At 46.1% G+C, this 126851-nt stretch overlaps 3 protein-coding genes and 1 pseudogene across 7 annotated transcripts; 1 reads left to right on the top strand and 3 right to left on the bottom strand.

Moving 5' to 3' along the window:
- Positions 1 to 7395: 7395 nt before the first annotated feature.
- On the bottom strand, positions 7396 to 31475 carry LOC142561537 (uncharacterized). The gene is made up of 5 exons (XM_075673454.1): positions 31305 to 31475; positions 29034 to 29094; positions 18508 to 18884; positions 15509 to 15667; positions 7396 to 7544 (listed from the first exon to the last, which is right to left on the bottom strand). Exons 1-5 carry the CDS (start codon positions 31305 to 31307, stop codon positions 7458 to 7460), a joined length of 687 nt encoding a protein of 228 aa, XP_075529569.1. The 5' UTR covers positions 31308 to 31475; the 3' UTR covers positions 7396 to 7457.
- A 3501-nt stretch (positions 31476 to 34976) lies between these two features.
- Positions 34977 to 35934, bottom strand: LOC142564536 (uncharacterized; annotated as a pseudogene).
- A 2738-nt stretch (positions 35935 to 38672) lies between these two features.
- LOC142573304 (uncharacterized) lies at positions 38673 to 42420 on the bottom strand. 2 transcript variants are annotated; one of them, XM_075682982.1, is made up of 4 exons: positions 42326 to 42420; positions 41089 to 41504; positions 40930 to 41010; positions 38673 to 39066 (listed from the first exon to the last, which is right to left on the bottom strand). In XM_075682982.1, exons 1-4 carry the CDS (start codon positions 42330 to 42332, stop codon positions 38812 to 38814), a joined length of 759 nt encoding a protein of 252 aa, XP_075539097.1. In that variant the 5' UTR covers positions 42333 to 42420; the 3' UTR covers positions 38673 to 38811. The 2 variants fall into 2 exon arrangements, with proteins under 2 accessions (XP_075539097.1, XP_075539088.1); XM_075682973.1 differs by having other exon boundaries at positions 40930 to 41504.
- Positions 42421 to 45700: 3280 nt separating this feature from the next.
- Adck5 (aarF domain containing kinase 5) lies at positions 45701 to 66410 on the top strand. 4 transcript variants are annotated; one of them, XM_075673451.1, is made up of 13 exons: positions 45701 to 45837; positions 46397 to 46623; positions 46739 to 46802; positions 47862 to 48062; positions 49776 to 49916; positions 53612 to 53725; positions 57888 to 58019; positions 60208 to 60291; positions 62402 to 62483; positions 62576 to 62746; positions 63804 to 63981; positions 65237 to 65407; positions 66159 to 66410. In XM_075673451.1, the coding sequence occupies exons 1-13, from the start codon at positions 45817 to 45819 to the stop codon at positions 66280 to 66282; spliced, it is 1710 nt and encodes a 569-aa protein (XP_075529566.1). In that variant the 5' UTR covers positions 45701 to 45816; the 3' UTR covers positions 66283 to 66410. The 4 variants fall into 4 exon arrangements, 3 of the variants coding, with proteins under 3 accessions (XP_075529566.1, XP_075529568.1, XP_075529567.1); XR_012823806.1 differs by lacking the exon at positions 66159 to 66410 and having other exon boundaries at positions 63779 to 63981; positions 65237 to 65372; XM_075673452.1 differs by lacking the exon at positions 46397 to 46623 and having other exon boundaries at positions 45728 to 45837.
- Positions 66411 to 126851: the final 60441 nt, after the last annotated feature.

Here is a 126851-nt window from a genome sequence, read left to right as displayed (position 1 = left end):
AACAAAGCCACTCAAGAACTCACAAAATTCATAAATGACAACTGGGGGGAGGAGACCGTACCAGCAGAATGGAATCACGCGGAAGTAATACTCATTCCCAAACCAGGCAAGAATGTTCAGGTTGACAATCTCAGATCGATACCGCTTGCATCTTGCCTTGGTAAGCTATATGAGTGGAGTCTAGCCCAGACTTCAAAATTACATGGAATAGAGATATTCGTACTCGCAGACTATGTGCGGTCTACGGGCAAAACTCTCGACACAGGACGTGCCCCCCCAACTTAAAGACGTTCTCAAGAACGTCACAACCCGAGGGGAAGGCATTTTCATGGCCCTAGTTATCAAGGGGGCTTTTCACAATGTCAGCCATGAGGCTATCCTGACTGGACTAGACAATCTAAACTGCAACAAACGCATCCACGGCTGCGTAAAAGAATTCCTCTCACAGAACAGCCACAATCGGCATAAACAATGCCCGCACAAATACCTTCCAAGTCCCCAATAAGGGCACACCCCAGGGATCAGTAATTTCACCGTTGCTCTTTAACATAGCCTTTATTGTACTTGCCATAAAATTAGATAACAACCATGACATCAGACATGCGATGTACGCGGATGACATTACCATTTGGATCACCAAGGGCTCCCTGGGGGAAATTAGTAAGCAAAATTACAAGAAGCCGCCAACTGCGTCGAACAGTATATTAAAGAGGCCTACAATGTTAAGCGGAGAAACTCAGAGTCTGGAGATACAAACTAAAAAAAAAAAAGCAGATTCCACGCACTGTGGGAATCGATGTAAGCCAACATTCTTGCGCTGGTTGCTGTGATTGACGATAATTAGCAGTGATGTTGACGGCGAAAGCTTAATTTCTTAAGGGTTTCGTCTAACACGAGAGGGGTGAGTTCATGTGAAAGGTTACCTTGCGTGCACCACTGCTGTTTATCTGCATAGTACACAGAACATACAGGGAGACGTGTTTGCTTGAGGTGTTGTGCGCCATATTTCATATCCACCGAGAGGGTTGAGCATTGTCATTGTCTCACATGGCACATCGCATCGTGGCAGAAGTATTAAACTTGAATTGGATTATGGGGCTGTACGTGCCAAAACCACAATCGAATTATGAGGCACGCCGTATTAGCGGACTCCGGATTAATTTTGACCATGTGGTGTTCTTTGAGTGGGCCTAAATCTCAGGGCACGAGCGTTTTTTATTTCGCCCCTGTCGAAATGCGGCTGCCGCGGTCGGGATCAAACCCGCGACCTCGAGCAATGTCATAACAGCAAAACTACCGCGTCGGGAACAGAAGTGTTGATTTGACGTGTGACCGCTTCCGTAGTGTTGCCTAGACCCTATACGGTGCTCTTTAATGCGGCTCTGCTTCTGCATACCCTACGTAAGTTGTCCGCTTGACAAATTTGCATGGAGTTTTTTCGTAAATCGCAGAAACGTACCGTACGGTGCCTTGAACTCAAATTTATCCTGTGTACTCGCAACCGCTGTCGTGTTGAAGCTGCATGCTGTAATTTTGATCGAACAAGTTTCTTTTACGTGAGTATTTTTAGAGAGGCAGATCCTTTACAGAAGTTTCGCCTAAGATACCCTAACATGCGGTTAGCATATTACAGATTATCGAGTGTATGTGGGGTTTCCAAGTCAGAGTAACAGATATGATAACACTTAAGCACTTATAGGAAGATACTTTCTCTTGTGAAATATTGTTTAAGTTGTAAGACGGAGGGGACAAATGTTCTGATGTGAAATGCGCATTACTTTACATTTGCTAAGGTTGAGTTCCATTTTCCAACTTTTTCACCAAATTTCGACAGAATTAAGGTCGGCTTGTAAGGCCTGCTCGTCACTAAGGTCACGGACTTCACGGTAACGAACGCAATCGTCTGCATATAAGTGCATTAATGAAGGCACTTGGTTAGGCAAGTCATCAACATAAATGAGAAAAAGTAACGGACCTAAAACAGGACCCTGAGGAACACCAAATGTTACCTCAGATAGGGTGAATCGTAGTCGTTAATAGTAACGTACCGAAAGCGATTCGCAAGAAAATACTCTAGCCATAGTAGTAGAGTAGGATCCAAATTAAGTAAGGACAGCTTATACATTAGTAATTTATGACTTACTTTGTCAAACGCCTGGGAAAAATCAAGAAAAATACCATCAGCAGGGGAACCCTGATCTAGTATAATAGCATGCAGTGAATGCGTGAAAAGAAGTTGCGTTTCTCAGGAAAGCGAGTGTCGGAAGCCATGCTGTGATGATGTGAAAAAGGTATTACTTTCAAGAAAGGTAAATAGTTGCGAGTATAATACAGGCTTCATTATTTTGCAGGGAATGCTAGTTAAGGAAATTTGTCTCTAGTTTAGTGGTGAAAGTCTGTTGCCCGATTCATATATCGGAACCATCTTCCCGGTTTTCTATTGCTGAGGTATAAGGCGCCATTGTCCATCGATTGCTGAAAAATTTTTACCAGAAAGATGGAGGTGTAGACTTTTGTTTGTTTTAGGAATTTTGAGTTGATGGTGGTCGGATCCACAGGATGACGGTGATTTTAACGAATCAGTTATGTTCACAAAGCCAACAGAATCAGTAAGAATAGGAAACATTGGAGAGAGAACTCAAGATTAGAGACATCAGGAGTGTTAAATTCCAAAACTGAGGAACAAAAATGCTACTAAACACGTTGTTAAAAACTAGAGGGCAGTCCTTTGGCAAGACTGGCTCGCCGGATTCATCACAAAGAGAAATATCACATATATCTTTGGTTTTAACAATGGACCATCCCAACGTGGGAGCGGCCCGCTGCGCAATAATCGCTAATCTCAGGACTGTCAATAAAGTTTTTACATCCATCCATCTATTAACAATAGACCAGAATTTCTTGGGGTTATTCAACAGCTTATTTGATAATTCGTCGCCAAAGAAATGCTCTTTAGTAGCGTAAATGGCGTTAGTATACTCTGTGGCTACATAAAAATATGAATCACATGGGGCATCTGTTTGTCGCGACTTATCCAGACGAAATAGGGGCTTTTTCTTATTTGAAAAGCGGGCAATAGTTCGGTTATACCATGGTGCTCTAGCATTAGTTCGTATATTCTTCGCAGGTATATATGTGTCGATAAGCTCGTTGATTTTTGAGCAAAACAAATCCCAATTTTCTTGAGCCGAACACTGATCAAAGTCGGTCAAACATAAATATAGATATATTGACAGCTGCTCATTGATAATATTAAAATTGGCCCTACTATAATCACGAATGATTTTTAATTCTGACCGGCTGCGTGGGCTTGCTGAAGCCTTTAAATCGAAGTGGAGCACAGCGTGGTCGCTTAGACCGGGTAGTAAAGTAATACTAGACAGGAGTTCGGGGTGAGTAGACAGTATTAAATCTAGTGTGCTAGCACAATGTGTGGTGCATGTAGTTGGGCTGGTGACGGGTTGAGTGAAATTGAAACGCGTGCAAAGGTCTAAAAATAGGACGGCACTCACGGACACAATTCTCCGCCTCACCGTGTACCTCGAGGGCCAAGAGGTACCCTAGAAGACTATGATAAGAATGCTGGGGATGTGCCTCAAGTCTAGCCAACGGAGCAACCACACTCATACGCTTCTCAAAAATACAACGCTACAGGTTACCAGAATGATTAAGAGAATCGCTAGTCGTCGGACGCGACTGTGTGAACAGGACACCTTGAAACTAGTAAGAAGCCTAGTCATCAGCAGGGTCATGTATGGTCTACCGTACCAATCGGTGAATCTCCATGAAAAGAAACAAAGGGAAGTAATCAAACGTACAAGACGGCACTGAAACTCCCAATCAGTACGCCTGCAGAGAAACTCCTTGCTTTGGGGGTGCATAATACATTCCAAGAGCATCTGGAAGCTCAGATCCAGGCACAGAAAGAAGGATTCATGCAAACACCAACGGGCCGAGCACTTGTCAAACGCTTTGACTGTACCGAACAAATTAAGACACCGGATGAAATCCGCAGGCAACTCAGAGTGAACCGGATACCGAAGAACATGGACCCGAACCTACACGAAGGCAGGCGGGAAGCACGTGCAGATTAGATCCAACGCACATACTCCACCAAAAACGACGTAGCGTATGTAGACGCCGCCACACAAGGTCCCAAAGAAGGACGCAGGTCATCAACTCAAACCATCGTGAAATTACTAGCGGCTCAATAAGCCAAAGCACTGTGACTGAAGCTGAGGAACTAGCTATCGCTCTAACAGCGGCGGAGGGCCTCACAACCGGCAAATCTTTAACCATTCTGATTCTCAAGACACCTGCCGGCATTTCCTGAATGGCAGAATAAGCCAGCGCGCACTCCATGTACTCATCCAGACAACAGGTGGCGTAAACACCACACAACACAGCCAATCCAACACAAGGCCCTGTGGGTGCCAGAACATGCAGGAATATCGGGAAACGAAGAGGCGGACAGGGTAGCTCGAGGGCATACAGATCTGAGCACCCGAAGAATCCACACTCGAAAGTCCACCGTTTGTTCCAAATGAATGCTCGGCTTTATCCGCACACTACAGGAGAACTAGGATATGATATCCTCCCCCACATAGATCACTCACGAGGGTGGAGGCCACTGATTGGAGACAGCTCTAGACAGGAACCTTCCCCAACTTAAACCTACTAAGTAAAATGTACCCCATCAGATACGCAGCTAACTGCCCGGAGTGCGGTCAAAAGCCCACCTTGTATTACACCACATGGGAATGCCAACTTATAACAGCACTCAGCAAAATAATAAATTTAAGTGCGAAGCAATGGGAGGCACTGCTGGCCAGCGACCGCTGCGAGGACCAAATTGATCTCGTGCAGCGAGTACGCAGGGTAGCTGAGGCTGTTGGAGCCCTGGACAAAGGTCCCCAGCCTGCTAAACCCATACAAGAGCCTCAAAGACCCTGACGGACTAGAACAAAAGACCCTGTAAACAAACACTAATAAATGTTTTTGATGATGATGATGATGATAATTATGCCCTCGCTTGCCGCACACTCAGTGGCATATATGCAGTGAGCCAAGTTGGCGACATGTTCATTGGAAAGCGGCACATACGAAGTGCTTTTGTGGCGCAGCCTGCTAAGGTTGCTATCCTTGAGGAGCTCTTGTGACGTGGGTTCGATTCCACCCAGCTTCGAAGAAGTTCAAGGGATCTTTTTTTTGTCATTGTAAAGCGGCACATTCCTGTTGGCGCACAGTTACCCAAGTTAACAGGCGTCAAAGATGTTCATTGAAGAACGGCACACCCTTACTGACCCATGCCCCGTGACTCAAATCGACGTTAAAGAGTGTCTTCGAACAGCGGCGCCTACCCAGTCCCGCATCTGCCGTGACCGATGTCGGCGTGAAAGAGGTTCGTTAAAGAACGGTATACATGTACACATTGCCACATACTCAGTGACCGAAGTTGGTCGAACGGTTGGTTTTGAAGTTTGAACCCTGCTCTCTCAGCACAGCAGCCCGATGCGCTACGCATTCGACATGCATGGACTGCCAGTGGCCCAGGTAGGCTGGAAAACGGTTATATACAAACATACGTAGCCCCCCAGAAAGTGCGTGAAGTGCTCTTAAAATACCGTCGCATCAAAAAGTAAGTGGAACCACATGTGGTTCCACTTACTTCCACTGCAGTGCTTCTTTACCGCAAGTTTGACTGTGCACATCTGGGAAACGGTGTCATCTTCAGGATTACTTCTGAGTGGATATGCCTTTCAAACTCACCGGCTACAGTTCGTAAATTGCAATGTGTGCCGTAATTACTTAAGAACTTCATTAGTTACAACGCCTCTGCGTGCGTGGGATCTGGCTATCTATCTGACCTCTCGGTCAAAAAGCGGCCCTTTCGCGCCTTGTAGAGCGTCGTAGCGAGTGGCAAAAGGTCTCAACGAGATAAAAAGTGAGAATTAGTGAGCAAGTAGAATTAGGTTGTACTGGTGTAACTAGCGCCAAAGAATGTAAGGTCTGACAACGGAACAACAATATTGTAATTGTAAGTTGTAATTTAATTGCACAAAAGCGTTGTCTGCGCTCGCGGTGGCGTGCTAAGCAAAGTAGGTAGGTAAAAACCTTTGCGCGTGAGCGCTTGCAAGCCTGCCACCGAGTGCAGGGAAAAATAAACGAATGCGTAATGACATTAGGTGCACTTTCTCTCGCCGTTATATTGCAGGTAATGTCAAAAGGGAGATACGGTTAACCATAGGATATCTCCGGTTGTCTAACCTGTACAGGAGAAGTCGTAAAGGCCAAAGGGAATTTTAAATTGATGATATGCAGAATTTAGGAACGCGTGGCTTGAAGGTGTTTGAAGAACGGCTGCTGAAAGTTGCAAATGACATGGAGAGAAGTAGCACTACTGGAAAGCGCAACATTTTGAAAAGCACGGGCTTGTATACTTTCGCAGTTCGTAGCCTCATAGGAAAGAACACTTAATAAAGTATAAGTACCGTTTATTGCTTTCCGTATTAAAAGATAGTAAACTTTCTTTTCGGTGCCATTTCTTGAGGGCCCTGCAACACCGTTTTCGGGTCACCATATTTGCTACAGATCGATTCTCAGAATGTCGTAGAACACAGGGCATAACGAATGAGGAAATTTGAGCCACGCAAACCGAAGTTATGTGTCAAAGAAAATTCCAAATACAAGCAAAATGAGAATTACCCTCCACTCGACTTTTCGCAGCTTTAAGGCGTATTTCACTCTCTCATAACGTCATATGGTAGCATCCAATAGCAGCAGGGCGTTAGCGGAAGTTGGCCCGCCACGGTTGCCATGCCTTCTCAGCCTATTGATAGAAGGGGCGTTCGGTCGTTGAATCCGATTGGTAGATTTTTTTCTGAAAACGCTATTAGGACTTGTCCATGTAGGTTACTTTGTGGCAGAAAGAATTTGTATGAGCAAACAGCTCTTTTCTTAAATTCCGCCCTATAATCTCTGCGTCAATGAAATCACGAATTTCACATTATCTTTCGCGTATTCGGTTCAATTTTTCGCCGAAACGCACACAGAAGTTGCCAGATTCTGTTCTTGCCCAATTTCGAAGGCAATGTGATATATATATATATATATATATATATATATATATATATATATATATATATATATATATATATATATATATATATATATATATTTCTGATCATAAACAGTCGCGAATAGATGACACTGCCAAAATTTTTTACGTTACGTGCACTCGTTGCGGCGTCCATTTCTGGTCTGCCGAGCTTGCGCTCTCCGTAATTAAAGCTGGCTATACAGTTACCATTCGAGAAGTGTACGTTCCAGCCTAACAATTATTAGTGTGATGTACAGAGACGTCCTTGGCACCAATGAGAGAGACGACGAAGAAGGTTTTGTTTTGGACATTTTTATTTCGGCGTTTCATGAACTCGTCCGAAACGCCTCGGTGAGATTCAAAAAGGTGCGCCGGGGTAGGCAAAGCTCTCGCTTGAAATCGTGCTGCCATTTCCAGAGAGTGCTGGAAAGCGGCTCCTGTCCACCTTGAGATGCCAGGAAAGAAATAAAAATGAACAAATAAAAGACAGCATGGAGAAATGAACAGACCGGAGCAAGCAGGACAAACTACACATCCCCATCACTAAACGTGAGATTAGACGGTTGTTAAATGAATCCGCGACGTCAGTAGACTTCACGGCATGCGAGAGTGTTGCTGTTAGGAGTGCAAAAAGGACGAAAATCGAAGGGCGTCATCATTAGAATGCGGGTTCGAACCTCAAGTTCTAGAAAACGGCTAAAAACCGGCTGACTCGGCTTACTGCATTCTAGCTTAGTTTTAGTTCTAGTTATAGATGGAGCTTGTGCTGAAACGAAAAAGAAAAAAGAAAGTGCGGTTTCGCCCGAAAGGCGAAGCCCTCGCTGTCACAACGCTGGCGCGAAGAGCGCCACGCCCCGGCAGCGGCGAGCGAATGCTTCGTGCTGGCTCTAGCTTTACCGCGTCTCCAAAACTTGAACTTGCGTGACCTCCGTCACTATAGGCGTTCGGGAAAACAGCGTGCCTGAAGCTACCGGCCATCTCGCCTCGCTTTTGGACTTTCCACCCACAGCAGCTCGCCTTCAAAATACGGCGCGCTGGCCCCGTATACGCTCAGCCGCGCACACAGCCATGCGCAGCCACGGACTTTAAAGGAAGAGACGCGCGTTATGCTCCGCTAAAGTCGCTAGATATTTTTTCTGCTTTCTAAATTAGAAAAAAAAATATCTAGGTGCTCCCCTAGCGCGCTTGATAGCGTGACCTCCAACACTGGGTGCGCGGGAAAACGGTGCGCATCATATAACCGTTTGAGGAAAAGCTCCCCATAGCGCTCACGCATTCACCGCATGGGTGCGGCGCACCATGACCGCCATGATAAAACTAAAAAAAAAAACAGTTTACAACCTTCGGGGTGTATCTTTGTTCCACAATCGTAATCGTCATCTGTCTTGCCTGCGTTTCCTCTATTGAAAACTCTGCACTTGATACTTTCCTGTCAAGAATGCTATGTCACGCTGATAAAGCGCATGTCGTTCGTGACCTGAAAGTACCGGGAGCGCAGCGTTAAAGAAAGGAAAGGCAGGCAGGTGAAGTTGGCCACGTCTGCTGGTCCTATCAACCGCGAGCCATGAAGCAATTGCTGCCGTACGATTCCGCACACTCTAAAGTGGTGAAGCGAGCAGTTGGTAGTCTTTGCTTGGAATCGGCTTTGCGGAAATCGTGCGCACACCAAATGCGGTCTAGTTTTACGAACCAAGTTGGACGGTCGTCAATGATATAGTAGAGTCTCTTCTGCAAAAAGTAAAGCTTGGAGCACGAAGGGCGAGCGCAGAAGTCGAACGACAGAAGGTAAGACCAGAGGTTATTCCCTACGTACACAAGGTGTCACACAACCTTAAAAAGGTTGCTAACCGTCATGGTATTCCTCTGGTTTTCTCTGCGCCCAACAAGCTTTCGAAGCTGTGTTCTCGAGTTTGCTGTAAGAGCAGGCGGGGCTGCCGCACGAGGCATGAGAAGCCCTTTGTTGAGTGCTCCAGAGGGGTTGTTTATGCAATACCCTTGCACCCTTGTGGGCAGCTCTACATTGGTCAAACTGAGCGTTGTGTGAATGACCGTTTAAGGGAACATGCGCAAAAACTAAAGAAAAAACAGGATAAGGGCGCACATTTGGTGGCTCATGTTACCGCGTGTGGTTGCGACGCTCGATTTTCTGCGACAACTATTCTTGGCAGGAGCGGCAACGCGTCTTCCAGGCTCGCTCTTGAGGCCTTCTTTATCAAGACGAATAGAGATAGATGTGTGAGTGGGCCTTCCATCACTTTACTGGATGCCGAATTTAACTTCATGCGCGACCGCCTTTGATGTGCATGTACCGGCTTCACTTCTGCTTGGTAGGCGCATGCGTGACAAGAGGATATATATATTTATGCACCATCCTTCCTTCCATTAAACAGTTAGCGCTTGTCCTTGTCTGTCTTCCTTGTGTCCGTGGTTTTATTTGCGCTAAGCTACCTCTTCAAATATGGACGACCAACTAGCCCAACAGTCAACTCTTCTTGTACGGGTAAAGTTGGAGTTCTCTGTACGAGTCAACAGCAAGCGTAAACCACGAAATGCGATTCAGATGAGACGCGTGATCGGACGCGATACCGAGCCTCCCTGGATATGGTTGCGCCATCTACTTAACGCGCTTGCCAACGCACTCTCTCACGCACAGTATTGACCCTTTTCGTGGAGCAGTTTGTTCTAGAGAAACGAGATGGCGCTTTCGGTGCCACCTCGGAAAGAGCGCTCGCCATGCAATAGGCTACATAAACATGCAGGGCGGCAGAGATTGAGGAGCAGTTAAATAGAGAACAAATAGGGGTGTACGCGGTTACAGAAACGCACCTTAGAGACTCAGAAGAGCCGCCAGTTATTGAGAATTATGTTTGGGAGGGGTGCAACAGAACTAAGTCGGAAAGAAAGGGAGGGGGAGTCGGAATGCTCATCCATCAGGGAGCCAAATGGAAAAGAGTAAATTCAAAATGTCAAGAGCATCTTTGGTTATCAGGTACAATGAGTGGGAAAAAAACTAGGCTGGGCGTTACGTATTTGTGGACCGGAAATAATTGCACAGAGAAGAATAAAGAGTTAGTGGAATCCATAATCGCTGATATTAGGAGTTTCGGGAATGGTGCTGAAATTGTCCTATTAGGTGAGATGAATGCCCACATACAGGATTTAGATGGCTATACCGACAACAACGGGAAGTCAATGCTAGACCTTTGTGAGCAACATAACCTCGATATCGTGAACACTAAGTGTGAAGGGCAGATCACGTGGGAAGTGGGAAACCGGCAATCGACCATTGATTGCTGTCTGATGACAGAAGGAATTTATGATAAGTTGAGAGAAATGGCCATTGATGAGGAAGGGCATAGCAGCATAGGGAGTGACCATAAACGCATCATTTTGAAAATGGGATACGTAGTTGGGAAAGAGAGCAAGGAGCGCAAAATGGCAAGTCCAAATTTGAAAGCTGAACAAATAGCAAATATAGTCACTATAGTCGAGGAAGAACTTGGCAAATGGCCAAGTAAAGAGTGGGAATATGGTGAGCTTCTAAGTGTAATAACGACAGAAATACGGAAAGAGAAACAACATGTTCGTTGGAAAGGAAGAAAGAAACCGAAAAGCTAGTGGAACAGGGAGATACGAGAAGCGATCGCCCAACGACAGAAAGCATCTCGAGAGCTCAGGCAGGCAAAGAAGGCGCAGTTGCCACAGGATGAAGTAGTCAGTAAATGGGAAGTATACCGGGAGAAAAAATATATGGTTCAAATACTGATGCAACCAAAGATAAAAGGTGAAAGTGAACGTTGGTTGTCAGAATTACGTAAGAAAAAGAAGGGCGCACGTAGAATATTTTGAAGCCATATAAAATTATTAGGCAGGAAGTCAACAACAATGCAACAACATATCCTAAACGAAGATTGAAACAAACTGGAAGGGGAAGCGGCATTAAATTACATCCGAAAAATAACAGCCGAATCTTTCCAAGGCAACGACGAAGTTGTATTTGAAGAAAAAAAAGAGCATGAAAGAGAACCAGCTGGATAATGAACTGGTGCTGACAAATTTCAACTGGAAGAAAGCCGAAGGGAAAACTCCTAAACGCACAGCCACAGGGCCAGACGAGGTTCCCGTTAGGCTGATTAATGAACTAGGACCAAAAAGTAAGGAAGCTCTGGTTAAAGCAGTGGAAAAAACTTTAAAAGATAGACGAGTACCTGATAGTTGACGACAAAGTAGAAGGAATTGAATATATAAAGGTAAGGGGGAGAAAGACAGCATTCACTCGTATTGAGCGTTGACGATTGCATCGGTAATATACAGGTTAGCAATGCAGGCAATCAAATTAAGGCTGCAAGCATGGGCAGAGAATAATGACATTTTAGGAGAACTTCAGAATGGCTTCAGAATAGGTAGGCGTTTGGATGATAACTTATTTGTTCTTACTCTCTGTGTTGAAATATCAAGAGTAGAAAGCATACCGTTATGTGTGGCCTTTTTAGACATTACAGGAGCGTATGACAACGTAGACCGCAACATTTTGTGGGATATTCTGGAAGGGGAAGGCTTAGGCGACGATTGTCTACAGCTTTTGAGAGAGATTTACCTACAAAATACCGTTTGCGTTGAATGGGAATGGGTGAGGAGCGAGGAGAAAGTTGATATCAACAAGGGACTGAGTAAGGGGTGCCCTTTATCCCCACTGCTGTTTATGATGTATATGGTGAGGATGGAGAGGGCGCTAGAAGGAAGTAATATCGGGTTTAACCTGTCATACAAACAGGCAGGTACAGTAGTAGAGAAGCAGCTTCCAGGTCTATTTTATACGGACGCCATTGTGTTTCTAGCTAACAAGCAGAGTGATTTGCAACATCTGGCTAATATCTGTGGACAGGAAGGCGAGAATTTAGGTTTCAAATTTAGCGTTAGAAAACCAGGTGTTATGGTATTCAATGGAAACAGTGAACAGGCAGTGGCAATACAGGGCCAGGAAAAACCTCGGGTAGAATAATATAGATACCTTGGTATATGGATAGATGAAGGCAATAGATATTTGGAAACACGGGGAAAAACAATAACAGTAAAGGGGAAGAGAAATACAGCCATAATGAAACACAAAACACTATGGGGATACAATAGGTACGAGGTGCTCCGGGGTATGTGAAAAGGTGTAATGGTTCCAGGTGTTACTTTTGTAAATGCGATTGTTTGCTTTAAATCAGGGGTACAATCAGGACTCAATGGCAACCAAAGGTGAATGGGACGCCTCGCATTGGGCGCTCACGGGAAGACTACAAATGAAGCTGTGCAGGGTGATATGGGCTGGACAAGTTTTGAAGTGAGGGAAGCTCCCAGTAAAATTGATTATGAAAAACTACCGAGAAATATGGAGGAAAGTAAATGGGCTGGGAGAGTGTTGAGGTATATGTACAGGAAAAACATTGATTTACAGTGGATGAAAAGAACTAGGAAGCTTACCAGCAAGTATGCGGCCTGTAGGGCGGGCAACACAGCAACAAAGAACGTCAAGCGGAAAGTCAGAGAGGCTGAAATAATCTCATGGGTGGCGGCAATGGAAAAGAAACCTGCCATGAGTAACGTACTGCTTAAGAGGAAAAAACGAAATCAGAAAGAAACAATTTATGATAATTCAAAGGGAAGCTCATTACTTTTCGAAGCGAGATCGGGATGCCTTAGAACACGCACCTATAAAGCGAGATATAAGAAGGAAGATGAAGCATCTGCTTGCTGCGGTAAAGCTAGGGAAACTATGGAACATGCTTTATTAGAATGTGAAGATATCTAGCGGTGGATTTACGCATCTCTGGCCTCATTGAAGCCCTTGGGTTCAGCGAGAGCACGGGGAAAGTAAACATGTCCGTGGTAGAGATTAGTAAGCGGCGATTAGAAGATTGGTGGAAGAAAAGTAGGGAAACGACAAAAAACGTAGATTTACAAAAGCAAAGTAAGCAATAGGGGATCAGAGAATATGGTTAAGAGAATTCATGGTGGTATTTTTTTTTTTCATTTTTTAACGTAGGTAGGACATTATGGACGTATAGGTAGGTAGTAAAATAGCAAGAACTTGGTGGGGCAACCAACCGCCCCGCTCTAAAAAGGACGCTCATAACATCCATCCATTCATCGATCGCACGTAGCCACAGCGGCAGTGCATGAATGCGAAACCATTGCCGCTTCTACCTTGCTTTTGTGCGATCAGATGTCGGAAATGCAGCTAAGTTTTCACTAACGCACTTTTCTCCAATCATGCTTGATTGAAACATGTGGATTGAAGATGTGTGCAGTAGTTGGCTGCAAAAATAGTGACTGGCATATTAAGGAATGGAATGAATCTGTGTAGCCAAGTTCGGAGACCGCTGGTGCAACTGTCCGCACGTGCTACCGGCACTTTAAGATGTATGGCTTTTCTCGAGGATGCAGAAATTTGCTCATCCGCTGTATCGCTAAGCTTCAAAGAAAGTGCTTCAGCCCCGGAACTTCGGCAAGAGTGAGTAGCGCTCGTTAAATAATACAGCAGCGCCGCTTCCGATCATAGTAAGTTTCGCGCACAGTATCCACACATCTACCCCAACTGACATGGAGACTTACGCCCACTCTATCACCAAGGTGTCAAGAATAAGAGAATGGGCGCACACTTCAATATATGCGCACTATATACGCACAATAAGTGACGGACTACACCGATAGCACACGAATGGTCGAAGCTGAATGTTTCGTGACGGCCCACAAGAGTAAGCGAGTTACTAGCAATAATACATCCTTGCTGCAATGTATTGCAATGTACAAAATAGCTATGTATCAAGCCTTGTGCACAGCAAGAACAAATCTATCGGAACTGAGCACACCCGAGAGTGATTAGGCAGAAAATAATAAGATACTTTACTGAATCAGGAACATGAAAAACCGCTGCTTCGAAATATTTGCCAGTTAAAGAACGAATAGCAAAACACACTAATCTTGACTCAATTCATGATCGAAAAGTTTGGATAGCTTGGAATACATATAGCCCCGCTTTTAGAACAAGCGTCATACACACTGCTCGCGCCGTTTGGACATAGCTTAATCAGCTCCGAAAGCTCTTTTGCATGTTCTCTGAAGCTGCGGCGAAGGCTTCGTGTCGTCCACCCAGTAACCGTCTACGATATCTCCTGAAACAGAGGTTTGCTAAGCTGCACAGGCGTCACACATCCATTATAAACACGGAGGCAACGGAGGCAGTTGAGGCAAGAAATGGACGCGTCACCTCGTGATCAAACATGGCAGCGCCCACGGGATCGCCGCGAAAAGGGTCAATATTTTATAAATGGCCATCGTATTTTTCTTAAAAAATATACATAATGAGCTCCATGCGCTGTTCATGCTCACGGACTACGTGCAAATGCTTATTTTTCCATTATATTTCGAGTATCCTTCAGGCTTTATATAAAACTAATTCTAGCCAATCTGGAGATAATTCTCGGCTCGCTCTTGTCTCACCTTCCCGGCTTGCCTTTTTGGCTCACTCTCGGACGTTTAACCTCGGCGCGTGGGGCATGATAGGATCTTATCACACTTGGATTTAAATACGGAACATCACGGCAACGGCGGTGGTGACGGCAAAATTCACCTTGGTTGTCCATATAATTTCTGACGGTTCTGCACACGTACATGCTTTTGCTCATCAATCGCCGCATCAGGTGCCTCCGAGATTTTGATGCACGCCTTGCGTATTCTTCTTTCGCGCTTTTTTTGCATAGACATAATAATTATCGTTTACATAATAGTCCCGACGCGCGAACCGGGCAGACTCTAAAATAACTTGCTATCGCGAGTAAAATTGTGACACAAAAGGCTTAATTCACTAACTTGAAAAGTCTTTAAGTGCGAACACTAACTTGCTGTAGCAAGCAACTGCCGATAGTGTAACCGTGTTATCTGGCCAAGCGGACATGATTTCTAACGCGAGAAATGGTTGTCTCTTGTGGCTGCTTCGTGGTTACGTTCTCCTTTTGTTCGACATTGTGTATAGAAAGCGGGCAGTTTTCATTTTTTCTTTTTTTTTTCATTTTTATTTCCTTAAAGACCCCCGAGGGAGTTTTACATAACGGGTGGGTTTTGGTACAATCAATATTGTTGTCACAACTATCAACGTGATGTCACATTTGATATTCTATGCATATCAAACGCAGCTACGAGCTCAGACAGAGCCGACACCCTCTCCACTAATCTGTTCTTTTTGCGCTTATGAATGTATCAAAGTACTAGTTGATGCAACCGGCACGTGAAAGTGACCCACCATCTAACTCAGTGACACGTACTTCTATATTGTCCCCTTAATTGACGAAGAATGAAGACGCCCAAATGGCCCAAATGCCATCATTATTGCTGTACTCTATAATGGATAATGTGCGCGTATACCTGCGTGGCGATAAACTTGGAGACCTCATCCTGCAGAGCGGCCTCGATGCGTCCCTGGAAGTGGCGCGCCACGCGGTTGGCTACGATCCGGAGCAGCCAGTTGAAGGCCGTCGACACGCCCGTGATGCGCGTCACCTTCAGACCGTCCAGTTTGTCCACCTGCGGATGCGTCCGGCCCTTTCCAGTTAATTCTTTGTCTCAGCCGTGTCAATTCCGACGAGGTCACGTCTGTGGCAACCTCCTCAAGATGGGGCGCACTAGTTTGCGCTGTGACGTCCTCCCACTCAGCAAACCGGCTCCTATGCGCGAGCCAGCACTGACTTTGAGGTCTCAAGCATAAAAGTTTCCTCCTAAAAATTTAACATGAAACTGTATATGGTTTTTGACCAGTATCGGTGGGTTTGGCCCTGCGTTTACGTACATCGGTTGCTTATGGCAGCACTATTTATCAAACGCACGGTTACATTTATACGTTTCAAGAGTGTCAAAAGGTCTCGTTAAAGGCCAACTGCAACAAAATTTCACTTTGGCTAAAGTAGTTATAAATGAGTATATACCGCTAAACCAATTTTGGCAAAGCCGCGCAGGGTTGGTAATTGTATATTTTTCTTTCGTGGTCTGAATATCCTTGGTCCCCTTTAGAGTATACTTTTCTCAGCAAGCAAGGAGGGCTGAACTCTCAGTCGCCGCTTGTCCCGATTTTCCTGCACGTAGTTAATCCACGCTTTTCCGCTGCAAACGCCGTGGCCGGCAGTACGATAGCTGGTAAGTCGGAAACCCATCATTCCACTGAGGAGTTCCTCAGTGATGCCATGTACAGCTAGACATAGCCTGCTCAAACAAATAGTTGCAGACGCAAGAAATGCTTTCCAAGGGTACACTTTGATGTCGTCCATTGTTTGCGCGAGGTTGACCCACACCGCGGTCGTCGAACAGGCGTGCGGCAACCGCGGTGCTCGGAGCGCCGTTGGCACCGCGCATACCCCTAGGATGGTGGACAGATTGTTCTAGAGAAACTGGCCACCCTGTATACGCAATGCCTCATGACCTCGAGCGTACCGGAATCTTGGAAGAACGCTAACATAATCCTAATCCATAAGAAAGGGGACGCCAAAGACTTGAAAAATTATAGACCGATCAGCTTACTGTTCGTTGCCTACAAAGTATTTACTAAGGTAATTGCAAATAGAATCAGGAACACCTTAGACTTCTGTCAACCAAAGGACCAGGCAGGATTCCGTAAAGGCTACTCAACTATAGACCATATTCACACTATCAATCAAGTGATAGAGAAATGTGCAGAATATAACCAACCCTTATATATAGCTTTCATTGATTACGAGAAAGCGTTTGATTCAGTCGAAACCTCAGCAGTCATGGAGACATTACGGAATCAGGGTGTAGATGAGCCATATGTAAAAATACTGGAAGATATCTATAGCGGCTCCACAGCCACCGTAGTCCTCCATAAAGCAAGCAACAAAATCCCAATAAAGAAAGGCGTCAGGCAGGGAGATACGATATCTCCAATGCTATTCACAGCGTGTTTACAGGAGGTATTCAGAGACCTGGATGGGGAAGAATTGGGGATAAAAGTTAATGGAGAATACCTTAGTAACTTGCGATTCGCTGATGATATTGCCTTGCTTAGTAACTCAGGGGACCAATTGCAATGCATGCTCACTGACCTGGAGAGGCAAAGCAGAAGAGTGGGTCTAAAAATTAATCTGTAGAAAACTAAAGTAATGCTTAACAGTCTCGGGAGAGAACAGCAATTTACAATAGGCAGCGAGGCACTGGAAGTTGTAAGGGAATACATCTACTTAGGGCAGGTAGTGACGGCGGATCCGGATCATGAGACGGAAATAATCAGAAGAATAAGAATGGGCTGGGGTGCGTTTGGCAGGCATTCCCAAATCATGAACAGCAGGTTGCCATTATCCCTCAAGAGAAAAGTATATAATAGCTGTGTCTTACCAGTACTCACCTACGGGGCAGAAACCTGGAGGCTTACTAAAAGGGTCCTACTCAAATTGAGGACGACACAACGAGCTATGGAAAGAAGAATGATAGGTGTAACGTTAAGGGATAAGAAAAGAGCAGATTGGGTGAGGGAACAAACGCGAATTAATGACATCTTACTTGAAATCAAGAAAAAGAAATGGGCATGGGCAGGACACGTAATGAGGAGGGAAGATAACCGGTGCTCATTAAGGGTTACGCACTGGATCCCAAGGGAAGGGAAGCGTATACCAGGGGGCGGCAGAAAGTTAGGTGGGCGGATGAGATTAAGAAGTTTGCAGGGACGGCATGGCCACAATTAGTACATGACCGGGGTTGTTGGAGAAGTATGGGAGAGGCCTTTGCGCTGCAGTGGGCGTAACCAGGCTGATGATGATGATGATGATGATGATGATGATACCCCTGCAGCTACAATCACTCTAATGATTTGCCAAATCAACTAAAATTCACCAACTAACCTTGAATTGAAGGGTCACTCAATAACTAAACTAATTAGTTTTTACTCTGGTGAAGTATTTTTTTCAAGGCTCGTTCTGCATTTATTTAGCGGAAACGGGTTTGTTGTCGGCAGATAAAATGAAGGACTAAGTTTTCATTTCTTGACTTTCGTGCCCAAACGCATCGCCAGTACATTAATATGACATCACGAATTGCAACGAAATTTCGCATGCTCTCGCCATTTTTGTTCAGCAAATGTTTTAATTGAGGCTTCTTTAGTTGTTGTTTTTTATAACCCATGAACTGTAGTCACAGGGTAAATGCGACGCTGTCCAAGTGTGAGGATCGTCACAAGGAGCTGGCGCTGGAACTTCAAGCGCTCGTTTTTGAAGGCGAGCTCCAGCAGTTTCTACAAGTGGGCGTTCGATGGTGTCGGAGTTGGGGCGTATTAACTATCCAGCACGACACGGCCAACGGCCAGCTGCCAGCGTGCGTGATACTCGGGAAGCTTTGGGACAGAAAGGGATATATTTACTGGCCTGAAAATACTCTAGGCGTGCTTCTCCGCCCTTGGTCGGCGCTCGGTAGACGATGAGCGTGTTCACGCGGTTCACCGAAGCCTCGATGTCGCCGGTGATGGTGAGACCGAAGCGCGACGCCCGGTGTCGGCCAGTGAAGAACACGTCGTTGACAGCCGCTGGCGTGGTCACGATGGCCGTGTCGTGCGACAGCTGGACGGTGCTGTTGCCGGAGCGGTAGAAGGCGGACAGGCCAAGCACCTGGCCGCCCGTGATCTGGAAGCTGTTCTCGCCGACGTCCGGCACCTGGAGGGGGTCGATGGCGGCCAACAAATCGCGGTCGTTGCGCATCTTCTCCAGCACGTTGTCCACGTACTCGTTGGCCAGAGCCACGTCATCTGCAGAAAGAATCGGGGTGTACATGTGTGCCGTGTCAGTGAAGCGGCTTGCTAAATCGATATTTTACGTGTTCGACCCAAAGTTTCGGAATGATTCGCAGGTTATTAATTTCACCAAATGCAAGCAACGAGTGTGTGCTATCTGTAAAACTGCTTGGAAGCTATTCGCTGTAGCAGTCGTTGCCCTGCAGATGAATCGCGAACATACAATATATAAATGTATATACACGATGGATGCCAGGGCTTTGTACACCGTCAAAAAGTAATACCTTGTTACGTCCTTTCTTTAAATTACTTTTTTCTTGCAATTGAGCTTGCCGAGCAATGCAAGTGAGATTTCGCTGAAATTCAAGTTTCTTTGCTTTATACTCTGCCTTTACGTACACCTTCTTCCTCGCTACCTATTTTGTCCCCTTCAGAAAGACATCCTGTTGCGAAAATCACATCATGTGAGCGCATGTATAACGTTTTGATATCTCCTTTTTGTATTGCCGTTTTCCCCCTCGACCAGTGTAGAGGAGCAAACCAGGAGCAGCTTGTTTAAGCTCCATGCCTTGCTGCTTGTTCTCCATGACCGCTGAAAAAAAAAGTGAGAGCATATCGGCACAAACGAGCGAGCTTGCACAGACGAGCGACTTAACAACTTTAATTGAGGCTGTGAAATTCTTATGTACGTGAAAATAGGGTGCCCAGGGGTGTATTGTAGGAGACCTCGCTCTGCCCCGCTGTCCCATAATCAGAAAAGCATGTCTAGCTATGAGCATCAGATTTTGGTTTCGGCCAAGTTTACAGCCTCGACTGCTCGGCACGAATAATATTCATTGTTTTTATCTACCGCGACGACGAAGGCCACGACCGTCACGGGTGCATAAAAACACAAACTATGAATTAGAGGCCAAAACAACACACTGTCGCAAAGCAACATGGCTCGAAATGGGGGTCTCGCATGGAGAAACACCCTTTCGCTGGCGGAATTGGCTGTGGCTGCATTGGAATGAAATCATGTAGATATCGAGCGCGTGACGTTGCGCTGTTGGCGGTGATGTCGTATGTTCTTGTGTGTGTGTGTTTTTTTTTTCTTATTGCACTACCAGAATATGTTGACGTCGACACGCAACAAAATTGGTTGTAAGTCGGGGCTGTTTGTCTCCCCTTGTCTTGGTTCTATTTTAGCGATGTTACCTTCAAGTTTCAAGATATGCCAACCAGACCAATTCAATACGCCACTGGAACTCGCAGCATTACATCTTCAGCAACGTCAGATTTTCATGGGTATCAATTAATGTATAGAATATAAACATTCGAGAAAAATAAACGGTCTCCAAATATCCAATCGAATATTGCATATTTTATCACTTCTGAACAAAGTAAAATACAAAAACTTCTGTGTGGTCTGGTTGGCAACAAAAGGTTTATTTGCGTTATTTGATGCGTTTAATGCCGTTGTCAACTAGATTTTAGCTCGCTTGGAAAACCTGTAAATGGGAAAAAAGGAAATGTGACTATCTCGCGCGCTATGACAATGACAGTAAGCAAAAACTGAGCACGTCAGCAGACTCACATGTAACTGTAGTGCTCATTAAAGGAACGAAGCACATTACCATACATTGCCGCATGTCGTTTTAAAGGGATCCAAGCATGGTGAGTTACCCAAATAGTAAGTAAATATGCCTAAATGTGGAAAGAAAATTCGCAGGCTACCTAAGGAGAGGTATGCATGTTCAACAACTGGAAGCTATTGTGCATAAATGATTTCCTCCATGCGCTCTCGCACGAACTTATGCGTCTGCGCAAGAACCGTTGTTCTCGTGCAGCAGAATCATTCGGAAGACTCTCCACTTTCATCAGTCTTTCTTCCTGTAGGCTTCAAAAAAACCCTTTCTGTCCGCTTGCAGTGGGACGAAAAGAATATTCGACAACTTCGAATATTCTAACTCGTGAATGGAATAGCGAGAACTATTCGATTCGTATTCCAAATTTCTTATATTCGCACACCTCTATTATGATAGAAAGTTACGCCCTTCAGGCAACAACAACAAGTATAACTTAACTGGAAGGTCGCAAATAAACAATCTTGATGCGTTGTGAATCAATCGTCCATACTCTGAGTGAATATTTGCTAAACCTATTTGCTAAACAAAGTGAATAAAAAATAAATGCATTGCGAAATTTGTATTTTGGTGCTAACGCCAACTCGCCATATATAATCACCACTAACGCCGCCAATTTATATTACAGGAAGCACAAAGTAAAATCGAATAGCCCACACGTGAAAGCAAACAGGAATTATCAGTTAGAACGGTGAGTGCTTTGCATAAATACGCGATTATTTGCGGACATTAACAATATCTATTGTGCACGCTTTCGTGTGTTAGTGGGCAATGTATAATAGTCAATTGAGCATCATTTTGTAAAAACAAAGATTGACATAGACATTTTCTAATGTCCCCATCATAAGTATTGCCAGTACCAAAACATCTCTATATTCTTATAAGGATTGTACTCAGTGCCTTTCGTACATCCTTAAATCCATTAAAGGAGCAATATGAGTGTTTTCGTGATGGTTACGCCGTACGAAAAATAGAATAGGGTTGTGTCAAGTGCGCTTGTACGGCATTTTATTCTTAAGGGTGTAAAGTGTGATGCGTTGTTGAAAGTTTGGCTTCAGGGAACCGTGCTCGTCTCGCACTACGGAGGGCCGAGTTCGATTCACACTCGAAATGAAAAAAAAATTTTTTAAGCCACTGATTTACTTTGTTTACAGGAACATTCCCTGAGAAATGTGGCGTCAATCCGAGCATATCTTAACGTGTTTTTACTCTTTGCGGCATCGGCCATTCTTCATCACGGCGCAGTTTCGCCAAGGTCACCGCCAACAAAGACACCTGAGGCTTTCGCCTTCAAAATACAATAAAAAATATCGGCCACAGCCGCGTAAGAAAAAGCTCTGAATGGGTGCCAGTACAGTTATTATACGTCACGACGCGCCTATACTGTCAACAGAGACAGCGCGTGCGCGCGTGTTTAATTAAGGAAGGCGTACTATGTCCCATGGCAGTTTTTACTCTCAATATGCTTCACCGCATAACACGACTGTATAGAGGCGAACCTGACTTATGCGAATCGGCCGTCGTACAAAGCATATTTTTGACATTTGCTTCAAGCGCACTTCCCAACGTAGTATCGCGCTCAGTGTGAGTTGCAATATGGGCGTACACCCGTCAGTTCTTTCAATGATAAAAAAAATTACCGACGATTACGTTACTTCCTAATGCGAAATTTGAGCGCAGCAAATAAGCTGTTTCACCTTTTCGATAGATTGAGACAAAGAAATCGAGCAACACATGTATGCGCTATCACAGAATTTTTTTTTTCACACGTATTCCTTTAACAAAGACTCCACTAGGTAAGCTTCTGCTTCGGCGGCACGCACCTCTGGATTCTGACGGCGACGGCGCTGGGCCTCTGCTCTGGCAGCTCGTTTAGCAGCAGCAGCAGCAGCAGCAGCAGCAGCAGCAGCAGCAGCAGCAGCAGCAGCAGCAGCAGCAGCAGACGGAGGACTTCCATCGGTCGTCTCGCTCATGGCTCAGAAAGAACTGGCAGATAATTTCGCAGTGGCGAACGGCAGCGGCAATTTCGGCTCGGGCGGTGCACATATACAGATCCGCCGCCACCGATCTGGCTCTCTGATTGCCACCGCACAGGGCGAACGGCAGCGGCAATTTCGGCTCGGGCGGTGCACATATACAGATCCGCCGCCACCGATCTGGCTCACTGATTGCCACCGCACAGGGGTTGCATTGGAGGAGGAGCGAAGAAAGGAATTAAGTTCGAGCCGGCGCTTTGACAACCGGAGACTCGCAGGAAGAGGGGGGAGGGGGGCGGCGTGTACACCCAGCGGCAAACGATGGGGGCAGAAGCGCGCGCAGCAAGCGGACAACACGATAAAGGGAGGAGGGAAGAGATAGCAGCGACTGACTGATGCCGCTGACGCCGATAGTGAGTCAACGCCAGCTGCGGAGTTGGTTTCAGGGACAACGCCGCCGATGCCGACACAAACAATATGATACCCTCGCTTCCGCAGCGCTAAGAACCAGGTCTAGCCGTGGGAAGGTGGTCACGTATTCGTCGACGTGCCGGGGCCTACGTGAAATAACCGGCGCGTCGGCAACTGAAGAGCACCCTATCCGCCACACAAGAACAGGGGGGGGGGGGGGACCCTTTCCTCCTCTTTCTGCATGGCGGCGACGGTGTTCTATGCAGTCACGTTATCTTGACTCTCTAGCGGCGTCAGCGGCATCCAGCGGTATCAGTCGGTCGCTGCTAGCGCTGGGGGGATGAAAGGGGGGCGGAGCTGGTTACGAGGCCGACGACAACGCCGACGACGACGCGAAACCCAGGAACGGACGCCAAAGAGCTGCGCTCTAAAATTAAAGTGCCATTTTTATTGTAAACAGGGTGCTACTAGTGATCGGAACGGTGTTCAGCAATCTTTTTGTGTAGACGCCGCCATGCTACCATACGGGCACTGTATGACAACGCCTACGCACACACACACACAAAAAAGAACAAAGAAAAAAAAAACGCACTCGTGTTGCAGCTCATATTGAGCGCGATAGTACTTCTCGATAGGAAGCGAACTCAATTAGGCCGACACTGCATACACTGAAATTTGGCTAGCTACCCAGGACATAATCGCAATTATGATGCGTCTGTGCTGCAAGACGCATTTTCTTTCATTCTTTTTCTTTCTTTCGCGCTGGGGTTGCGGCAGTTTTTCGGGAGGTTTATGGCCGTGTCCGTACAACCGGGAGCATTGGCTAATTCGTCGTTAGATTGCAATAGTAAATCAGCATGGAAAATTTAGTGTGGCTATTGAAAACAGAAGCGGTCCTCGGAAGTAATAAATTTACTTGGTTGGTAACACCTTTATTTATAGTCCTGCAGAGCTTTCGCCGACGGGCCCTTAGGTCTCCCACGTGGTGACGTGGAGGTGTTGCCTCGCCGCCGCCTCGTGGGCCTGCTGCCCAGAGTTGGTCGCCGAGGCAGCCGAGGCTGGGGCTGTGCAAGGCAGTGGCCCACCGCGGCAGAAGGGTTCCGCAGTTAGCACCGACCCGCAAAAATATTCAGGAATATAATTGTTACTTTTTCTACAATCAAGATATTCCTAAATGTTTTTAGATCACCAGGCTGCTTGTTTTAAGCAAGCTTGCATCAAATTGCACCTTGAGTCGCAGTAAAAACGTCCTTAGAACCCTTTATTTTCATGATATAGAGAAAATGCTTACACACTCTTAAGCAATATTACCCCCTTTTGCCACCAACGGTAATCGTCATCTGTCTTTTCCGCATTTCCTTTCTTTAACGCGGCGAGCCCGGTATTTTCTAGTAACGAACAGCATGCGTGTTATCAGCATGACATATAGCATTCCCGACAGGAAAGTAGCGGGCGCAGCGTTTTCAAGAAAGGAAACGCATCAAGGCAGATGACGATTATCGTTGTGTGGCAGAGATACACCCCAAAGGGTGTAACTTTGTCTAACACTCTTAGAAAAATTTACATCCTTTGGGGCTTATCTTGTCCCACCACGATAATCGTCATCTGTCTTGCCCGCGTTTCCTTTCTTTAACGCTTCGAGCCCGGTACTTCCCAGTCACGAACGACATACGCGTTATCAGTGTAACGCAGCATTCTCGATAGGAAAGTAGCGAGCGCCGAGTTTTCAGGAAAGGAAATGCAAGCAAGGCAGAAGATGATTATCGCTGTGGGACGAATATACACCCCAAAGGGTACAACCGTTTTAAGAGTGAAGAGTGCACTCTTATAACAGTTGCACCCTTTGGGGCTTATCTTGTCCCACAACGAGAATCGCCTTGCTTGAGTTTCCTTCCTTGAAAACTCAGCGCTCGCTACTTTCCTGCCGAGAATGCTCTGTCATGCTGATAACGCGCAAGCGGTTCGCGACTTGGAAGTACCGGGCTCGCAGCGTTAGAGAAAGGCAACGCGTGCAAGACAGATGACGATTATCGTTGTGGGACAAGATAAGCCATAAAGGGTGTAATTTTTTAAGAGTGCAATCGCCATCTGTCTTGCCCGAATTTCCTTTCTTTAACGCTGCGAGCCCGGTATACTTTCCAGTAACGAACGGCATGTGCGTTATCAGCATGACTTAGCATTACCGACAGGAAAGTAGCGGGCGCGGCGTTTTCAAGAAGGAAACGCATCAAGGCAGATGACGATTATCGTGTGGCAGGGATACACTCCAAAGGGTGCAAACCTTTTTAGAGTGTATTGTTGTGGGACAAATATACACCCCAAAGGGTGCAACCGTTTTAAGAGTGTATCTTGCCACACAACAATAATCGTCATCTGTCTTCTCGAATCGATATCGCGCTCACCTATCACCATTTTCAGCATGCTTCCACTGAACGACCGCATCCTTACTGCAGATCGAAAAATTCTGATAAAAAATGCTCCACTGTGTTTTCCGCGTTACCACTTCATGATTAGACACTCTGACGGGTGAGCTTTTCCATTGCACTAAAAAAAAAAAAATTGGTTGTCAGCTTCTATAGGAGCGTAGACGAAAAAGTACAAAACATACGAACGTTTTGCACTGATATTTATTTCGCCAGAGATGTGTTGTAATAAGGAAAAAAAAGATTTAAGAAAATTGGCATACAGTTGCTTTATTAGCGCGGTACGTTATGAATCGCGCTTTTGTTATGCAAATGACGGAATTTTTCTACACTTCGGTTTATGGATTGGTGGGTCACGTGACAGCCGGCTGCATCGTGAGGCAGGTTTTTTTTTTAAAGAAATGTACAAGAGTTAGGGGGCGGCAACTTTCAGCTATGGTTTAGGCACGATTTACACAAAGTACTTGTATTAGCAGCATCTTGCGGTCAAGTAATTACCCGCTTCAATTTTTTGCCAGAGAGTTAATTGGGAAAGTTTGTTGCACCATGCCAATCTACAATGCGTTTCACACACACACACACACACACACACACACAAAAACGTAATTATTAGGCACAGCGTACAATATTTTTAGACAACGCATCGTTCGCGGCAGCAGCCGAAAAGATGTATGCGAATCTCACTGATGGTGCGAATAAGTAACAGAATGCACTAAATAATCACTTATTCCCTGGAACAACTTATATAACGACGTTTACCGCCATGTTATTCTGGCTTTTCGGGCAGTAATAAGTTCTTCCCACTGAACAGTGGACACCAATAGTCCGATGTAGCCCAGATGGTCGACGGTGCGCTTCAAGGAACTCGGAGAAGTTTCCTCGCCTGCGTGCCATCGTGCGTTCATTCGACGTGCGTGCAAGGCCTGCCTATTACAACAGCGAAGCAGAGCGCGGCGCATTTTGACTGGCGCGGACGCTTCGTGCAGCCGGCGCGGCGGCGTCACTTGCTGCTGTCCATGCCGATCGGGCTGTCGATGGGCGGCTCGTACGCGATTATGGTGTCCGCGAAGAACGTGAGGCTGTTGAGTACGCAGAGCGCGGCGGCGAACAGGCCGGTCTTGGCGGGCCCCGGGTTGCTCTCCTGGCTGATGTACGTCAGGCCGGACACAATGAAGCCGACGGTGGCCAGCACGCCGTGCACCCGGTAAAAAATGGAGTACGGCACGTCCGTGCTGCCCATCACGATGGACATGAAGATCACCAGGCTGGTCAGGAAGAAGCTGAAGCACACCATGGCCATGAGCAGCGCGTGCGGCCGCATCGTCAGGTAGTTGGAGTTGAGGTCGTAGTGCGCCACGGACAGCAGCACGATCGAAGTGAGCGCCGCGGTCACCTGGAAGATCTTGAGCGAGCCCGTGAACGTGCGGATGTAGTAGACGTGCCACGTCATGGTGGCGCAGACTGCGGCGCTGCACAATCACCGGTGCGCTGCACGGTTTTCGAGAGATCGCGGGTGTGGGCGAGCTGCAGCAGTGACTCAGCGTGCGCCCAGCATGCCGACCCTTCTTCCTTCTCGTTGGCGGCGGCGGGTGCCACGAATTGTTGACGTTGATTCCTTCGGACATGACACGTATGCCCACGGCGGGGATGCGAAAACTGGCTCATTGGGCTCGACCGGCTGCGTCGGTGACGATGATGATACTCAAGCTCGGGTCGTGTCCGCAACGGAGAAGCGGGGGGGGGGGGGGGGGAATTAGGATAAACGCAATAAAATATAATAAATACAGAAATGAAACCAAAAAGGTATAGGAGAAAGAACTGGGAAAATAAAGAATATTGACTAAGTGAGTAATCAGAGCAGATGAACAGACAAATAAAATATTTAAAAGGCAAGCTCCACTCAACGATGCAAACCGTGGCGGTCGCATTCCGATGGGGGCGAAGTTCCAAAACGCTCATATATACTTACATTAGGCGCACGTTAAAGAAACGCAGCTGGTCTAAATTAATCCGGAGTCCCTCACTATGGCGTGCCTCGATCATAATCATGTCGTGGTTTTGGCACGTAATACCCAAGAATTTATTTTTTTTATTCATACGGAGCAGAAACGTTTTGAAAAAATGGCATTAATGAGAGTAATGAATTCATTATACATTTTTGTTTGGACGAAATCATTTCGCATGTTGCACCAAACTCATCCCTGCGGCTAAATGCGGTGGTGCCGAGTTCCCAGGAAAAGTAAAACCGGAACACTCAGATGCAATCCAAGTTTACAAAGCGGTGCTTCGAGAAGCCTTTTTCTTTGAATAAAGGAACCGACGACAGAAGAAAAATAGTAGGTATCGGATTCAGTTTTGTTTTAAAAATGACACAGATTACTGGACCAGACCTGTGTAAATTTAATAGTGGGGTGCGGCAACGTTAGTGACGTAATCTTGTAATCGAAACCTCAATTTATCTTAAGGAACGTGTACTCCTGATTCTTCCAGAAAATATGGAGATGCTCAAAATCAGATGAGGTTGTTATTGATTATTTGATGTCATTTCTGTGTCGGACGGAGAAAGACGAGCCATTTTCTTTTTCTAATTTGCTTTCACTAATATTACGAACAGGTTGGTTGACGTGCAAAAGCCGAAACCAAGAAATTATATAAGTGGACAGCTTCAGTCCTTATATACAATTTGTAGCCTAACTCGCATTCTGTAAGGAGTCTTTATTTATGAACTTGTTAAAATACGAAAACGCGAAATGAGACAACTTGAATGAGCTGGCAGAATAACTTTTCAGTCATGCATTGCCATTTCAGTGTTGTGAAAGCAGCCGTCTCATCATCACTATGCCGTATTTCCAGCGTCGAGAGCTGCGCAACTACGACGCACCGCCTCCGCAGCGGTCGTGTTGCGGTGGAAGACGACGAGGGCGCTAAAGCAAAGCCAAGCGCGCGCTGCCGACGGGCGCATCTCTGGGACGACGCTATCGGCGCAGCGATGACGAAGCACCTGAACTATCTCAACACCTTCTCGGGAGCCATGAAGGTGTTCCAGGTGGTGTCGGGCCTGATGGCGCTCACTTTCCTGGTGTACTCGCACTTCGACACCGAATCCAACCACGTGCTGATGGACTCGCACGCCCTGTTCCTGTCGCTCATCTCGTTCTGCTTCTTCGTGACTTGCACCATCATCCTGTTCGCCGTGCTCATGGGCAGCACGGACGTGCCCTACTCCATCTTCTACCGGGTGCACGGCGTGCTGGGCAGCGTCGCCTACATCGTAGCCAGCCTGACCTACATCACGGAGGCCAACACGCGCTCCGCTGACACGCCGGGCCTGCTGGCTGCCTCGCTGTGCGTCATCAACAGCCTCACGTTCTTCGCCGACACCATCATCGCGTACGAACCGCCCATCCTGTCGCCAATGATCAAGAAGCTCCAGGCGCAGCAGGAGAGGCAGCGCATGCGCAGGGGCTACATGATGTAGGCACATGCGGCATCGTGAGGCCTGTGTCGCATACCGCGCCGCAGCTGCCTCGCAAATGCGTGCCGGATGCTGTGGCTACAGTGACCGCACAGAAAGTAAACAGTGGCAGTGTTTCGCCGTTTCTCTCTTAGTTTGACTCAGTTTCTTGATACCGTAGGTTGAGCCGGCTGCAGTCATTGCTCATGGCCAAAAGGTGACGCAGCGCTTACTGATTGAGGCAAATTAGTATAAGGTGTGAAAAGCGGGGTTACCTTGAGCCAGAGATGCCCGGTAAAATAAGATGATGACCAGCGCCGTCTCTTTGCCTATTATCTGCAATGATGCAATTATACAAGTACGTCGTTAAAAACATTGGCCTAGGGATGTGACTCGTATCAGCGAGGTACGTCGACACCATATACGTATATAGATTTAGAACCTCTTCCTGGGCAACATACAGCTCGTGTCCCCATTCTGTTTAGCCGTTCCTTGAGACATTATCGACATATATAGAACCAAAAGATGAGTGCATGGCAGGTGCTTCCTTCGCAGAACTCAACCATGCAGCGGTCGAAATTGTGCACATGAGCGTGTGACCAAGTGCCGCAGTCACGTGCAAGAACATGAGTGGCCACCCTAACATGAATGCTCCATAGGGTGTCGAACTGAACTGGAACCGAACCAAACCGTTATTTTCCCGCCATCTTGGAACTGAACCCTAACCAGAACTTATCGGAGGAGCCGTTACGAACCGGTTCAACGGATGGTTCAGAAGGCCCTGTGGACCCTGTGCTAAGGTACATCAGAGGGGAAACGCTAGACAAAGGCTTAAATCATTCGTAGTCGGCAAACAATTCTTACGCTACAGGCAAGACTCAAATAACTTAAAATAACCTCAATTCAGATCTGACACTCAGTGTGCTGTTAATTTTAGTGCAACCAAGGCTGGTGCAGTGCCGCATGTGGATGAAATAATTTTCTCCAACATATATGCAACAAACTACAGAATGGTACAAGAGCACGTAACGTGATAGGAGTTTAAGTTCCAGACACTTGCATGAGTACGTCGTTAGAACGCGGCTGTAGGGTATACAATACAAATATTTTTTGTAAGGGCAAGGCCTGTCACATCAGCTTGTGTCGTTGCCAAATCTTATATTAGTCCCTCATAGGTCCTCCAACCTCAGTGAACGAGGTCTCCGCACCTGTAAGACTGTCTGCAAGCACACTAAATGGAATTAAATGTGTTTTCAACGAAGTGTGGCACGGTGGCCTTCGAAAAACAGTACACATGCGTGTCTCAGGTCATGGTGTAATCAATTCCGTGTGTGATATTAAAGGCATAAAGATACCTCAGCCCATGTTACGCAAAAGTAGAAATACTGTAAAGCCCTACAGCGTCGCATCCCCGGCTCTTCACGAATCGGGAACCTTGAACATATTCGTGGCTGCTAAACTTCGCGATTTCGACCTTGTGCCTATTCGGCTCACTTCTGCAACCTTTAGAAATGCACTTTACCACTGATTAAAACACAACGCCGCCCGTCGATCGAAGACAACACTGCCCTCCAGCAACGCTCCTTGGTGATTCCTACGGCAAGGAATTGCTTGAGAGACACCGTGACACCTTCGCTCCATTGCAATCGAGTTTACGCCGATATTGCCTGGTTGTACAACGTTTCTCCCAGCAGTTGCTGCCATTGAAGCGCACTGACTCATTCAGTCGAATGGCGACACTGTTACTATACTTTCACTTAGGTTCCCTACTGTCCGATATCGTTGAGATAGTTTATCGTGTGTAGGAGCGTTCTGTAACACAGGCGGAGTTTAAAGACAGGACATGGGGATGAGCGGGGATGCATAAGGGGTGTGCTTCCCAGTAAATTTTGGTGGAGAGGCCTGGCTCTGTCGTATGTCCAAAGGGCTTATCTGCTGGGAGTTAGAAATTCTTATTTATTTCCATTGCCTTCTTGTTAAAGCAGCCGGAGAGCATTGCGAGCATTCTATTGTTTGCACCCCTCAATGCGCCCGTTATCCTTTCGGCATGTTTACTCGTCAAGCTTCAAGCATACGCAAACGTGGTTTATTGTACACGTCTTCTCAAATATAACTGCAGTCAGCACGGGTTATCTTCTTTTTCGTTAACCTTTCTCCTCCTTCGTTCTTCGAACGCCGATCATTTCAGTGAGCTGTCGCCCTGCGCTATAGTTGGCTTACGCGAGCAGAAAACCGCTCAGAAGGTATACGGACCAGCGTAGGTAGTTGACACAAGCGCTGCGCGTCGCTTCTGTCGTCTACTCACTAGTCCGTATGTTTTGCGTCTTCAGCATGCAGGCAAGCTTTTGTAGTCCCTTAAATACGTTTTTTTAAAGCTAGAATGTTTCGAAAATGATGTATAAGATTAACACAACCATGTGCACCCGCATATGTTGCCGGGCATTAAACCGCCGCACCATACGTCGGCACATATCACGGGACTTGCAGCGCAATGCAAGAATCCTGCATCGCAGCACCACGGTGAGCGAGTTCCAGCCGACACTCACCATTACTGCGCGTAGATGGCTTTCCTTCAGACAACAATCGTCACTGGTAGAATCGTCACTGGTGGGTTTTGACGAGTTCGCTGGGCTGTGTGTAAATGTAGTCTGTGCACATAAGCGCCCAGAAGGCGCAACTCCGCGGTGTCGCACGTAACTTGTGAACACAGCCGCCAAGGCCGGGTGGTCCCGGAGGGCCACGCGACAAAACCGCGGTGTGCAAACAGCTGCCGGGCTTTTTATTCTGGACCAAGGTCTCTCGCCATTCGACTGCGCCCCGTCACCACAAAAGGCTCGGAGGGCGAGAGTTTCGATGATGGGTCCCAGATGCGATAACAACCGCGCCAAGGTACGTAGGACAAGTGCTATACACGCATGCCGCCAGGGTTTTATCTACTCGTATTACATTAGTTCAAATTAATGTAGTCGCTCACGCAATAACGAATAGCGTTACAGAGGTAATAGAAAACAGAAACAAAATTATATACGAGTTAGACTGCAAGAAGTATACTAACCGACAGAGCGAGAAAGAGAGAGGGAAGGAGGGAGGAAGGAAGCGAGCGAGAAAACAAGAAAAATAATGGGAAGACTGGAACACTACTAAATGTGCGATTGTTGCAAAGTCAAACAAGAGGCTGCTCCCATCTGCTGTGTGGGATATTTGAGCGGCACCCGCCGTGGTTGCTTAGCGGCTATGGTGTTGGGCTGCTAAGCTAACACCCTCTAGAAAAGCTTAAGGCCTTAGCTCTCTCCACGTGACGTCACACGAGGGGGCGGATTGGTAAAAATACGGAGCGCTGTTCAAGAGAGGTTGTCTCACAGATGCACCGTGCGGAAACTTTCTTTCTTGCAAGAACGAGCATGCTTGTATTTTAAAAGAAATTTGACCGCAAGAAAGTTATAGGATAAAAACATATATTTACACAATCCAGTTTTGTGTTGTGGTTGCGCTATATCAGGAGGAATACACCTATTTGTTCTGGAGAGTTGTAGCTTTCCTTTTTTTTTACTTAGTTATCGGCAGCGTCGAGGTTTATCATTTAGCTTGCCACAAAAGTTATTCAGCAAAACGTTCGTGCTGCACCGCAGGATATGTTTTATTACTACTTCGCTCGTCGTTCTCACAGGCGAAGTCTGATTGCTCTTCGTTAGCCAGTGTTACGTTTCGCCTACGACGCGCGGTAAAGCCGGCGAGGATACAACAGACGCCAGGGCTTCGTTCAAAGCGGCAGACATTTTGGCCCGTTCGGCGCCGCCGCTACGCCTCCCTGCCAAGCGCGTCCAGGCATGTTCCGATGCCACGCGTCTTCATGTGCGTGTGTGAGTGTATGTGCATATTGGTGCCCACGCTTGTCGAAGCGCGGCAGCCGGGGAGAGGAGCTCCCAACAACTGTGAAGCAAGGGGGTCCGAGCGGCGCCGACACGACGGCTGCTCCTCCTTCTCTTCCCATTGTGCCCACGCTTGTCGAAGTGCGGCAGCCGGGGAGAGGAGCTCCCAACAACTGTGAAGCAAGGGGGTCCGAGCGGCGCCGACACGACGGCTGCTCCTCCTTCTCTTCCCATTGTGCCCACGCTTGTCGAAGCGCGGCAGCCGGGGAGAGGAGCTCCCAACAACTGTGAAGCAAGGGGGGTCCGAGTGGCGCCGACACGACGCTGCGACACCTTATCCCATTGTGCCCGAGCGGCACCGTCACGTGCTCGTCTATAGAGGGGTTCCTTCTTGCCCTCAACTGCGAGAGTATAAAAGCAGCTGCCCCCGGACGCCAAAGGAGGGCTCCGATTTCTTCTGTTGAGTAACGTGCTCTCCCGTCTCTCTACTTCGGTCAACCTGACCGCCAACTCTTTGCGATGTTAGAATAAACAAGTTGTTTTGTTGTTACCAGTCGACTCATGCTTTGCCGGGACCTTCGGATGCTTCCAGTTGTACCCCAGGCCGCCAGGCCAACGCTACCCTTGGGGCTTGCGACCCAGGTGCAACAACGGGCGTCAGCGCCGAGTTCCCAACAACTCGCGCCAGCGGTGCGATTTCAAACACCAGCAATTGCAGTGTCAGCTTCGGGACGACCTGGCGTTGTTCGGGCATTAGTAGTAGCTCTGGCTGCGTAGCGAGTTGCTCTACGACAACGTAGCTGCGAGCAACAGCGTTAAGTGGAAACATCGATGGGTAGACTAGACCGCTCGGTCCAACTGCTTCACGACGTCGTAGTGTTCATGAGCGGCAGAGACTGATCGTCTTATCCACAGTCAACGCGTCCTTGCATTTCGCGCAGTTGAACTTTTTCAGGGTGCCGCACACTGCGTATCCTGCAACGTTGACCAGGATCGGAACTGCGCCCTGCATCTTCGACAGAGTCTCGCTGTTTACAACTGCGTTGCAGCTGCATGGGATGTAATGGCTTTACCTGGTTGCGCACATGTTCCCAGTGGTGGTCAGTGGAAATAGTCGGCAAGGTGCTCTGCAGGCGCAGCTTGTTTTCGACTTCATAAATCTGCCTGATGGAAACGTGATACTGCGCACCTGCCCAGTTGCCTCTACTTTCCGAACCAGTTTTCTAGGCAGTCAGTCTGTATCTTCGCCGGAATCATCTTAGGGACCCTGGACTGAGGGTTCCTTCCACACTGCTCTCGCCATTCGAATATTATTAATAAAAATGTTTTACTCTCCCAAAAAAGGACATACGACATCCCAAGCTCTTCGAAGCTGTACCTAGCGAGCTCAACAAGCGCATAGGTAGTGTGCTCGAGAGCAGCGTGAGTCTCCTTTGTCAGAGTACCCTTGTCGAGGCCTTTGTTTTTCCACTCATCCAGCCATTTCAAAAGCGTGGGCAAGAAGTCGATTTTTGGATCGTTACCAACGGAAAACACTGGGTGTTGGAACTAGTCTCTTAGCCTTCTTCCCTTTTCCCGGAGTTTTCAGGTTTACAATCTTCCACCACTTGAGTATGATCTCGATGTATGTAGCAGTGGCCTCAAAAGAGAACAGGTTGTGCGCTGCTCCAAGAGCACGTAACGCCTCAGGTAAGAAATCATTGAAGATTTGTAAGGCAAGCTTTACGTTCTGCCTTTCAATATTCGAAGGGCAGAGGGCTTTTCTCAACAGCCCATAGCCATGTTTCAACAGCTGGTCACATTCTTTGCTGTGAAGGTCCCTGATTGTCGCAAATGACGCTGTTTGCATGCGCTCTGACTGTGACGCGTCTATTTGGACTTCAGGTATACGTAGAAACAAACTTGGTCATTCTTCTGGTTGATCCAGTTATTTCGTACGAATTTTAGTATGTGCACCGGGTCTATAACGAAGAACAGTGGCATGTGGCCTTGCAGGGTCTGACGGGCATTGATACACAATTCTGTTAGAAGGAGGTGATTAGCAGAGGGACATCGCTTTTCTGTTCACAGAGTTCTAGCTCACAATGCACGCAACCCGGTACCCTATTCTTTCCAGCCCGAAAATCACGTATTTAAGCGTCTTATGCAGGAACTTCGCCTCTACTCTGTGCTCTGGCACGATGTGCGCAAGTTCTTTGAATTTGCATGTCAGGCTGCGCACCATGAATATGAGCGCACAGTTTGCAGCTTCATTTGTGTTAAACGCAGCGCCGGTAATATTACCCCCTTTGTAGTCAAAGTAGGGATGTACTTCGTGTACCATAACCGTGACAAAGCGCTGACCATCTTTCAGGTCAGAAATCGTTCTTGCCATGTAGCTGAGGAATGATTCTCTAATATCTTTGTTGAGGGCAAATACCGTATAGGCGAGCACACTGACCTGATCGTCATAGGTTGCGGCAAGGTGATGCTTCCATGGCTGCGTATGTAAGCGTACGCATGGGGCGATATAGTGAAAAGAATGCAGCAGAACACCACGAAACCAGCAGAGTAGTGTCTGCGCTGTTTTTCGATATAGGTACGAGGTGACTTGCTCTTTCAGAAGTCGAATGCAGTCGGCGTCGTCTTCTGGTTGGGACGTGGAAAACTGATCCAGCAGTAAACAAACAGCTTCGCAAATTTCCGCGACTGAGTTGGACACCAGGTCACCGTCCCACTTCTCGATGCCTTCGAGGAGTTTCACGATACCCCTTTTACTGTTAGCAGTTTCGTGAACGCACACATTTGCGTCTAGCTTTTTTGCGGCCGTTTTCATGACATGTAGCGCCATGCTCAAGTCTCCTTTCACGCAAACAGATGATTTCAGTCACGGTACTTCATCGTCGACGATGTGAATGAGAAGAAGCCTTTCATTTTTTTCGATTACGTCCCAGGGAACCTTATCTCCTGGTTCCTCAAGTGGTTGGTAAGCTCGCTCAAAGAATTGACTTTATCCTCATCGCGTGCTCTGTTAAACGCCTCGTTGGATTCAGCAATGGCTTTCTGGAGGCCAGCATGCTCTATATGCGCGCGCGCTTGGAGTCAGGGTCTCCCCTTTTCGCAGATTTCTTAGACATGTAGCTCGGACACAGTTCTGGAACTTCGACGGTACAGCGTCCGGCTGAAGGCGCACGTGATATAGCGGCACTGCAGGTGATGGCGCGGCCAGTTGCTTGATCGGTATCGAGGCTATTCGGATAATGTACTCCTCTGTGAAGTGAAGTTCGCATACCTAGAAATATATTTTACCTCCAATGAGCAAACCCATGTGTAATTGACATACAAAAGTGCCGCCTGTGAGCAATTTACACGTGTATGTATATCTTCTTTCAATGAAATTGTAGCAGCGCCAACGAGGCAACGCGCCGAAAGATGGGACGGAGCTACCGCCGACGCCGTCCGCGGCGACGGCAGCTTGCGACGTGGAGAGTGACGTTCCTAACCTTTCGTATATAAAAGAACCAGACTAGCAACTTATTTAAATGTTGTTGCAGCATGCTGTAAGCGGCGGCGTACTGCCAGTTACAATTACTACAATTACTCTAAATTACCGTTATTGTCATAGCCCCCTCAGCAGTTGTAGTGGCAGTTTTCAACAGCTTCGCTGGACATCCACTTTCGCAGGGTAGGGATGGCGACTCAACTTTTTAATTACTACGTCGAGTAATGCCTCTGTGGCCAAAGCAATACAAAGGAAATAGTTTATGTCAGTCATTGTTGTGTGCGTTACCGAAAACATAAACGAAATACATTACTCGTTTCGTTCAAATGAAAGGAATGCGTTACCGCGTTACGTTACCTACAAACGATAAGGCAACGCGTTACCGTTACAAAAAAAAAAAAGAAACAGTGTAACGCACGTTTCTTAGTTGTTACTCCATGCTAAGGAATTTGAGACAGTGGGCCAGCAGCACCTATAAAGTATTAGACGAACAATTTTCCAATAGTTACAAACTGCTGTTGAACTTGAGAAATACCTGCATTTTAACGTTAGAATCGGACAGCTTGCCTGGATTCTCAGTAAATACGTGCGTGCCGACGCTACATGTATACCTGCCAACCTGTGAACATTAAAATTCGTAAAAATCCCACGGAATGACTATGGGAAGAGGGGAGGGGGATAGCATGCATTTTTTAAAACTTCGCCCAAGCCCGGATTGCCCCCTGTGTGGCGGTTATGCGGACTTCGAGCATGTCCTGTGGGGCTGCGCCTCTGTCGGTCCTCCTTTCACCGAAGAGGCAATGATGAAGCTTATTAAGGCCCAGACCAGACCTCTCAAATCCTGGCAGTCCAGAGGGCCCGCGAGAGGGCCGTCAGGTATGACCCGATTGTCCCCGAGTGGGCCTAGCCATGTGACGTTCAGTTTACTCGCGTCTATTGTGGACCGAATAAAGTTGCTTCACTCACTCACTCACCTCGCCATGAGCACACAGATATTCTGGAATACATATGTACGCTTTATTAACTATGGCTTGCACTTAGACACAACAGCAGCAGCAACACATTCTTTGTATCAAAGCGACCTTTCAAGCTATATTGGTGCTGCCGACGATGCCTGTTTGAGGAAATACACCGAGTAAATTTACTCAAGGCAAGTATACCCATCTTTATATGGCGTACGTATTGCGATGCCAGAAGAGGGCGGCGTAAGTACCATCACAATTTGTCTTTTGCATGCGTTTTTGTTTGTAATCTTGTGCTGCTCACTCTTTAAACACTTTAAATTCTGTTCTCGAAAATGTTCTCACTTTTCCTAAAACATGGCGCCATATTCGTAAAATCGTAGAACAAGCCCAAGTTCTTAAATTGTACGAAAAATTCGGGAGCGTTGGCAGGTATATGCTGTTCTCGACGGATGCACTGTATGGGATGGCTGTATTTACTTTCAGCAAGAGCTCGCGAAACCGCGGAAATTTTTTGCTCGAGCTCGGTCAGCGCAACATTAAGCGGCACAAAGGAGAAAGCTCCTCGTCCTAAGTTGGCGACTAGGAGTGACATATCGAGAATGCGTTCCCAAAGAAGTCGTCAGCTCGCCATCGTCCGTTGTGCTGGATCATGCGTGACTACGCGCTCGTGTTAAAGCTTGGTGGGAACCTTACGATTTATTTTTGCCTGCATCGTCGAGGGAACGTGTTTTGTGGCCCGCGTGCGAGCTGGGGAAAATGGTCGTCGCCGAAACATATTCTTTATTTGCCACGCCGCTTTAGTTCAAGCGCTGTACGCTTTTTTTTTTCTTGCAAAGTGTTTGTGTAGTGGGGTGGGGTAAATAAATTACGGTGTTTCACGTGCCAAAACTACGGTCCGATTACGAGGCACGCCGTAGTGGGGACTCCAAATTAATTTTGGCCACCTGGTGTTCTTAGCGTGCACCTAAATCTAAGTACACGGGTGTTTTTGCATTTGGCCCTCGTCGAAATGTGGCCGCGGTGACCGGGATTTGATCCCGCGACCCACCGATCGCGCTTAGCAGCGCAACACCAAAGCCATTAAGCAACCACGGCGGGTTGTGGGCGGGATGAGGGTACTGAAATGAAAGGTAGCTAGAAAATGTTAGCGTTACCTGTTATCTTAATTAGAAAATGCTAGTCCGTTACCTGTTAGTTTATAAGAAGCAACGAGTGCGCTACCAAGTTAAAAAAAATTAACGCGTTACCGGCAACGCGTCACCACAAACACTGATCTCATCTTCCCTATTAAAAAAAAATATTTGGAACGCATTTCGTGAAGCACTCTGTGTACTTACATGCAAGCGCGCACCCCTGCCGTCGCTAACCATCACCCAACGCTCGACTGCACCTGAGTGCCATAACGGAACATTTCGACGAGGGCCCACTGACATATCAGCGAACTGCAGCACAGGCTGCGCCTAAGTGGAATGCCATTCGTCCGAGTCGCGATTCGGTGGCTATATGTGCACACAGGTGGACAATTAGCGCAGGCCCTATAGGTGCACCATATGTATATACGGTGCGAGCCGGCAACAGCGATACAACACAACTGCTGAAAATTCCTTCACGTAAGCTGCGGCCCCGGTGTAATTTATTCCTCGTGCGTCATGGTGGCCTGCACGAGCCTCCCATGCATAGAGTAGTGTTCACAAATGGCATCCATGTCCCTCGCGCAACCCCCAGGCGGTCTGTGTGGTCAGGCGCTACTCTTAGTCTTGTCGCTGGACTGTTGCTTGGCGTCTGGCGCTGCCAGTGCGTCCTTCAGCACAGATGTCAGGTCCTGGTCGCCGATCGCTTCCTGAAGCACGTCTTTGACCTCGTTTGACGCTAGCCTGGCGATCACCTGGCTGTTGTCGCGAATGACTTTCTTGATGACCTTGGTGGCCAGCCACTTGAGTACTGCCGGCACGCCTATCAAAGACGACACGTCAAAGTCGCCGATGTTCTCCACCTGGAAAGGAGAAAACGCTACTCAAGCTTTGTGACTGCGCAACGAGATGGTAATATTAAAGTGCTGGCCTTCTACTAAAGACACGTGAATATACCGGGAGTGTCAGCAAACACTTCCATTTTTTTTTCTTTAAATAATAGCATAATTCTAGACCATGAGCTGGTCTACTCGAAGAGGCGGGCATTACTTGCGCAAGAAATTGAAATGCATAATTGACTAATTAACGAAAATTGCAAATTAAGTTTTTAACTAATAACCTTATGGCACATACTGCAACTTACAAATTCTAGCCGTGGAGTGCGCGAGGCGGATCCCATTCGAACAAATTCTCAGGATGACACCAGTTTCGAGGTATGAATTCCCAAACTTTGCGGAGAAATGCATTGGCGTTCCAGTTACTTTTGCGCTTCAATGCATGAAACGACGTTTTGTTAAGAAAGTAAGTGGAACGACAGGACACATTTACCGCAAGTTTTGCGGCGCATATCTCGTAAATGGTGTCATTCACACAATTATTTTTAAGTGGATATGCCCTGCAGTCTCACCAGCTAGAATTTGCAAATTGAAATATGTGCCATAAGGCCATTAGTTAAAAGCTTAATTAGTGAATCTTGTTAATTAGTTGATTACGCATATCATTTCTTTTTTTTTTTTGCTAGTAATGTCCACCTCATCTAGTAAGCCAGCTCATGGACCATAATAGTGCTATTTGCCACAGGCACTTTTTAAAACATTTTGAAAGGATTCGCTGAAACACTGTATTTTTTTATGAACGAAAGGCTGAATCTTTGCTGCATTAGGCTGTACGACATAAGTTCCTCCTTTCAGTTTTACGTATGCATGGAAAAATGTTATTTTTGCATAGACTTCGTGAAAATAAACGACTTTTTTACTACCGCACGGGGAGAAATTGACGCTTGTTGGTAGGTTTATATAGCTCACCACTCCAATCTTTGTTAATGAGCTAGCACTGTCCAAGCAGGAAGCAAAAATGCGGTTCTTCAGGTAGCTTTAGTCATGCTTCCTGTGAAAACGCGTTGGCAGTATAGTATATACAAGGTGTCCCAGCTAAGTTTAGCCAGAGTTTAAGTACATGCTAATGCCACGTATACGTGGACAGAACCAAGGTAAGTTGTTTGCCGTCGCTTGGACATGCTCAAATTATTTCTCATTTTCTCATTTTTCTCCAATTTTCTCATTCCGCCTAATTAGATAATTAGTCTTAATCAATCTATCAATTCCTTGAATATTATAATTAGATAAAAAGTGTCCTTGAGAAAATTGTACAGCGACATGAAAGACTCCAGATACGGCTCTCTGTTGCTCATTACGCGCTACATAGAAGTGTTTTTCCGAGCGTGAAAGAAGCCCGCGAATACACGCAGTGCCTCGAGCGGCCAGTCGCGCGGAAATTTTGTGTGCATTTGCGGGCTTCTTTCACGCTCGGAAAAACACTTTTATGTAGCGCGTAATGAGCAACAGAGAGCCGTATCTGGAGTCTTTCATGTCGCTGTACAATTTTCTCAAGGACACTTTTTATCTATAATATTCGAGGAATTGATAGATTGATTAAGACTAGTTATCTAATTAGGCGGAATGAGAAAATAATAATTTGAGTACGTCCAAGCGACGGCAAACAAGTTACCTTGGTTCTGTTCAGGTATACGTGGCATTCGCACATTTTTAAACCCTGCCTAAAGCTAGCTGGGACACCCTGTATATACGCTTATTTAGCGAATGGTAACCACGGCCGGAGGCCCAATCACACTTCCTTGAGCGACTCATAGAAATTCTAAAGCTCTGATCTAATGGAGCCCCGTACCAGCGCTGTCGTCGCACACAACGCGCACGCGTAGGCCGTACCTGCAGTGACTTGACGTCGGGGAAGCCCGCCCTGAGCACCAGCAGGACGCCTATGAGTACTCGCTCGAAACTCAGTGCCACCTGACCGCGGAAGTAAGAATAGGCGAAGTCGCACTGAAACTTGACTTCCCGACAGGCAACTCGCGAGCGCAGCCGTACTTCAACTGGCAGCTGTCCCGACGTGTACGGGCTGGTACGCATGTAGGCGTCCCCCTCGCGAAACACGGCGTTCAGGTCCCAGAAGCGCGGCGAGTAGACGCGAGCCTCGCCCGCGGTGAAGTCCGGCAGCGGCACATTTCCCAAGCGCGCGTGGACCACGGGCCGCGCGCGGAACTCGGCCAGCACGCAGTCCATGACGCGGTTGGCCGTGGGCAGGTCGCTGAAGGTCAGCTCCTCACCACGGCTGGGGCCGGCCTCGGGCTCTGCTGGCGACTTCGTGGTCACGCTCACCGTGACCGAGGATCCCTGGCCCTTGGCAGCGGGTTCCACGTGGAATTCCACCTCCGGCGCGCCGTCTTGGGTGGGTCCCAGGCGGTACTCCACTTCGCGCACGGGCGCACCCGCCGCTGGTAAATCTATAGCAATCGTCGGTGTGAAACGTTCGCCTGTAGTTCAGCCTGGTAACGCCGGTATTAAAACGTTGCTCCGCTCGCACCGCCGCCGCGCTACATTTCGCGTGTGCCAATCAAGTGAGGCGCGTCTGATACGCGATACGAAGCAATATAAGCTTCATGACCTTCAAGGTTAGCCTGTCAGTAAATTAAAAAAAAAAGCTATGTTATACCTGGGCAAATGCTGATTCGCGTGCTTTGAGCGCTTTGGCGGATACGAGTGTAACCAAGTAAAGTTAATCAAACGAAAGTAATTGAAACAAGAGTGCTAATAAACTTTTGTTAAGTATTGCGATTATGGTATCTGTTTATATCAGAAGCTTATATAGACAATCACATTCAAAAACGACATTATTCTGTTTAATGTTTGCAGATCACTTCTAAGATTTAAAGAAATCAAACTTGATGCTCAGTACGCTAATTTTGCATTCAGAGAAGCCCTACGCGCAGCTCAATGCGAGGGGAAAAAACAAAAACAAAACAGGCTTCTCACTTGATAGTGATCTAAAGAAAGGAAAGACGCTCCATTCTCACGGGTTGCAGAATCAAGCGTCTTTCCTTTCTTTAGATCACTATCAAGGCAGGAGATAGTTTGTTTTTTTTTCCCCAGAACGGCACGACACGGTTATTTGGTGTGGAACAGCTATTCGTCTTTCAGTGTGGGCATAAACAATTTGTTGAACGAAACAAATTGAATGCGCTGACGTTCAATTACGCGAGAAGGAAGGAAAGGTCATGAACTATTTTTGTTATCAGATATTTTAAAACTGATGATTGTGACATACCTGACATTTTGGGCGGCCAGGGATGATGCTGAGTCGCAACGGTGAAGGGGCGGGCGGGGGGGGGGGGGGAGGGGGGGCGCCGGTCTTTTGCGGCTTCACACCTGGAAGTAAGTGTGGGCGTATATCAGTTATTCGGTCACTTTGTCCAAATACATGTACAGTGCCTTCTACAAAAAAGCGAGAGCGGTCGGCACTTGTATTACAAATCCTGGCTACACACAGGGAACGTAGGTGATCAGGCTAGGATGTGCGCTGCACAAGGAGGCATCATTCGTTTAATACGCACGTAAGAAGCACGCATCAAGTTGTCGTGAAGTGTTGACGCGTACGCCGCCTAACAAAAATAAAATAAAAGGAGCATTGTTCTGACGCTCATGCGCGCCAGTGCGCTTTCAGCTCTCCATGACAACCTGCTAAGGCTATGCGTGCGTGGAGTAGGCATAAGGGTTACTTAAGGGTGCGGGTTCCAGATCATGAAAAAAAAAGTTCGAACGCCTACTATTCGTATGGGTCCGCTCGCTGTCCGCTCGACGCCATTACATAGTCTGCCGATGCAATGTTAGAAGTTTCTGTCTATTCTGCGATATCGGCGTGCGCGAAATTCTGGTTACAAGAAGAAATATCAGAATTACTATTCCGATATTGTGGGCAGTTACTGCTAAACAGCTATTGTTGGCAGTTACCGCTATACCGATATTGTGGGCAGTTACATGGGTTTCTTTCGCAGGCGATATCTGAATCGGGCATTCTCTTCAACGATTACTTGATCACGGCGCGTTTCCTTTACTAGGATAACAGTATTAAGCTATATAGGGAATCACGTCCAGATTGCGTATTAAATTTAAAGCATCTTAGTTCAATATTGCGGTCATTACCTGTTCCATTGCCAAGAGGTACGGCAATTGGTATTCACTAATTAACGAACAATGAGTACTCCTAGGAGCACCAAAGTAGCCCAACTACAAAACTCCTAAGCTTTCGTTCGTTATCTCGATAGCGTATATCTTTATCCATAAATGCACCCGAAGCACTTATTTCGAATGCTGCACTCAGCCCTACATTATTTCCGTTAAGTTGCTGCTTACGTAGTGACATATATACAGGACTTAGTTTAGGTAGCATGTATAACCGAAATTTTGGCGTAGTAGTATTTGTAATGAATAACTGGCACTGAACGCTATAACACGGTGTTAGCATTATTGTTTCCCTAATGTATGTACCACGCGTGAAATATAGCAGCCTTCGCACCCGCTACATCTTCAGTTACTTGCAATGAAAATTTGGACCAGTATATCCGCTTGCGCATTTCGCTCACATCGTGCCTTCGCTAGAGAATGCCACCTCAGGGGCGAAACATTGCTACGTTCCGCTTGGTATAGCTGGTTCATACAACCAATCCATCTCGTGGAACTACCTTTTTAAACGCTTCCGTATGAGCAAGATTCCAGAAGTGATGACGTCTTTGCCCTGCTGGCCATAATGCTAGGCTAACTTTATCCAAGCTGTTCAAAGAAAAAAAAAAAAAAAAGGTTAACAAGATACGGTGCAAGGTATAATTATAATACGGTTTCAGGTCGTCAGACGTCTGACGACCGAACACTAGAGGTCTTAAAATCGTGTCTTCCACCGTGTTCTTGCAAAAAAAAAAAAAAAAAATTTTTTTTTCGTTGAACAGCATATATTGGTGCAGGAAAGAGGTGACAATCTTTTTGGAAGTAAGACTCGTTTACGTAACGCTTTAGGCTAGTGGACCAGCCTTCGTCAGAGTACAGGGCACAAAAGTTCGTCGCCTCTTTCTTTCGTCGGCTCAACTGCTCAAGCGTGCTGAACTTTCAAGAGACCCCCCCCCCTCACACACACACACACACACACACACACACACACATATATATATATATATATATATATATATATATATATATATATATATATATATATATATATATATATATATATATATATATATATATATATATATATATACACATTTTGGGCGGCCAGAGATGATACTGTGGCGCAACCAGGGCACAGGACGCGCACACATACACACATACAAAAATGGTGTGGGGAGGGGTGAACCCTGACGCTAAGATGATCTAGCAAATAGCGAGATACGCGCTTGCGTCGTCTTTTCTCGCTTACAAATTCCCGCAGTAATACCGAGAAATGTTATACCCCCCACACATATAATTTCCACAGGACGCACAGGACATCATACGCGCGTCCCCATTGACTGGTAAGCACCCCACGCATGTCCGATCCGATCCCCTTTCGCACGAGCTCTGGCTACGCTTGCACTCTCAGTTGCCGAATACAGTTCAAAGGACTGCAACTCTCCAACACTTTACATCTGCCAGTCAGGTAAGTCAGATATCTAAGACACAATGATTAATAAACGGTAGAGGCGTACTCACCATGGCCGTTTACCCGACTGCTGTCTTCGTTTTCATTGCAACCTTCATGTGGCATTCGCGCGAGCCACAGCAAAAGCGCGCACTTCTTGTCGGGCCTGTTCAGGTCCTTTTTTTTTTTTTTTTTTTGCACCGTGTGCGCAAACTTTATTCCGGCAAATCGCTATATTTTCCACGGCCTAAAATATACTGAACAACAGAGCTAAGGCCTTCTCGAAGAGGGAATTCGTAATTTTGACTGACAATACAAAGGATACAATTACGGCATTACTTCAACGCGTATGACACATGTGCACACAAGGGGTATTAGCCACACTGATAAGGTGATAAGACCTTTTTATTCTAAACGTCACTTTTTTTTCTTCACCCATAACTTGTCTCGCGAACTGACATATGTCACGATGGTGTGATGTTTTTACTAAACAGTATTATTTCTAGGTGCATGTACAGCGCCCAATTTCTGTATGTTAAAACGTGTTCTTTTATTATGCTACCTTGTCAGGCCACAGATGACCTAGCTAGCTGATATAGATTCTGCATAATAGTGCAGTTGGATAGAAAATAAATAATACTCCGTCATATGTTTTGTAGTTCTACCCGTAGAGTTGGCTCAGTGGCTACGCGGTTTTGCTGCTGAGCACGAGGTTGTGGGTGCGATCCCAAGTCGCGGCGGCCGCAGCATTGCTGCGTTCTAACGGGTTGAGTGACAAACCTTGTGAACACCATGCAGGTGGTCAAAATTAATCTGGAACCCTCCACTGCTGCGTCTCTCATAGACCGGAAGCGTCTCTCACAGTCTAGGAGTTTCCGAAAATTTCGATTTGGAAACATAAAAACAATTAATTAATCTTTTTGCGGCTTAATGTTCTAATGAGTTGAGCAGAAAATACTGGATTTGTTATGCGTATGCGCATTGATTAGTTTCGGTTTCATGTTCTCGATAGCGAGCCAAGCAGCGTTGAAGCTGTAGCTAGTCATAATCGTAGCCAATCCGACCAGTGCGTTCGCTGCATGGTTCGCTGAAAGCTTCGCAATACCGAGTGTTTTTAATCCTTTCTAACTTGTTGATTTGTTTAGAAAATGATGTACTCTATGCTAAAAGTGAGCATTACGCTTCAATATTGAGACAGTACAACAACAATGTGACAGTAAATCTTGTGGACTGTTACTTTACTTGGCATTTCCTGCTTTCCATTTCGGCATTCATTTTCACAGAAGCCGAGCCTGTGCAGAGTAGCTTCTTTTTTTCTTGGCTGTCGAAAAGAATATTAATATGAACATAATTACAATTCCATTAGTTAAGACATTGTCAGTGGTGGTCTGTGTGGCTGTCGTCCTTGTTTCTTGGACGTTATTTGTATGAGCGACCAGCCTCAAATTGTATTGTAAATAATGTTTTAACTATGTATTGTTTTGATTCTGTATGTGGGACTGCAAAACACCCACACGAGCTTTTTCACACATGCGCACGTAGGTTAATTTCCACTCCGCTTCTTGCATCGCTCCGCTTTCTTCTTGCATCGCTTTCATTGCAGTGCTACATACATTGAGGATGCACGCATGCTCGCCTTGCTGCGTGGGTGTCGCCATTCGTTTCCGCCAACAGCTGAATATATGAATTTCGCTTTTTGTGATGTGGCGTAATTATTGACCTTTGCAGGTGGCGAGGCGGTGCTTTTGTTGCACAACAGTAAGGTTTTCTTTAAATGGCGTTGGTGCACGGTCATTAAAAGTTGCGGCTCCAAAAGTCAAAAGCCAACGCAGTCCCTACGTTCTTGCGTTTATTGGAGTTGCCGTCTCGGCCCCCCTTTTATGGTACCAAACCCTGAGTACCCCTGACAAACGCTTTGTTCGGACCTCTCTTGGAGGACTTGTCAGATTTGCAAAGTAAGCAGCATTGCTCAGAGTAATCGATTAGCTTCTTACCCAGATTCTTTCCATCTTGGCAATCTACTGTGAATACTGAAATTTGGTTTCTCTCATCCTGTTTCTCTCATCCTAGGACATTAAAAATTGGTCTTACAATATCTTGCGACTACTCCTACAGTGCAATGGGATATACTGAGGTAAGTAAGCAGTAACATTACTCTGTAGTGTTCATGAGGTGTGCGTCTTTTGTGTTTTTTTTTTCACTCTCATCTTCGTTGGCATAGTAGCTTGATATATATATATATATATATATATATATATATATATATATATATATATATATATATATATATATATATATATATATATATATATATGTTTGCTGAAGAGCAGCTTTATTGAATGCAACTTATAGTTGGTCCTGTGTAAAGTCACATACAGTGGGCTCTGGATAAACGAAACTCGCTTAAATGGATATACCAGATAAACAGAATGACAGTATTAACTTTGGTTGGCCACTCATAGGCTCAATCTTAACAAACTTTGGTTAAACGAAACCCATCATTTTGTGCACACTGTCTAAATGAAACTTTGTCTGAAACTAACATCTACCTCAATGGCGTATGAAACAAGAAAAGTCAGAGAAACATGTGAAATGATGATAATATATAGAGTAAAGGAAACCTAATCCATATAGCAGTTGTGCGAAAGTTAGTGCAAGTTAAAGAAGTTGAAGATGCAATGATGTTTTCAGCATGAGAAATTTGCTATGCATGGTAATAATCCCTGAGGAGAAAGGGCAACAAATGTGGTAGTGCCTAGCTTACAGGCTGCTTGCCACTAATGCTTCATTCACAAAATCAGGAATTAGAGAACCCAGATGATGCTCTCATTACCTTCTCTGAACAGACAGTTGAAAATATTCTCAGTGTAGTTTGTGGCAGAAGTCACGATTCTGTTAACAAAGATATAGGTATCACAGTTCCAGTGCATGTTACTGTTTCGGACCAAATGGGAAGAGATGAAATTCAAAGCCTGAAGCACTATTTTAATGCGAGGACTATGCAGAGATATATTGGGTAATTAGTAATTATTGTTGGTGGTACTTCTGTACTTCGCTTAGATGAAACTTTTGTGACTTGGGTACAGTAGTGCATGCAGTGCAATGTATAGTTTTCCAATGATTCACTTGTCAATGAGGTGAGTTAGGGTGGTGATTTAAACAGCATTTACAATGGCCTGCATTGACGTTGCAGGGAACTGAGGATTACAAGGCCATGATGAAGCGCTGTCACCAGCGCAATGCTGAGAGAATTCTCAAGGGTTGCCTTGAGAATGGTGGCCTATACATCAAGCTCGGACAAAGTCTGGTTGCTCTCAATCACCTTTTGCCACGAGAATACCTTGACACCTTAGAAGTGCTTCATGACCATGCATTGGTGCGCAGCAAAGATGAGGTGAATTCTGCCACCAACTGTTGATCTGCATGCAGCTCATTTTGTTTGAAAAGGTTTGAAATGTGTTGCTTTTTCTAAATTCACTTTATTTTATGCACATTGAAACTACTTATGAAATGATAGCTGGTGTACTGGAATGAATACCTTTCCTTAGTTCAGTTTTCAGTTCAGTTTTATTGCCTCATATTAAGCATTCTATAAAATGCATTACCAGGTTGGTCGTGATGCTGCAAAAGCACTCAAATGTAAAAAATTTTATATTTGGTAGAACGACGCAGGCAAACCTTTGCCACCACAATTCACCCTAAAGAATGCATGTAATGATAAATTGCCTGATGTGTTGGAAAGGTTTCACATTCCTTCTGTGCACATGTAGCATAATGTAGCATTTTAACTTGTTCTGTTTTACCAAAGGATACATTTTTGTTGCAGCTAAAGTTTTTCTGATGTGCGAGGAAATGAAGCACCGAAAAATATGAACCAAAAAAACGGCGTATTTTGTCGTACATATTGAATATGTATTTCTTAAAACTGACACTATCCATAGGATTTCTAGCAAATGGTTACATTTTGTGTACTGGCCGGCTTCAAATTTCCAAGTAGAACATTCCCATTAATATGGTTAATTATTGAGTTTAGTTAATGTTCAAGTTTAGTTAATTATTCAAGTTACCAGTAATTATTGCATTGAAGCTAATGTCTGCTGCCATGACTGACACAATGTAAAAAAATTATCGTATTTTCTGTTGTGCTGCATTTAATGATCACTTAACAACCTTCTCTGGAATACACTGTGTACTAACACTTTGCCCTGCACTTTCACATCTCTAGGCTGCATACTTGGTTTCCGTGGTACTACAGGTTTTCTTGCTCGTTTTAATCCATATGCCAAAGAAATCATCTCTGCGCTGCACTATTTAGTCCCAGTGCAAATTATTTAATCTAAGTTGCAGCAGAGCTCAGCCAAGGAGTTTAATCTAAGTGCTGGCATATTGTTTTCAAGTACCACCTAGTTTAACCCAAGCACCAGCCAAAAGTTACTCAAGAAAAAAAACAAATGATAATGGCAAGAAGGCAAGGCTAATTTTGGTCATCATTTCTAACATGTGTGGCAATTCTTGCAGTATTCTTAATGGTGATTACTGTCTCTCTGTTACCATGCAAGTCTTAGAAAAATAGTCTTGTGAAAATTGATGTTGCGTCCAGTCCGTGTGTGTATGTAGCTCCTTGAATGTGTAAATATTATGTCCTGCCCTGCTGTTTATGTGGTAAATTGCATCAATGAGAATGATTTATGTGAAGCATTCCTGAGATAGTACGTAATTTCAGGCAAGTTACTGATGCCAATTTAGTACACAAATATCGGCTGTAATATTAATAGCAAACAGAGAATGGATTGTTTGAAAGGCATTATGCCTTTTTCATACATTGCTTTCTATCATACATAGTGTTTGTAGCTATAGTAAGTGCATCCTTGGTACCTGCTTTCATTGGTCTGCAAATAACTTCAAATTAAGATTAAGTTGCAGTCCTTTAAATGTTTTCTTGCCAGTTGCCTGAAAGTCTGTTTGGTAATACTATTTCATGATAATAGCTATGTGACTTGAAAATAGTGGTTACTACTTTCTTCTGCAGCCTATGCAGAGCAGTGTAAATATTAGTTCCCCTTTGTGTGTTAACGGGATGTAACTATAATTTATTTCATGTTTTCAGATCAGTGAGCTGTTTAGGGAGGACTTTGGTTGCTTGCCTGAAGAAATGTTCAAAGAGTTCAACCGCACACCGATTGCAGCTGCCAGCCTAGCTCAAGTTTTCAAGGCAAAGACTACCGAAGGAAAAGATGTTGCTGTAAAAGTAATGACTCTTTTTGTTTATGTGTTAGCTCATATTTAATTTTCTGTAGATAATTTCACATTTGAATTTAACATCATCATCATCATCATCATCATCATCATCATCATCATCATCATCATCAGCCTAGTTACGCCCACTGCAGGGCAAAGGCCTCTCCCATACTTCTCCAACTACCCCGGTCATGTACTAATTGTGGCCATGTTGTCCCTGCAAACGTCTTAATGTCATCCGCCCACCTAACTTTCTGCCGCCCCCTGCTACGCATCCCTTCCCTTGGAATCCAGTCCGTAACCCTTAGTGACCATCGGTTATCTTCCCTCCTCATTACATGTCCGGCCCATGCCCATTTCTTTTTCTTGATTTCAACTAAGATGTCGTTTACCCGCGTTTGTTCCCTCACCCAATCTGCTCTTTTCTTATCCCTTAACGTCACACCCATCATTCTTCTTTCCATAGCTCGTTGCGTCGTCCTCAATTTCAGCAGAACCCTTTTCGTAAGTCTCCAGGTTTCTGCCCCATATGTGAGCACTGGTAACACACAGCTGTTATACACTTTCCTTTTGAGGGATAGTGGCAACCTGCTGTTCATGATTTGAGAATGCCTGCCAAACGCACCCCAGCCCATTCTTATTCTTCTGGTTATTTCAGTCTCATGATCCGGATCCGTGGTCACTACCTGCCCTAAGTAGATGTAGTCCCTTACCCCTTCCAGTGCTTCGCTACCTATCGTAAACTGCTGTTCTCTTCCGAGCCTGTTAAACATTACTTTAGTTTTCTGCAGATTAATTTTCAGACCCACCCTTCTGCTTTGCCTCTCCAGGTCAGTGAGCATGCATTGCAATTGGTCTCCTGAGTTACTAAGCAAGGCAATATCATCAGCGAATCGCAAGTTGCTAAGGTATTCTCCATCAACTTTTATCCCCAATTCTTCCCACTCCAGGCCTCTGAATACCTCCTGTAAACATGCTGTGAATAGCATTGGAGATATCGTATCTCCCTGTCTGACGCCTTTCTTTATAGGGATTTTGTTGCTTTCTTTGTGGAGGACTACGGTGGCTGTGGAGCCGCTATAGATATCTTCCAGTATCTTTACATATGGCTCATCTACACCCTGATTCCGTAATGCCTCCATGACTGCTGAGGTTTCGACTGAATCAAACGCTTTCTCGTAATCAATGAAAGCTATATATAACGGTTGGTTATATTCTGCACATTTCTCTATCACTTGATTGATAGTGTGAATATGGTCTATTGTTGAGTAGCCTTTACGGAATCCTGCCTGGTCCTTTGGTTGACAGAAGTCTAAGGTGTTCCTGATTCTATTTGCGATTACCTTAGTAAATACTTTGTAGGCAACGGACAGTAAGCTGATCGGTCTATAATTTTTCAAGTCTTTGGCGTCCCCTTTCTTATGGATTAGGATTATGTTAGCGTTCTTCCAAGATTCCGGTACGCTCGAGGTTATGAGGCATTGCGTATACAGGGTGGCCAGTTTCTCTAGAACAATCTGACCACCATCCTTCAACAAATCTGCTGTTACCTGATCCTCCCCGGCTGCCTTCCCCCTTTGCATAGCTCCTAAGGCTTTCTTTACTTCTTCTGGCGTTACCTGTGGGATTTCTAATTCCTCTAGGCTATTCTCTCTTCCACTATCGTCGTGGGTGCCACTGGTACTGTATAAATCTCTATAGAACTCCTCAGCCACTTGAACTATCTCATCCATATTAGTAACGATATTGCCGGCTTTGTCTCTTAACGCACACATCTGATTCTTGCCTATTCCTAGTTTCTTCTTCACTGTTTTTAGGCTTCCTCCGTTCCTGAGAGCCTGTTCAATTCTATCCATATTATAGTTCCTGATGTCCGCTGTCTTACGCTTGTTGATTAACTTAGAAAGTTCTGCCAGTTCTATTCTAGCTGTAGGGTTAGAGGCTTTCATACATTGGCGTTTCTTGATCAGATCTTTCGTCTCCTGCGATAGCTTACTGGTTTCCTGTCTAACGGAGTTACCACCGACTTCTATTGCGCACTCCTTAATGGTTCCCATGAGATAGTCGTTCATTGCTTCAACACTAAGGTCCTCTTCCTGAGTTAAAGCCAAATACCTGTTCTGTAGCTTGATCCGGAATTCCTCTAGTTTCCCTCTTACCGCTAATTCATTGATTGGCTTCTTGTGTACCAGTTTCTTCCGTTCCCTCCTCAAGTCTAGGCTAATTCGAGTTCTTACCATCCTATGGTCACTGCAGCGTACCTTGCCGAGTACGTCTACATCTTGTATGATGCCAGGGTTCGCGCAGAGTATGAAGTCGATTTCATTTCTAGTCTCACCATTCGGGCTCCTCCACGTCCACTTTCGACTAACCCGCTTGCGGAAAAAGGTGTTCATTATCCGCATATTATTCTGTTCTGCAAACTCTACTAATAATTCTCCTCTGCTATTCCTAGAGCCTATGCCATATTCCCCCACTGACTTGTCTCCAGCCTGCTTCTTGCCTACCCTGGCATTGAAGTCGCCCATCAGTATAGTGTATTTTGTTTTGACTTTACCCATCGCCGATTCCACGTCTTCATAAAAGCTTTCGACTTCCTGGTCATCATGACTGCATGTAGGGGCATAGACTTGTACCACCTTCAATTTGTACCTCTTATTAAGTTTCACAACAAGACCTGCCACCCTCTCGTTAATGCTATAGAATTCCTGTATGTTACCAGCTATTTCCTTATTAATCAGGAATCCGACTCCTAGTTCTCGTCTCTCCGCTAAGCCCCGGTAACACAGTACATGCCCGCTTTTTAGCACTGTATATGCTTCTTTTGTCCTCCTAACCTCACTGAGCCCTATTATATCCCATTTACTACCCTCTAATTCCTCCAATAATACTGCTAGACTCGCCTCACTAGATAGCGTTCTAACGTTAAACGTTGCCAGGTTCAGATTACATACTAGATTTTATATTGAATATTTTGGGAAGAAATTCATCCGAATTCCAACCTTGTTTATTGCTTTCATTCCTAATAAAGTGATGTACAGGCAGCTGAATGGGATAGTTACTTTCTTAAAAAGGAGGAGTGAGAAGCAATTTCAAATAGTATACAGGGCTGTTGTCCAGGTATCACATTCCAGTTCTTGAATGATGTACTAAGAAAAACATTGCAGATGTATGCCAATTCACGCGACTAATACTTCGTAGACAGCAAAGCTGTGTAAGGGAGTTCTCACACCCGATAGGGAGTCTTGCAGGTCTTTATTGTCACTGCCCGAAATCTACCCAAGATTTGGTAAATGCGTTACTATATATACTATAAAATTGCTTTGCTGTGCACGAGCCTTTTCAAACACTTCACTATATACAAGATTAGCACTTCTATACTCTCTGTTATATTCGATGCATTTTCCTGTATGTTGTGCCAGCTCTACAGATGCAGGTATCCACCTGTGCTTTCCAGCAGCCTGGTAGAGCTGTGTGTTTTTTGTTCTTAGTGATAGCTCATCACTGATGCCAGGATCCGGCTGTACATACAGCTACTTTGTGGCTCCAAAACAGGCTGCTGCGTTGCTTGCTGTTCTTTGATTGACATTTGATACGGACCATGTCGCTGCACACTGCTGCCGGTTTTCACTGCTGTTGTGCACAAACCATTGTAGAACTCCCCAACAGCTTCACTGTACAATTAGTTTTCTTTTGCCTTTGCAGGTGCAGTACATTGATTTACAGCAACGATTTAGTGGAGACCTGCACGGTATTGGCATCTTGGTGAATATCGTCAGCTGGATGCACCCTGATTTCAACTTTGCTTGGATCCTTGATGTAAGTATGACATTGTGGTTGGAAGCTTATGCTTATATGTTTCAACGTCATACTGCCTCATAGCTACCAGCTGTGTAGAAAAGGACAGACTTCTATCAGGTGCTTTGTAGCACAGTGTACTTTGGGCAAAGAAGGCATGCAATAACAGAAGCCACTGGATTAATAGGAGTTGGGCTACGACTGTGATTTGCTTGTTCATTATGCTGTCCCTTTGCACAAGTACTCCTTATCTGAATTGGCAGCTGCTCAAAAAGACCATTTTCTTTTTTCTTAACACAATGCCTGAATGTGCTAGACAAAAGTGTGACGTCCTTCCATTAAGCACTTGCTTCAAAGCATGCTGGACAACAGCCGAAAACGTCACATCTCGCAAAGTTAATCTATTACAGTCCCCAAAGAGCTTTCTACAAAAATTACCAGAGGAAAATCTGGCTCTAGCGTCTACGAGAGCTGCAAACATGCAAGTTCAGCCAGCCTGGGAATGATGTGTAGTACATGGATTGGCCTGAACTTCGTTGCTCTGGCTTGAAACAAGTCTTCGAATTTGCAAATGGACAAGTTTCAGTAAAATATTGCATTATGAATGCAACAATTTGCTATGATTATGATTGTGGGTAGCATTTATTGCCTTGTTGTGTTTAAAAAACCATGATTGCTTCGAAATTTAGAAAGATAAGATTTAGTAAGTTATGCCACAAGAACATTCGAAGCCACAAGCATAAAGGTCAAACACTTTCATGTGCTACCAATCATTACCATGATAGCCAAACAATCGCAGCACTAACCTGAGGCTTACACATTACTTTATGAACGGCATTAGTATTGCACATGCACACACAATAAAATACTTGGGAATTCATTTATCTTCCAACGTTTCGCGGAATCAACACATTGAAGCGATTACTAGTAGCACATGAAAACCCTTGGCTAGATTAGGTGTAACCTTTACTCGGTAAACAAATCCACTCAATTATTGTGTAGCCTATACGACACTGGTTCGTTCTAAAATGGAGTGCGCATCTTTTATTTGGAAGCTGCATCAGGCGTACTTCATAGACAAACTCGAGTCAATCCTAAACAAAGCAGCCCGCTTCATTACAAAAAGTTACTCACGAACTTCTAGCATCACTAACATTAAAAGATCTCTAAATCTCCCCTCTCTAGAAAATTGGAGACTGATAGGACTTCTTTCCCATTTTCACGAGCTTTATCTCTACAGGTTGTCTTTCAGTGCATGCCACATCAGGCCCCCCCATTGTATCTTCCCCCACCTTGATTATCCTTTTAAAGTTTGACATAATAGTTCTGCGGAAACCCGCAAGTTGGAGAGAAGTAAATAATAAAGGGAAAAAAAATCAGACATCCACCCAATCGTAGCAATTGCTACAGTGGAAACCCATACGGGTTCCTTGCAAGAAAAACCTTTCAGTTGAAGAAAAATTCCCTTTATTAATTACTTCTTTCCACTTTGCGGGTTTCGGCAAAACTATTACGTCAAACTCTTGCATTTCCTTCAAGTTGTTGACAAATTCGACTTCGCCCTGCCATCTGCTAGCCAGCCGCCTGGTTAGCTCAGATAGTAGAGCAGCTGCCTAGGAAAGGCGGTGGTCCTGGGTTCTAATCCTGAACCAGGACGAATTTTTCTTCAACTGAGAGACTTTTCTTTCTAGAAACCTGTGTGGGTTTCCATTGTAGCAATTGCAACGATTGGGTGGATGTCTAATTTTTCCCTTTATTAACTACTTCTCTCCACTTTGCGGGTTTCCGCAGAACTATTATGTCAAACTCTTGCCTTTGCTTTGAGTTGTTGACAAATTCAACATTGCCCTGCCATCCGCTAGCCTCCTGGTTAGCTCAAATGGTAGAGTGGTTGCCCCGGAAAGGCGGTGGTCCTGGGTTCGAGTCCCGGACCAGGACAAATTCTTCTTCAACTGAGAGGCTTTTCTTTCAAGGAACCCATACGGGTTTCCATTGTAGCAGTTGCTATGATTGGGTGGATGTTTGATTTTTCCCTTTATTAATCCCGTTAAAGGGCAGCCCGTTCTTGCACGAACTAACTTCTTGAGTCACTCACCCTTCTTTCTTGTGACATATCACTGGAATATGTTACCAAATGAAATCGTATCCGCTCTAAGTCATGATGATTTCCTAGCAAAACTAAAACTATTTTAACATACTCACGTAGGATTCTCTTGCTCATTCGTTCAAGGCAACAGTGTGTTCTTGTGCTCTTTTTGTTATTTTTTTTCCCTTACCATATTTTGTTGTTCCTTGCAGAAATGGCTTTTTCTTAAGTTAGCACTGAGTTTCTTGTACTGCATAAGATTTTTTCTTGTTGTGTTCTTCTTTCATTGTTACATGCAGTATATGCTGGTATGTGTACCTCTTTTAGCAAGCATTTACCTGGTATGAAGTAACCAAGTAACATTGATTTTGTGTAAAACTGATTTTTATGCCATAAGTATCTTCAACGTTTAGGATGTGTCGTCGTAGTGCTCTTACAGTTTTTGTTTTTCTTCCGTGTTATTTCTGCTTGTGTTCTTGTTTCTATCTTAACATGCATTATCTGTTTAAATGTGTGTACTGTAACTATCACTGATTTATTGTAACACCCTTATATAATGCCCATATGGGCCTTTAGGGTACTTGAATAATAATAATAATAATAATAATAATAATAATAATAATAATAATAATAATAATAATAATAATAATGATCAGAGTTCCCTCTAGTAATTTTTTTATGAAACTCAATGCAGTTCACACTGAGATGCATTTATTTGAAACAAGTGCTGTAATTTTTTTAGGAGACTGCACACAAAACGAAATATGAATCTCTCTGTATGCAGCCAGTTGTATATGTATATGCTAAAAAAAATGATGTAGATGAGTTATGGCACTGAATTTCCTGAGGTCGAGGTCACAGTATCAGTTTGTTCTGCGTATGTAAAATTTCTTATAATCATGAGAGTTGATCGTAACTTACACTAGTTTTCCTCTTTGTTCATTCTGCTGTACTTCTCCTCCTTTTTTTCGCTCTTTTGTCTGCCTTGGCCAGGTGGGGAGGTTTGCATTATGACTCATGTCTTGAATGGTAGCAAGTCATAATCATTGATAATTGCTAAATGGCTTCCAAAGAAAATTTGTTCTTTCTTATAAATTCTTGTGTATGCGCAACACATTGAGTATGTTGCCATGCCTGTTAATCCTTAAGAAATAGTGAATCATAGTACTAAAGGCATCCTGAACATGTGCAAAGCACCTTGTTTTCATGACATCTTGAAAGAAAAAAAAATACATTTGTGACATTCGCATTAAGCTTATTTTCCGCTTGCATATTTGGGAGCAGTCGTCATCTTCTTCTATATACATAGCTACAGTACGGGATTATCCTATATTATACTGACCAGGAAATTCACTTATGACTGGGGATGTGCAAATATTTGGAATTCTAAATATTAATCAAATGGTCTTTGCTATTTTAATTGTGTTTGATTTATCAATTCACTATTGAAAATTGTTTAATATTTGTTTCCTTTCGAATATTAAGGTCAGCAAGACTCGAGGGAGACTCCTCAATAATATACAATCATTCAATAAGAAATCCCTGCTTTTAGCAGCTTATATACATATTTGTAGTCTCAACTTAGTCAAAGCAATTCATCATCTTGCCAGTCTTGCCATGCTTGCATCCCATTTAAACAGTGTGAAGTGCAGTAATATCACACTTCTCTCCTTCCAAAACACAGCAGTATGTGCTGTTTCCTTGTTTCATTACTGTCCTTGTCAAGGTTTACCAGACAACTGAAAGTAATTTTCTCATTTCTATGCTCCTCATTTGACCAGTCGTTCAGTTTTGAATGGCATTACGTGTGTCAATCAAGTAGTGTAAATGAGCCTCATTTGTATTTACCAAACAGACTCTGCTCACACTTCTGATTTCACTTCATTTAGAAATGAGAAAATATTTGCTATTCGATCCGATGTTCAGAGGTGGTTTTTCTTGAATATTTATGTGTGGTTCGATTTGGAAATTTCACTGTTTAAACATCCCTACTTATGACTTCTCTACATTAATTATGAACACCAGCTACTGCTCGAGCATGCATTGTGTAAACCAAAGAAATGAAATCATTTTCATGTCGAACTTTTTTTCCCCCAGTATCTTAGGTCATGCTTGGTAAAGGAGTTGGACTTTGTGCATGAAGCTGGCAACATGGAGCGTTGTGCCCGAGATCTCGCCCACCTCCCCTACGTTTCAGTTCCTGGAGTTCACTGGAGCAAGACAAGTAAAGTAGGTAAATACTGTCGAATTCGCATTAATATCTTCTATGAGAAGCACCTTCTGTCTGCTTGTTTCTGTGTTGAAAATATTGTTGTGGAAAGGAAAGCTATTGTGATCAGACACAGTGCACAGTTGCCATCTTCAGTTGCTGACCAACAGCTCCATTTAGAGGGGAAGTGAAGCTAGTGCAGCAACATTTGGAATTGCTGCTTTTAGGATGTGATGGGCTGCGTGGACTTGACTGTGTTGCAGCTTCTATGGTGTATGAAAACGTTGTCATCAGAACAGCTGAGGCCTTGCTGGTTGCAGCCTGTTGTTCTGCTTTTAGTCAATAAGGCTCTCCTGCAGTTAATTGCAACATTGATTCCCAACATATAAGTTCACTCAGCATTCATGAATGTGCAGTTGAGAGTTTGTGCAACCTAAAATTCACTGTTGCTTTTCAATGACTGCCTTCACATGTTGATGTCGGATTCAGTGAAGTTGCTGTCAGATTCAATGAAGTTGCTGATAGTCTTGCATGCAAAGCCTTGTAGTTTAGGTCAATACAAAGGGTTCCTGAAGACACTAAGGATCTTTTAAAACAAGCTTCCTTAAAGGGCCCCTCACCAGGTCTGGCCATCTTGAGCTGACAAGCGCTGTGCATACAATGCATGCTAACGATCATGTCTGCTTTGTATTACATCGCTACACACGGAGGAAAGAGCTGAAATTTCAAACCAGACGCCGTTTGCCCTTCTCCTCATGGGCGCCGTGCTCCCAGCTGGAGAGTCGACATATATTGCACAAGTGCACCTACGTACGTTGCACTGCTGTGACATCGTTCGTAGTGACACGTGACTTCGAGAAATATTCAAGGCAACATCTGTTATTTGTGTAATCTGTTGCTTCGAGAACGAATTAAAGTTTAGAGAAATAATAAAACACACAAACAGAATGTCTGCATGTTCTTGTTTTACATCGCACCGCGCCAAGGGAGATGTACTTCTGTTTTTGTCTACTTGTTCCCACATTGTGCAGTCGCACGCACAGACAACGAAAGTATGTCATTTTCTACCATGTTCCAGCGTGTGATCATGCTCTATGAACCGCGTGTGTCTGCCTCAGCATTTGTGTAGCACTGACCCATGCTGCTAGTCAGGTGTTCTTGTGCACAGCATGCAAAATTGTGTGCTGCGCGAAATTAGAAAAGCGCAACAGCTCGGGCACAATTCTGCCAGCGGAACATAAGTATGCCGCGCGGCAAAAGAAGCGAGGGGAAATGAAGTTAAGGTGGGGCCCGTGACGTATGCATCATGCGATCCTCGAGCTCTGGTATGGGAGAATGCAGGGAAGGAATTTCGCTTGGAGAGGCTAGATGGGGCAAGTGGAGAGAGTGTCTCTCTTGACAGTGGCCCTCGCCTCCTGAAATCATGGGTTCGCGGCACTGAAATGTTTCTATCTTGGCTATTAATAAACCAGTTTGAAAAATTATTACGGCAGAACGCTTCCTAGAGGGCACACAACAACTTCCAGTGTATAACTGAAAAGTACTATGGTGGCCTGGTGAGGGGCCCTTTAAGCCACTTCCGTTTGTTGTGGTCTCTGCTGCATCAACTTTCCTTGACTAAAGGACTTTATAGAACCAAAGCCATTCTCCCACATTGTACTTATAGAGGATCAGCATAACTCCAGCATAATGATGCAAGGTAGAACTCCTTAACTCATAATTGTGTGTTTTCTCTCAGGCTTACGATGTTGATCATTACCTCACAAGATTTCTGTAACAAGTTGTGGCACTGTATACAAGTGCAGGTGACATCGTGTTTCTGCCAACACACTGGATATTTAGTGGGGAGATTTTTTAGTTCCTGAATGCCAGCCACATGTGTGGCTTAGTGGCAAGCCATGTGTGCTGGCTGGCCGGGCGAGGAGGTTAGATTGGGTGCAGCCTTATCTATTGAACTTTGTTCAAACCAGTCCTCTCCTTTGGTCTTGTCCACACATCTCGTGATACACTTTTGACAAAGATGCTGTTTGTACTCGCCCACTTTTTACACTTGCTGAGTTCTCAATATCCTTACACATGCATCCTAAAACATGTATCCTAACACAGCATTATTTGTGAGGATAGGTGCAGCTGCAGTGAGCAATGCCCCTCTTTCTCATTTGCTCAAAGGCATGAACATATGCTTTTCTTTTGTCGTCCGTGTTTCAGAGAGTACTCACTATGGATTTTGTGAATGGAGTCAAGATAAGTGATGTCAAGGGAATTAAAAAGCTTGGTCTTGACCTTGCTGATGTGAGTAGTGCCCATGTTTTATTTTCCTTTAGTTTCTTTGCCAGTATAATTGTGTTTGATAAAGCTTCCTTTTCGCCAACAGTATTCTGCATTTTAGTGTTGTGAAAGGTAATGGTTCTCACATCTGCCAGAAAGACTTAGGCTTGATAAATCACTACAAATGAAGTAGGTCTTTTTACTTGAACTGAAGCAGTTGATCATACACAGGGTGTCGGAACGAAATATTTTTCGTTGTGGTTTTAGTTTCGTTCCACTGAATATGTTCTGTTCCAGTTCTGCTCTGGAACAAAAAAAAAAAAAATATGTGTAATGCTTAATGGTTCATAACAGTTTTGGTTCACATGCAAAAATTGTCAAAGCAAAGTAATGATAAAAACATAGTATTTATTTTTCTTATTAAGTGAATTATGAATATCAGAAGCAGCACGTCATCAAGTGTACTCGCCAAAATGCAAGACCACTGTTCTGATAAAACAAACTTAAACAAACATAAACTATTGATAAAACATCGGTAACAAAGAGTTGTACCCGTAGAAAACGAAACTGTAAGCTCTTCAGTATGCAAGCCCTGGGTTTTTCTGCAATACTAATCAGCTAGTGCACCGAGCGACAGGCTTAGATTAGTGGAGCGCTTGACCGGCTTTTGCTCGCACTATCCTTGCCGGAGATATACACGCTGATTGTGACGTGACCGGTTCATACGTTCCCGGAAAACACGATTTGTCGGAACTGTGATCGTATGATACTTTTTCTGGTCGCAAGATCCCATGTAAACAAGAAAATGCGTGAGGCGCACGCAATCGTGAACAGAATATAGCTGCCCGCTGCGCAGCTTCACCGCAATACCCGCCTGACCGTCTCACGTGAAAACGAAGGCGCGTACTCAATTTCTCATTTTGGTACCAGCTAATTTTCTCCGGGGTCGCCGCACGTGGCATTCACAGCTATCGCTGCCAATCCTATTACGATAAGCATCTTCGCCTATCTGTTTCACTGCGCATGGTTCCGTCAGAAGCAAGCGCAGCGCTCTTTTAACAAGCGATAACTGAAACGTGCCGCCGTTCCCTGCTGCAGACGGCAATCGTATATGTTTTCCGGCCGTTAAATCCCATGTAAACCATGAAAGGCGCGAGGCACACGCGATTGAGAACAGCGTATAGTTGCCCGCCTCACGTGAAAACGAGGGCACGCACAGTTTATCATTCCGGTACCAGAAAACCTCCGCCCAGGTCGTCGCACGCCACATTCACAGCTATCGCCGTCAAACCTATTGTGATAAGCATCTTCACCTATCTCTTTTACAGTGCGTGGTGCGTAGTGCCATTGTTAGCGCACTGCACCCTTTTAGTAGGCGATAATCCAAATGCACCGCCGTTCTCTGCTGCAGGCGGCGCGATGTGGGTATCACGTTTCGCTTAGGTGGCATCCGTTGTCGCCCACCAGCTCGATTTCATTTCGGTTTCCCGCCGCCTTCTTTAAACACCACACAATAGGAAAACAACAAAACGCGTCTCGGTCTGCCAGAGCACCACCAGCTCGACATATGTCCGCGTCTCGTGTTGCAATGATCCGTGCAACGCTTCGCATTATGTAGATGTCAACTATAGTTGAGTCGACAATTTTTTTTAGTTACTTCGGATCGTAAGTTTTTCTGCTTAGTACATTTCTCTCGCGTTTTTTTTTTTTTTAATGTATGAACGAGGTTCTACTGTATTGGCGAACAGCATATTCAGCCTGGTGTAGTGGCGCTTAACGTGGGACGGGCAGTGATGTAGGCGTTGGCTGCTCGGTTTACGCTAGGGATGTGGTTGCCTTGCGGTGGTTCATGATAGTGATAAGCAGACGAGGCAGCACACCAGGCTAAATGTAAGCTTACTTGTAGTGTTATGGCATCTTCATTGTATGCTCACTGCAGCAATGAAAACTACATTTTCACTAATATAGTTGCTGTTTATGTTAATTGTTTGCTTTTATGCTATTTACGTTGTTTTCATTAGATGTTTGTTTTCACTATGTTTCTGAAGATTTAGCTGCATTCTATGCATGTATTTATTATTTCTTTCTGTTATTTGAAATTATCAGCTTATTCTACCTTTGCCATTTCTTTTAGGTTGACCAAAAGATGGTGGCGGCATTTGCCGAGCAGATATTTCACACTGGCTTTGTCCATGCAGACCCACATCCTGGCAATGGTCAGTTACATGATGAAGAGTACTAAGTTTTCTTTTGCTCATCCTAAAGGTGTTCATTTTGTTACTACATGTGTTTTTCCATCTTCTTTCAGTGTTTGTTGAGAAAGGAAAAGATGGAAAAGCAAGAATAGTTCTTTTGGATCATGGGCTATATGAGTGCATCTCTAAGGAAAACAGACTTTCTCTTTGTCAATTGTGGAAGTCCATCATAATGAATGATTGTATTGGAATGAAGACACACTCTCTTGAGTTGGGCGTTGCCAGTAAGTTTCTATTGCACTTGTTTCATTAATGCTGTGATAGGTTCTTCATATTGAGAATTAGTGCATCAATATTTACTTAGATGTGCTCTTTGCATTATACTTTGCTAAAGAATTGGTGACTATGATGATTATGTCATCCAGAGCTGAGGACAGGCACTGTTCAGAACCAAACAGCTCTAATTTTTGCTTGCCTTTTTTGATAAGAAAGAAGTAGCCATTGGTGAAAAGTTGATCTTGTGTTCTGAAAGTGACAAAATGTTCAATTAGAGTACGGAGAAAAGTGTAGCAAATAAGCATAAAAGAGTAAACATTTACCCTGAATGAAGAAGCTGTTAGGAGCATGCATAATGATTAACTGGATGCAGATATTATTTCATAATATGGCATTATTAATTGCTGTATGTGGGTTTTATTACTTTGTTAATAGCTCAGGACATAGGTTGGCATATTCACTCACAAGTACATGGGCTCATATTCACTCCAGGCTGATTTCATTGGAGTGACATACTATAGCATGCATACTATATATACTATAGCATACATAAGTAGATGCAAGTTTGAGTGCTGACGAGTGTGGGTGTACATGAGTGTTAGTGAGTACATAGCCTGTGGAAATATTAGGGAGTGAGTGACGTTTTGGAGCTTTATTTTTAAAATGTGTGTACCAGCAGTACAGATAACTGTTGTATGTAATAAACTTTCCCATCCTTAGTAGGGGCAGCTTTGCCTAAGCTGTTTGTAATTGCACCATAAAGATAAACCTTTGGGCATATCGGAAAGCTCAGTTTATAGGCCCATGGTTCTGTGTTTAATTTTCTGCTCTTTGTGGCAAGACCACTGTAAACTTGAACTATGAATGGACAGTAGGATTGTAGAAGCATCCATTGCAGCAAGTCTCTTGACACTGCTTGGATGATTGTCTCCTAATTAAGCAAGGAGAATTGGCCAGAGCATTTTGTTCTTTATGCACAATCAGCTGAGACGGTCGGTGGCATTGTGTGTATGCTTAGGATGTGCACCACGCTCTTCCAGAGCTAGTTGCATCTTTCTGCTTTAGATTACCCCATCTTCTGCGAGATCCTGATGCAGCGACCTCTGCAGCGACAAACCTTTCGCTTGCGCAATCAGCTGTCCAGTGAAGACGTGGCCTACATGCGCACCATGGTGCAGAATCACTTTGATGAGGTCATGGACTGCATTCGCAGCCTCCCTAGGCCCATGCTGCTCATATTCAGGTAGCACTAACTGGTCTTCCATTCGTGAGCACAGATTTTAAAGTAATGCTGTCAGTGAAATTTTGAATGTATGTCTGTTTGTTTTGCTTGGTGTTTATTCTTGCTTATAGATGCTGCTTATTATTTTATTAGGTGGTCTGTCGTCTTTGTTTTTGTTTTTCTGCTAGTTATGAATGGTGCTTTGTTTTATCGCTGTACATCATAGTTCTGAAACCACCTGAGACAGGCATGGGTCTAGCATGCATTTATTTGGAGGAGGTGCATCTCGGAAAACCATTTATATATATATATATATATAGATGGTATTTTTGTTTCTGCTTTACATTTAGGTAGCTTCTTTATGGCTTGGTTTATGGAATGTAGATTTGCAATGTTCAGTTTATTTATTATTATTTTTTGTGCACACTTTTTCATTTGCTTATCTTTTCAGTGATTCCTCTGCGACTGTTTAATTTTATTCCTCAGTTACTGAAATTTGTCAATATAAGATATAGTTGTTAAAAAATTAAATATTCTAAGTGCTGATATTTCAAACTGCTCTTCTAGAATGTTTTCCTTTTTGTTTTTGACACTCTATGAGAGGCTGCAGGTGTAGATAGGTGTGATCGTGCTCGAGACACATTGTAGAGTGCATATACAAACTTTATTAATGATAAAGATATCTTTAAGTATGCAAGCAACTGCACAAATTGCGAAAGCCTGTTCATGTCACAACACAACAAAACACCTTTGAAGGTAATGTAAGGTATTATGACATCGAAAGGCCAGCCATTCTTTTTTTCTTTATTATTTTGTTATACTGTCATCTGGGTTGCTTGGACTCGGTTACAGTGGTAGTTGGCACCTGTGTCCCAAATTGCAGACACTCATGAAAAAATTGGCGGTTTCAGAGGCTACCAGAAGTTTATTAGGTGCTCTTTTTACTAACTTTTAATTGAAATTATTCTCTGGTCTTGCAACAAGCAAAAGTAAAACATGAAGAAGGCATAATTTTACAATGAAAAACTTACACAACACGAAAAGTGCAATTTTCCAACTTGCATCTATCCTTAGAGGTTTATTTGTTAGACTGCCATGATATTATGTTTTAGTAAATCTAAGTTATTGCAGTTCTAAGCTAATGCAAGGATTAAATGTAACATTGTTTCTGGGGCATCAGCTCTAGTGTGTTAACTGCAAAGAGCATTTTATAAACGTGAGATTTCCAGAGGGCACCTTTCTCTTCTCTGACTTAATACTGCTGTGACACTTTCAGGAACATAAATACTGTGCGCTCGATCACAAAAAACCATGGGCATCCTGTTGATCGCTTTACTTTGATGGCTCGCATTGCTACTCGGCGGCTGACCTTGAATCTGGAACATGCCAGCTTGCTGATCGTACTGCGCCACTGGTGGAATTGCATGGTGTTTGAGTTGAGGCTCAGGTGCGTGCACATTAAGTCATTCTCCACCTCTAAGCAGCCAGGAATTTTTGATATTTTATGAAGCACCAAGGTTTTCAGCTATCTATAAGATTTGTAAAAGAAAGAAAATTTACAATGTCAGCATGTGTATGTTGCTGTGAAAAAGAAATTGCCTTGCTGATGCAAAGTGTTAGCATAATAAACTTTTTCTCTTTTTGTGCTATAAATTCTGCCAATGTTTCTAGATTACAGTCAGTTAATTAACAGGTGACCCCTTTTCATTGACTTCCATGCCCACCAGCCAATGTCTGTAATGTAACGTCTTCATTGTCTGCCACAACGTGGCAGACAATGAAAAGGGTCATGAAAAACATGGCCTGCAAGATAGCATGCAAGTTGCCAATTTCGGATCTCATGCCACACAAGAAACCTCTTCTTTGTCTGCCATGTTGCGGCACATGCAACGGAATTTGCCTGTTACAAGCAGTAGGTAATGAAAAGGTGTCACATATTAGTGGCTCTCCTAGGCAGAGTTGTTATTTTAGCAGCATTGGGTTTCACTACTGGCTAGTGCAGTGCTAAGTTACCCTGGTTGTCAGTGGGCAAGAACAAAACAAAGCAAAAACAAATCTAGTACTTGACTTGTGAATGAAACTGCTAATCATTGTCATGGACTTAGAAAACTAGGCATGCCTTTAGATCGTAGGTGTTGAGGGCAGATGATGTGAAATATATATATATATATATAACTACTGCTTTCTCTTCTTACTAGGTTGGAGTACTGGCAGTTGAAATTCTCACTGCTGTACCTGCGTTTATTGCTCTGGATCAGAGGGCCTTGCAAGGACATCGAATATATGATTGAGCTTACTGCTGGGGATGTATCTCCACTGTAATGTCGACCTACTTTGGAGGACTGCAACTGTGCTGTTATAAATTAATAATATAGTTGCTATAGCTAATTTTCTATTTTTGTGACATCATGTTGAGTTAATGTGAATAAACTGTTGCCATATCTTGTTCATCACAATGTGCACACCAGGTTGAACTTATATATTTTTCACAATCATTTTACCAGGTTTGTTGTGTCATTTCTAAGGGGGACATTTTAAAGATTTTGTGTTTTCAAGAAAGTGCATTTTAGAACGCATTCACAGACAAGCCTGGCTGCATATCTGTGAGGTGCAGTAAGCAGCCAAGTCTCAACCAGGAAGTTGGAGCACAAAAAGGATCCTCTACTAGATGGCTGTAGTAGGGGTTACGGCCATTGTTAGGTATATCTGCATAGTATAATGCAAATGTAGCTCATTGTCAGGCCTCACCAAACTAGAAAAGTTCTAAATTATTGAACATCACTTTGAACAGGGTGAATTGTTCGAATGGAATGCTAGATTATGATTTCCAGCCCTTGGAATACTGCCGTGTGATGTGTCATTGATGTACAAACGTGTGAACACTGCCTGTGCATGTATTGTCTAGCTTGTCACAATACTGCAGGTTTAAAACCTGCAATATTGACTTTTTTTATAGAATTAAAGCAGCGAGAATCCAGGTGCAATAAGAAAGTGGTCTAGGGTGTCTTAGCATCTTTGAAATGGTTTGTGAGAGGCATAAATGTTGTGCCCGAGTTTCTGGCAAATTGCTCTTTATAGATCTTAGATGTTAATGTTACATTGTTACCGAGCTACACTTGTTATTGATGTACAGCCCTCGAGTATGTACAGAATTATTACGTTTTGACTCAATGCAAGAAGCAGTTACGGCAACACTTCTCCAGAAAGTGAAAGGAAAGCTACTTAATTAAATTAAATTTGGGGATTTACGTGCCAAAACCACTTTCTGATTATGAGGCACGCCGTAGTGGAGGACTCCGGAAATTTCGACCCCCTGGAGTTCTTTAACGTGCACCTAAACCTAAGTACACGGATGTTTTCGCCCCCCATTGAAATGCGGCCGCCATGGCCGGGATTCGATCCCGCGACTTCGTGCCCAGCAGCCCAACACCATAGTTCCTGAGCAACCACGGTGGGTAGGAAAGCCACTTAGCATAGAAAGACAAAAAATGGTGTGTGTGTGTGTGTGTATATATATATATATATATATATATATATATATATATATATATATATATATATATATATATATATATATATATATATATATATCGGGAGACAATTTAACCTGAAATTCCAAATTGACATCGCTGCCTCTAGCCCCTCTCACTGACAGTGACCGCTGCTCTTGCGTGACTTACCCGCCGTGGTTGCTCAGTGGCTATGGTGTTGGGCTGCTGAGCACGAGGTCGCGGGATCGTATCCCGGCCACGGCGGCCGCATTTCGATGGGGGCGAAATGCGAAAACACCCGTGTGCTTAGATTTAGGTGCACGTTAAAGAACCCTAGGTGGTCAAAATTTCCGGAGTCCTCCACTACGGCGTGCCTCATAATCAGAAAGTGGTTTTGGCACGTAAAACCCCAAATATTATTATATTATTGCGTGACTTGTGTGACGTCAAAAAATGCAGGAGCAGCGCTGTATGCCCCACTCTGCTCGCACCGTACGCAGCGAACGGCGCAGCAAGGGTAGCCACCCTAGCAAGGGCGTCGCCGTTGCATTGTGCCCCCAAATTATTTCACTTGCGCAAGAAAAACGGCACAAACCAGTGAACGCCTGCAGAAGCTATCTTCGCTGAGCGAGAACCAAACTACGCTTACATACACTCTAAGAACAGTTTACACCCTTTGGCTTGCCCCTTCTGCCACACAAAAATAATCATCTGCCTTGATGCGTTTCCTTTCTTTATCGCTGCAAGCCCGGAACTTTCCAGTGACGAACGGCACGCGCGTTATCAGAAGGGGCACTCCAAAGGGTGTAAACTGTTCTATGCTGATAACGCGCGCGCCATTCGTTACTGGAAAGTTCTGGGCTCGCAGCGATAAAGAAAGGAAACGCATCAAGGCAGATGACTATTATCTTTGTGTGGCAGAAGGGGGCAAGCCAAAGGGTGTAAACTGTTCTTAGAGTGTACCGCGCACATTGACCACGCAGAACGCACTTAATTTCGTCACCCGTCAGTATCACTGTCGCATTGCTATATACGGTGTTTGAATCGTACCGCTGGTACGAGTTGTTGTGGTCGCACCGCTGGTGCGATCGGTTGGGAACTCGGCGCTGACGCCCGTGGTTGTACCTGGGTCGCAAGCCCCAAGGGTAGCGTTGGCTTGGCGGCCTGGGGTACAACTGGAAGCATCCGAAGGTCCCGGCAAAGCATGAGTCGACTGGTAACAACTAAACAACTTGTTTATTTTAACATCGCAAAGAGTTGGCGGTCAGGTTGACCGAAGTAGAGAGACGGGAGAGCACTTTACTTAACAGAAGAAATCGGAGCCCTCCTTTTGGCGTCCGGGGGCAGCTGTTTTTATACTCTCGCAGTTGAGGGCAAGAAGGAACCCCTCAATAGACGAGCACGTGATTGTACAATGGGCTAAGGTGACGCACACTGTCGTAGCGCCGCCGGTCGGGCACAAAGACTGGGAGGAGAAGGTAACTTCGGCTCTCGTAGCGCCTCTGGTCGGGCACAATGACTGGAAGGAGAAGGTGACCCCCTGCTGTCGCATCTCCGCCGGTCGGGCACAATGGCACATACACTCACACACGCACATGAAGACACGTGGCATCGGAACATGCCTGGAAACGCCTGGAAACGCCTGGCGGGGAGCGTAGCGGCGACGCCGAACGGGCCAAAATGTCTGCCGCTTTGTTGCAATCGCGCCGGCTAAACCGCGCGTCGTAGGCGAAACGTAACAACGGCTCAAGTAAGATATAAAAATATTTACAAATTTACCATCGCCCCGAATGCGCTCAAGGTTTGCCAGTTTAACGCGCGCGCTTTAACTTGCAATGCATGATTCATGCTCGAACTTTGGTGTCATTGCCCTCCTAATTAGCTAAATTTTAGGTATAATTATCTAAAATAAACTAACTTTAGTGGACGCCGTGAACACTAGAGATAACTGCCACGTTGACTTGGCGTCTATGGCGCTGCGCTGCCGAGAACGAGGCCACGGGTTCGATTCCCAGCCGCAGCGACCGCATTTTGATGAAGGCGAAAGTAAAAAAAAAAAAAACACTCGTGTGCCGTGCGTTAATAAAACCCAGGTGGACAAAATTAATCCAGAGTAGCCCACTACGGCGTGTCTCACAATCCTATATGGCGGTTTAGGCACGTAAAACCCCAGTATTTTTGTAATTCTTAAGCATTTCTATGCTTACCCAACGAGAAAAACAGCCTGTCCGTCCGTCCGTCCCTAAAATGATCGCTTTCAAGATAGCGCTCGCAACAGCGAGCGAATTCACCTAGCTGCGTGCTGTTTCTCGCTTCAACGCCAACGAAGCGGCGAGAACACAGCGCTCACGGAGCTCTCAGCACATGCCGCACTCTGCCGCTTTCGGAGAGCTCTTTCAAGATATACGGGCCCGTGCGTCTCCAACGCCAAGTAGGCGACGAGAACACAGCGCGCGAAGCTATCAGCGGTCTGCACATACTGTCGGCATCGCAGATCGCTTTCAAGATACGGTCCGTGTGGCCGTATCCTACGCGGCCGCCGGCAGTGTACGTTTGGTCACGGTTCATAATGGTTCGACGCGGATGGATGGTAGAGCGACCGCATCGGAAAGGCGTTGGTCCAGAGTTCGAATCCCGGATTAGGACGACCAGGACGAATTTTTTCTCAACTGTGAAGCGTTATTTCTGAGAAACCATACAGTATGGGTTTCCTTTGCAGCTTCGTGCTACATTCGGGTGGATGACAATTTCACCTTTCATGAATACTTCCTCAGCCTTGCGAGTTTCCACAGAACTGATTTGTCACGTTGTTTTTTTGTGTGAGCGCATTTGGCGAAGCTTTCGCTCCTGTTTGTGTGACTTGCGGTAACGGCTTTTACTACGTTTAGAAATGCTGGCACCAAAATTTCAGATCTGAACGCGCCGCAGATTTTGTAGTGGTATAGCTCTTATGGGTTCGTGCAGTTTCCGACGAGCCATGTAGGCTGCAGCCATCTTAGGCAACCTCCGTAGTATATTGCTTCGGGTACCTGCGCGGAGGTTGCCTCAGTGTTTTTTTCAGCACTCGTAACTTTCGTAATGCGCTAACACTCTAGCGGTATTAATTTCTAGTGCAAGTTTATTTTTGCTTAATATTGCTGTAACAGCAAATCCGAATTCTTTGTTCGGTATTGTAGGCAGTATATCGCAGCTGTGTGGTGATCTCAAAGGATTAACGAAAGGCAGCTCCAAGGTAATGGGAACCAAGATTGATTTTAACTGAAGCGAAGGTAAGCGTTCATTTGTAAGCACTGCCGCATACATTCATTGTTTGAAGCCAGCTTTGGAAAAAAAAAAAAGCGCACGGGCGCAGAACGTCGGTGCTGGAAGTTACTTCCCCGCCTGGCTTTAATCTACGCATAAGATACCTCATTGCAACAAGGTGATCATATATAGAATCGACAAGCCATAGCAACGAGCTTTAAATATTAGTCGCTGCAAAGGTGACGGAACAATTACCGCTTTTGACCGTTGGAACTTGACACTCTGGTTCTGCTGCGGTGACCCTGTATTCTTTTATTTTCCATCTTCTCAGTGGTCAGGCTATGGACACTCTAAACGTACCTCATATTGTGAGCTTCGAACAAAACGCTTTCACGCTTACGTGGGCAGATTCGCCGCTCATTCTTGATTTATTGATTACGGGGTCACCAAAGACTGAAAATCGCTGCGTGTACTTACCAATGGTGTCAGCCACCCTCTACTATAAATTTCTCGCTCCCTGTTATGCCACGCCACCGCCAATCATTCCACTACCGAAAGCAAGGCGTAAAATAATCTGTTGAATAAGCCAGGATGCTGAACTTCGCTGGCTCGTCGTAGTAACAGCAATTTCGATCCTGACGAAGAAAAAAAAAAGAAAAAGTGTTGGCACAGCAGAATTTTACTGATGCGTTCCCCGATCTTGCGTCTTCTCGGTTGTCCCGGTTGTTCTCTTGCAGGAACGCTGTCCCCGCAAAGCGCTCGCAAGAACGTGTAACCGATCCGCGTATTTCCTGAATCAGTATTCGCCATTTGGCAAAATTGCGAACAAGAAGGAAGAAACGCTGATTCTTCTCTCCGCAGAAAGTTGCTAGAATTTTCGACAGGCCTTCTAGGTTTAATTTTATCGACCCCAAGGCTCTTCAGCGTCTTTGGTGCATGTCAGTTAGGTGTCAGCCGCAGGATCATTATAGAAGTTCTGCATAAGTTCATGCAGTGGGAAGCTTGCGCTGCTAAGGGCGCCGATCACGGTGCTCTTTATAGCCAGTTTTAGTACTGCGCCATGACGATACGTACGCAGCAAGCAAGTGTTTTGCGGAACACAGGAGCGCGTGTCGCGTTAGGGCTTTTAGGTGATGGTGGTAACAACTTTATTGAGATTCTGCTCAGTTATGATCAGGCAGGCCCGAGTCCTAGGATGGCCCCTCACGAGGAGCGACCCTTTCGGCCCAGGCAACGAGGGCTTTTTGTAGTTTTTGATTCGACGTTCTGAGCAGCTCCTCCCACGTATGTTGTGAGGGAGCTGGCAGGAGCGACCTGGGAGGGGGTAAGCCCTCGCACCCCCAAAGAATGTGATTTTGGGTATAGGGCTTTTAGTTCTGCGAAATGCCTACGTACGTAAGCGGGCCAGCGTTAGACGCCGGGCGCGTCGGAGCGCATTGGCCGCTTCCGCCAGTACGTCGGACCGTCGGTCAAACTAGACGCTGTTGATCTCGCTAACGTGATGTAACGTGTACGCGCGTTCCCGCTTCGTCGAACTATATTTAGGCCTTTAAGAGACTCTACTTTCAATACGGATGAAATACACGAATCATATCGAGAAAATAAAAACCGAGTACTTGCTTTCTGAGGCTGGCACGGTCATTTGCCACGAACTGCGCCAAAAGCAGGTCGAGCCTTTCGCGCAAACAGCACCACACTGAACATTTTCTCAAAAACAAAGTTCCTATTTTTGCTATGCATTCCCACCGTGCAGGATCCGGGAATGGCTTCTGCGCGTTCACTTCACGCAGCAAAGCCAAATCGTAGGCCATAGAAAAGTACAGCCTTCCACTGGTCACCTTTGACGCTGCCATATTGGGAAACTTTTGTCTCGCGCTCTCCCGAACAAACGAGAACCACGAGAGCAGCACGCAAGGTTCCCTGCGTACGCACGCAAGAATCGGGTGCGTGCGTACGCAGCGGCTGCGTACGCATCACATACCGTTCGTGTTGCGTTCTGCACATGCGCACTTTGCATAACGTAGCTATCGTACGTACGCAGTAATAAAACGGTCTATTAATGCGAGAGCATTATATTGCCCAAGAAGCGGAAATACCGGCGTTGGTGTGACCACGCCATGGTCCAAAAAGTCTATGAACCCTCAACCTTTGGTGGGAGACGAACCCTCGACCTTCGGTGTTAATTAAGGCGAAGTTAATGACGATAGAGTTAGAGCACTCGAACCCACTAAATTCGGTGGGAGTTGAGCCCACGACCTTGGGTGTTAAGGCGAAGTTAAATAAGGCACAGTTAATTAAGATAGAGTAAATTAAGGCACTCGTACCTACGACCTTTGGTGCGAGACGAACTCATGAGTTTCGGTGTTAAGGCGAAGTTAAGGCACTCGAATCCACGACTTTCGGTGTTAGCTAAGGCGAAGTTAGTTAAAGCACAGTTAAAGGGCCCCTCACCAGGTCTGGCCATTTTGAGCTGATAAGCGCCGAGCATACAATGCGCGCTCACGATCGTATTTTACAAAGAAGTACATTGCTACGCGCCGCGGAAAGGTCCGAAATTTCAATGCGAACGCCGTTTTCCCTTTCCCTCGCGGCGACCGCGCTCCAAGCCGGACGGTGACGTACTCGTGTCCTTGCGCCTACGTACTCGTGTCCGCAGTGTGACGTCGCTCGTCGTGACACGTGTCTTTGAGAATTATTCAAGGCAACATCTTATTTGTGTGATCTGCTGCTTGGATTGACGAATTGAAGTTTAGAGAAATAATAAAACATACAAACGGAATGTCTGCGTGTTTTTTGATTTCGTATCGAAGCGAGAGAGATGTACTTCCGCTTCGTCTGCTTGTTCCCATGGTCGTGCAGCCACGTGCGCAGGTACCGAAACTATGCAATTTTCTACGTGTTCGAACTCGTGATCATGCTCTGCGATCCGCTTGTTCTGCCTCAGTATTCGTGTAGCACTTGATTATACGGCTAGTCATGTGTCCTTGTGCACAGGGCGCAAAATCGTGGGCTGCACGAAACAAGACAATCACAACAGCCTGCGCGCGCAAAGCCCTCAGCGAAAGTGCGCAGCGGCTAAAAAAAAAAGCGAGGAGAAAAAAAAAGGCGGGGTCCGTGACGTATGCATCACGCAATCCTCGAGGTCCGGTATGGGATAACGCAGGGAAGGAGTTTCGCTTGCGGAGAACTTTATGACGGAGGCTAGACGGGGCGAGTGGAGAGAGTATCTCCCTTTGCAGTGGAGCTCGCCTGCTGAAATCATGGGTTCGCGACACTGAAATATTTCTATCTCGGCTATTACTGCGCTGATTTGGAAAAAAATTTTTACGGCAGAACGCTCCCTAGGGGACACGTAACAACTTGCAACGTATAACTAAAATTTGCTATGGGGCCTGGTGAGGGGCCCTTTAAGGTGCAGTGAATTAAGGCTCCGGAAAGCCACAACCTTTGTTGGGATTCGTACCCACGCCCTTTGGTGCTAATTAAGGCGAGGTTAAATTAAGACGACTGAAAGAGCATAGGCACCACACAGTGGTCGCAATGCTTTCGCATTTATCCACGTAGGTATAACTAAGTGCCCCTTCAATTTTTCTTTGCGTACTATGTCAAATCGCATTCTGCGGTCATTTCTATCACCTATAGTTTCGTTTCTGAGTGTTCGTTCATTCTTTCTTCCTATGAGTAGCTGTCTCCTGTTTGACCAATCTCCCTCATGGGTACGAGCCATATGCCTTGAGGTTTTAACAAAACAGTTGTGTTTCGACGCAGCACCGCGTGAGTGGCATGCTTTCTTACTGATGCACGCTTGCGAGAGTTACACTTGTTGTCAACTTCGTTGACTTATAGCAGCTCTATAGGTAGCCCGGAATCGAAGCGTACGACCTGTGCGACTAGTTGCTCTCGTTTTGTGTTGCCTTCCTTCGGTGCCGCGGCATGCGGGCACGAGCCCTGAACCCGAAACGTACGGTCCCGAAAAAGAAAAAAAAAAACATGTCGCTTAAAAAATAGAAGTGTTTTTCCGTAGCCTATGCAGGTAGTCGGAAATAGTGTGGCACATTCCACCGCTTTGTCCTCGACCAATGAAATGTAGTGACAGAATTCCACGTCGCAGAGTTATGCTATATAACACCCACATAATATATATATATATATGTATATATCAGAAGAAGCCAACAAACACTGACACCAAGGAAACATAGGGTAAATTACTTGGGCTTAATAAATGAAATAAAGAAACGATAACTTATTGGAAATTAAAGTGGATGAAAAAACAACTTGCCGCAGGTGGGAACCGAACCCACAACCTTCGCATTTCGCGTGTTGTCCTTGGTGTCAGTGTGTGTGTGTATATATATATATATATATATATATATATATATATATATATATATATATATATATATATATATATATATATATATATACGTTTTTTTCTTTCGGAGAGGAAGGGGCGCTATTCTCTGCAGCCCTATAGGGAGCACAGCTCAGCGCTTACTCGCGCTGAGTAGTGGTCACTGGCCCGCTAACTCTCTCTCTTGGCAAGATGCTTAGCACAACTGCCCACGTAGCGGTGGAGCCATGTACACTCGCACGCATGCGCACCAGTTGCTAGCGGTAGTACGCCCTGCTGCTGACGTAAACGAAAGCGCCCAGACTGTTGCCAAGTGCCTGTCGCTGCGCAGGTGCCATAACTTTCGCATCGTTCTGCCGGTACTTTCTATATGCGCATATTATACGCTATAGTGTAATAAGTATAATATGGAGTGGTGTCGTTTGTTTTCGTCTTAACAGGAACGTTTGGCTAATGCGCCTTCTCTATCTTGCTCTTATTTCCTTTTTGTACATTTTCTAAACTGCAGGCTGCAGTCCCGTGAAAAAGTTATCAGCGATTTTGACGTCCACGCTCTCTCAAGCAAACAAGTGAGAAGTTAAACCAGACTAGACTTCTGTGTAATATATTCCTGTAGAATGCTCTCTCGGAAGCTTGTTTGGTGGAAAGGTCACACTTTCTTTCAGTGTTCCTTTTCCAAAGCATGGTGTCGATGACGTCATGCCGCGACGTCGAAGACCTCGCGCTATTTGCGAGGATTTAGGCCCTTTTTGAACAAGAGATATCTACAAGACTTTCCAGGTTAACTTTTCCGTTTTCCTGTAGTTTCCTCTATCCCAATCAGCATTTCAACGGGCAAAAAAGAGAGACAGCTAACTTAGTCTCTCAAATTACTGCTGAAAAACTCTCCCTGCTTTTCTTCGGCGGAAAAGAATCGCTAACTGGGAGAGGAAATGATGGCCAAACTGCTGTTTGTGATATCGCGTTTAAACTGCGGCCCCGAGGTTAGAATATTTGCATAATTTTTTTCTTCTTTTCTTGCAGGGACAAGTACACGAAAGTTACCATGTTGAGATGTGTTTATTTCTTAAATGCAGTGGTACTTTTTTTAAATATGGCAAACAGTTAAAGGGACGCTAAAGGCAAATACGAAGTCGACGTGGACTGTTTAAATACCATTTCAGAAACCTCGCAACGCTTGTTTCGTGCCAAGAAAATACTTAGTTTACGAGGAAATTGCATCTGAAGGGCCCGAATACCTTTTCTGAAATTCAAATCTCCCGCCACCCAACCGGGTGAGTGATGACGTTGCATATAACGTTGGTTGCATACGCCGTCACCACCCTTTGCTGCCATCGGTGAATAAAACGGCGCCCGACAGACGGCGGTACCGAGCCAAGAAAGGACTCGATGGGAACCAAAGGTCAGTGGGTCGCCTCGCATTGGGCACCCACGGGAAGACTGCAAATGAAGCTGTGCAGGATGATATGGTATGGACTAGTTTTGAAGTGAGGGAAGCTCAACGTAAAATTGATTATGAAGAACGACTGAGGAATATGGAAGAAAGTAAATGGGCTGGGAGAGTGTTGAACTATCTGTAGAGGAAAAACATTGATTCACGGTGGAGGAAAATAACTAAGAAGCTTACCAGCAAGTATGCGGCCTGCAGGTTGGGGAACACAGCAACGAAGAACGTCAAGCAGAAAGTCGGAGAGGCAGAAATAACCTAATTGGTGGCGACAATGGAAAATAAACCTGCCATGAGTAACTACTTAAGAGGAAAAAACAAAATAAGGAAAGAAACAATTTATGTTAACTCAAAGGGAAGCTCATTACTTTTCGAAGCGAGATCAGGATGCCTTAGAACACTCACCTATAAAGCGAGATATAAGAAGGAAGAAGAAGCATGTGCTTGCTGCGGTAAAGCTAGGGAAACGGTGGAACATGTTTTATTATAAGGTGAAGACATCTGCCCAGTGGTCGATTTAGGCACCACTGGCCTCCTTGAAGCCCCTGGGTTCAGCGAGAGCAGGGGAAAAGTAAACGTGTCCGCAATAGAGATTAGTAAGAAGCCATGGGGAGGTTGGTGGAAGAAAAGTAGGCAAACGACAAAAAACGGAAACGTACAAAAGCAAAGTTCGCAATAGGGGATAAGAAAATGTCGTTGTGGGAGTTCATAGTGTTTTTTTTTATAACTTGGGTAGGACATTAGGCAGTATATTAGGAAGAGCTTGTTGGCGCAGCCCACCGCCCCGTTCCAAAGGGGACGCTCATAACATCCATCCATCCATCCATCCATCCATCCATCCATCCATCCATCCATCCATCCATCCATCCATCCATAGAGTTTCTCACTACATTACCTAGACGGAAATCTGGCGCTGCTGCGCTGTGGTATGCATGGGAATGCCGGTATATTGTGGATTCGGATTGGCATCGTTCTCGTAGAGACAGGACACCATGAAGACGCGCTTGGCAAGTACCGTTCCGTCTGTCACAATGATTCATTTTCTACTAAAAAAGCACGTGAAAAGCTGTTTTAGCTTTATTATTACGCGAAAACATGTTTTGTTTAACTATGAGAACTTGTTATTGTGTGTACGACTACATGTTACGTAAAAAGTATCAGCGGGCCGCTAAAGTTGGAGGACAGACGACAAGGTTCGCGCTCGCTTTGAAACAGTTGGTTGTCTGTTCTTGCTTTTCTTCGCTTGGTCATGCATCGTGGGTGAGTAAAGATGTAATATGCGTGAATGGAAACATTTTATGAAGATTTTACTTTGAGAACGCGTTATTTGCGTAGCCATAGCCACGTTTTAGACGAAGCCTCTTACAACACCAGTCAACACGAGCCTCGCAGACACATATACCGTCATTCCCATGACGGCACGGTGCCCCCTTAAGAAACTCCCATAGACGGTGGCGCCAGATTACCCTCTAGGTGTTATAGTGAGAAACTCTATGCATCCATCCATCCGTCCATCCATCTATCCATCCATCCATCCATCCATCCACCATCCATCCAGAGCGGTGGACTCACCACTGCAGCTGCTTTTTGATCAAGTGGCGTAGACCGTTCGGGCATCCCGCGACATTACATAGAAGTTTAATTCTCTGCTACTTGCAGTTTGCGCGAGTTTCGCGAACCAGCAAAACCAGCGCAGCACAACGCGATAACGAAACTACTCAAATGTGAAAGCGTGGGCGGCGCAGAGTCGAGCGACCGCCCGCGTCACTGTCGACCGCCCGCGTCACTGTCAAGGGTAATTTCAATTAATTCTTTTTTCTAAAAATGAAATAGAACAGGACAAGTAGCATTTTATTTCGTCTTACAATACAATGATGTATTATATAACGTTGTTGAGTACTAGTAAGGCAATTTAACTGAGGAGTGCTTTCGTCATCGAGCAAGTACTTGAATGTCCCGGAGGAGTCTCTAATCGTGACCTGCACTTACCTCAGTTTCTCAATTATTAAGGCTCTGTTCACGATAATATGTGCGCAATTGATAATATGCGTGTAATAGGATAATACCAGTGCCTTAGAGATTCTCGAGCACTAATCTGCCACTTTAGCTTCACTTAATATTTGCCTTTAGTGCCCCTTTAATTAGCCCAAATTTATGACGTCACGGTGAGCTAATGCAGGAATCTCAAAGTGGTGCCGCCAGTAGATTTTCGTTTTTACGCCCTCTCCGCCATTCGGAACCTCCGCTCTCGGCAAGTCACACTTGTTTGCGACTCTGGAGGTGTAACTTATCTGCCTATTGTATCTCAACAGCGCCCCTTTAACGCCTCGGGCAGACACTGACGTTATTGGGAGGTGACTCGTTCATTCGAATGGGCGTCAACAGCCGCACACCTCTTGCTTTACGTCGTTCTGTGGCGTACCGAGGTGGCCTCGGCGTATGTCACCTGTTTAGTGTTTATTGCTCCACAAATTAAGTTTACACTTTTTTCTTTTTGTGTGTTTCCGTAGTGCTAGTCATTTTGTTAACTTGCGCGGAGACTGCGGGTCGCTGCTCTTGACGCGGCAGTTATGGGCCAGCGTCGCGACATACATGGCGTATGCACAAGTTAGGCGCAGCTTGCTCGAGGCATTCCACCTGTGGGCAAATTCAGGCTACGGCAAAAGATCTTCGTGCAGGTGACAGTAAGTTGCAGCATTGTGGGTTGCCGAGTGAAAAATTAGGGAGTTTTACGTGCCAAAACCACTTTCTGATTATGAGGCACGCCGTAGTGGGGGACTGCGGAAATTTGGACCACCTGGGGTTCTTTAACGTGCACCTAAATCTAAGTACACGGGCGTTTTCGCGTTTCGGCCCCATCGAAATGCGGCCGCCGTGGCCGGGATTCGATCCCGCGACCTCTGCTTAGCAGCCCGACGCCATAGCCACTAAACAGCCGCTTTCTCCTTACCTAATCGACGGGTTCCTGTTCCCCGATGCAGCTGCCGCTGCCACGTGACCACCCACGTGGTGGGCAGCCTGTAGAGGCTGTCGGTGCCACTGCCTTAATTCTAGTATTTCTTCTTCTTATTCTTCGTATTACTAATATTCCTCTGAGTAAATTTAGCGGAGGCTAAAATGCCTCGTGCAGTAAGAGTGGCAAGCTGCTAGTCGGTTCGAGTTGAGAGAATGCATTCTTTTAGCGGAACGATTAAGCAGACAGGGACAGAACGCACAGAATAAAAGCTATAGGCTATAAACCAGTGTGTTAATCCCAAAAACGACAGGCTAGAATGTACATAGAAGCGACAGATAAAAGCAGCGCAGGCATTCTACACAAGTATGTCGGTCAATCATTGCTGCAGATAATTCTATTTCTTTTTGTGACAAGGATATAAACGCTATATGCTCCCACAGTTATGTTGTGCTCGTGTTATGCAGTACGCCTCGTAAATGTCCATTTCAATTTGTTGGGGATACCGTCGAATAACACGTGTTAATGTAAATCCGGGGTGCATCTGTAGCGTCGGTGATTATCGGCTCGATGGCCCCCTGCCATTTGCGCTTTTACAGCTGCAGAATGCTCCTATCGTTAAGGCACCGTCCCATCTGCCCGATATATACAGGCTTTGCTTACGGGCAGGGATATTCTGTACACAACATCGGTGAAAAGAAACCGGCATGAGACGAAAAGGTCACGACATTTGTGGCATATAAAACGCGCGTAGAAACTGCAGTTATTCTGCGGCAAGCCCTATATTGGGCAGACGGGGACGGTGCCTTATCAGTTGGAGCATTGCGCAGCTGTGAAAGCGCAAATGACATGTGATATTTAGCCTATCATCGCTGAAGATACGCGTGAACGGTATATTTGCAACAACACCGTGTTCTTCTACGGTATCCGCTTTTAGATTGAAATTGAGATTTATGAGGCGTATACTGCATAACACAAGAACTGCGTGCGCATGGCATCGATATCGTTGTCACAAAAAGAAGTACAATCACCTGCAATGTGGTTTGACAGCTGCACATGTGTATGTAGATTGTCTGCGCTGCTTTAGTGTGTTCTTTTCATACGCAGATACTTTGCCGTCTTTTTGCAAGTGAGCTGCCTACTTCATACTGCAGTTTTTTCCCATCCCTTCTGTTCCTACGTACGTCTTTGATCGTTTCCCTATATAGAATACATTCTCTCTGCCTCGTGCAAGTGGCTCCAGGTCTCCAGCTGCTGTGACTGGTGCACTGCGTGTCCCCGTGCATGCTCGCCATATATAATAATATTTGGGGTTTTACGTGCCAAAACCACTTTCTGATTATGAGGCACGCCGTAGTGGAGGACTCCGGAAATTTTGACCACCTGGGGTTCTTTAACGTGCACCTAAATCTAAGCACACGGGTGTTTTCGCATTTCGCCCCCATCGAAATGCGGCCGCCGTGGCCGGGATTTGATCCCGCGACCTCGTGCTCAGCAGCCCCACACCATAGCGACTGAGCAACCACGGCGGGTAGATGCTCGCCATCCAGGGCAGGTGAGCCGCAGACACAGGGTTGTTTTCCATAAACATCGCTTTATCTGTTTGAAAAGGAATACTCTGCATACATAGTAGGTATAGGTTCACTGACCAGAACAAGAATGACAAAATAAGTGACCGGTTCCCGAAATGCGCGCGCCGTGTGTGCCCTATAGCTTTGCTCTGTGCCACGGAAGCTTCCGACCCGGGGAGTCATTCTGTAATAATTATTAAAAAATATGCATGTCAGTCGCAGGAACAGTGCATCACGCTCAAAGGTGTACATGACTCGAGAGTGCCCTGTTCGCTGGCAGAGCGAAATTGTATAGTGAGGTGATACAAGTGGTCGTACAGGATGCCCCACATATACTGAGCTATCGTTTACTGCAGCCAATCTCTTTTCCACTATTGGCTATTGCAGTAGTTGCGAGCGTGGTTGGTTTTTTGTAGGCTTACATGTTTGTTCCCTAATTTACCGCACCCTGATAGAATGCCGCGGCGGAATATGCTTTTCTGGAAGCTGCCTGCATCGAATATTGGCCTTACGACTGATTACTTGGCTCGTTAGCCACCCGCATTCGCTGACGATGCGCATGTCACTTTCTCCTACGCCCCCCGACTCCCCAATGCTGATTCCTGTATGTTTGCAGCTACCCGAGGAAACCTCCACCAAACACCTAGCATTTTTACTCGCGTGCAACGAAGCTCTTTTGGGAGACTAATTAGAACGTGATAACATTAGTTTGATTTGTATGTAAGACTGGTTCGAGGTGCAGCGCAAACTTGTCTAAGCCAAACCGCTGCGCTCGAATTTGCACAAAATACAGGCTGCCTTGAGATACCTATATTTTGCGCAAATGAAATCTCTGGCGCTCCTTTTATTTGGTTTATGATGTTGGCCAGGCAGGCCTGTTTTAGCACAAATGGTAATCGCTTTCGCATTTTATCCGTAAAACGAACGTTGACAGTGATGGAATTTTCCGTTACTTACGGCATAAACTGCTTCGTCGAGCGCTGGCACGAGTTTGTATTCGCAGTGTTTATCTGTTTCAGCGCTGAGTTTTTTTTTTCTGTCTGAGCTGAGGAACACCACAGCGATTCTTTCTTTTTTTATAAAGTTGTATGGGGCATCCTGCAGTACACATAGGCCATGTATATGAATAGAGTATCTCAAGTGCGAATACCGGATGTTTTAGCGAAGACTGCCAAAGGTTCCTGTGCACAATGAATTGGAATTTCGAACCTGATTTCTTCGCGATTGCATGACCAGTAGGCATAAGATGAATGTGTAACGTTGAAAAACGCTAAATAAATTTCATTATCACTTCTAGATGGCCATTCACAATGAACATTTGTAGCTTCCCAAGATATAGATATTATGGATTACCAAGGATAAAATGTATTTGTCTGGAATCCTCCAGGGTAAGAAAACATCCTTTTTTTTTTTTTTGCACGAAAAACCGAAACGAGGCTCGCAGTACGCATGAATCCACGTAGAAATAAAACGTCGGGGGTGACGTCTCGCTATGTTTTGCCGTCTAGGCTACGCAATCGTAAGCAACATCTTGGCCGCGTCCCGCCCGGATTGCGGCCTTGCCTCACTTTGACATCGTCAAGGATGATGCGGAGAAAGCGTCATACACAATAAATGTACCTCTCTTTCTTGACATCGACGTTCCAAAAATATAGGCTGTCATCAGCCTTTTGGGCGTCGCTCCGTACGGCCCGCTATGATAAGACTTTACCCCATGATGACCACGTGCTAAACAACAAAGCTTGCAGCTTCGACTTAAACTGGAAGAGTCTTTTTTTTTGGTCACATTTTGGTCTCAAATGCATGTGGTTCCGTTATGATGGAGCACCGTCACATTTTCCCTTTCAAGCTCGGGCGTTTCTCGATCAAAAGATTCCGGGCAAGTGGATACGACAAAGCGGAACCATCACCTAGCCACTAAGATCGCCGCATTTTTCGGCCATAAATATTACCTTTGTTCCCGCGGAAAATTAAGTTTCTGCACCCGAACCCGCTATAGCCTCGATGATTTGAAGCAGCGTGTGGAGAACTCTCGAGAGCATTCCACTAGACATGCTTGTGCGTTCTGTCGACGCAATGAATAACCGCCTCTTTCTTTGTATTGCTGTGGGGGGAAAACACTTGGAGTACTTCTAATGATTGCGACGTGTTAGTACTGAAATTCTCATTGCTTTTGTCCTGTATATAAGGAAACGAATGGTATTCCGAAAGATGCTCTCTGGCAGTCAGATGCCATCGCTCCAAGGTGGCACCTGAATATATATCTATTAGATACCACTTCGTTTGAAGTCTGTTGGAAGGGATTTTCTCTTGCTGCAACTATATATGCATATATTAAAAGATGCTTTCTTCTACATCACAAGATGCCACCAGCCGACGTTACTTGGCCACGTGATTCTCTACGCTCTCCCCGCGCTCAATTCGTTTTCTAAGAAAAAAAAAAAAGAGTTCTCGTGCAGCAGGGCTTAGAATGCCATTTGTCGCGTTTTGAAAGCTGAGTCAGTCCTTTCATTGTGAACAGTCGCCTAACTGCACTAATTAAACATGAGCACTCAGCGAAAACTAGAGCATACGACCCGTTTCGTGTCTTCCTGTTTCAAATATTTTGGGTTTAAAAGAATAAAATTTTATCTTTGTTGATCTATTTTTTTTTTTTTTGGGTGGGGGGGAATTTCTAGCAGTCTTCGCGATAACAGCCGGTGTATTGCTTCGCTATGTGCCGCTAACATCATGGCGCGTGTGGATTTTCTCGGGAAAGCACGCGTTCCGGCGAGCGTCTACTTTGTACTAAACGGAAGGCAAGACCTGAGGACTTGCTGGTCTGGGCGTGGCGCGCTCGGCTCGCGCCGCTGTTGGCACCTGTCCAGGGGCTCTCCTCGAGGTCCGCCAGCGCGCCCAGCGGCGGACCAGCACCGCGTCGATCGGTGGATTCGTGGAGGCTGTCTTGAGCGTGGAAGGTAACAGCACTACGCGTGTGTTGCGTCGCCGCAACCTTGTGGTCGGCACCTTGTTGGGGGAAGCACTGCAAGGGGCAAGTTCTTCGACCGAACGGCACGCAGAGAGAGAGTTCGAAGCGGGCCGAGGCCGGCCACCCGGAGACGGAGCGATGGTTCCACGAGGACGCCGAGTGGGCGAGTTGACGCGCTGGGGCACGACGATCCGACGGCGCATTTGCAGCACGGCAGCTGTCGCTGGCGTCGCTGCGCCTCTGGCCGCTGAAGCACTAGTTCTTTCTCGGCAGCACAGCTTAGCTGTACTTGCACATCGGGCGTGTGGGCGCGGGCGTTCCCACGGAGCGCGCACAAAAATATACGCAATTTGCGGCGGATACTCGCGTGGAGTTTTTTTTTTTTTTTCAGCGGTGTGAATCGGAAATGCTTTGGCGCCGAACCCGTGGGTACATTAACCGGCCGTCTCTGCGCGCGGCGCATACATGTATATACTGCAGATCGACGCTTGGCACAACAGAAGGATGCTTCTACGCAATTATTCTCTGCGTGGACGTACACGTGCAGTTACACAGATCGCTGGGGAAAAAATACTATCGAGGAGGACACAGCTGTATTTAACGCTCGTCGCAACGATTCGCGCATCTGCATACGTACGCTGCACGACAGCACACGCGCAGCAAGAAGGCCGCCGAGATATGCGACCGTAGCGGTATAGCACCGGTACAAGGAACACTTGTTTCACCACAGTAGGACCGCGAGAGTTTTTATCGCCACTAAAGTTCCCAAGCAAGAGTGCAGATTTAACGATTCCCCCCCCCCCCTTGTTTTTTTGTACTCTGTGACCTTCTGAGTGGCCGCTACTCTGGCCCTCAAAGGCGAACTGTGCTTTCCGAGTGGATGTCTTCTTCAGATTCGGAGCACCCTATATTGTACACGTCGACCCGAAAGGAATGACGCGGGAATCGCCGAGAAAGAAACGAATTGAGAAAAGAATGTAAAAAAAAAAAAAAAGCGGTCTGGGCGCGCGTGTGTGTTCATGCGTTTCCGTATCGTCTTATGCATGCTTTGCCACTCCACTTACTTGCTTTGAAACGAAGCCCGTAGGCATTGCGCTGCCCGTGAGGCGAAGTACGGAGTGAGGAAAACCTGCGGTATTTTGCGTGCACGGGACAGAAGTCACGAATTGCGCTAATTCTTCTGAACCACGTGAAAAAAAAAAAGTAACGGAATTAGACCGCGTGTGGCTTCTCGGCCGCTGGATTTGATAAATGCATCCTCGTCTCGCGGCTGTCGCTATTTCTGGACTGTGTTACGCACACTAAATCGAGATAAGAGGGAGAACCTGCGCATTGAGCAACAAGTTATGTTTTACAATGCACTGTCCTTTCTTTCTCTCGATGGAAAAAAAGTGCAAGGAGATCTCTGTGCTGTATTTACGGGAGCCTGGAGTTCTGCTCCGGGCTGTAATGGCGACATTACTTTCATGGGCAAGAGGTTACATTGGTCGCATGCGCATAGATCTTTAGTCAAAAGTATGCAGGCGTTGGTGCGCATGACGAGAGCTCATTTCTGGACATTGTGTAGGTGATACAATTAGTCACAGCGGCCAAATGGTCGTCTGCTAGGACGCACGCAGCCTGGCTTAATATTTAAACTTTTTAAAGAATGTGTAGTTTCGCCCTAAGGTGAGTCACAGAAAGCGAAAGCAAGTTTTAGCTTTGCGCGCGAGCTCCTCACACAGTGTTTCAACAATATGCGGAGGCGACATGGCGCCACACAGGACGCGAGACGACTGAAGGTGCGTGGCAGGAACGGCGCCCAGATACCAGGCGTGCCACATCGCTGGCGCGATGAGGAACGCCATCAGTGACGTCACTGTCATCGCACCTCAATGGTACACGAACTGAGATCGATGGAGAATCTTCGGCGTACGTCAGCGCTCAGCGAAAGGACTACGCGGATTTAGTCTGACGTTTACTGTCCGTTGCGCTCAGACCAGTGCGTGCACCGAGGTGTGGCGTGCACACAGCTGCTCAGCGTGGAACGCTAACGTGTGCGAACACAACGCTCGATCATGCCAGTGGCGGTAGCGAGAACGCTGCCCTGACACTGTCACAGCCGATCGAGCACACAGCATTCGCGGTGCGCCCCCTTGGCCTCGTCGCTTTTGCAGCCAAACGCTCTGCGCGTCTTTTTGATGCCGTTTCTGGAATGCGGCCGCCGTTGCTAGAGGAATCGAACGTGCGACCTCGTGCGCTCGGCGGCACAGCGCCTTAGCTACTAATCCAGCGTGGCGGGTGTTTCTTTTAACTATTCAGAGCAGACAGCGAGCACAGTGAGGACAGACATCGATCTTCATCACGAGATGACATAATAATTTAGCGCGCGAAAAACAGGAGGCAGTTTTCATCGCTGCCGAAGTGCATCCAACACTCTATCCGCGGCCGCGATGATTGACTATGGTCATCGTTACGGCCTTCCATTGTACATTTCGATCCACAAATATATATATATATATATATATATATATATATATATATTCTTTCTTGGAAGGGCAGTTATCACAACAACGTTTTTTGCTCGGCGCACTGCAGCTGCATTATCTATTTATGGATTTCACGATGATCAACCAGACAAGCACGCCCAAGCTACTCGTGCACGTCACCCGCTGCGATGGCCAGGCCATGTCGTTCATCTTCTGAGCACAATTAAGGTCGCGGATTCGATTCCCAGCCGCGGCACCCGCATTCAGATGGGGCTGAGTGCAAGCACGCATGTGTGCTCTGCTTTGTGAACGCGTTTGGGAGCAAGTACCCCAGGTGGTCGACATGAACCACAGCGTCCAACTACGGCGTCTTCCATAGCCTGTGAATTTCTCTCGGGTTTTACACTTCGCGTAATAGTTTTTAACCCTACACACACCAATTACACGAGCTCGTGGGCAGATAGTTGAGCTAGGAGCCTAAGCCTAGCGTAATAATCAATGAATAAAGTCGTCGCTTAGCTAAGTTATCAGTAACCGTACACGTACTGCAAACTTCTCGCACATGAATATAGCTTTATCTTTTGTTTGTTGATGTTCTATCGCCCTCTCACAGTTGGTTCTACTGGCTCTACTTACTAAGTTTTGTTTCATGCCACTTCGAAGTGGCCAAGACCTTGTGAGGTGCTCTGCAACAACGACGAGTGTGCAAAAACCGCTCGTGTACGGTTACTACCGCCGCGCGCGAAGCGTACATAACGGCGGCGCTGCTAAAAGCGAAAGGCAATAAATGGCGCGAAGTCCGAGCGTATAGGAACCGCCGCCACCCACGCACCAACACTTCTTCCGTTCGCTCTCTTTTCTGGTATGCACGGCTCGGTGCGCACATAAATAATGCTGGCGGCGTTTTTCAGCGCTGCCTTATGATGCGCTGTGAAGTCCCGGTGAGTCGTTAAGGAGCGCCGGGGTATTAATGTTCCCGCGGTGAATGAACGCCCTCCCGAGTGTATATGTATGGTCCTGCATACACGGAGCTGCTCGAATGACCGCATGGGCGGGACGAACGAACGAACTATCCAGTTTTGATAGTGCACGCCTGGCGGTAATTTTTGACGGGCCCTGCTCGAACTTTTCGACGATCGCGCGATGGGGTTGCGCGTAATAACGGCCGCATATCGGTGCGCGCTTTTCCCTCGAGCGCGTCTTGCGCAGCAGCAGACGCGCCGGCCGGCGTTTTGCGTCGGTTTCACGTAACACGTGCAGTCAGGTGGCGCAGCCAGAAGTACAGTTCGCTGCATGGGGATGAGGAGAGGGGACCTTAAGACGCGACATGTGCGATGGGGGGGTGGGGGGTGGGGGGTGGAGATCGGGTGTGGCTGAAAAGCGGCCCTTAAGCTGCCTCAATTTCGCTGCATCCCCATGGCGCATGGGCGTGCACGCCCTGTTTTCTCGCGCGCCCGTTAACCGCCTTGGCTTGCGCCTTGTTAGAGCTGATGGAGCAACGGCAACAGCGAGACTGTCGGTGCAAACTATAGCGGCGGCGAGCGAGCTTCCATTTGGTATGAGCAGCACCTACCTAGACCTGTTCGTTAACAATTAAGCTGCCTCGTTCCTGGGTGCAGTAGACCGTGGGCGGAATGTATCTGCAACTAAAATCGAAGCGGAGGGAAGTACGCACGCTCCAGAGAGAGACGAAATTCCGCGGCGTTTCCTCTCCCTTGCGGAATTTCCGTTCTTTTTTTTTTTCGGCCTGCACCTATTGTAGGTTTATAGCAGCTCCCTTGAGTCTGCGCTGGTTCTGCTTGCGCTTCTTTCCTCTGCGGCGCGCTAAATGCGCGCCGATGTGTACGTGGTGTGCGTGCAAATGCTTTTTCGCTCCAAGCTTAGCTTTCACACTATCGCTGGATCGAATTGGAGCGCATTTGGATAACAAAAAACCACTGCAGAAATACGCTAAAAGCGCGCGTCATTCATGCTCAAAGGGATTTTTTACTGAATGAAGTTATAGCTGCATATATATAGAACACTCACTGTGACTAATAGTCGCAATCCGCTTGGCTACGGTAACGAAAGAAATCTTTCTTAATATATATACCGCTTGAACTAGAGAGGACTCGTGTAAAAGCTGCTTATGCCATCGACCTTGAGAGTCCCTCGCCAGATTTGGGTGTTGAAAACACACAAGCAAGCCCTGGGCGTAGGTCACGCAGTTATCATGGGCCGCCCAACGTCGCCTCAAACAGCAGCTTGTGCTTGTTGGTTTTCCATCCTGGTGTTAGCAGCGCAATTAGACGGGGACACGAGACGAGAACACGACACCGCAAGCACTTAAGATACCTCCACACTGTCTACATGTTATACACCTCTTGCGAACTTGTTTCTTCGTTAAATGGACGGAGGATGTCGTCCCATCCTCGGCAAGCACGAATAGGGATTCACCTTTCAAATAGCTGAGAATCCAGCGCAATGCGAGGCCCAACTATCCCAACATCGGTCAAAGCTTCGACGATTGATTTGTTTGTTGTAATATCATACATACCTTTGACTAAACATTGCGACGGTTCCGAATCAGTGAATGAACGACTGAATGAAAAGCTGTAATTGCTGTCATTTGCCTTCCCAGTGCTTGTGCGGCCAGATTCTCTTCTTTCCTCCTCCTTTTTCCTTCCCACTTTCACATTCCCCAGTTCAGAATAGCCAATCGAACAGTTATTATGGCGAACCTGTCTACCTTTAATCTCTACTCTTTATCTTTCTTTATCTTGTTTCTTTGTTAGAATATCGCGTTTAATCTGCACTTAACGGGGCTAGCATTATAATTACGACATCAGTGGACGTTAATCGTTAGTTTGACACGACCTTTGACATCTTTGGAACCAATTGACGTAGCTTCACGTTTCGCACATGTCAGTGTGGTGAGTGCTCATTTCTAACCTCTGACGTCTCCTCGAGGCGCCGCAAACATCACGAAAGAACAAAAAGAAACAGCAAAACTCGCGTTTACATGGTTAACGTGGGGCTAGTTGACGGCTATAGTTGCACAATGAAAGGAGCGTGAACGAAGACAGCACGCAAGAAGGGACACCTCCGTTTCTCTCGCCTGCCGCGTTTAGTTCTCAGAATTTTTTTGTCATCAAACTTTCATGCAAGTAAAACGCGAGCGCTAGTAAAGGAGAAGGGAAAGTTTTCTCGGCGACACGGCCCAGAAAATAAAAAGCAGGCTACGAATTCCCTGACGATATAAAGATGAATAGTCGATCCAGAGCGTTAGAGAAATTGCAGGTTACCCGGAGAGAAGAGAAACAATAATCTATGACGTCATTGTGCTTTCTTTCTTTCTTTCTTTCTTTCTTTCTTTCTTTCTTTCTTTCTTTCTTTCTTTCTTTGCAGCCGACAGCCTAATGAACGAAGTGTCAGAGGGAGAGAGCGAAAGTAAATGTAACGAGCTGCCCCGGGCGGTGCCTCTTGTCAAAGGTGGTGGCCATATATAGCCGTGTGCGAATCGCGGCGCTCTTCAGAAATCGCCTAATCTCCAAATTACTGGCGCCCCCTTACAACGTGCCGCAGTGGCCCGCATGGCACTTCGTAAAGCGACCACTTATGCACATCCGCCTCCAAAGATCTTTATAGCTGGAGTGTGGGTCAAGGGACACGTGCTTTAATAATCGATCGACGTCGCGCGACTTGTTTGTACGGTTTAAGGAGCGCGAACGAAGCTTTCCGTTCTAAGCTCTCTTCCGTCCCTTTGCACCGCACGACGCCAATCCAGAACGTCCGCGTGGCACATCGGACGTTTCTCTGAGCGAGGCTCAATTTTCTAATGCTTTGTACGTGAGCGGTTCCTGCGCGCCGTTGTTAGTTCAATATATTAAGTTTAAGGGGGGGGGGGTGAAGCAGGAAAGAGGGCTGACAGCGTGGCTTCATTCCTCACGAGGCTGTCAACTAAACGAGGTCACGGTTGACACGTGTCCACGTACGAGGTTACTCGAAACTTGAAGGTTGGACTGCCTAAAGGGCAGCGTAGGAACTCCGGGTCTGCCTTAATGATTGAAGCACTTGCAATATGCCTGGAAATGGAGCAGAAACCGCTCAGATTTAATTCACTTTTGGGGTGCGTGCAGGGCACGCGCCTATAGTTTGGTGTCTATGCATCTTACTTGGAAAAGTCCGGCTCGTTATCGTTGCGAATATGTGCGTGTTTTTACTTGCGCTTATTTTTGCACCACCGTGCGCCTTATAATTAGTTATAGGGCATCGGGAAGCAAGAGCAGGACATAATCCTCAGTATCACCTCGCGGGTTCAGGTGGATCTGGGAACTTATAGAAATCTTCCCCGACATTGTTGCGAGTGAGGAAATTTGTCAAGGTAAATTAAAAATTAAATTCTGGGGTTTGATACGTTTCAGAAGCGAGATATTATTATGATGCACGCCGTAGTGGGGGGACTCCTGGTTAATTTTGACGACCTGCGGTTCTTTAACGGGCACTTAATGCGCGTTAGAAGGTCATTTTGTTTTGTTTTTTCATAATGCCGGCCGCCGCGGCCGGCATTAGATCCCGTGCCCTCGGGATTCGCAGCGCAAGGCCAAAGCCAGTACGCCACCGCGGCGGGTGCCAAGCTAACTGCGGCGTTTACAGTGCAGCGAAAGCAGACAACGCAATAGAGAGACTCTAAAATTAGTCGCCTCTTCAGTTGTCCTTATTAGCCGCCAAGGAATGACTCGTGCAATGCTGGATTTAATTGAAGAGAGAGAACAAACTCGATGTCTATGTATAAGATGCTTCATTGGTTGTATGCCGAGAACAAACTTTCGAAAAAGAAAAGACTTACGTCTTATTCTTCAATACATTCTCGTACCTACCCTGCTTTAATAGAAAATTGAAGGTGTTTTAAACATCTGCCGCAGGGATGTGTTTGGCTTACTATAAGATGAAGTAGTAATATGAACACGGTTTAATCCAATAAACTGATTTTTGGAGCTGTAGAAAACTTCGCTCGCCGTGCTCCAGCCAACCTTGCGCGGATCGTTAACGGCTGCGCCCATGAGGCCTCTCGCCTGACATTACTGGAGGAAGTTCTCACCCTTCATATGACCCGCACATTTAGATGGGTGCTTAGTGCCTGCTATGACGTCACTACTGCGCTCAGCTCACGTTCTTAGGAATCCCGTCGCTGCTCTTTATTTCTTTTTCCGAAACCACGTGACGCACGAGCCTGTGAGTGCGCGTATATGTGAGTTTCAGCATGCTGACCCAGATCGTGAAGAATTAGTAACTTTGTTTTTAACTAGGAAACAAAAATAAAATTCGTTTTTTTAGGGAATGAAGGAAAGTGTGCACTAAAGCAATGTCTGCAGATGGTTCAGAGAGGTGCTTGTAATTAAGTTATTGAGAACATTTTTAGTCACCAAAAAATAAGGTTTGATTAAATTTGCGGAAGTTTTGGTGGCAATACTGAACTTTTCGAAACATCGAAGACCAATGCCCACTCCTGTACCCCAGTGGCTGCAAGAACTTGAATACTAACGCAGCAGGACACGATGCCACGCGTTGTTAACTCGCGTTCGGCTGTTTCTTTCCGACTTTCGTACACTTGCTGTAGCGTCTAGTGATCCCACACTGCCAGCAAGGTGTTGCCCAGCTCTCGCAGCTCTCGCAGTACTATTTGTAAATTACTTGAACACATCTTGTATACTGAAATCATTAACTACTTAGAAGAGCACAAAATTATTGTTGATTACCAACATGGCTTTCGTCGTGGTTATTCATGCGAAACACAGTTAGCCGGCTTTTTACATGACATACATTCATACCTAGACCTAGGCTTTCAAGTTGATGCTATCTTCCTGGATTTCTCGAAAGCTTTCGATCGCGCTGCTCACCAGAGACTAATACTGAAGCTAATGAACCTTAACACACACCCAACCGTTATTGGATGGATTAAGGATTTCCTCTCATCCAGAGTACAATATACGTTTGTTAACAGCAGTACTTCCTCTTATACCAAAGTAACCTCCGGTGTTCCGCAGGGCAGCGTTCTTGGCCCTTTACTTTTCTTAATCTATATTAATGACCTGCCTAACTGTGTGTCTTCCCACATCAGACTTTTTGCCGATGACTGCGTAATATATCGAATAATTTCATGCGACAATGACAAAGATATTCTTCAAACCGATCTTAACGCTATTAACACATGGTGTTCAACATGGTTGATGACTCTTAATACAGCTAAAACGAAGTTATTATCATTTACTAGGCGCAACCACCGTATTCCAACATCGTATGTGATATCTAACAACTTAATTGAACTTACAACTTCATATAAGTACCTTGGTGTTCACTTACAGTCTGATCTAACGTGGCATCATCACATCCGCCTGACGTTGGCATCAACTAACCGCTCTTTAGGCCTCCTCAAACGCAACCTTAAGCATGCTCCAGCTAAACTACGCAGACTAGCATACATCACATTAATACGCCCCAAAATCGAGTATGCATCAGCCATCTGGGATCCTTTTCAAACATATATCACCCAAGAAATCGAATCACTGCAAAACCGTGCGGTCCGTTTAATTTTTTCTGATTATTCACCCTATACTAGCATTTCAGCACTGAAAGCTCGCACTCAGCTTGACGACTTATCTCATCGCCGCAGAATTGCCCGCCTCTCACTGCTGCACAAACTTTATCATCATCCGCACCTTCACCGTATCTTCGAACCAGCGACAGCCTTCTTTCCACGCACAGACCATATCTTCAAGATAAAACGCACCAGTTGTCGCTCAGCTAACTATGCTAACGCCTTCGTTCCCCGAACAATTGTTGCATGGAATAACCTACCAGCACACATTGCTACTCAAACCGATTTCGCAACCTTTCAGGAACTTTTACGCAATAGTTACATGTAAATATCCACCATGTACCGTTTCTTCATACGTTGTTCAGTGTATATATTGTTTTAATCATTGTCTTACCATTCTGCGTGCACATTGTACAAGTGGATTCATGTCTCATTAATTTGTTAACGTGACAACTGAAGCAGTTTAGAGCAACACCCCGTTTTACTTCTTTTACATTGTACCTATTTAATTCCCTTAATTTATTTTCTCAGACAGTCTTGTATTTTCTATCTGAGTTTCACTTGCCTAATGTATTTCGTATATTGTGTTTCGTATATTGTTTACTTGTGTATTTTGCTAAATATCGTACTTTTGTATAACTTTTGTGTTTTCTTTTGTAAAAATTTTGTATAACTTTTGTGTACTTCAGTTGTTTTTTCCGTAACGCCCAAAGCTCACATTTTTTTCATGTATCGGTACCCCCTATGTAATACCCCTTCGGGGGCCTTTAGGGGTATTATGAAATAAATAAATAAATAAATTAGTAACTTTGTTTTTAACTAGGAAACAAAAATAAAATTCGTTTCTTTAGGGAATGAAGGAAAGTGTGCACTAAAGCAATGTCTACAGATGGTTCAGAGAGTTGCTTGTAATTAAGTTATTGAGAACATTTTTAGTCACCAAAAAATAAGGTTTGATTAAATTTGCGGAAGTTTTGGTGGCAATACTGAACTTTTCGAAACATCGAAGACCAATGCCCACTCCTGTACCCCAGTGGCTGCAAGGACTTGAATACTAACGCAGCAGGACACGATGCCACGCGTTGTTAACTCGCGTTCGGCTGTTTCTTTCCGACTTTCGTACACTTGCTGTAGCGCCTAGTGATCCCACACTACACTGCCAGCAAGGTGTTGCCCAGCTCTCGCAGTTCCGTCTCCGTCCGATGAGCATATCGCGTCAGCGGAACAATCGCGCACCTGTCCATCGCGCGAAACCATTCTTTGTGGCCGCCCCCTTAACAAACGCAAGCCGTCGTACCGCTCGGCGTGCTAGACAATGCTGGAGCGGCAGTCCGCCTCGTCTAGAATGTATACGTGCAGACGCCTGCGGCGCCGTATATAGGAAAATGGGCGGCCCATATGAGGAGACAGAGCGTGATAGCGATGGCCGGTAGAGTTTTCTGGGCACGTGCGTGCACACACACACACAGACACTCCCGCGAACCATACAGAACAGTACGTCGTGACCAAGCCGGAAGCGCGCGTTGTTTTCTCCCCTTTGCGTGCTCAGCAGACGAAGCGGGCCGCATGGCTCAGCTGCGGGTGGCCTTCGGTATAACGGGAGGGACGCGCCTCGAATTCCGCCGCCGTCGGCGCTCTCGATCTGCACTTTGTCAGGCGCGCTCACGAGGCCTTGCTCTTCGACACCCCCCCCCCCCCCCCCACACACACCTTGTATACAACGAAGCCAATAGTGGGTATTGTGAGGCTGCAATTAGCGCTGACGTCAGCAGCGATGGCTATTAGGAAGTGGAAGAAACGCGTGCGCCTGGGAGTCGATCTGCGGGTAGCGGTGCCTCTTCTGCGGAGAGACTTTGCCGGGTTCGTCCTGGTCAAAGCGCATTGGTCTGGCCGCCGTACCGCTGGTCAGCTATTCCGCGGCCGGCTTTCTTCGCACTCGGGCGTCGGAGGCAACGGGTTAACGACAGAAACAGCTGTTCACTGCGCGTGGCGCATGCAGTATTGCGCCATTCTTTCTTTCTTTCTTTCTTTCTTTCTTTCTTTCTTTCTTTCTTTCTTTCTTTCTTTCTTTCTTTCTTTCTTTCTTTCTTTCTTTCTTTCTTTACATTCAAGAGCAAAAAATGGCAATCGTCAAGGTAGCCGCAACCAGCCCGCAATAGCGCTCTTGGCGGCCATTCTATAATAGCAGACCGTTAGCGAGAGGATAAGGAGAACTGCCTGCGGCTTTAATAGTTCTTACGGACTCCCCAAAACGTGCGGAGTTCATGAGGCCTCCTAACGGTATTTAATATATGGCTGCTACGAATTTTCGCTCATTGCGATGCAATTTGCGAAAATCGCCGCCTGGCAACGCAAGAACCGTAACAGGCTGGCACACTGTGAAAACTATCCAGAGCTTCGATTCTGCTTAGTAATAGTGCGCCTTCTTCCCTGATTATCGGTCTGACGCCGTCCCCGAAGGTTCGATGCTAAGGCTCCTGTGCCACTCTGAATATGTGCTCTGTTTATCTTCGCAGGAGCACCGAAATGGGACAACATGTGGCAGCCTATCCACAAAACTTCGGCGATTGCTTTCTTCGAATGTTTCGCGGCTGGCATTTCTTCCGAACGGCGCTTTCGACTGCCGGGCCGAATGTCATTTCAAAGCACACTTTGCTGCTGTGCACTTTGCCGCCGGTCCCCTCTAGTTGCCACGCATAAAAGAAAATGTAAAAGGATATCTCTCACAAAAATAATGTAGCGTGGCCAAACATCAAAGTTTTTCCGTGTAACAAATCTCGATATTTTCCATTTCTTCGGGAGTAATTCTCCCGTCAAAATCGTTAATTCGCGAAGCGAAGCTACCTCTAAAACGCCTTACTTTAGGAGGGAAAATGGAGATCTGGGTAGCTGGATCTGCATGCATAAGTGGATCGTTGCGGGTTTCCAGACACAGAATTGTAAAAAAACGAAATGACGCAGCGCATGAAAAATTGAGCTTGTTCACTGTGTGTTAAGCCGGCATCGCTATACAGTTTTCGACGCGTGCGTGTGTAGCTCAGTCAGCCAGCGCCTAGCTGATTTTTTCATAGGTATGGCAGATTAGGAACTTTGCACCATTAGTATAGTGCCCAACTACTGCTGCCCCCTATCCCTCCTTTCTATTTTTTTCAACGCTGTAAATGTGATCATCACATTTCGAGTGTAGAAACAGCGCAACCCTCACAGGCTTCGTTTCAGCTTCAGTTTTCGTTTCGAGGATGACACAGAACACCGCAACAGCCCTTGTTCCAGGTAGATGTGTTTCAAAGTTTCGCTCATCAAAAGCGTGGCAAGAAATGCCAAAGACCGCCTTATTTCAGGACTAGGTTTTGAGGACAGTCATACAGCCACGATACACTATATACCACGACCGAAAATACTAGCGCCTCATGTTAGGTTATAGGTCTGGACAGAACAATCATTGGAAGTAAGTAATACACATTTTCTTGCTCGGCGATTCAGAAGGGATTGGGTAAATTTCGTGCAAGGCCCTTTCTTAAATGCCTTCGATACTTTTGCAGGGTGCAGTACACAAAAGCGCGTATGCACAGTCACAATACAACGCAGAGAAGTTCGCTGAACTCGGTCGCGCCTCGCATGATGACACAGTTATGGGAGAAAATGTCGAAGTTTTGACGCGATGTGTCAGTTGATTATCTGTTGTGCACGATATTCAGCTCGTTATGACCGCAGTAAACGACCGAGTGAAAGGCTCAAGCGGTTTTTTTTCAGCTGCAGTTCGCGTCGCCTTTATATGCAGGGAAACGGGAAACACACATCGTCAATGCAGATTCAAGCCGCAGAACCGAGTTCCACGAGAACGACTGCCTAACCGTTTCCCCCAGCGCAGCGCAGTGCCTCGGTTTAACTTGAAGAAGCCGTATATATCGAGAATTTCATTGTACCAAATATAAGGTTCCATATTGGGCTATGATGTATGGAAGCAAGTAGTGTATAGGCCAATCTACAAAGGACACTGGATTCGCGCAGATGTCTCTGGAGTATCGCTACCGTGCGTTCAGAAATTCGCTGCCTTTCGGCGGGTAGTCGGATACTTATGCTCGTGGAAGGAGCTAGCAGTCTGCACATCCAAAATAGTCTGCCCGTGTGCTGCGCATTTCTTGGGCCTCGCAGGGACTTCGCGCACTCTCACACGACGGACACGCGTAGCACCATCAGGCTGCGCACGTCCAGCTCCGGCGAGCACAACGAGCGGTCTCAGTGGATCGCATTGCGCGCCGGCAGGGCCGACGCGGAATCCGAGCACAGGGCACCGCTCGGGATGCACGCTAGCGGGACGACGCGGTCGTGCGCCGCGGCCATGTCGCGGCGCAAGCTGGGTGCGCGCGGCTGGGGTGGCGGCTCGGGGGGAACCGCGTATCGCCGCAGCTGGCAGGCCTCGCGGGCGCGGCAGCAGAGCAGTAGCAGCAGCACGCAGGCGGCCATCACAGTCACGGCGAAGTAGGCCCGGCTCACGATCACGCCCAGCATGAGTCCCAGGCAGGCGACGGCGCCGCCGAAGCCCACGCACAGCACCGTCGAGATGGCGCGGCTCGGCGAGTTGCCGATGGAGGCCACGCCACCGCCGCCGCTGCCGCTCCGGATGCCGATCATAGCCGCCGCCTCTGCGTGGAGCAGCGCTTCAAGATCCACGGGCCGCAAAAAACTTCTCTTGCGTCGGCGCGGTACTGCACGCCAACACTCGCGAGCGTTGGTGTTACCGGTTCACGTGCATTTCTTCCGTGATATAATTGAAACGAAAAGAACGGCTCGTTGCCCCCACTGGAAAGTTGAGGGTCACGAACACCACCACCACCGCCACCACCACCACCACCACCACCACCACCACCACCACCACCACCACCACCACCACCACCATCATCATCATCATCATCATAATCGCAGAACTCGCGCTGTCACATTTCAAAAGCCAGCGCCCTATAGGCGCTGAAGAAGTTCGACTGACAATCCCCGGGGCAAAATGTCGTCGATATGCTTTGACAGTTCATGTACCTTGTGTTAATCGGGCAATAATGAAATTTTAACGAGCCTCAGTCGCAACGCCGAATGTCCCTGCTTTTGCAAATATTAAGCCAAAGTATACATTGCGCAACACTTTGGTGGGAGTATGTCGTGCATTTTCACTGCATGCATGCTGGGTGCAATATCACCGCTGTTCCTGTGTATGTTTTCCAGGAAGACCGCTGCGTCCCCATTCCTCTCTCTCAAGGACAGACGCCGCGAGACAGCTTCGCGTTCTAGCACGCGCACTCTCGTTAGCTGAGTGGAACACCGCACATACAAGGTGCACCAGACTGCACAGACTCAACCCTTCGCTGCAACTCGGACCTCCGGCCAGACTGCACCGATGCGAAGCGTCTCCTCTGTGTCGGTTGTGGTTGGTAGTTGCCTTCACGAAAGCTTATTCGGCCCTAATTGGAATGGCTGACAGTCGTGCAGGTGATGTCTGCGTCCTGCGAGGAGAACGATGACCACCTGTTGTGCCACTGTCCTTAGTTTGAAGCACAAAGACAATCCATGTCCAACGCATTCTGGAAACTAGATGATAGTCTTCTGAGTGAACAGACAATACTAGAACACCGTCCCCACCGATCATCGGCTCAGAAGGCAATGAAGGCTCTTTTGTGCTTTCTGAGAACGTCTGGCTTGTGCGAGCGCCTTTGACTTTATAGTGCTGTCCTTCCACGTCTCTCTACCCACATTTCTCTCTTTATCTCCCTTCTTTATATTCCCCTTCTCCTTTACGCAAGCGCAGTGTAGCCAACCGGACTCTTGGCTGGTTAGCATCCCTGCCTTCCTTTTACCTCTCCCTCTCTTTCTAGGAGAAGCAAAAAAAAAAAAAGAAACTTTGCTTATATATTCCTCGTTAAATGTGGCCAACTTATAAACAACGACAGCGTGTTATGGACAAGCGCAGCGGCGCGAAGGTGAAAAGATTAAAAAAAAATTAATAATGCTTGTTACAAGCGTGTAGAGTGTTTTGTCTACGTTCAGCGGCATCGAAATCGGTGCGCAACGAAAACTGACCATGGCGTTTCGTACCGGTCAAAATTTGTTAGCTTTTAGCTCAGTGTACTTTTTCATTTCGTCCGCACCTGACGCGCTTAGCCACACAAAGCGCCGCTCTGATTCCACATTTTGGTCGAGATGGCGCGTGCTCTGCCCAGCTGTGAAATGACAGAGGCTCCTGGGGCACGCCACTTCGCGTTCCGCGCTCTCCACCTGAGGCGGGGCATGCGGCGGCCATTTCGCGCTTCTCGCTGGCGCCCGATTGAACATTCTTTGTACCCGCAGTCAGTAAACGAAACAACCGACGCTCCAACTCTGAGGAGAATGGATTTCCGAGGCTATGGCGAACGACGCCATTTATTCGCACCGTATACGTGCCGCACGCGAGCCCACATTTCCTTTTTTTTTTTTTTTACGTGCTTGTCGTCACTTTTAGCAATACGATTCGTTCAGTCGTAATCATCGCTTGGCGCCGCGGACACATCGTCATTGTTTTTGGCTTGTCTCGTGTTACTTACAACTTATCTATTTTTAGCTGCGGCGCCAGCGTGAAAGTTGTGAAAGCTATGGGACATTGACAGGAAACTACTTGGAACTGAAAAAAAAGCATAATAATGAATAATACCCGCGCTGTGCTCCTTTAAACTTTGTTTCTATAGCACAGACGTCACCCGCCCTTTAATTTCTGTTGCCAGAATTCTGCCAGGTTGGCAGAATGAGCACAATGTCATGCACACGACAGGCGCTGGCAAAATGTCGCGTTACGTGCACACTTGTGTAATACAGAACACCAAGTGTTGCTTAAGTAAGCTTACGCGTGCAATTAAAGTTGACTGTCATTACCGAAAGGACCACGCATGCATAGAAAAGAAGGCATTTTCCTCGCCCAAATAGGGTCAAAGGCGTGTTTTGTTTTGTCTTTTGTCCTTCTTTCCGATGTGAGAATACTAATAACACTTAGAAGAAAAGAAGCGCGCACAAAAAGACTGGTTGGTTGCTTTTCACAATGATAATGACCCCTTAGCTTATCCTTTAAGCGAATCCATTCTTGGTGCAGCTTTTATAAACGGACACAATGCAGCCTTCGTACTCCCTCGGACATGTTCTAAAAGATACGAGCGTTCGCTGTAATTGGCACGGCTTACATTGCCACTGGAACTTTCTCTTGGCCGTTCTCATAGCGACATCGGAGCTTTTTGCAGGGATTATTGCTCGGGCCTAAATAGTGCAGTTGCGACAAGATGTCGCGCACGGAACATCGTGTACATTTCAGGCGATGAGACGATGCTTTCACATCCCTCCTTCTCCATTTTTCCTCCTTCCTGGTGAACGTGGTGCTCCACACTGAAGTAATAACACAGAGAAGGCGAGCGCAAAGCGCCGCGTAGTTGTGTTTCGGTCGGGGAGAAACGCGGCATTATTCGAAAGAAAAGGTCACTTCCCTCTGCTAATGGACATGCTTAGCGATGCAGACCATCCGAAAACGAATCAAAAGAGCCATCCTCGCCCGGCTTGAATTTCAAATCACTGCTAAAATTACGTCTCGCTTTTTTTTTTCCTCTCTTCCTATTTGCCCTCTCGATGCGAACGGAAACGAATAAAAAGAAACATGGGGGTGCTCGGGGGCGCGGCAGTTTTCCTCTGCGCCGACTCCCCTTTCTCTCGTCTCTGTCTAGTCGCTGCCCGCGGGAGCATTGCGACATCTCAGATTATAAAAAGCGCTCATTCGATTCGGTTGCGCAGAATATGTGCCTGCCCCAAGACGCTCGCTAAGAAAAAAAAAATGGAAGAAGAAGAAGCGAGCGAAAGGTGAACGCGAGAAGAACGCCTTCTTTGTGCCGACTTTGCCTGCGAGCAAAAGCTTCGCAGACGGCCCCGTCCACGAAGAGCGCAGGACGGCGAAGATAAGATGAGAGAAGCGAGTAAAGAACAACAAAAGAAGGGAAGCAAGCAAGAAATATAAACTGTGGATCGCGGGACAGAAATGACTTTTTTTCATTCGCCTTCTCTTCCGAAAGCCGCAAGGCAAGATTCATTGGCTGGGTGTCGGCGATGGCGTGGTGACCGGGTATATGGGAGTTGCTGGGATTGGCTTCGCTATAGTTTTGTTCGGGCTTAGCCGTTTCTCTCTCTCTTTTTTCTTGCAATATTCTCAGTCTTTTAGCAGCCCGAGCGGGTGCGAGCAATAGTAGAAAAAGGAAAAGATAGTGGAAGAGTGGGGAAGGCGGGGCGTCAAAAATTCTTACCGCATTATTGATGCCACAAAGGGAACAGGCATGGCAGCGCGTAGAGGAAAAGAATGACACCCATAGAAGCTCCTAAAGCTCGTCCAAAGTGCGCCCAATACCTGCGGTATTTTTCTGAAGTCGCGTCCGTCGTCGTTTTTATCGCCTGGACGCGTCGCAAATTTGAAAATTTGTTGTTGTTCTTGGACCGTGCAATCGATGTGTAGCTGCGGGAATTGTGGTCGGTTTGCACGGCTTTTTTTTTCACTTATCGTTCGCGTTTGGTTTGGTGTGCAGGTAACGAAGCATAAAAATAGCTTGTGCTGTCCAACGAGCCGCCCCCCCTCCCCCGCGCCTTTCTAAAGCGCAGCTCTTAGGCACCTGTTCCTGCGTTTAGCATTGGCGTTCCTCGGCGTCGTCCCTCGGCGTAACCGAGCGAACGAGCACAGCGAAGGATAAAAGAGCGAACGGGGAGCGTAGCGGGGGTTGAAAGACGGCGATAGCGAAGAGAGCGCGAGGAGGAAAGCGGAGGAAGAGGGTGCAGCGGAACCGTGGTGCGGTAAGTGGAGGAGAAGGGTATGGCAAAAGCGTGAGAAGAAAAGTTTAGTGCCGCGCAAGATGGGCTCGGCGGTGACGACCGCCACGAGATGGCACCAGAGTAGCGTAGCACCGTCGTCTGTTCACCGATGGCATGCAGCGAGTGCGTCCACCGATACCATAGAGTTTCTAAATGAGTACCCTGGAGGGAAATGCGGCGTTAGTGTCTACAGGGACTCTCCTGAGCGTTGCCTAACCTACATGGGAATGATGGGAAGTGCAGGCTTCGGATTGACTGCTATATCTAGACTAGTGACGTATGCTTGCGGCGCAGTAAACGAAGCTATAATAAAATATTTTCGCGTAAAATCTAATTTTATTTCTGCAGCATTTTATATAATGCACAATACATTGCATAAAGTTTGTATGACTGTGAGATCGAAGCACACCAGGGTATGCATTTTTCTGCAGTTCTGTTCCAGATTTTGCGGCAGTGAGTAATTAATTAATTATTTATTTTTACAGCAGCATTAACAACCGTACATGTGTTTATATAGATATACTCATGAAATATTTATGGAAATAAAAATTTTGTATTGTGAGAAAGGTGTTGCGCCTCAGAGAGAAATGCTATAAGGGTCGTCTGCTACGGCGCCTGCTCGCTGCGAACACGAAAAAAGGGAACTTTTCTCGCAGATGGTAGGCACTTGAGAACTCTCTAGCTCTCTCGAAAGGCTGCGTCGACTCTTACGATTACTGAACGCCTCAAGAACTTTTAAGCACATCTGCTGACGTGCTTGCTAGGACGCTTGTGGCCTCCTACGAGTATGCTTCATTATATTTTATGTTGACGTGCCGGTTTTTCTGAAGCGCGCTCTAGCAGCTGTTATGCCGTGGCTTTGCGCTTAGCCGTTTTGCGACAGTCGACTGCAGCCAGGAAGCAGCAACCACTCCTACCACAAGTAAGTTTATGTTCTCAAATGCCCCGAAACACACATTTCACCTTGTTTTTGCTCTTCTGAAGTTTGATAAAACAGGTAAGGCTACGGCGCCAACCTAACACACTCAACAAAGCAAGGTGAAAACAATCAGCACACGTTCTCCCTCCGTTTACGATGACGTCGCTTTCTTGTCGGGGCTTCGTCGCCTCGCCGCGACACTAACATCGGCCGAGGCGCTAGCCCAGCACGCTATCGCCACTTCGAGCGACGGAACAAAGGCAGAGCTTCGCGCCGCACTGCCCCACTGCGGGTTAGAGCAACTGCGCTTGCAGCGAAACGAAAGCTGCCATAAAAACGCCTGCGGACTACTTCGCCAATCAACAGAAAACCAGTCCGTAGCCTGTACTTCCCGTCATTCCCATGATAGCTGAACGATCGCAGTGCCAGATTTTTCTCTAGGTATAGTAGTATGAAACTCTATGACGGATACCATATATGGAAACAAAGCGCTGCATGAGCGGAGGTCTGTCTGCGGCTGCTACTGGGATCACGCCCACGAGTCACGCACGCACTGCTTCTCGCGATCCCCCGATTAGCGAGGCAGTGGCGCCACAGTTCGCTCCGTTTGCAACATGCCGCACGAGAGTGACTGCCTGCGCCAGCCAATGTATCGCGAAATGAAAACACGTACAGAGCCGCGCTCAAATTTCGCATTAGGGACGGAGGGGATTGTCTAAGTCTGCGTGCTTTTAAATCATACAGACGCCCAAGAGGTATGAGCCTCACGTTACGACATGCATTTCTGTCTGCCTAAAATAACGTTTCTGTGTATGTTACCTCATTTGTTTGTTAAGATGGGACAGGTGTCATTTGTACAAATTTTGTAAACTTTGCCGCGCGGCACGATGAGGGACCAAGGTTGAATAAAGGTTTGTCGGTTAGTTTAGTGCAGAGGTAATACAGGTGTGACTGAAATATTTCTGTCGTTAGCCATCGCCCATAAGCTATGTATGCATGAAGCCGATAAAGTCGGGTCGAGCCGGCGTGTCGTGCCGAAAACCGCTCATCGGGTTCACGTAAACGCTAGGGCGTCGAGCCGTGAAAGCGTCAAGCCACCCCACCTGCACGGGGTGGCTTGTCTCACCGGATGAAACTCTCTTCCCTCCCCCTTCTCCCTACTGAGAAGGACTATTTAAGGGCTGCACTCCGCCACCATCCGTCATTAACCCCTTGAAAAAGGAACCAAGTTGGCTCCAAAACGTCTGGGCTCATAAATCCGCTTTCTGGTTGGAGTCGCTCCTAAATTCCTAGTTAATTGTCCTAACCAGACAGGGAATTATGTCGAAATGTTTGGCTTTCAAGCCTCAATCTGGCTTTTTGAATTTGCATACGATGTATAACGCATATATGATGTGATGACATGTTGTATTAGATTTATTAGATGGCATTAGGTTGTGTTAGGTTTGTTTAAGTTACTGTAAGTACTCGAAGACTTAGGAATACTGTCACGCTCACCTCCAGCAATTCTGAGTTACTGCGCCGGGGCACGGGCTATCATCAACTCTAGCCACACGAGCACCCTGGCTGCAGTTTATTATTAAACCGGCGAATCGCTTGAATTCACGTGACCGGAACGTGCCCTCTTGAAGGTTGATCAAGTCGAGTGTCTGGCGAAATCCCGTCTGGTCGGGAAGAATTATACAGGAAACATAACTGAACAAGGTTCATACTTTCATTATGAAAAAGGATCCCGTGTGGGGGCCGAAAAGTCAAAATGTTAATTTCTTCTCCTTGGTCGGTGTCCATTTTGTTTTATTCTTGTAGGTTCTGCGTGTCTGGGGGGCATTCCCGCCTTTAAGGAAGTTGCTCTCAATCGCAGCAGCATGCAGGATGCGGTTATTTCTGTTCGCCGAAAGTAGGCTTGGCAAATGGTATAACGTAAAACGCGATGTTGCGTTTCGCCTGCGACACGTGGTTTTGCCGGCGCGACTGCGGCGGGGCGGCAGACATTTTGGCCCGATCGTCGTCGCCGCAACACTCATCGCCAGGTGTTTCCAGGCGCGACTGCGGCGATGCGACCGCCTAGGGATCATCCTCGCATTCCAGTCATTGTGCCCGAAACAGGCGATGCCAAAGCAGGGATCTCATTCCAGTCATTGTGCCCGAAACAGGCGATGCCAAAGCAGGGATCTCGTTCCAGTCATTGTGCCCGAAACAGGCGATGCCAAAGCAGGGACCATCCTCTCATTACAGTCATTGTGTCCGACCGGCAGCGCCACGACAGGGTGCTACGAGATCGTGCTCGACATGGTGCTACGGCAGCGCTACGACAGTGTGCGTCACCATTAGCCCATTGTACATTCACGTGCTCGTCTTTTGAGGGGTTCCTTCTTGCCCTCAACTGCGAGAGTATAAAAACAGCTGCCCCCGGACGCCAAAAGGAGGGCTCCGATTTCTTCTGTTGAGTGAAGTGCTCTCCCGTCTCTCTACTACGGTCAAACCTGACCGCCAACTCTTTGCGATGTTAAAATAAACAAGTTGTTTCGTTGTTACCAGTCGACTCATGCTTTGCCGGGACCTTCGGATGCTTCCAGTTGTACCCCAAGCCGCCAGGCCAACGCTACCCTTGGGGCTTGCGACCCAGGTACAACCACGGGCGTCAGCGCCGAGTTCCCAACAGATCGTACCAGCGGTCCGATCCCAAACAGCGAGTATGAAGAGTCAATAAAGCAAGTCAAAATAGCTGATTCTTGTACAGTAAATCTGACACATCATTAAGAATTTCCAACTCCACAGTGTCGATATGCCTGTATGGTTGATTGAAAGATATGCGCTCCGAAATGAATAGTTTCGTTCCTGTATCTTTGCGCGGCACCTGTAAATGAGCCAGTTCATTTATGCGATCACTTAATCAATTGATGACTGGCGACTTTTCAAGTTAAGAATGCTGTCGACGTCCGGCGCTGCTATGCTGACGGCGATAAGTGTACCTAGGGGCGTTTCATACAATACTTCTGTTAGCGATCTTACAGTAGAAAATATTGTCGCCTTACCGACTTTCCACGATAATATCTACACTGACTTGCTTAGTATGCTTGCGTGACCCACCCTTCCTGCTCTGGGCTAGTCCCAGTGAGCGAATATTAGGAAGTTCAGTGTAGTATTTCTCCCTGCTTCGAAATAAATTATATTCTGAGTTCAACGTTGGCCCCGTTGCTCACCATTACCTGCCTTCACTTTGTGGCCAACATTCACAACAGCGCCTTTTATTCCAAACCACGTTCGCATGCTGCGGAGGTCTATATTCCGGCGACCTTGAGCTCCTTCATCCACTCTGCCTTCCTCCCAAATTCGTAGGGCCATCTGGTTCTTTGTAACGTTCATGTGTGCTGGCGTTTCGAAAGCCATTTCAGTCTTTCGCTTTCTCATTGCTTGTCTGCTAGAAAGAGTTGCGCGTACCGCCGCTATTGCGCACGATACGCTGAGTGTACCGTCTTTCAATTTTCTCTTTGGGCCAGTTTTCCCGACTAAAGTCTGCATTCTCTCTTTGTGTGTGACCTGGTCTCTGTTTTTCCTAAGAGCAACCACCTTACGGTCGCCTGCAACTATCCGCCCCCGTAACTCCATGCCAGACACCGTTCTTTTGGGTTGGCTTCTGTGGATTGCACGTTGTTCTCACAGGCAAAGCATGCTTTAAAGAATACATGTTTAGTGTGCGATAGCTTACCACTGGCAATGCAGGAGCCTTCTCTTTCTGCAACCGCTGCCGCTGCACCAGGTCTAAAGGCCATTGTGCTTAAAAATGGAGTGATTTTCGCGGGACTACTAATAAAACATTCTTTGTTAGGCTGTCGGTGGGCGAAAAAAAAAGAGAAAAGAAAAGAAAAGAAAAGAAAAGAAAAGAAGCGATATGAAATATTTTTGCTACATTCGTTTAACTTTGTTGTATATTTGAAATAGCGTTCGGAGCCAACGCATTTAGTCCAGCTCATACAATTCCTATAAAATCGATGGTTTGGCGCCAAGGTTCTGTAAATGCATGCATAAGCTCTCTGACAGAATCGCGACGACGTGAGGGACCGAATTCGAAAAGTTGTTGGCGCATGACCTCGGTTCCTGAGACGTCGGTACCAGTGCGCTGGCCATTCACACCAACAAAAATTGCGATAGGCCCATGCACTGGTGTATCGTATTCAATCTTCGCGCCCCGGAAAGTCTGGGAACTACAACCCACTTATTTCTTTCCGAACCGCCCGTTCTGGTGCTTCTCGTTCCACTGCATTTTTTGTCGTTGCCAGACAATGTCGCCGACGTAGCAAAAATTTCCTTCAAATGAATATAGCGAACCTTTTCTTACTTCAGAATGAAGATTTACAGAATATTTTGCGCTGATTAAGCCGAAATCCGATCGCGCATGACGCTGCTTGCCGCTCGTCTGATTCAGCAGTCCAAAACTTCCGCGAGCTGTAGGCTGCCTGGCAACAAGACTGACAGTCCTCGCTACCAAGTTCGGCAGACACGCACGCAGTGTACCGCTGCCACCCTGGCACCGCTCTCCTACCAATGCCGCCGACTGTCACACTCTTCGGCGAACTGTGCACACAGCACGCTGCGCGTTTGTCGAAGCTCGTGTAGTATTGCGCCGGGGTGAAACATGTGAACAGGTGAGCGTGTAGTCTGCTGTACTTGGAGGAAAGATGATTCGGTACATGGTGCGCTGTCGAGCCGCGACTTGCGATAAACTACTGCACATGCGCAGTCGAGGGGTTTTTCGCATCCTGTCACCGTAGTTCATAAAGAGCACCGCCGTTATTGCTAGGATCGGGCGCCCGGCGCCACAAAAGTTAAGAATGCAAAATGAAATGGGTTGTTATAAAGTACGATCTCTTCTTGCGTTCTCGGCGATCGCTCGGCTTGCAAGGGTTTTGTGAACATAATCCACCGGCGCGAATTAAAAACGCTGTAAGGGTGTACGCTGCTACTTTTATGCGCACTATGACGACAGAGATGGATACCTTTGTTAGCTGTAGGAAGTAATCTCGCTGATCAAGACGCAGCAAGCAAAAATCTGCAGCAGTGCTTCGTAATTGCGCAGCAGGCTTTAGCATCGGCTTAGCCGTTCGTTACGAACAGCACCGCACCCTAGCTAGCTCCCAATGTCGGCCGGGAGGTCGGACAACCGTTATAACGAACTAATGCGTATTATGAGGTAAGCTTAGCTCCCCATTCAACCTCGTTATCGCGAGTATTTACTGTATTGCGAATCTTATCCTCCTTTGTATTTAATTGGATGGTGTTTTTTGTGTATGACAATGTTTTGCAGTTACGGCACTGAGAACTTCGTAATCGGAGGTCCACTCAAAACAACTACTTTTAAAACAGTCATAAAGAGCGAAAATGCTGTTGAGGTGTACACGAAGTCAACATGAAAACTAGCAATGAAAACGAAATAAAAACGATGAGGGACATGAGGTCGCATTGACTTGTGAGTGTAAGGGCATTACGCATAACGCAAGAAAGAAAGTGTGGCCTGACACATTCAAGATCCCACAAGGCCGTAATTAAGCTGTATCATCCGAGGTGATTAAATGTACACATTTGAAAAGAACGCTATTGCATCGGATCACACGGCGTAATTTCAACGTTATGGTTGCTTGAGTCCCCAAGCTTTGCTTTCTTACGTGCTGCAACAGACGAGCTCTGTCGGTGCGCCTGTACACCTCAGTTACACGCACAAAACTTTTTGCGGGAACTGTTAGTCATTTGTCCATCCCCTATCTCTAGTATCTTTCGATGTTCACATTCGATAGCTTACTTCGTTATGATCCATCATTGCATACAAATGGCCTTTCCAATGCCGGCCGAAAAGATACGCTGTGCTAGAGCGGCTACTTGGACGTGTGGCAGCGTTAGTTGCAAATGTCTATTATACAGTAAATCACCTTTTCGTGAGCTATGTTTGTGTAATTATGTCTAACCGTCGTGTCTATTTTTGTGCTCATTATTCGGTCTGTTTCCTTTCTACATCGCTATGTGTATATATTTTTTTGTCATTTTATGCCAGAAGGAGTGGCCGGCGCCCCTTAAGGTCCCAACATCTCCTAAAATTATGTAAAAAAAAAAGAGCGCCATTGCATTTGTACGATTTACACAAGCGCACGTTTTAATAACTAATGTTGAGATACGAAGATGCGTAAGTGGCAGTAGCTCCGAATGCTTTCTCAACTGCGAAAAACTTTGCGTATGACAGATTTCGGTGCAGTTTACACGAACAATTTGCGGGTCATGGTGTAATGACATTGTACATACATAGTGTTAGAACACAGCGCGAGTGAGTCGCTACGGGACTCACTCGCGCTGCTACGGACTCACTCGCGCGGTTAATTTAGCCACGCTGGCACCTATAGGTGACAGCGTGGCTAAATTAACCGTGGACATTCCAGAAGCTTGATCACTTGAAGCTTGACTGCCAGAGTGCGTTTACCGCTACCGTGGTCCATACTATCGCTAAACTCCTGATAGATATCTCGTATATGGAGCCAATAATCGATTTGCCATTACACATAATACAAAGATTAAACTTTTCTGGCTAATCTTGTTTTTGTTGGTTGCGCTAGCCAAAATTAAGGAACGAATTGACTTCTCGGTGCAGAGGGTGTTTTCAACCACTGAACGTACTTTCTCTGTTCATAGTGGTTTCAATTTACAGGTGGTTGCTACTCTGTGTATATTAGATGCCTCAGACAGGAACGAATTTTTCATTAAACTGCTTGTCAGTTGTCACTGCCACTTGGCAAGGACATTACACCACGTGTTTCAGTGACGACTATCGCTAATGATAAAAAAAGTAGGTATTTGAGACAATGATAGTTTTAATTGTCCAAGATTCACATCAGGGACGGACAGAAGAAATATTCCTGACGCAGCATTAACCTTTTATTGACCAATGTTGCCTACAGGTAACATACCAGATATTTGTTTTTCTTGCTGAGAGTTTTGGTATTGAGTACGAAGTTTCTGGCTCAATGTCTTCGGCCAACATTAAAGGACAGGCAGCAAGCGTCATTTGCTCGTTTAGGGCAGGCACACAAAACTAGGAAGAAGAAGTTTGGCACGTGGCTCATGTTTTTTTTTTAATTCTAGAGACGTAGTTGTGTTCACTTGAGTCCTGGCTAGATGGACTTCATATGTTTTTAAATGTAAACAAATGCGCCCTCCTTGCATTTCCTTTATCCGCTCCTGTACACATCTCCCTCATATATCGCCAAATAGTAATTCCTCAAGTGGATTCCCTAAGGTATCTAGTAGTGATATACAATGCAAAACTGAATTGGCGCCCTAACATTTAATATGTGCCGACAAGAGCAGCGCGTGCTGTAGCAGTGCTTCGCAAGCTTAGCATGAGACGTTATGGTTGCGCAGAAACTCGTTGATCATGATCGACAAAATGCACGTACGACCGATATTAGAATTTGGTTGCGTGTGGTTTTCTCGTGGTCCAGTGTGCAAAATTAATCCCCTTGCAGTAATAGAAAGAGTAGTGTGGCGAGATTGCGTGGGACTCCCTAAGTTTGTGGCAAATTCTGGGCTTTACCAGGAAGCGCGTTTACCTGCTCAATCAGATAGATTCCGGATGCTGACCGTACAAACTATTTACTTTATATGTTTGCATGTCCCCAGAGAGGATTGAAATATATCTTTATTGGGGAATCAAAAAAAAAATTTTTTTTGAAGGTGAATGGTCAGGATTAAACACACTACAAGTCCTTTCTGTGCAATCACAATCAAGAACATTAGGCATAGATATACGTATTATCGTTCCACAAGTTACATCTTCGCCAAATCTCACGATTCAATTCCACGATATTTATCAGAAGAATTTTAAGATGTTGCCTTATACTTATAGTATTATACTTAAGTACTTATACTTAAGCACTTATAGTATATGTGGTCTTTTAGAGGAACACATAAACTGTCTCCAGACTAAATACATAATTGGTACTGATTAGTCCGTGTGTGACGAGAGAGCAGGAGTGGACATATTTTCTCCGCTCCTTGGCTGGTCTTTTTCTCTTCGACTTCCTCATTATACATCTATTTTTCAGGCCGAATTATTGGCCATCGTTCTAGCCCTTTCCAAGTTGCCATCAAATGTGTCGACATCCGTTATTTTAACATATTCGTTATCCATGTGCTCAGCACTTACTGGGAGAACGAACTCGAAAATATGACGGACATTTGATTGTTTAGCTTTTCAACATTTATATGTAATAAACTTAATTTGGGTACCGGGTCACAGTGGAATAAGTTTAAACGACATGCCAGAATTTATTGCCAAAGCTTCCCTGGATGGCCGGGTAGTCACCGTTTTGGTGGTTACGGCGTACGTCACTTCAGCGAGATAGCGAAAATTCTGTCTTAATCAAACGGTTACAAAACAAACAATACTGTCGAATTCGTAATTCGAGCACCAGCAGTTCCTGTGGAATTATCAGTGGTGTCTGTCACGTCAATATGAGGTTGCATTTACAAGATTGCGATGCCGCATTCCACAATAAAATTTTTATTTGCACAGAGCTGGTCTGACGCAGTCCACTCTCTTCCACTGCTGTAATGAACCGGAGAAAACTGATCATTTGTTTTTGTCCTGTCGTCGATTCTTGCTACAACGAAAAAGACTTCTGGAGGCTCCGTCTCACAAACTCGGACTTCCATTGCCTTCCCAAATGATCCTTTCTATCAGGGCTTCAGCTCTGGGCTTCAACTACAGGAATGTTTACCTTGCCATGTACGATTTCAGCGGCAACACAACAAAATTGGTGCGATAATTTAATACTATGCTCCTCATTTATTGCGAATTTCTCATGAAAAATTTTGAGTTTATTTCAACCGCCTTTAATAAATGCTTGAACGATTACTCTCCTATTTCTTTTCTTAACGTTTGAATTGCCTTTTATTTATTCTTATAATATTATCTTACTTTAATAGTACCACCCGCTTCTTGGCCAACTCCCCGAGGTGAGTATGTGTCATGTCAAGGAAATCATCATCATCATCGTCATCTACAAACGCGCGTGTACCATGCACGTTACAGGTGCACGTTAAAGAACCCCGGGTGGTCACAAGTAAACCGGAGGCCACCACATGCTACTACAACGTGCCTCGTAATCAGATTGTATTTTTTGCCGCGTAAAACCCCAGTAATTTATTCAATTTCATTAGTAGTAATTACTGTTCGCTTGCTTCTTGGCAATCACGAAACAACCGAGATCCTCTCGCGTACCGTCGGCACTTTACGTAACCGTTAAAGTGTGGTTACTCGTGATCCTCACGGGCTCGGTTTGGCGTGTAACTCTTCCAGCCAGCGTGCTTAAACCAAGGCTATTTTATCCGTTACAAAAGTTGACCTGTTATTATTGTCTCGCAATTTGCTACAAACGTCTAATTGGCGTTGGCAGCCTAACGTATAATAAGTAAAAATGTTAATCAGAGAATCTTAATTAAGCTGCAAACGTCACCAGAGAACACGAGGGAGAAAGTAGCGAGGAGATCGAGACGAGCGCCTTGTGATCGTCTCGATCACAAGGTCTCGATCACAAGGTCACAAGGTCACAAGATCACAAGATCACAAGGTCACAAGATCACAAGGTCTCGATCGTCTCTTGACTACTTAAATGAATCCAGGCTACGCTGGAAATATTACGTAGAACCTATCTCGCGATGACTCTCGGCGATAATTGCGATTAGCATAAAAGCAATGAATCGGCACGTCATTGTACTGCTGAAGCCACGTTTATTTAAAATTTGTAGTGGTCACTCTGAGGCTCTTACTGCATCGGCTATATGCGACATGCACAGTCACCTGTATCGGCCCACTTTTGTACTGCACTCGCTTGCCATGGTCGCCTGTAAGCATGGCGGCATGGCGACGACTGTATGACGACAATGCAGTGACAACGGCGGAATGACGAAGAATGGCGTCGATGAAACGACAGAGACGAAATGACAGCCACGGCATGACGACAATTCTGAAATGACGGCCATGGTATAACTACGACAGCGTGACAACGACGGCAGGAAGACAGTTCGTTGTTATTTTTTTGAAGAATAAATAGGTTGACGTAACTTGGCTGTCCCTCGGTTCTTGGAGGGCTCACGAGAGGGCGCAGAAACTAAAGTTTGTGCGCCCTCCGCTGCGCCTCCTGGTGCGAGACGTTCCTTCCGTTGGAGCGTTGTACAAACAAAAAGCTAAACTACGGCACCTCGGGTCATATCTAATTCGAATAAGCGAAATGTAGACTCATCAGGACCGTTATATTGCACGTGAACCAACAAATACAAAAAACATTAACAAAAACGTTTTCTAATCTTTTTGATCTTACTGCAAGAAGTGTTGAACTAGCGATAAACTTCGAAACGGTTTCAATATTTAAAAAAAAAGAAAGCAATGATTATAATCAGTTTCCGACAATTCACATTGGAAGGCTTTGATTATCGCTAAAGTAAGATTAAGCATCGGATAAAGTTCTGGCGCACTTATTAACGAGCTACACATACAGAGTTGGAGCCGACGAAGGAAGGGAACGGGAGAGAATCCTGTAGCGTATACGCGTTCTCTGAAAAACTTCGTTACGGAGAAACGCGTGTGCCCGGTCACTGTCTGCGGGAGGCGCTGCAATAATTTGTTTTTTTTTTCCGCATAGGCCGCCGTGTGTGCCTCTCGAACGTATATATTCTCGCGAAAATAAAGTCCCAGTGCATTTTACATGGGCTCCCTCGCTCGCCATTATGCATACGGCACGGACTGGTTGGTGACAGGGCCTGCTTTTGCGACGGCACGTAGTCCGCAGCTGAAGGAACAGATAGAAAAAAAAAGGAAGGAAAGAAAGGAATGGGAAGGAAGCTGCGCGCGCGCGTTTTATTCCTGGGGATAGTATAGTGGGTCCGTGAATAATGAAAGCCCGAGAGCTCTTGTACGTCCGGAGACTCGGAAAAGCGCTTCGTTGACGTCGCGTTTTACGAGTCGTCCTGCACTTTAAGGCCAGGCATATCCTCGTCCGTGAACTAAGTCAAAGCCATGAGGAATGCGCGAAAAGCAAATTGTGACAAATTCTTAATTGACCTCGCGCTTTTCCGTTCGGTAGCGGCGCGCGAGCTCATAAGCGCCGAGTCTAGACGACGACTAGTGCACTGCGCAGCCGCTGCTGCTTTTATAGCTCGCGAATTTCCTCTCTCTCCCTTTTTTTTTCGGCGTCTTTCACGCACTGAAGCGTCTCTCGAATCCCTTGGAGGCAGCCTCATTTGGGTGAAGTGCCTCCGAGTTTGGTCCGCTGACAAATGTAGCTCGCTGTCATAAAGATGCGAGCCTCGAATAAGAGAGATATCGAGCTTTTGGTGCCTTTAGCTGCATGCAACGCATCGGGAAAAGAAAAAAAAAAAAGCATCTGCGCATCTTGTGGACAGCGTGCAGCTGGTGGCGGTGGTGGTGGTGTTAGGGGCGGTTTTGCGTGCTATTTGGTGGCGGGTTCCGGCGATCTAGGCCGCCAATTCTTCCCCTGATCGTACCTGACTTCGATACTCAAGAACGTTCGCCAAGCGTCCGATAAACCGGCACCACAGAGAAAAAAAAAGTGGGGGGGGGGGGGGGAGTTTACGCCGGCGAGTTTTCCAACAGGTCACAGGTTGACCCTTCTGGAAACAGTGTATAGAGTTTGCAGGTGGGCATCAGGTACCGCAATTTTCTCATAGTTCATAGCGTCTCGAAGTAGCAGCCACATTAACTGACTGCCGATGAAGCAGATTTGCCGCGTTTTATCTCTCTTTTGGCGAAGTGCGCCGAATTACCAAAAAAAAAATATAGGGGGAAGGGATACGAAAATGGTGGCGTCAGCTAAAGTAGAGATATGACGCTGCTATTCGCTCGCGATACTCGGTAGCTTTTAACTAACGAATCGGCCCGCCGGCAGGGATACGGGAGCTGAACTGCAGCGTAAGGAACGGAAGTGCGCCTTCACTTTATAGAAATTACCGAACCGTGAATGCGTAAAAAAATGTAGGACGGTAAATGGCAGACGCCTTATTGAAAGGGGAATCGAAAAAAAAAAAAAAAAGCTCGAGGAGGCGCGCCGAGAGAGCGTTCGAATAGAGGCTCCTCATTCGCCGGTTGGGAAATATCTTGCCGCAAAATAGGGCTGGCGTTGGCAACGACCGTGCCTGCTTGCATCCGTGCCCGGCTTCCCTGCGCGCTTTTTTTTTCTTTTCATCCCGTAGTTTGCCCATCTCAACGAATGTCTGGCTTTTTCGTGATAGGGCCTGACACGATCGTTTCCCATTTTGAAAACGCCAGTGTTGGCGTAAGCTAAAAATAAACCGAGAAAAAAGAATGGAACAATAAAAAAAAAGCATTTGGTTATGAGACCGGTGAAAAAAAGAAAAGAAAGAACGACCGTGCCTGAACTATTTGGTATGCGTGCGTTTACGAGAAAAAAAAAGAAAGAAGCAAGAAAAAATATGACCGAGAGAGAGAGAGAGAGAAAGAGAGACCGCACACAATGTCGGGGTAAGAAAAAAACGACAACAAAAACACGCGGTTTGCCTGCGTACACTGCGTTCAACACGATTGCTCGGGCATCTAAGCGAGCAACACGTCGCGTGCAGCTCTTCCGCAGATGCGCTCTCTCAGGGTTTATGTACTGATAACAGAAATGGAGAAACGTCCTGATTATACAGCAGCTCCCCCCCCCCCCCTTCTTTTCATGTTCTTCTTCTCTGCTCCTCTCGCTGTCGTCATAGTAGGAGGCAGCAGAGTACATATATGGAGTACAGAGCATATATATATATATATATATATATATATATATATATATATATATATATATATATATATAATCTACACGTGTGTATGTACATTCGCTATAGCTTTATCCCTTGCCAACGCACGTAGCACACTTTTGCCTTAGTGACCTTGGCACCGATTTTTCTTTCCGTTAGCGACCGCGTAAATGGTATACCAGCACAGTATCTTTTCTTTTGTGACACTTCTTTTCTTTTGTTTATTTTTTCTGTTTTTATTTACTTTGCAGCGAACGAGCTTCGACCAAATTTTCGCCTTGCTGCCATTATGCTTGTAGGGTAAAGTTTGAATTCCCTCATACTCTAATGGTCGCTACGTCAACAACTGACCAAAACCCCCTCAGATCCCCCGTCTTTTTTCATGTACGTGTCTCTGTGATATATATGAGCCCTGTCACGTCTTAGAATCTCGAAGGGCAATGTCCGGCATATATCTGCATATACGCGATCAAACTCAAAGACAAAGAAATCGTCATATGTGACGGTTTCGCTGGCTAGCTTGGCCCATTGTGGTTGACTGAGAACGAACAGCCTAAGTAAATGTGAAAAAACCTTCACTTTTTCTTGTAGAGTTTGTTTATGTGCTATGCGCATCCATGAATGGACTTACCACACGTATGGCACGTAAAATGTGTTACGATACACCAGTGCTTTTTCTCGTCCTTGTTCCTGTTTGGATGCATCCGCCAGCGCTGTTGTAATTTTCAAATCAAGTATGCACCAACTCGCCCAGAACGAAGTTTTAATGTGTTATTATATGTTATATTATTATGCAGTGTATTACACAACTGGCAACACTCAATGTTTCGTTCAGGAGCTGAACTTGTCTTTAACACTGCGCTGCTTTTTTACGCTCGATCTCGAGGAGGAATCGCTAGTTGAGCACGAATTAAAGGTCACCTGCAATGTACGGAGTCGCACTGTACGGCCTCTCACAAAAGTGTCAAGGCCGCTGCACTCGTCGCCAGACTGTGCTAGTTCCTGTATACGGTGGCGCTGTGCTCGTCAGCATTCACCTCCAGGGAGATGCAACTTTGCTACCTAAAATAACGTCTAGAAGACGGCACCGTGGGCTAATTTAGTACAGTGTATTACTGAACAGTGCAGTACTAAACATACAGTCTGACGTAAACAGCACGAAAGATGACAGCGCCGTGTGTTCGTCTTTCCTGTCGTCTCGCGTGGCCGGTTTTTGTTGTACCTAATGGCCGAGGAAGGCCGGGGATCGTAGCTCCACTGTGCCGGAGACAGCACGCTCTTCATTCGTCAGAATGCGTTGGCTTCGGGACTTTTGCAGCAAAACTTTACCCCCGTAAACGACGACACAGAACACCCAAATTTGCACTCGGAATTTTATAGTCATTGCACGTATGAGACGACCAAAAATATGTCCCCCTAGTTCAGCCGGAAAGCTGCATTTATATATTCACATGCACGATTCGAATTCGCTTGTCACGAGCTATTGTTCGTTGATAGCAAACTTGGTATTCCCTTTCGTGCTTTTCAAGACTGTGTCTGGACTTATATCTGTCACAGCCATAGCACAGCAGCCGCGGAAGTCAGTAATGGTCAGACTCATCGTTATTTACATGGCTACCGCCGCTGCTGTTTCAGCTCACCATAGTCGCCGTGTTTGATGTACAGTGCTCTGCATTGAACTGAATTGGGGCAGAAAGAAAATAACCTTTCTTTGGATGAAACAAAGCTCATAATTTAGAATAGTCTGACATGCAAGAGCCGGACACTTGCAACTCGGAAAATTAATAAAGAGGCGCGGAGGGAGGCTCTTCATGGAAAATGATCGATATCATTATCAAAACGCATTACCTCGCACTGGACTTTTCAGCGGAGAATGAAACTCTCTGTACACCACCCGCCTTGTATGTATTGGTACATTCTCCAATTTTGCGTTGGAACGACTCACGACAGATCACTTCATTACCTGCGCAACTGTTTGTTCTGTTCACTTTGCACTTTGCATGGTGAAAGAACTCAGGCTTAAAAATTACCGCGGGTCGACTTGCATTATTATACTTTGAGGTGAAGAAGCGAAAGTTATACGGAGAGAGAGAGAGAGAGATAAAAAAAAAGGAAAGCACTGCGTTGCGCTGAGTCATCAACAAATGATGTGGGACCGAGACGTAAATTGTGAAGATATCAAAAAAGAAAAAAAAAAAGAGCTAGAGAGCTCTAAATTACACTTTTCTCGGTAGCGGTTGAAAGCCTTGGCCAGCCATGCAGCGGACGTTATCACATAAGCTACCGGCTTTGTCTTACAACGAGAGAGTGAGAGAGAGAGAGAGAGAGAGAGAGAGAGAGAGAGAGAGAGAGAGAGAGAGCGAAACAAGCGGGTGAGTAATCGTCTTGTGCAAGTCTACTATTCAGTGCATTGACGTTCAAACATGCGTAGCGAAATGAACATGCTTTTTCTTACCGTGTGGTCTAGGGGCCGTGGTAGGGTGTCAGGAAAGGGACGATGCATCGTTGTTTGCCAGTGCCTTTGTCCACGCAAACGCGGATCTAGCATCTTTTGTTCCTCGCTTGTTCAGGAAGATATGAACTTTGCCGCTGTACGCTTCGCTAGTTTACATTGTTATGGCTTATTCTCTCGCCTTCCACGTATAGGGAAGTCTGATGATTTTGGCTGGAGTTTCGTGTAGCGTTTAAATTTTCGGGATTTCTTTGTTTTGAAGAAAATGTTGCAGTGAAACATTTCCGGCAAGTATTTTAGACATGAGCGTTTCAGAATGGGCGTACATCAAAAGTATCCCGACAGGTTTGTACCGCTTTAGCTGGATGTTGATATGTTCTGTGAGTTAAGCACCTGTTTCTTAGTAAAGGTTGTCTTAAATCAAGCACACAAAGCTCACCCAGTGCCACGGATATTTTTTTTTCATTTATATCTTTTTTTTTTTTAGTTCCGGGCTTTTCGAAGAGTTACTCAGGCTGTCAGACACTTCCGACATAACTGGAAGAAATATCTCGTGTGAATGATGTGGCGACGTTAGGATGTTTGGCATGGCAAATCGCTCGGGTTAGCAAAGTGCATACAATGTTATTTACTATTCGGGCGTTTACAGGCGCCAAGACAGACGATTTTCTGCTCACCCCATCGTCACTTACGCCCGCGCAGCGTCATCTTGGCAGATGCGCTTACGACGTCGTTCGTGCTTCATTACTAGCGGTGACAACTAGGACATAACTGTGAAAGGTATGTGTAGAAAACATCTGCATGAGGCTTGGAACACACCACTGACCTCATGATGCTGTCGGCTCAATTGAACAGACAACAAGCATTGGCTTCAATTTTGGTTCCTCCTTTCCGCTGGCAATTAAAGGTAAACCTTTCATTTGAGCGGCGTGTGAGCGCCTTTCATTGAATGGGAACTAAGAGAGTGTCTGTGTGGACGCACAGCTGAAAGCATCTCTCGGCGCTCGGAAGCGACCGAAGTGAGCACACGCACCTGTGACCATCTTCAGTGTGGACTCCTTGGCTTTGCTCGTGCAGGAAACAGTTGGCTCGTTTGCTCAGGTCGAATAAAGGAGTGAGGCCTGAGTATGAGAGGACTGGGAAAGTGTGACACCCGCGTAAAATGGGCAGGCTGTGCAGTGTCGTGGTGGTGCAGGCAGAGGAGCGGGAATAACGAGCCAGGCATCGAGCACGCAGAGTGGGGCGGCAGTGGGGCTCCCTTCGCTTTATTGAGAGCGCCGTTTGCGGCTACACTGGGAACGGTGAGGGCAAGGGGCGACAACTACCAGGAAAGCCGCTCGGGCAAAAGTCGCTGTCAGGCTGGCGGCGGGTCCCCCTTACCTGCAGCTCTCTAGCACGCGCACTTTCTCCCAGCGGGCATCCGAAACACTGGCGTCCCGTCGATCACCGTCGCGTGGCTGCCGTGGGCCGGCGGCCCCTCGGTTCTTGGCTGGGCAGCCGGGCGACGCGCATGCCGGGGCCCGGCAGCTCGTCCCGGCCCGAGGCGCGCTGCTGCTCGGCCGTCCGTGCTCCAGCCATTGTCGGCGCCGCGCGCAGTTTTAAAGCGGCCAGCCACCGCGCGGCGGCCGGCAGCAGCGACGCCGCCGGTGCCAGGGGGCGCGCCGCGGTTCCAGATTCGTTTTCGAGCGCTCGGACGCGCGGCGGCCAGATTTCGCGGGCCGGGCACCCGGTGTGCCCGAGAGGCACACTCGAATGAGCGTCACGTACGTAATTCGCGCGTGTTTGGCTTGGCGTCGGCGCTTCCTTTCTGCTCGCGGACACGACAACTTGTTCGGGCGCTTCCCAGGTGGCGCGCCGGTGCGCGACACTGGCTATCCAGTACGCCGTCGCTGCTGGAAGAATCGATAGAGTGGATAAAGTGAAAAGCGTTGCGCTTTTGAAATAATTTGCTCCCCTCTGGCTGGCGTAGGCCTCGGTGCTTCTTGATGTCTTCGGGGCCCCATTTGGCCGCTGACGCACTCTCCGAGAAAAGGAGGAGAGCGCGGCAAGTAAGGCTCGCCCTCGAGGGGCAGCTGCTACTCTTCTCTCGTTTGCCACCCGTTCGAAGCCGGCCCCAGCACTTCTTCGCGGCTCCACTTTCATCTCGCTTTCCTTAAGACATTACCGAGCATGTTCTCTGGTAGATAAGTTCATTACGCTCAACAGCTCGCGCCTATCTTGAAGAAAAGAAAGAAAGAGCCTCCGAAAGCACAACGCACAGTTTATCCGCGTGTTTTCTCTCTTCACGGGTGAAGAGAAATTCTCTTGTGGCACGGAGCATGAGCCTGTACGGTGATTCGAATGATAAAAGTAAAAACAGAATGAAGTAAATAAGGCAATTACGGTGGTGTGGAGCTGCGTCCGTTGTTCTCTTATAATCAACGTGTGCCGGTATACGCTCGCAAACGGAGAACGAGTCCGCACGGGAGTATATTCCGGCACACTTGTGCACGTTTCGTCAGCTCTCCGTGATGAAATAGCTAAATCAGAGCTTAAGAAGGTTCGACGGCTTGTTCTGACTGTTTCTCGTAATCAACCTCTACTTATGATCTTTTTGCGCTCGCCTTTAAGGAGTAGGCACATTATTTATTTTTGTGCGTCTTTTCGTGAGTAATGAACAATCAAAGGATGAAACGTTTCACAGCGAGTAACACTCTGCAGTTGCTTATAGTTACTGCATTATAGTGACACCTGTGTAGTTATACATCATACCTTTTTTTCCCCCGTTTTTCTCTTACATTGTTTCCGGTGCATTGGTCGCCATGATTCCGAATTCTGTTCAAGAGACTAAATGGTATAGAAATGAAGTTGAACATGCGATAAGTTTGGACAATTTCTTTTTCTTTAGCGCGCTGAGGAGAAAGGGGTTAGCCGTTACATGAACAAGACAAATAAAATCTTGTATGCCAATTGAACTTTTACAATGAGTAATGGACTTTTCACAATGAACTTTTTCTGCTCTGTCGCAAGTATAGTGAATATGTGATGACCCGCCGTGTTGGTGTAGTGGCTGTCGCGTTGCGCTCATAAGTCCGAGGGTGCGGGATCGAATCCCCGCCGCGGCGGCCGCACTTACATGGGGTTGAAATACAAAAAACGCCCATGTATCGCGCATTGAGTGAAAGTTAAAGAACCCCAGATCGTCAAAATTAATCCGGAGTCACTCACTACGGCATGCCTCATAATGAAATCGTGGCTTTCGGGCGTAAAGCCCCAGAATTTCATTTAATATATGAGTGCACGCCTGGCTTACAACTGTAGTAATTTTCCCAGGCGTGCGAAAACACTCAAGTTGTAATTATTTTTGTTAAATGTGCCGTGCTTTTAATTCATAGGCAACATATCCTACGCATTAATTGAAACTCATATAATTGCCCTAGAGCATGCTACTTGTGAAAACGCAGCTTACGGCTTCTTAAAAGAGCTCTATGCTGTAGTAGTTGGTTCATGCGTAGGGAAAACATAACAGCGTAAACCAATACAATCACATAGTAAGAACAAAAGGATGAGCGCTACTCACATATAGTTTATTCATCACCCGAAGTCTAGAACATCTGCACAGATAGACGCAAGTATAACACATGTATAGCGCACATGTTTAACGCATGTAAACATAGGCATAGCATGGAGATAAGCACTGGGCATGTGCCACTGGATGTGTGTCCATTTTTGACCAAATGCGTATGTGCCACTGCTACATGAAGGGTGTAGAACACTTACTTTAAAAAATATATATATGTAGCGCTTATTGTGCATACAGCTCTTATCAGCATTGTTCACTTACAAGCATAGTACATCGCCTTCTCCCTCGTCATACACGAACAGCTAACAGCTCTACAGGTGGCGACGCCGCGCGCATGTCATATGCTACTGCTGCTATACCTAGCTAATTCAGGCAAGCTTCAACTCATTCCAACATTGCGCTGGACATGCGTTTCTTTCTTTTTTTTTTTTTTTGAGTTGCTACGCCGGTCATAAGTTTCTTTTGACACACTACGATTGAAGAGCGCGCTTTTCGTATGGCTGCCACTTCGTATCCGAGATTCAGTCGCATAAATTGTGAAGCTGATGCCAGTGGGTTTATGCTTTTGGCATTTTACTATAGATTAATTAACGGCAATGATTCTGTCACCGAAGGGTCGCGATTGATTCCTTCGAAATAACACCCACGCAGAATGTTCGGCTGCTTCCATATTAGAGCTGCTGGCGGAGTGGCTGCGCGGTTGCGACAGGTAGCTGCAGTGTTATCACGAAGTAATAATTAACAGTGCCTGGCTAACAGTGCAGGGAACCGACCTCTCCTGGCTTACGTCACGACGAGCCGGTCACGTGATCTTAGGGCTCCTGCGGGAGTGATTGGTGGGCAAAAAGCACGCCGCACGCGCGTCCGACGTATTCGTGTACCGCGGGTGTCCTTTCTTTTTTTGTGTGTGTGTTTTGTGCATTTATATTGAGCTGGCTCGTCATCCCGGCGAGTCGTAGCGCGGTTGGACGCGTAAATCGCACGAAAAAGAAAGCCTGTGGGATGGGCTTTTTTTCCGTTTCCCAAGAGACGAGAAGCGACCTCAAACGTGGGGGCCGGCAATGCGCGGCGGAAAATGGCAACCGTCAGATGACGACAGTATCCATTTTAGCACTGGTGATTGCGTTTCTCTGGTGGCCGTCATTGCACGTATCTACGCTGACAAGAAAAAAATGCGACCGTTTCTATAGCAGTTTGAAACGGACGCTGCTCGGGTGTACTGCAGCTCCATTTGATATCCATGGTTCATAAAGACGAAGTCTTTCTTAGCAAGTTACCACCACTTTTCCGCATCGGGTATGTTTGTAGCCTTTCTCGTGGCCGATCCTGAAGATCCAGCAGCCTAAAAATGTGCACCGATGTGTGCTACTAAGACCACTGGTCACCGTGTGACCGTGATGTACCGGATATATATATATATATATATATATATATATATATATATATATATATATATATATATATATATATATATATATATATAAATAATAAAGAAATAAAACTGTCCGTCTTCGACGTTCCACCTGGGACGGAGCGTCGCTTGAATCACTCCCGAACGCGAAAAACGCTGAAAGGCATCGAGAAGAGGCCTTGCTATGAAATCGCGGCCGCCCTGGATTCGATCAGAGGACCTCTAGCAGAGCAGCTCGATTCTCTAACCGCTAAGACACGGGCGCGTGCCTCAGCAGAAGAAATAAACACTTTGAGACGTTGGTGCGTTTTATTATCATGCCACTTATATGAACACACTCCAAGCGATGATTTTTCACCGTCGTCGATAATTGCACACAAAGATACTGATTTCTTTAGCTTTAATACGTTTTCTGAAGAATGTTACTCATATCCATCCATAATATGGATGGTTGGATGTTATGAGCGTCCCCTTTAAAACGGGGTGGTGGGTTGCGCCACCAAGTTTCTGTTTTTATTTCGCCTAATGTCCTACCTTCATTAAAAAAAACACAACAAAAAACTCAAGCATTCCATGTCATCTGTCGGAGGGCGCGGCTGTTAAACTAGATGGCACTTAGTGGAAACGTCGCAGAGGGCGACAGCGACAGTGACAACAGTGACGTGTGTTCTGCCGTTCCTGTGGGAACTCTGTTGAAATAAATCGCGCATCTGGTGCTTCAACGTGACGAGCTTGGCGAGTCTGTGGCTGAGAAAGGGCTAGCAGTAGCGCTCGGCTTCGATGTCTCTGAGGGTGATGTGCAGGCTGTGGCAGTGTCCAGAACTAAGGGACGCCTTGAACAGTAGAGGGCAGGTACATTGCAAAGCAGGCGGTTGCCATCAGCGTCAGTGGAAGACCGGGGGAGAAGGGTCTGTAGCAATGTGGGTGTGCGTTGGGGGCAAGAAGTCGGCTACTCTTCCTGGAACACGCCTTTGTAGTTTCTGGTTCTTCTGTATGTTGTTTTTGCTTCTATTCTGCCCGGCCGTCATTGTAATGGCCACCCGTTTCAAAGAGAAAGACACTTCTTTATCATCATCACATCCCTCTCCGTTTCAGGCTAGTTGCACTGTTTTAACGCGACAGCGTTAAGGAGCTCGTGTCGCAGAAAAGCCGGCGTCGTCGGCGTCAGCGCGTTGGCCATGAGCGATAAATCTGGGAAGGCACTTCATAAATAAAAAAAACATCTTGCAAGATCGGCTGGGTGGGAATCGAACCAGGGTCGCCGGAGTGCGATACGGAGACGCTACCACTCAGCCACGAATTCAATATTGCAAAGAGGAACAAAAGCGCCTCTAGTGAATGCGTTGTTGCCTTAGAAACTTTCCGTAGAAAGTTATACTGCGGTGTATATCGGTAATTATGAGCATGTAAATTACAGAAGTCGCAGTTACACGAGTAGCGAAGTACGTTTCCGCTACATTTCTTCTGCACTCTGCGCACACGCAGAACCATCTTGCGGCAAACACAGAAGACCCCTCCTCGCAATGTACGACGCTGCCCCGACACGTGGCGCGCCACTCGCCCCCTGATCGCGTCCGCCTTCGTGGCGCGTCGCGGCCCGGCTGTACGTGCCGATCGCGACGTTTGGCTCGCGTAGATCGTTTGAGTGGGCGGTGCGAACGGGGTGCGATAACGCTACCGCGTTCCACTCTTGAAGGCGAAGCTTAAGCGTTATCCAATTTTTTCCCTTACTTGCTGGCTATTGATACATACTCTTAGCATGACGAGGTATCATTTAAAAATACCTCTGTCAAGTTCATAATACATATAAAGGTCACTTAACTGACCGTTTTTTTTTTTTCAGAAGTGGCTACCAGATACCCATATTCTAGATACGCCAAATGCATCTAAAGTCGGCTAAGAAGACCTCTTCATAGAAATTCCCTATATTTAGGGGAACTGAACATTTGGTCCTGAAACATCGCACATTTATATTTGAACCTCTCGAAGGGCCAACACGGGCCTCTAAAACTGCTCTACAAAATAAAATAAACGATATTTATTTGGCGCATCAGTCTGAATAGGGTGCACAGAGCAAATGGCAGCGGTGGCGAAAAGATTAAATGAGTAGCGCGTGTCGCGGGAATGAAATAGTGTCCAGAAAGTGGTTAAACTGCTTCATTGTTCAGAGAGGGTGACACGTAATGTTGCCACGATCCTATTTCACTGGAAAGTGCAACAGCTGCCAGTTTTAAAGCGAAAGCTTTACTGGCCGCGAACTTACGATTTCGCCGTGGCGGTGCTCCGAGGAGGCACATGACGTTACAACGCGCGCCTCGCCGCGGATATTTCTCTATCCCTCACTTCCTAATCACTACTGCGCATGCGCCACTAGTAGCGCCGAGCCACAGGTGTTCCGCCGCTGCGCAGCGCTACGCCTTTCCGATGCCACCGTTTGGTATGACGTCACACCGCGTTCCTCGTCGTTGCGCTTGCCTCCGCTCAATTCGCCAGCTGCGTCGCATGCCTGATAACATGTCGGATGATTGAAAAGGAGAGCTCGCGTGCGCCGCAACCACAGTTGAGGCGGCAGTATGGACTGCGACAATTCTGATAAGCAGGAGGAGGCCTGGAATCGGCATCGGAACGAGATGAAGAGGAAACGAATTGCCGAGGAAACAGACGAACAGCGCACGAAACGACTGGCTAAACGCCGCAACATAGCTAGACAACCAGACTAACCTGGACTTGCAGTCAAGATTAACCAAGGCCAGCCATGCTGTGCCTTAGCTTTCGCTACGTATATCCTGGCATAGTCGAGCTAGAGCCACTGCCAATTTTTTTTTTTTGATCAGCGCTTTGTCAAAAGCTGACGTCCGAAACCGAAATTCGTCGTCTTGCCACGTTGTTTTCTTGCTGCGCCGCATATTTCCAGTGGCGGTATTGCGCGCTCTATGTTTCTGCGGAACTCCCATGATGTTCGAGTTGTTGCTGGCCCTGCAGGCAAGCCGCGTGATGTGGTAGACAAGAGCCGAGACGTCCTCTCTGCTAACGATGAGAATAAGGCGTGCGCAGAATTTCATTAGAATTTTCAGCTGTTTTCGCGGCGAACATCGGTATAATATCCTGCAGACACGTTCGTCACCACGTGATCTATGCGCCACGCTGGCCGGTTTTTCTTTTTTTTTTTTGCAAAATACAAGTCGCAAAAAAAAACCTTGACTTTTAATGCCTGTAAAGCGTGCTTTGCTGTTAGTTAAGAATGCTCTGCAATGGAGTTCACAAAATGATAAGTGAGTAAAGCAGTGCAGAAGCACCACTTTTAAAATTTCCGCTTACCAAATCATCTTTATGCTTGAGATCTGCTTGATAAAATTTGTCGGAAAAGTTCATTAGACAAGTATCACAGACTTTTCAGATTTAACACGCGCGCAGGTACGTACGTACGTACGTACGTACGTACGTACGTACGTACGTACGTACATACATACATACATACATACATACATACATACATACATACATACATACATACATACATACATACATACATACATACACACACATACACACATACATACATACATACATACATACATACATACATACATACATACATACATACATACATACATACATACATACATACATACATACATACATACATACATACTAAAAATTTTTGGCGTAAATTTTGACACAAAACTTAACTTCCTGGCCCACATTAACACAACTTAAATTAAAGCAAATAAAGCACTAGGTTTAGCACAAGGTTTTATCGCACAAGCACAGGGGATCTGACCGAACATATCTACTACGTATATACCGGTTCC

The sequence above is a fragment of the Dermacentor variabilis genome, chromosome 1 (assembly GCF_050947875.1).
Source record: "Dermacentor variabilis isolate Ectoservices chromosome 1, ASM5094787v1, whole genome shotgun sequence".
In the NCBI taxonomy this organism is placed as follows: Eukaryota; Metazoa; Arthropoda; class Arachnida; order Ixodida; family Ixodidae; genus Dermacentor; species Dermacentor variabilis.
Note: the sequence above shows the minus strand (reverse complement) of the source record. Positions and strands in the feature narration are given on the sequence as shown.

Excerpts from the sequence above, each read along its gene's own strand:
- LOC142573304 (XM_075682973.1), bottom strand. Across the intron at positions 39,067-40,929 it reads CCGACGTCAAGTCACTGCAG|GTGGAGAACATCGGCGACTT; the intron begins GTACGGCCTACG and ends TCTCCTTTCCAG.
- LOC142561537 (XM_075673454.1), bottom strand. Across the intron at positions 15,668-18,507 it reads CACGCCTAGAGTATTTTCAG|GTGGACAAACTGGACGGTCT; the intron begins GCCAGTAAATAT and ends ACGCATCCGCAG. Across the intron at positions 7,545-15,508 it reads CCAAGTTTATCGCCACGCAG|GTGGACAGGAGCCGCTTTCC; the intron begins GTATACGCGCAC and ends TGGCATCTCAAG.
- Adck5 (XM_075673451.1), top strand. The coding sequence starts at position 45,817 with ATGATGTACTCTATGCTAAAA. Across the intron at positions 46,803-47,861 it reads GTGCAATGGGATATACTGAG|GGAACTGAGGATTACAAGGC; the intron begins GTAAGTAAGCAG and ends TTGACGTTGCAG. Across the intron at positions 49,917-53,611 it reads GAAAAGATGTTGCTGTAAAA|GTGCAGTACATTGATTTACA; the intron begins GTAATGACTCTT and ends TTGCCTTTGCAG.